Below are 128,053 nucleotides of genomic sequence, written 5' to 3'. Positions count from 1 at the left end.
GTGACGTGCTTTTTAGCCCCCCTCCTTTTCTCCAGGGCACAGAAGAAGCGGGAGCCGCGACCCATCTCCCGAAGGAGGCGGATGCGGGATCGAACAAAGGCACCCCGGGCTTGATGATCCTCGAGGGCCCGGAGCTCCTCCCGCTTCTCCCGGCACGCTCCACAGAGGGATGGATCCTCGGGGCTGGCGGCCAGACGCCTCTCCAGCTCCAAGACCTCCCGTTCCAACTGCTCTATCGCCACATCCCTCCGTCGGCTGGCGCCCCGGGTGTAGTCGCGGCAGAAGAGCCGGGCGCGCACCTTCCCCAGGTCCCACCACCGCTGCGCCGAGGGAAAGGCGCACCTCTGCCCTTGCCAGGCCAGCCAGAACTCCCGGAAGGACGCCACGAAGCCCGCGTCCTCCAGCAAACTATTATTAAAGTGCCAATAGGCCGGCCCCATCCTCTCCGCACAGAGAGAGGCCGTCACGGTGGCAAGGTGGTGATCCGAAAAGGGGGCCGGCCGAACGCTGGAGGAGTGGGCTCGTGAAAGGTGGAAACTTGACAGGTAAATGCGGTCCAGCCGGGAGTGGCGCGACCGATGGGCCTCCACCCGGACGAAGGTGAATGTCAAGACGTCGTCCGGGTGGTGGTCGCGCCAGACGTGCACCAGGAAGTGGCGTTTGACGATCTCCTGGAGGATGTCTGCGGCGGCCGGGCACTGCTCGGTCCCCGAGCGGTCCCGTTCCTCGAGGGTGGTGTTAAAGTCCCCGCCCAGGACCAGGCACTCACGAGGATCCAGGGAGCCGAGGAAGGCGGACGCCTGCTGATAAAAACGCAACCTCTCCGGGCCCGATGTCGGGGCGTAGACGTTGACGAGATTAACCACAAGCCCCTCCATGCGGACCCGGAGGTGCAGCAGGTGGCCCGGCAGAGCCTCGGTGACCCCCAGCACCTCGGGCCGTAGGTCGGGGGAGAACAAGGTCGCCACTCCGGCCGAGCAAACCGAGAGGTGGCTAAAGTAGACCCTGTCCCCCCACTCCAGCCGCCAGCTAGCTTCAGTGGCCGGATCCGTATGGGTCTCCTGCAGGAAAACCACTGAGTACCCCCCATCCCGAAGGAAGGAGAGCACCTGGCTCCTGTGGAGACCCATCCTACAGCCGCGGGTGTTTAAAGTGGCAAAGATGATCGGCGCCCCGGTGTCCCAACAGACACAGTCCAAACCCCCACCACAAGAGCACAGTCTGAAAAATACTCAGTCCTTAAGTGCCCCCTCCACGGTGGTCTTCAGAGTCTCTATGAGGTCCTCCAGCAGCAGGTGGTCCTCTCCTTCTCCTCGGGGCTCCAGCAGCTCCCCAGTAGCAAACACAGCAGCTCCAGCAGCTCCAGGCGGTGGTCTGGTGGCCAGGCAGGAGGGACCCCACTCAGAAGATGGTGGTGGTGGAGCCCTCAGCAACAATGGCTGGAGCTGGGGTCCCTCACTCCCCTCCTCTGGGGAGCAGCCCAGCAGCCCCCCCCCCAAGGAGCTGCGGGTGGAGTAACAGCAGCAACTGAGATGGTGTGGGGAAATCTACTAGCCAGCCAGCAAGCAGATAGCAGAGAAAGGGGGTGGATGGTGGTGTCTAGCCCAGCCAGGGGAGCAGCCGGAGCAGTAGCAGCAGTAGCAGCGAGGGCCCAGCAGGAACAGGAACAGCAGCAGCAGCAGCCCTCTCCCTCCTACCCTCAACAGCAGAGAAGCCAAAGGGAGGTCTTCTGGCCACTGGAGAAAGAGTTTTCTGTTCCCTGAGTGACCAGAGCAGGGGCTGCACTAGAGTAATCAGGAACCTGCTAGAACCAATTAAGGCAGACAGGCTGATTAGAACACCTGCAGCCAATCAAGGCAGGCTAATCAGGGCACCTGGGTTTAAAAAGGAGCTCACTTCAGTTTGTGGTGGGCATGTGAGGTGCTGGGAGCAAGAGGCACAAGGAGCTGAGAGTGAGAGGGTGTGCTGCTGGAGGACTAAGGAGTACAAGTGTTATCAGACACCAGGAGGAAGGTCCTGTGGTGAGGATAAAGAAGGTGTTTGGAGGAGGCCATGGGGAAGTAGCCCAGGGAGTTGTAGCTGTCATGCAGCTGTTACAGGAGGCACTATAGACAGCTGCAATCCACAGGGCCCTGGGCTGGAACCCGGAGTAGAGGGCGGGCCCGGGTTCCCCCCAAACCTCCCAACTCCTGATCAGACACAGGAGGAGTTGACCCAGACTGTGGGTTCCACCAGAGGGGAAGATCACTAAGGTGAGCAAATCTGCCAATAAGCGCAGGACCCACCAAGGTAGAGGAGGAACTTTGTATATATATATATATATATATATGAGTGGTGACTGAGGCCCAGACTCCATCTCCTGGAAGCATCCTTGGTGTTGCCTCCTGGTAGGTGCCAGGGGAGGGGAGGGCTGACAATCATGTGTGCGCCTCCTCCCCTCTGCAGGTGCAGCAGCAGCCAGCTGCCTCAGTCTGCTGCTGGTGCCACTCTTGTGGCAGTAGTGGCCGGCGCAGGCAGGGCAGCTGCCTGCTTTCAGGCAGGGATGCTCCAGGGCCTGGGGAGGCATGTGGGTGGTGGCAGGCAGGGGCCAAGGGACACTCAGGTAGAAGTGCAGGCGGAGCTGGGAGAGAGACCCAGCTCCAAACATTAGTGTTGCTGGGCCCTGAATATTTCCGGAGCCCGGGCACCATGGGCCCATACAACTTGCTGCCCCTGTCAGTTAATACAAGTATATTTATTTTTCCTAATACTGTAACTCCGAATCCAAATAGTGTTGGAAAGTTCAATGGTACAAATTCAATGTTCAGCAGAATTTACAATGAAATTTGCAAGCCCTCCCTGATTTATCTCATTCTGCACAATAAAAGCACAGGACTAGATGACCGTGCTAGCTTGCCCGCTCAGTTGTGGCCAAGAATATCAGTTTCATTAATTTAGAAGGGAGATGTATTAAAGATGGCTAACCATTCTTTCAGTAGTTTAACTTTGTCACTCTGAATGGCAGGTAGAGTTAATAAACAGACTGTTGTGTTTAATTGAAGCAAGCCCAGAGCACTGAGCAGTGGCAGACAGAAACCTTTCAAGTAGATGTATTAGTGCTCTGTGCTGAGTGACCTAGAGAACATGAGATGCATTCCACTCACACCAATAAGGACTAATGGCTCTGAACCTGTAAAGTGTATGCTATATCCCTAAAGAAGGTCTTTGTGGCAGAAATGCTAGAATTTTTCTGTCTGTAACCTGGGGGGAAAAAGTGTCTTGAATAAGTGTTTAAAAGGGAAAAAAAAGATACAATCACTGTAAGTCTCACTTGAAATTCAGATTCAGGAGTATAGCTCCACCTGTGTAAATTTGCTCAGGAGCAGGGCCGGCTCCAGAGCCCAGCGGGGCAAGCACCCGCCTGGGGCGGCCCTTTCCCGGGGGGGGCGGCAGCGGGAGCAGCGGACCTGCCGCAGTCATGACTGCGGAGGGGATGCTCGGCCGGCGGCTCCAGTGGACCTCCCGCAGGCATGACTGCGGACGGTTCACTGGTCCCGCAGCTCGGCTGGACCTCCCGCAGGCATGCCTGCGACAGCTCAACCGGAGCCGCCGGACCAGCGAACCGCCCGCAGCTGCGGGAGGTCCAGCCGAGCCGCACGACCAGCGGACCCTCCGCAGTCATGCCCGCGGGAGGTCCGCTGCTCCCGCGGCTCCGGGGCGCCTCCCGCGCATGACTGCTTGGGGCGGCCAAATTTGTAGAGCCGCCCCTGCTCAGGAGACAGGCTTTGCAAAGGATCTTTAGCTTACTTTTTGTGCCAGTAGTTCTACTACAGTTTTACATTTTGGAACATCAGAGGTTTAAAAAAAAAAGTTTATAAGCAGAGCCACAAATAATAGTGAGTAAATGTTAAGTTATAGCCACTGTACAGTATTTGGGAAAGGGGGTCCGTGTGTGTGATTTCAGGTGAAATTCATTCATGTGCAGAGGGCCAAGACAAGACCTGTGCACTACTTAAGCACTCAAAACGGGGCTTAATTGGGACTTCAGTGATGCATAGGCCTTGCTAGTGAATGGCTTTTGCTGGCCCTCTGCACTGAGGCAACTTTCATCCATTCTCACTTAGAAGCATGTGTGGGTTTTTAAAAACGAAATTCCATATCCGCTTATTTCTCTGTCACTGTTGTTTTAGTTGCATCTTTAAACTACAGGAAGCAATTGACTTAGAGGTATTGATTTCCAACACTGCTATATATGGAGAGGCTTGATTGCTAATTGAAGAAATGTAAATCCACTCAGCTGTGTGATTTGCAGTGCTAAGAGATAACTCATTAAAGGAAAAACATCTATTTGATCAACAGCCTTACTGTACATTTAAAGTTTCTTTCTCTTCCTCCCTTCCTTAACCAGTGATTAAGACAAACTGTTGTGTATGATGTAGAAATAGACCCAAAGCAGGAAAAAAGCAAAAGTATCCTAAAGCAGTTTTATTTGCAATGTTCAGACAAATAATTTAAGCTATTTATGTTAATTCTCTAGTTCCAACACTGAGCACACAGTCATACAAAGCACTGAATGAAGCCAGAAGAGTTGGGGTGATCCACACCTAATGGGATTGGACCCCTAAATACGTACATGTTGCTTTTGAGTGAGCCTTGAATAGGTAGTGTTTTCATTTAGAGCTTGTACACACTACCATGTATGTTGGTATAACTTATGTCACTCAGGGATGTAAATAAGCCACCCCCTTGAGGGATGTAAGTTACACTGACTTAAGGGTTGGTGTAGAGAGTGCTATATCGGCAGGAGAGCTTCTCCCACCGACATAGCTACCACTGCTCCCGGGGATGTTTTTATTATGCCAACGGGAGAGCTCTCTCCCGTCGGCATAGAGCGTCTTCACCGCTGTAGCACTTCTAGTGTAGACTAGCCCTTATTCTGTTATAAACCATAAGCTAAATGCATGCTCAATGTAACTTCAGTGAAGCAAATGGTTTTACTCCAGGGATGAATTTTGGCCTGTTCTGTTAGCATGACAGACAAGCAAAGACGCTCATCTGCACAACAAGGGATGTAGTCAAGGTCAATGGCTTGGTTATTTAACACGAGGGGGTCAAATTCATCCCTGATGTAACTGTACTGGAGTGAACAGTTACAGCTGGGATGGATTTTGCTCAAGGTGTCAAAACCTTCTATTCATTTTTTATTGTGCAACTTGTACACAGTGCTGATCACAATAATGTTTCTCCAAGCAGAAATGGGGACAGCGTGTTTTGTGAAAAGCCTCTACAGCAGGAAGGAGTGTGGGGAAAGCTCCTGTGGTGCAGAAGTCCACAATATGCAGGAGGCTGGGACCTTTTTGAATGGAGTCCCCAAATTCTGCCCCTTCACTCTGTACCAGAATCACCCCAGTTCCCCTGAGTCCAGTCCTCTTGTAGCTGCTTAGGAAGGGCCAGGATTTGGCCCTCGCTGCTGTCATACTTGTGCAAAGGAGAAAGTGTTGCCAAAAAGGGGTGTATAGATAAGTTTTAGTTCAACTAAGATGTTTGTTTCAAACATACCCATTGGGAAGTTAGGCACCTATATACCTTTGTGAATGCACTCCAAGTATCTTACAATGTACTGGTTGTATATTAGGGCATGCTATGCTGACATAAATTACAGCAGATGAGCCCTCAGATCTAAGATTCCAAACGTGTGGTTGCATTGTCAAACTAGAAAAGGGTGAAACACATCATCATGACATTGAGTCAGGATTGGAAAGTTCTTAGCAGGTAAACTTGAACAGTAGTTTCCTGTTCAAAAACGTAATCCTATCCTAAGGTCATTAAGTTAACCACATGTTTGGATAGCTGAATTTCCAGTGGGTGCCTCTGGATAACGGGCAATTTGTGGTCAAGATGAGAATAAAGTGTTCACTGTGATATGAAAAAATGACTAATTGTGTTATAATGTGAAAAAGGGTGTGCAGTAAATGGCAATGTAGAGACCAGTGCAGCAGACAAGAAAGCATAGTGCTCTGGTGTACAACAGCCCCCAGCAGTCTGGGTTTAAACAATTTTAATTCAGCTCAGCATAGATGGACAGATGTTTGTCAAACTGTTTAAGCAGAACTGACAGGCATTATGCGAAATCAATATAAAGGGCTAAATTAATCTCTGATATAACGCCATTGATTTGAAGGTATTACATCTGGGATGAAGATGACCTATAAAATCTAATGTGAGATTATAAGAAAATATGGGCAGACATGATGAGATTATGGTTTTGTTTTTGCAGAACCAGGAATGCTTCACATTTGGATCTTGTTTTATCTGATCCAAAATTTATAAATTATGCCCGTATGCCTCTTATTGAGGCACAAGGGCATAATTTGGGAGAGATTTTGGTTTTACAAAATCTCATTAGCCAGGTTGTAGATTTGCAGAGCCCAAACTTGGGGTAATTCAGATCCAGGTTCCTTTTTACCCGAGTCACTGAAGATCAGGAGAAGAGGTTCAGATAAATGATTCCATTGCCTTATCTTTAATACTAAGTGAGTCTAACAGCCAAAAATTATCCAGAGCACTTGCTCAGCAATCACATGACCAACATCATCCATCTTTTAGTCATTTCCACATTGAAGGACTCAATTTTGGCACTATTCATTGTACGTAAAAGCTAGATGACAGTTACATTACAAATGATATGATACAGTGACAAGGATTTCATCCAATCACACTCCAGAAAAGTCAAAACACTTCCTGCTTATGACTTATACTAATTATTTGTCACTGTGCAGTAGTTGTTCGTTCATATTATTTCTTTCCTGCACAGACTGTTCACAGCAATTCCAAACCCCAATTTACCAACAAAACATCTAGACAACTGCACTGGGTTATCAGGTGGTACATAAGAGGAAATTCCTTCCTAAATCTTTCAGGCAGCATGCATGTTTTCTCTGTTTTAAAACTTCATGTCAATTGACTGTGTCAACAGCATGTTGTGATGCACTAAACTTGATATAGTTTTACATATTAATCCTCTGAATTTAAGGGCCAAATGTATCCCCGAAGTTACTAGAATTATCCTCAGAATTAATCTAATGTTGTAATATGGCTAACTTTATAGTGTATTTTACAGTAGGAACTCCTAACTTCAGGCCTTTCTGTCTAGATTAGTGATAAAGTTAGTCAGTTATGTAAAGGATTGAGCAACCTTTCTGAACAAGTTTCCTTAAGCAATGACCTGCTGAATACCATGGACTATAGGATTTAAACTATCTGCTAACATATCTTGTGGCAATAAATAGAATAGGAAACATTGCTGTGTCAGGCTGGAGCCAACAACCCAAATGAGAACAAAAAAGGATCAATGAGTCGCTTATCAATGTTAACAGAAAACAGCTGCTATGTCAGATGGGATCTCCAGCTGTGTGTCTATCCCAAAATAAAGTCAAGCTACAGCGCAATACAAAATTTTGGATGAACAATACACCCTCTTCCACAGTAGAAGCAGTCATGTAAATCATCTCAGTTAGGGCTTTGAATCTGCAATACATTGCTTGCACTTTTATGATGACTCTAAGAAATAGAGACCATGTTGGGTGTGTCCCCCCAGGTAAGGCACCTGTGCTTGATGGTGTTAAATGTGGCTGTACACAACATTAGTTTGTTATGCTAAGTGGGACCCTGCCCCAAAGTGGGGTAAGATTCGGGGTTTATCCTCTTCTGCCATCCCTCTTCCTCTGTCTTTCTGGTGCTGCCCTATGAATAGCTTGGTACTGACTGGTGATAAAATATCCTTCTCTTTTTCTCCCCCATCTCTTTCTTGCTCCCCTAAGAAATCCTTATTACTGGGTGGTAGGATTGTGACATTCTTCCAGTTGGATTATGACGTGGGGGCGGGGGTTAAATCAGCCAATCAACACCTTTCCTGTTCTTCATACCCCATATTCTCTCTTCATGCTCCGTTCTCCCTTTCTTCTGCCCGCTCCCTTCCTCTTCCCTTCCTTCCTTGGCTTTAGGACCTGACATCATAATGCAGAGAAGGGTAAATATATTCCATCTTCTTTGTTGAAACAGGAGACTAATGGATAGGTTCAAAAGATTCTGTGGTTCCTTTCAGTTAAACATCCAACCCACGCCTGCTTTTAGTGACTGCTCCTGATTTTGACCACTCTATTCCATGCTCAAGGAATCTCTTGATTATTTTTATTGATTTATTTTTTGTACACTGACTAACCTAAGTGACCACATGATCTTACCACGGTTACCTTCATTCCAAAGAGTGTGTCTATACTGGAACTGGAAAGAGCAATTTCCAGCTCCAGTAGACATAATCGCATAAACTTTGATCAAGTGTAGCCATGGCAGCATGAGCAGCAGGAGTGGCTAGCAGCCCCAAGGATATATTTAGGGTTTCAAACAGGGTCATATTTAGGGCAGCTAGCCCATCCTGCCACTTGTGCTGCCATGGCTACGTTTCTATTTTTAGCACACTAGCTCAATCAGACCTTGTGAGGGTATGTCTACCTGAGCTGGAAATTATACCTTCCAGTTCCAGTGCAGATGTACCGTGTGTTAAATCTGCTTGCTGAGTCATGCTTAAATCCCTCTTCAGGGCAGGTGCAGTCTCTTACCATGTGTTTGTACCGCACCTAGCAAAATGAGACCCTGATCCCACACTGGGACATGTAGGCACTGGTAGTGCTACTAAATAATAAAAAATAATTTGGAACAGAATTCAAACTCCCTTGTGGTTCAGGGAATTTGGATATGAAGCATTGGCTTCAGCCCAGATTCAATAGCTTGGTAAGCCTTGTGAAGGTGAAAAAGCCTAGTTTATGCAGTCATATTATTGATAGACGGCCTGAGTCCTTACACTGTGCACTTTGCAAACACTTCACTTTTCAAGCGACTCACAAAAATATTCCAGCATCACATTTGCTGGCAGTCCCTTCCTTTTTATAACCATTACATTTCAGAACCGCACAATGCCTTGTGATGGAACCATTTGTTTTGGTTGCAAGGGAGTCTGTTTGGTCTTGTTTAGTGCAAAAACGTTGGTTTTGGGAGTGATGGTATCTTTTTTTTTTATGTTGCCTTTAATTATGGTTGTTTTATAATAATGCAACCCTCCCAGTTAGGGCAGAAGTGATATTTTCTCACTAAGCTTCTTTAAAACAAATTTCCACTTGAGTGCATTGCCTGCCTAGAGCTAACAAAAGAAAATCTTGGGGCAGAAATGGGGAGGGTTATTTGTAATTTGTTAAGCATTCCCAATGGAAGGTTTGTGAGTGACTATGTACTGCTTTTCTTTCTTACAGTGACTTTTACTTTTATGGCACAAAAGAGCACTATTAGAGGAAAAATATATTCTTTGGAGTGGCTGTGAGGGGCGGGGTAAAGAATCTATTTAAAATGCTGGGTTTTTAAGACACAAAATATCTCATTGTGTGGATGAGATTTTTGTGCTGTGCCGCCAGGAGCACAAATGGAGCAGCTCAGGAGAAGAGAAGCAGAGGAGGCTGAAACAAAGGTGGAGTGAATTACAGCAGTCCATCCCAGACTACCTATGGGTTCCAATGCCACTGAGACTCCCCATAGCAGAAGAACTATGGACATGCCCCCGCCTGCCCACGGCTTAGGGTGGCCAGATGTCCCGATTGTATAGGGACAGTCCCGATATTTGCAGCTTTGTCTTTATATTGACACCTATTTCCCCACCCCCTCTCCCTGATCCCCAGTCCTGATTTTTCACACTTGCTACCTGGTTGCCTGGCTCCACCTCTAGCATACCCCCTGTGCCAGGGCTTATGAGGGAACAAGGATAGGGCAGTTTATGGAGGCCCTATGCTATGCCTGCACCAGCATTATCCTCGCCAGGCCATTATCAAGCTCTTTACATTCCCTGTATGCCACAGGTGCAGACTAGAGAGGCTAGCACAGGGGACAGAATCTGTCCCTCTTTTTGCATATCTGCCATAGGGAAGATGTTTCTGTGGCCTGATGGGGTACAGCCTGATTCCATCTTTCTTTGTAACCTCATCCAAAGCCTGCTGAAGCTAATGGGAGTCTTTCCACTGAGCTTCAGGTCAGGCCCTATAAGAGGGCTATCTCTTCTTGGTAGGACACTGTAAGTTCTGCTCTGGATAGGGAGCCACGAGGAAAGCAGGAGGTCATCAGACTGTTTACAGTCCAGTAATACATTCTTAAATGGAGGGAACTAGAATGACAGTGTAGGGATTGGTGCTCTCCTTTAACATGCAGGAGATCTGGCTTTAAGGCCAAATCTTTTGCTTCACGGATTATAAATGCAGGAGAACCAAGCCTAGTGGCATAAAGATTAGTGATTTATTTTATTTATTTATATTACCATAGTACCAGGAGCCCCGGTCATGGCCCAGGACCACATTGTGCTAGACACTGTTCAAACACAAACAAAAAGATGGTCGCTGCCCCACGCAGCTTCCAATGTAAGTATTAGACAAGAGACAAAAGATGGATACAGACAGACAGGGGAGTACAGGGAGGCAATGTGGCAATAATTGTCAGCATGATGGGCTGTGATCTCTGCACACCAACAGCCTAATCATTGTCAACGTTTTGTAGGTGTCGCAGTGATGCTTTGCCACCATGTAATTATGGTAAAAGGTCTGCATGAGAAAGCTGATTCAGATTTAGGTGGTAGGGACTCAGGTAGGAGAATAATATCCTTTTCACAAAAGAGCTAACATTTTATGAACATATATATAATAAATGATCACAAAAAGCTAAAATTTTGTGTGGTCACATTGACATCCTGGGTTCCAGTACTAGAGACCTAAAAGTCTTGATCCAAGGATTAAAAAATCTACTGTAAGGACCAGCACTGGCAAATGTACTATCAGGAAAATGAATTTGACAGCCTACTAAGTCTTTATTACCTGATTTCTGTGATCCATAGCGAAAGCCACTGGATATCCACAAATATCAGGTATTTCACAATAGATGAGGATGTTATTTAAATCATCATGTTTCATAACCTCCACATTTTTAATTCTATCTTAGAGGAGCCTCCAGCACATTTTTAATCCCTAGCACAATGTATCCAGAATTTACTTTATGGCTCTCAAGTCAAGGATCTGCTGTGGTTATAAAACTGTGCCTTGGAAATTCCCCAAGCTGCATTATTACGGTGACATTGTACAATATAACAAAATAGTAGACATGTGGGTTGAAATTTACAGTCTGAAATATCTGAATCTTTCCATTAGCCTGTTTCTTGTGCACTTCTAAATAGTGCAGATTCCCCCAGGGAAATTTTCTCTTTAAAAAAAAAAAATAGGGGCCACAGGGCATTCTGGTACATGTATTTTATAATCAGTTATAAAAAGCCCTCTAACTCAAACCCTCTTCCCACTATCCAGTAACCATGGCATAACCTTGCTATACAAAGCACCCCAATACCTCAGTAACATTGAAAATACCTTTAAAATCACAGTGCAGGCATCTCATCTCTCTTTGTGCAATCAGCTCTAGTTTCTGAAACTGCACATTTCTGTGGGAGGTTGGCAGGTTGTCCAGTTTAACCTTTAACCTTCTGCAGCCCCAGAACTACATGCACACATCTCTGAATTTCTACTTCCGAGGAAGTAATTCTATTTCCATGGAAGTAATTTGTAGGAAAACTCAACAGAGTAGGATAAATTAACCCTTTCATTACTATATTGCCCTGTCAGTTTGTATTGTTCCTGTGTTTACTCCTTTGCATAATATGCTAAAGCACCTTCCACCTGGGGATCTCAAATGCAATTTACTAACGTTAATTAATTAAACCTCTCAGTACTCCGTAGGGCAAGGAAATATTATCCCCATTTTGCAGATGAGAAAACTGAAGTATGAGGAAGTTAATTATTTCCCCAAGGTCATAAAGAAAAGACCCAGGTTTTGGGAGTCCCAGTCTGGTGCTTCAGCTACATGACATCTTTCCTCACTTATTTGACGGGTACCTACTGACACACTAAGGACCCAGTCGTCCTTAGAAGAGACTCCTTCCACTGATTTCAATTGAAAAAGGTCCCTGTATTTACAACATGACAACCGCAAAAATTCATGAAGGAGGAATCTCAACGATCATTTCCTTTGTGGCCATGTACATATTTCTCAATGAAAGGGAGGGAGATTGGCTGAAGAAGCCTAAAATGAGGCACTTTTCCCCACCCCCCTGCTGTGTCATCCTAACAGCTATTGCTGCACTCCCTAGTTTCATTCCTTTGCCACTTGGCTCACCTGCCCTATGTCCCCTCATGTGGAGCCAACTTCCCTCCACACCAAACCCACCATGAGAATGAAAGTGTGGGAATTCTCATTCCCTTACCCTCAAATCAGATAACACATGTAAGTGAGAGAAAAGAAAGCTCACCTCACTCCCTCAACCCACACCTGGCACTGTCTTCTCCAGGACTTGTGGGGTGAGCCTCAGAGCTCATTCTGCAGAGGTGCAAACCCCACACTCCCTCAGTGAACCACTGAGAAGGAATTGCATGAGAATCTTTGCAGAGATTTTTCACCTGACCCCTCTGTCCCAGGGGTTTTACTTTGGAAGAGGGTTATCTGATCCCATAAATATGCTAGCTATGCAATGAATTGAATGATTGCTGCTTAATTTCAAGTCACCAAGAGCTGTTGTATATGCAGATAGGTGTGTTCTGCTTCAAAACTGATGGCACCATATGACCTAATGTTGTTTTCTAGTCTAAATTAATTATTGGCGGCATAAATGCATGACCTAACCTTTTGCTGAAAATAATAAATTAGGGTGGGATTTCAAAAGCAATAAGTGTTGAAATAACTCTGCTCCAACTTAGAGACTAACAAATTTATTTGTGCATAAGCTTTCATGGGCTAGAACCCACTTCATCAGATGTATGAAATAAAAAATACAGGAGCAGGTATAAATACATGAAAGGATGGGGGTGCTTTACCAAGTGTTAGGTCAGTCTAACAAGAGAAATCAATCTCTCTAGACTGACCTAACACTTGGTAAAGCACCCCCATCCTTTCATGTATTTATACCTGCTCCTGTATTTTTTTACTTCATATATCTGATGAAGTGGGTTCTAGCCCACAAAAGCTTATGCCCCAAATAAATTTGTTAGTCTCTGAGGTGCCACAAAGACTCCTAGGTTTTTTTTTGCTGATACAGATTAACAGGCTACTACTGAAATCTGCTCCAGTTAACATCCATGGCAAAACACCCATTGATTTCAGTGGGACCAGAGGTAGGCCAACATAAAGTGCTTTTGAAAAGCCACCCTAAATGTTTAAGGAAACAAAAAATTACTTGGCAAAAATCAATGTCAATCCTTTACAAATGCGACCCCAAAAAATCCTCCAAGCAAACCACATCTGAGACCTCTTCTCCCTGACTTGTCTCCCTTTTCTGTCTCTTGACAACCATGATGAAATAATATATTAATTGGTTTTGCATGGCTGAGGCCACATTGAGGCAGATGTGTTGCAGCAATTTAATCTAATTAAAATAATTTGCAGTTCTGAGTGTGCATTTAAAAAAAAAAAAGCTCTTGACAATTGATGCCTGCTGTGAAAATGACTGAATAATGATGAGTAATTTCATTCTTAGTTAAGTTTTTAGCTCTTTTCCTTTTCCATCTGTGTGTCCTTTAAATCCAAATTATATGTAATCAACTGTATAGGCAACATGCTTCTTCTTGTAGTTGACAAATTCAGGGGTTCATCTTGCATACCTTTACACTCGCTTCCTGCTGGAGTGAGTCTTACATCTGGTAATTACAACTCAGCTCAGTTAAAGATGCTTTTGAAACATGTACAGCATCTTTTGGTTCTATTATGCTAATTTGAGCAGCCAGGGGGCACCAATCAGTGTATGTGGAGATTAGCTCAGCCTGACACACAGGGTGGTTGGGGATTGGATGGAAGGCCACAGGTATGTCATCATATTTTTAGCTGGACTGTCACATAAAATGCTCATGCATTACATCAACATTGGTTATCCTGCTGGGTGCAGAATTATGGAGCTCCACCTCTTTTCACAGTGGCCAAAAAGGCTATAGATGGGTGCCAGGTCACAAGTGGCACCTAAATAAGTGCTTGCTGTTTTGAGAGATGTGAGTATCCACTATGTGGCTGTTGTGGGAGCTCAACACCTCTGAAAAGCAGAACTCTGTCAGTCAAGTGCTTAAGGCCTTGTCTACACTGGAAGGTTGCACCTCTGTAGCACCCACGCTCACCACACCATAAATTACCCTTGTGTAAATCACTTTTTACATCAGTGCAACATAACTAGAGTTTGCACTGGTGCCGGTACTTTGGTAACCAATGCTTAAGCATTTTGGCCACTGTGACCCTCACTACAACTGGTACTTCAGAGTCCTTCCTCCAGCATCCAAAAAGAGCTGGGTCCTATGGCATGTCAGTGGGAACTGGCTCAAACCCCGTGAGCCCGAGTTGACTGGCCTTGGCCAGCTACAGGTTTCTGGTTGCTATGTAGACATACCCCTAGAAACTATTAATATACATGGCAGCAGGATGCATGTGGACAATCAGTCTGCAGCAGGCTAGTGTGGGTTAGATTCTCACACACACCAGCTTCTCATAAATTAATTGTTCATGTAGACAAGCCCTGAACTGAAGTGCATATGTTTGGGATTATTATATTTGGTGATGTTGTCAGATTTGATTAGGTATGAAACACCACACTCTTGGGCTCAGGTCACGGATGGGATTGGCTGTGGTCTAGTTGGGTTTGAATTGACTTCAAATTTAGGCCTGAGCGGACCTCTAATGGGAAGTGCCCAGCTTGCTATTTTCTTTGAGGTCTTTCCAAATGCCCCAAAATCCTTTCCACCCCTAAGTTTAGCAGCCCTTCCTCAAAGAGTGCACCACCAGCTCCATCTGTTTAAACAGTATTTTCATATATCACTTACAGACCTTGTTCTTATCCTCACAAACTGAGTCATTTGATTCCTTGGGGGGGGGGGGGATTCCCCCTATCTGAAGCCCATAACATTCACTTTTGGGGTCTAATCTTGTGTGTTTTGAATACCCAAAATTTCCATTGATGTAAGCGAGTTACAGGTGTAAAGGAGTTTCAGGAACTCAAGATTAAGTCCTCTAATGGTGTATTTGCTTACCCCAAGGTAAACAGACTGCAGTAATGCTGCCGAAAAAATGGTCCTCAGAGAGGAGTTCAGAGTGTTTTCACCAACATTATGTCTACATGATAATTGATGGTGAGTGGAAAACAAACAAAAAGCTTTTTGTCATTTAGTAGCAAGTCACTGTATTATTGGATGTGATAAACAAAATTAGAAAACAATTATTTTAAATGTCTAGTTCCACTTGTTAATCTTTTTTCCTTGCTGTCCAGCACCAGAGAGTATATTTACTAAGAGCAATTACACATCATGAGTGCTTAATCCAGATCAGTTTAAAACACCATTTTTATTTTGATTCTTAAAAAAAATCAGATTATCATTAATAAAGTAATACTGCATATACATAAAATGATGTTTAGTTTCTGATGTGACCTTTCAAATACCCAGATTAAGAGAGAAATCAAGCAGTTTAACTAGCTATCACAGCATTTCCCTGCTGTTTCCAAGCAACTTTCACAGGCAGTGGTGAAGATGAACCAAGCACAAATGCTATTTCACTGCTCTTGGTAAAGCAAATTCAGTAAGAAGAATGACAATTAATACTTAGCATCTATAGCATGTCCCATGTTCCAAGAGGCATTCAAACATTCACAAATCCTCAAAACTCCCATGTCAGACGTAGTATTGCTCTCCCACAGGGCATCTGACCAAGAGAATTGGAAGTGACGTAGGGTGTGTTTACACTAGAAATGTAAGTCAACCTATATTAGGTTGACTCACAGCCACTGTAGTAATTACTGTGGTGGTGTATGTCCACTCTATCCTCCTTGGATTGATGCTACGCATCCTCACCAGGAGCGCTTCCGCCTAAGAAAGGCAGTGTGGGGAGCTGAGAGCCAATCTCTCTGCTTCGCTGGCAGCTCCCTGCTGGGAGCTCGGCTGCTCCACAGACTCCCAGCAGGCTGCCTGCCCTCCACTCCCCGTTTCCCCATCAGGAGCAGGGGAAACTGCCCGGGGCTTCTTCCCTCCTCATTCCCTGCCAGGAGCTGGGAGAAGCTGATGTAAGGGATGCAGTCTCTACACAGACAGTGTGTCACCCTAACTACACCATCATAAGCCATACACCTCTCGTGGAGGTGGAGTTATTATGTCAATGTAGTAAGGCACTTACATCAGCAGGAGGAAGGCTGTAATGTAGACATTGACATAATGAGGTTGACATAAGATGCCTTATGTCAACCTAACTGTGTAGTGTAGACCCGCCCTTAGCCAAGTCAATTAGCAATGCACTTTGATAGGACTTAACACTGCTTTGCTAGCTACTCAAGGGCTTGGCTACACTTGCAAGTTGCAGCGCTGGTGGAGGCTTTCCAGCGCTGCAATTATTCTTCGTCCACACTTGCAAGGCACATCCAGCGCTGCAACTCCCTGGCTGCAGCGCTGGCTGTGCACCTGTTCGGGTTGGGGTATAAGGAATGCAGCGCTGGTGATCCAGCGCTGCTCATCAGGTGTGGACACACACCAGCGCTTTAATTGGCCTCCAGGGAATAAGGAGTTATCCCATAATTCCTGTTCAGCCACTCTGCTCATCAGTTTGCACTCTACTGCTCTGGCCTCAGGTGACCCGCCCTTTAAGTGCCCCGGGAATTTTAAAAATCCCCTTCCTGTTTGCTGCAGCCAGGTGTGGAGTGCAATCAGTTAATCTTTCCAGGTGACCATGCCTCCACATGGCAAACGAGCCCCAGCATGGAGCAATGGCGAGTTGCTGGACCTCATTAGTGTTTGGGGGGAGGAAGCTGTGCAGTCCCAGCTGCGCTCCAGCCGTAGGAATTATGATATCTTTGAGCAGGTATCAAGGTCCATGCTGGATAGGGGCCATGATCGGGACGTGCTGCAATGCAGGGTTAAAGTAAAGGAGCTGCGGAGTGCCTATTACAAAGCCCGCGAGGGGAACCGCCGGTCCGGCGCTGCCCCCACAACCTGCCGTTTTTACAGGGAGATGGATGCGATACTTGGGGTGACCCCACTGCCAATCCGAGGACCACGATGGACACTTCTGAGCAGGGTGGGGGACAGGAGCAGCAGGAGGAGGAGGAGGCAGTGGGGGGGGGTGGAAACCACGAGTGAAGCTACTGGGATGGGGGAAGACACCCCAGAGTCCCAGGAGGCATGCAGCCAGGAGCTCTTTTCAAGCCAGGAGGAAGGAAGCCAATCGCAGCAGCCAGCAGTTGCTGAAGGACAAACAGAGGAGCGAGTTACCGGTAAGCGGCTTTTATTTTCAGGGTGGAAATGTTTCGGGAGAGGAGAGGGGGTTAGGGCTGCATACATGCATGCCTAGATGTGGAATAGCCCATTGATGTGGTCTATCACGTCGCGGTAATCGGCTGCAGTAATCTCCTCAAAAGTTTCAGCCAGAGCGTGGGCAATGTGCCTGCGCAGGTTTATAGGGAGAGCCACTGTGGTCCTTGTCCCAGTCAGGCTAACACGTCCACGCCACTGTGCCGCGAGGGGTGGGGGGGACCATTGCTGCACACAGGCAAGCTGCATAGGGGCCAGGGCGGAATCCGCATTGCTGTAGAAGACCTTCCCGCTCTTCCCTTGTGACCCGCAGCAGGGAGATATCTTCCAGGAGTAACTCCTGTGGAAAATGTTGGGAGACTGTTTAGTGCAGATCCCCCCTGTAGCTGCTTGCTGTCCCCAATGCACAGAAACCCCTGCACAGCCCTGAAGCAATCTCAGTACCCCTTACTCACCATTTCGTGTCTCCTGTTGTGTTATGTGTGGTCTTATTTGGTATGGGAAAAGAATGCTAAAGTGAACACTGAAAACTCCTTCAGTGTGTGGGAATTACTGCTTGGATGAGATAATTAACAATGCTACCCTGTTAAATGTTGCCATTTTTGCCTTCAAGAAGTGACCTTGACTGCTGGACTGCCCAGAACTACCACAGCACAGAGACTACAAAATCTGAGGAAAAAGCCGCGAAAAACCAAGGAAGACATGCTGAAAACAGTTATTGATCACTCTGCTCAAGAGAGTAAACAGCTGCAGGAGTGGAGAGAAAGGGAAAGCAGGATCCTCCAGAGGGAAAGCAGGATCCGCCAGAGACATTGGCGGAGAAACACTGTGGCAAAGAGGAAAAGCACAGACCAGCTGCTAGGCATCCTGGCGCGCCAAGCGGACTCTCTCCAGGTACTCGTAGCCATGCAGGCAGAGCAGTCCCGTGCTGCCCCACAGCCCCCCCGTCCCAAATTTTATTCTCTTCTGCCCCAATGTTAGCTCCAAACCCCCTTCCCCAGCATCCTGGTTCTTACCACCACCAGCTGCCTCCAACACCTGTACGTTCACCAACCAGCCCTGAGAACTACGACCCTTACCCTCTGCACTCAACCCCCATCACCATGCAGTATATGCACCCTGAAGTGCAGCAGCCATTGCACAGCACTGCAGACAGGACATATGCAAACTTGTGACTTTACAGTTCACCAACCCACCCCCCTGCCCTAGGTTCCTGAAATGTTGTGTGTCTGTCAATGAAGTATTTTTCTTTTCAATAAAATAAATCTTGCCTTTGAAAACAGTCTTTATTATTGCAGATAGTGAAAGATACCTTATCCCAGTAAAGAAACAGTCACTGGAAATCATGTTAGGGATAATAGAATCCTAACAGTGTAACCACTGCACTTCACTCCCATGCAAGGCAGCAAACATTACTGTTGGCTTTCAGCCTCAAATTGTTCCCTCAAGGCATCCCTAATCCTTGTAGCCCTGTGCTGGGCCTCTCTAGTAGCCCTGCTCTCTGGCTGTGCAAATTCAGCCTCCAGGACTTGAACCTCGATGGTCCATGCCTGACTGAATGTTTCACCCTTCCCTTCACAAATATTATGGAGGGTACAGCATGCGGATATAACCGCGGGGATGCTGCTTTCCCCCAAGTCTAGCTTCCCATACAGGGACCGCCAGCGGGCTTTTAAACGGCCAAAAGCACACTCCACAGTCATTCGGCACCAGCTCAGCCTGTAGTTGAACCGGTCCTTGCTCCTGTCAAGCTTCCCTGTATAGGGTTTCATGAGCCAAGGCAGTAACAGGTAAGCGGGGTCTCCAAGGATCACAATGGGCATTTCGACGTCCCCTACTGTGATCTTCCTGTCTGGGAAATAAGTCCCTGCCTGCATCTTCCTGAACAGGCCACTGTTCCGAAAGATGCGTGCATCATGCACCTTTCCAGGCCAGCCTGTGTAAATGTCTATGAAACGCCCACGGTGATCCACAAGCGCCTGGAGAACCATAGAGAAATACCCCTTCCGATTAACGTACTCTGATGCTAGGTGGGGGGGTGCCAGAATAGGAATATGCGTCCCATCTATCGCCCCTCCACAGTTAGGGAAACCCATTTGTGCAAAGCCATCCACAATGTCCTGCACGTTCCCCAGAGTCACGGTCCTTCTTAGCAGGATGCGATTAATTGCCCTGCAAACTTGCATCAACACGATTCCAATGGTCGACTTTCCCACTCCAAACTGGTTCCCGACCGACCGGTAGCTGTCTGGAGTTGCCAGCTTCCAGATTGCAATAGCCACCCGCTTTTCCACCGTCAGGGCAGCTCTCAATCTTGTGTCCTTGCGCCGCAGGGTGGGGGCGAGCTCAGCACACAGTCCCATGAAAGTGGCTTTTCTCATACGAAAGTTCTGTAGCCACTGCTTGTCATCCCATGCTTCCATGACAATGTGATCCCACCACTCAGTGCTTGTTTCCTGAGCCCAAAAGCGACGTTCAACTGTGCTGAGCATTTCCGTGAATGCCACAAGCACTGTAGTGTCACACGCGGCAGGCGACTCGATATCATCGATATCGTCGGACTCCTCACTGTCACTTTGGAGCTGAAGGAATAGCTCAACTGCCAAACGTGTTGTGCTGACGACACTCATCATCACAGTCCTCAGCAGCTCGGGCTCCATTTCCCACAGAAATCACGATTCACAGACAGAGTAAAAAACAGCAAGCGACTCACAGTGGCGCCAAACATGGCCGGAAAAACAGTGAATGCTGGGATGCGAAGCGATGCACCACGGGGCGTTGGGACAGGAAGCGGAATGACCCGCACCCTTCCGTCCCCTTCCCACAACCCACAGCGCAAAAATGGGACGAGGTGCTCTGTGGGATAGCTGCCCACAATGCACCTCTCAATACAGCGCTGGAAATGCTGCAAGTGTGGCCACACTGCAGCGCTGGTAGCTGTCAGTGTGGCCACACTCCAGCGCTGGCCCTGCACAGCTGGACGACCAGCGCTGCAAACTACCAGCGCTGCAACTTGCAAGTGTAGCCAAGCCCCAAGATTCTGTTTGCATTAGGCTCCTGGGACAGTGGGGAAATCTCATAAAGGTTATAATTAAGGATGTGATTTTTGTCCCAGCATGACCACTTCTCAAAAGAAAAGCACAGCATAATATAAAAGAGAATCCAATCACTATGTCTAACTGACCCGTGAATCTGGGCCATTATATAGAGAATAAAACATGCTGAGCTACATTTTATTCTCACACCCTGTGCAGTGCTGTTGATTTTGGCCCACTATGTTTTTTATTATTTTAATAGTTAAAACTGGGTGCAGTTGCAACTTGGCACAATGTGCAAAACATGTACATGGCATAGAGGAATAGCATAGCAGGAGACACCACGTATGTCAGAGTATATTACTACTTTGGAAAGAAATGTAATTAGTATTTAGGGCACATTGCAACTTACAGCTCTCTTCAAATGAAACCTCTGCCATTTACCAAGTTTGAAAAATAAAAGCCTTGAGCAGGTGATGTAATGAAAGTCTGTTTGTTTTTCTTTTTCAGATGTCAGCTTTTCCATTTCAATCGGTTGTCCAGACTTGTTTCCACCATTTCTCCTGGAAGATTTTCCTGACTCTGGGCTTGTCTCGACCTTCTGATTAATGCATACACAACTGAAAGAGCTAATGTCTATTGAAGTGCCTAAATATGGAGTTAGGAGCGTAACTTTAAGCACCCAGGTTTGAAAAATATTGGCCTAAAGGCTAAAGCATTTGTGTGAGGGCTGTTGTTTTTTAAAGAAATCAATGTATTCCATGTGCTGTGGCAATAACTGCAGAAAACTTGTCCAATCACCTTCTAGAATCTAAACTCAAATTTCTTTCTGGTTGGGTAGGACCAAGCAATGTGCTTCAAAGGCACTTTTTGGCCACTCCTCTCACAGGAATTTTAATTTTGAGTTTAATAACTCTGTTAGGGATATTTTCCTATCTAAATAGAATCTAACAGTAAATATTTATTAAATTTAATTATGGCAGCATGCTCTACATAATCCTAAATATATAGCTTCACCTGATGTGACTCTTCTGTTTTTACTTCTTATTCCCATCTATTTTTATATTCTAATGATGAAATATGCAGTAATTTTGATCATATAATATTCCTGTTTAACCTCTAGTTTGTAGACTTTTTATTTTATCTCTTCCTCCCACGCTGCCACACTTCAGATCTATCTGGTCCTACAATCTTGTGATTAATTATCCATCATGACATGTACCTGGTAAAAGAGAAATTTAATTAAGACAAAAGTCTTTGACATTAGATCATCTATCAAAGCCTATTTCTGCTGTATGTCTGTCTGTAGGTTTGAATATGAAAGATCTGACACTTAAGAACCCAACCAAAAACCTCTGACGTATAAGGTTGGGTCTGATGAATTAAGAAAAAAATATATGGGGATAATATGCTCAGCTGGCCAAAATATTCACCACAAACAATTGTTGACAGTTATCTGTTGTAAAACTCACAAGCTGTTTGCCAAATGTGGTGTTTGCCAGAAGCTGAGAATGGGCGACAGGGAATGTATCACTTGATGATTACCCGTTCTGTTCATTCCCTCTGGAGCACATGGCATTAGCCTCTCTCAGAAGACAGGATACTGAGCTAGATGGACCCTTGGTCTGACCCAGTATGGCCATTCTTATGTTGATCCTCATGATAATTTCAGGGAAATTAGAACAACGCTTCCTTAGCTCTCATTCCCTAACACCCCTACTCTACTTGCACTACATTGATGACATCTTCATCATCTGGACCCATGGAAAAGAAGCCTTAGAGGAATTCCACCGTGATTTTAATAATTTCCATCCCACCATCAACCTCAGCCTAGACCAATCCACACAAGCGGTCCATTTCCTAGACACTACTGTGCTAATAAGCGATGGTCATATAAATACCACCCTATACCGGAAACCCACTGACTGCTATACTTACCTACATGCCTCCAGCTTCCATCCAGGACATACCACATGATCCATTGTCTACAGCCAAGCTCTAAGATACAACCGTATTAGCTCCAATCCCTCAGACAGAGATAAACACCTACAAGATCTCTATTAAGCATTCTTAAAACTACAATACCCACCTGCTGAAGTGAAAAAACAGATTGACAGAGCCAGAAGAGTACCCAGAAGCCACCTACTACAGGACAGGCCCAACAAAGAAAATAACAGAACGCCACTAGCCATCACCTACAGCCCCCAACTAAAACCTCTCCAGCGCATCATCAAAGATCTACAACCTATCCTTAAAGATGATCCCTCACTCTCCCAGATCTTGGGAGACAGGCCAGTCCTCACTTACAGACAGCCTCCCAACCTGAAGCAAATACTCACTAGCAACCGCACACCATACAACATAAACACTAACCCAGGAACCTATCCTTGCAACAAAGCCCAATGCCAGCTCTGTCCACATACCTATTCAAGTGACACCGTCATAGGATGTAATCACATCAGCCACGCCATCAGGGGCTTGTTCACCTGCACATCTATCAACATGATATATGCCATCATGTGCCAGCAATGCCCCTCTGCCATGTACATTGGCCAAACCGGACAGTCTCTACGCAAAAGAATAAATGGACACAAATCTGACATCAGGAATCATAACATTCAAAAACCAGTGGAAGAACACTTCAACCTCTCTAACCACTCAGTGACAGACTTGAAGGTGGCAATTTTGCAACAAAAAAACTTCAAAAACAAACTCCAAAGAGAGACTGCTGAACTCGAATTAATATGCAAATTAGATACAATTAACTTAGGTTTAAACAAAGACTGGGAATGGTTGGGTCATTACACTAATTGAATCTATTTCCCTATGTTAAGTTCTCCTCACACCTTCTATTGGTCATCTCAATTATCACTTCAAAAGTTTTTTTTCTCCTGCTGATGATAGCTCATCTCAATTGATTAGACTCTTCCTGTTGGTATGCATACTTCCACCTTTTCATGTTCTCTGTATGTATAAATATCTCCTGTCTGTGTGTTCCATTCTATGCATCCGAAGAAGTGAGCTGTAGCTCATGAAAGCTTATGCTGAAATAAATTTGTTAGTCTCTAAGGTGCCACAGGTACTCCTGTTCTTTTTTTTTTCAGGGAAACAGCATCTGTTTCTCTGCTCCATGGTCCAGTATGGGCACCCACTTATCTGGCCCCCAGATATTGCCTTGGGCAGAGGCCCACATCTCATTCCCTGCTGACTGAGTTATTTCCAAGCTGCATAGCTCCCTGCCTACACTGTGGTATCCCCCGCAAGCCAGACTGCTTAAAAGCCCAGAATATGTACTTTGCTTTCACTCCTGAGGCTATGACCAATGTATTGCCAGCAGTCACAGGTTATCAGACAGCTTTTTCTAAGCAAGTACGTTTATTCTGCAGGTGAAAGCATTACAGAGAGAACATACTTTAAAACAATAAAAGAATCTACATAAGACATCACCCACAAATCCAACCTGGGGCTCTGGTAGGTGTCAGTCCTTCAACAGCCAAAAATGTTGTTTTTCCTGCAGTTAATGCGTATCTCACATTCAGAACCAGAACATCAAGCTGGGTACTTCAACCATTTCTTTATACAGCTTAGGCCTTTGATCTCCAGTCTACAGGAACAGGCAATCAGCAGACAAAGATCCTCTTCTCAGGGTGTAGCTTCAGAAGGCTGGGATTTTGCATGACTGGAGTTAGGGTATTTGCATTAACCTCTCCCTAGCAATTCCCGAGGAAATCCACTTAAGTTCATACTTGTCTGGCATATTTTCAATATAGCCTTTTGAACTCCCATGTCTCACATCTGTCACATTTCCCTCCCTACAGAGCTTATGTACAATCCCAGCCGACAGTAATACATAAATCATTTATTTAATAAAATGGAGCCCAAACATATTTTAAACTTAATTCAATAAGGTCTCCCAAAGATATGCAGGAAATTGCCATGTCTGTTAAAATCCTCATGACCTGCAGGCTTCATTATTGTTATTTTCTGTATCTAGAAATGAAACTGCCATTTCTACAACTATTCCAGAACACAGGACCCTATCTGCTTATCCACATGGGCCACCAAATCAAGGTTTTAAGGACTGGTCCAAGCTACCAGCAGAATCTCCTTACTGCATGATCATGACCTCATTCAACAGCTATGTTACACTGGAACAAAGAGCTGTCAGCCTCAGGAGTGGAACTTATGTGCAGGAGACATTGGAGGAGAGAATAATCCATCCACCAAAAATACCTGAGATGGGGTAGCAGAACACTAGAGCTTCCTCCCACAAGAAGACAACATCAGGTAGGGTAGCCAGGGAACTATATGTGGGAGAGTGTTGCATGCCTTGGTGGATTCCTCCATAAATTCAGCCAAATATCCAGGCTTTGAAACATTTGAAGTTCCTTACATCACTAGATGTGTATGTAGTGTATAGATGTGGTGAGTCTTTTGTTTGTGAGTGAAATTTGGCAATGTTAATGCTGGGGTACTGCTCCCCTTGAAAGTTAATTAAAGAGAAGACACTATTGGTCCATGAAGCACTTATTACTGGTGGTTTCAGAAGACCTGGCTGGTCACATGGTGTTGGTTCTCCTCCTTATTTCCAAGTGCTAACTTTAGTTTAAAAGAGTTCAAAATAGATTTAATGTTTTTCTAATATTAGTTGTCTATGGAAACCATTGCTGTGGTTGTCCCAGGGATGTTATGTGTTCATGATTGGAAGGGAGGCATCATGGTACAGAAGGTCATTTCTCTATGATAAAGCTTGAGAATCATTGGTGTCAGGCTCTTAAGAATCAGTCCTTTCTTCAAAGAGCTTACATTCTGATTATAAATATGTCTATGGTGCCCTGTTCCTTCTCTCAAAGGAATTTGCCAAAGATGGCTGCAAGAAATTTAAAATGGATGAAATTGTGACATCTCAAGCTATACATGAACATTTCAAATAATTTTTACCAACTCAAAAGTGAGTGTGTGCACACACCTGTGTTCATACAACTACAAATCCATTACGTTTATTCCAATAATAAAAAGTCAAAACAATACCAGATAATTCTCTAAGGGTAAAGTTCAGGCCTACAAACCACTTAAGTCTGACTTCAATCCTATTTTTAGGAATTAAATGGGATTTAAATGAAGCAAAAGATTTGTGATGGCTCTTTGCATAGGAGTAAATTTTCAACCTTGAGGAATTGCCTGGTATAAACTGATCACTTCAGTTTATTCAATGTTATTTGTTACCATACACACATGTGTGCAGCCAGACACAGTTGAGGTTAACATGGAGGATGCCAAATAAAAGGTTTTCTGTGCATTTAATTTTGCTCACTGGCAACCTTTACTCACCATGCTGACTCAGGCATGCAGGAGCCAAACTACCTCATTATTTGGACTTTATTGACCCATTTTGTTATACTGAAATGTATTCTGTCTGTTGTAACTGTGCAGTATATTTGCAGTAGTCTGTCCATTGTTTTGTGATTGCCTATTTTCAATTATTATATTCTTAACATTTTACATCCTTTTTATTTTTTCTTCCCTAACTGTGATTCTCTAAAACAATTTTTCAAAAAAATATATACTAGTATGATGTCAGCCTGAGCCACAATTTTCCTTCCTTAGTAATGTGTTAATTGCATTTGTGAGCTTGCAGTTACAACTTCAATGCAAAGCCAGTCTAGACTCTCTGGAGTTATCCTTGTTAGTCTGTGTTCCTTTCACAACCACCCCCAATGTTGTGAAAGAAACAAATTAAATCGGGCAACATCTGGCTTTTTCAGCAAAATAATTTATTCTGATTATTAAAATCAGAGCTGTGAGCAAGAGCCCCCCCACAGTTCCTAGCATCTACCTTCTCCCAGTTGGGGTTAGCTTACTTTATATGTGATCTTCATTTTAAAAAGTTTGTTGTTCACTCCAATCCTGGCCTTGATCCCTGCAGTTAAATTCAAGAATCCATAAATCTCTATTACCCCAAGGTGCTCCTCACTCTGCTTTCATGTTGAGCTTGTTTATGTAATATTACTTTAGTGCATGAAATCACTTTGCCAAGTACAGTAAAACCCCACTATAACACGATGATTGAGGTCCAAAAAATTTGATCGTGGTAAATGCGGGGTTGCGGTATAGCGGCGATTTCAAGCCGGTCAGTTTCAAGCCAATCAATTTCTCTTGGGCAGAAAAAGACTTGCGTTTGCGAACTGCCCATAACAGTAACTGAAAGGGTGCAGCTCCAGCAGCAGGGGCTCTCAGCCATGCAGCGAGAGAGGGAAACACTTGGGGAGAGCAGGGGAGACGTGCAAGGGGCAGAGGAAGAGCGAGGAGCAGCTGGGGAGGAGAATGGCTCTTCTCGCCAAAAGAAGAAGCAGGAGTAGGGGGGAAGAGGCAGTGGGGAAGGCACATTCCATTTTTTTTTAATTCGATGGCACTCCAGCCTCTTTTTTTTTTTTTTTTTTTGCTTGGGGCGGCCAGAGCCACCTTATGATCGCGTTATATCTGAATTTGCGTTATTGCGGGGCACATTATAGCGGGGTTTCCCTGTAATAAATAATAATAAATGACAGTTCTTTAATGTTACATCCCTGTTCTCCCATCTTGTCTGTCGTTTGTATAGGCCAGATTGTAAAATCTTAGGAACAGGTAATTGACCAAGATTTTGAAGAGCGGCTAGTGATTTTGGGTGCCTTAATTTTTGGGTGGTCAACTTGAGACATCTTAAAAGCTCTTGATTTTCAGTGTGTGGATCCTTAGCACGTTCTGAAAATCAGGCCCCTTCAAGGTGTCTCTAGTTGAGGCACCCAAAATCACTAGTCACTTTTGAAAATCTTCACCTTTGCCTTTGGAAACATCTGTGGAATACTATGTGCACCAGTGGCATTGGAGCTTACCAGATTTTGCAGTTCAGCGGGTATACATAAAAACTCCATTAATAAACAGTAATACTGCATCAAACAAATACTGTAGTACCTTGTTAATTTGCACTCCTCTGAAGAGAATAGGGGAGGCCCGGTGCACACTGTTGAGGTTTCTGACCTATGAGTGCGAAGGTTGCGGAAGAGTATTCTTAACACCAGGTAATTGTAAATGCCCTCGTCCTGTTTCAGGGTATTACTAGGGGAGAAATTGGGAAGTGAAATTTTGTTCCCCTAATGCCCAGTGGTGAGCCTAATGTCCAGAGCCGCCCGGGGGGAGGGGGGGGGAAGTGGGGCAATTTGCCCTGGGTCCTGCAGGGCCCCCACAAGAATATAGTATTCTATATTATTGCAACTTTTTTTATGGAAGGGGCCCCCAAAATTGCTTAGCCCCAGGCCCCCTGAATCCTCTGGGCGGCCCTGATAATGTCAAGCACATTAGCCTGCCCTCAACACAGCAGCAGAATCTGTGCTTCAGTGACCTGTAAACCCAATTGTCAATGCAGATTTTTGGTTTACCTGAGCGTATGTCTACACTACAAGACTATTTCGAATCAACTTAAGTCAAATTTGTGGAATCGACCTTATGAAGTCGAATTTGTGTATCCACACTAAATACACTAATTCAACTGTGTGAGTCCACAGTAACGGGGCAAACGTCGACTTTGGAAGCGGTGCACTGTGGGAAGCTATCCCACAGTTCCCGCACTCCCCGCTGCCCATTGGAATTCTGGGATTTCCCCCCAGTGCATGCTGGGGGGGGGGAAACTGTGTCGAGGGTGGTCCTTGGTAACTGTCAGCATTCAACCGCCACTCCCGCCGGCGGGAAATCAGTTCACGCACTTTTCCTGTTATAAGTGACAGCGCGGACGCCACAGCACTCCACTGCGATCATGGAGCCCGCTGCGATCATCGCTGCACTTATGGCCGTTGTCAACTCCTCGCACCTTATCGTACACCTCTTCAACAGTCAGATGCTGAGAAATCAGGCGAGGAGGCAACGGCAGCGTGGTGAGGACATGAAGTCTCAGACTGGCACAGACCTGTCAGAAAGCACGGAACGCTGTGCCGTGGAGATCATGGTGGCACTGGGTCATGTTCATGCTATGGGACGGCGATTCTGGGCCCGGGAAACAAGCACGGACTGGTGGGACCGCATAGTGCTGCAGGTCTGGGATGAATCACAGTGGCTGCTAAACTTCAGGATGCGTAAGGGCACTTTCCTTGAACTGTGTGACTTGCTGTCCCCTGCCCTGAAGCGCCAGGACACCAGGATGCGAGCAGCCCTGACAGTGCAGAAGCGAGTGGCCATAGCCCTCTGGAAACTTGCCACACCAGACAGCTACCGGTCAGTAGCGAACCACTTTGGCGTGGGCAAATCTACCGTGGGGGTTGCTGTGATGCAAGTAGCCAACGCAATCGTTGAACTCCTGCTCTCGAAAGTAGTGACCCTGGGAAATGTCCAGGTCGTCATAGCTGGCTTCGCCGCGATGGGATTCCCAAACTGCGGTGGGGCTATAGATGGGACTCACATCCCTATCCTGGGACCGGACCACCAGGCCAGCCAGTACATTAACCGAAAGGGCTACTTTTCAATGGTGCTGCAAGCACTGGTGGACCATAGGGGACGCTTTACCAACATCAACGTCAGGTGGCCAGGCAAGGTTCATGACGCGCGTGTGCTCAGGAACTCTGGTCTGTTTAAACGCCTCCAGGCAGGTAGTTTCTTCCCGGAACACAAAATAACTGTTGGGGATGTGCAGATGCCTACAGTGATCCTCGGGGACCCAGCCTACCCGCTAATGCCCTGGCTCATGAAGCCCTATACAGGTGCCTTGGACAGTGAGAAGGAGCTCTTCAACTACCGGCTGAGCAAGTGCAGAATGGTGGTGGAGTGTGCTTTCGGACGTCTCAAGGGGAGATGGCAGAGCTTACTGACTCACTCGGATCTCAGCGAAACCAATATCCCCATTGTTATTGCAGCTTGCTGTGTGCTCCACAATCTCTGTGAGAGCAAGGGGGAGACCTTTATGGCGTGATGGGAGGTTGAGGCAAATCGCCTGGCTGCAGATTACGCTCAGCCAGACACCCGTGCCATTAGAAGATCCCAGCGGGAAGCGCTGTGCATCCGGGAGGCTTTGAAAGCTAGGTTCCTCAGAGAGCAGGGTAACCTATGACTGTCCAGTTGCTTTACAGAGAAGCTGAACCTGCCCCTGTTTCTTTACCCATTTACTGTTGACTCTCCTCTGCAGTCTCATACCCCGTTCACCCCGTTTGCCCCCTTCCAACACACGTGTAAAAATAAAGGTAATGGAGCATTGTTATTTAAAAACCTTTTCTTTAATAATGATTTCGTGTCAAAGGGTTGAAACAGGGACACGGACTGTGGTGGGTAGGGTGTGCAGTGATGTAGAGACCGCTTCTAGACTCTAGGAATGATAGGCTACTGCTCCTACAGCGGTCTCTGGGGGGAGGACGGTTACAGGTGGGTGTGCAGGAAGGGGTGAGGGGTGTAGGCTTTGGGACGGAGTTTGGGTGCAGCCTCAGGGCTGGGGGTGGGGGCGTAGGAAGGGGTGAGGGGTGTGTGGGAAGGGGGAGGAGGTGTAGGGGGTTGCGGGCTGTGGCTGAGGGTTTGGGGCATTGTGGAGGCTCAGGGCAATGGTAGAAGGGCAGGGTGATGGCAACCTGCCTTGCCATTTGTGGATGGCAGGCGCTAGTACCCTGGGGCAGCAGACAGCATTTGTGCCGGTAGCCGCTCTACTGTCAGGTAGGGACGCAGCGCGGGGGGGGGGGAGGGGGGGGGAGATGACACGCCGGGGGAGGGGTGGCAGGTGGGCGCTGGGACCTGCTCCAAGCAGGGAATTGACGGGGTGGGGGGGACCCGCGTGCGCCAGGGCCCGATCCAGGCTGGGCCGGGGGAGAGACCCACCTCCAAGTATACCTGGAGCAGGGCACCTGCCGCCTATGAACAGAACATTAAAAACACCTCACAGACTGACCAGGGTGCCTAGTGACTGCACTCAGTGAGTAACCTGCTGTTGATCCTGCCCCCATGTCTGTACCCTGTTCATGGTGAGTGTCCTATGCAATTACCAAACCCCTCTCCCCCCTTCACAGAAAGTCTTCAGCAAACAAACATGACAGAAACAGTAATTAACAGCAAACTACTTTTAATACTCGACAACACAGTAAAGGTGAGAACTTTTCAAAATCTAGGGACTGAGAACTTTTGGGTAATTTAGCAGTCCGCTTTGGTGCAGTGACAGTTTTCACGGCCCTTGGTACCCCTCCTTCTTGTTATTCTGGGAGAGGTGGGTATTGGAGTGTGTGGCGGGGGAGGGCGGTTGCAGACACAGTGCAGGGGGGCTCTGTCCTCCTGCCTGCGGTCCTGCAGAACATCGACAAGGTGCCTGAGCGTGTCCGTTTGCTCCCTCAGTAGTCCAAGCAGCGTTTGAGTCGCCTGCTGGTCCTCCTGACGCCATCTGTCCTCCCGTTCGCTGTATGAGCGCTGCTGCTGTGTGAGGTTCTCCCTCCACTGGCTCTGCTGGTCCGCTTCTGCTCTGGAATAGCCCATAAGTTCTGCAAACATCTCGTCCCGGGTCCTTTTCTTACGACGCCTAATCTGCGCCAGCCTCTGTGAGGGGCATGGTGGAGCAGGTCGGGATACTGTTGCAGCTGTGTGAGGGGGAAAAGGGAGTGAATTGCTTACAAAGATGCCTTTTCTTAAAAATGAAACATAGTCTACTCATTGCCTGTGAACCAGACCATGGACGGCACCTATCTCCTGAGCACTCACTCAGGGAAAGTTTGATTTATCTGCATTCGCTTTCATTGCCTGGGGTATTGCACTGCAGACCAGACAAGCGGGGCAGGAAAGCTGAATCCGTGGAGCAGCCAGGCATGGTAAGCCAAAGGCTTTTGGCTGCTTAAAAGTCAATGTCCAGCTCTGTCCTCTTGCTGCAGGCAATCCTGAAAGCATAAACTCTGCCCCTGTTCCACCCCCTCGCGGTTTTCCCTTGGAAAAGATCCCTGTATGCTGCCACTCTGTAGCCTCCAGCACGTGGCTCTAAAGTGACGCTTCTTGTTGTTCTAAGGATCAGTGAAGCACTACCAATAGTAATAGTACACAAATCACTCTACTTCCATGCAGGAGTCTGCGCGTGAGATCACCCTGAGGAGGGTGTCACGGAGAGACAGGGAGCGCATGCTGAATGAAAGCCAGCACAAGCCAGGGCCCTATGCTGCGATGCTCGTCAAGGCACTGGTCCCGGAGTACCAGCTGAGAGTGTGGCGCGGAAAAGTGTGCTACCTCGGAGCACCCAATAAGCCAGCTCTCCCCAGGAACCTCCTCCATAGGCTTTTCGACTACCTCCAGGAGAGCTTCGTGGAGATCTCCGCGGAAGATTCCTGTTCCATTCCCCTGCATGTAGACCTTCTGTTCGCCTAGTCTATTTTCCTGTTCCATTAATAATAAAAGTTTACATGTTTAAAGCACTTACCGACTGATCCTTCTCCTGATTCAGGGTCCGTGGTAACAGCTGCGGAGGGTTGGTAGGGGATCTCAGTGAGGTTGATGAAGAGATCCTGGCTGTCGGGGAAATCAGCGTTGTAAGCGCTGTCGACTGCCTCCCCCTCCTCATCTCCTTCCTCATCTTCCCCATCTGCGAACGTCGACGAGGAACTGGCCGTCGACACTATCCCTTCGTCAGAGTCCACGCACACTGGTGGGGCAGTGGTGGCAGACCCACCGAGAATGGCATGCAGTGCCTCGTAGAAGCGGCATGTCTGGGGCTGGGTTCCGGAGCGTCCGTTTGCCGCTTTGATTTTATGGTAGCCTTGTCTCAACTCCTTGACTTTCACGCGGCACTGCATTGCATCCCGGCTGTATCCTCTGTCTGTCATGGCTTTGGAGACCTTCTCGTAGGTCTTCGCATTCCGTTTGTTGGAGCGCAGCTCCGAAAGCACAGACTCATCGCCCCACACACCGATCAGATCCAAGACTTCCCGGTCAGTCCATGCTGGGGACCTCTTTCTATTCTGGGATTGCCTGGACTCCTCTGCTGGAGAGCTCTGCATCATTGCCGGTGCTGCTGAGCTCGCCCCGATGTCCAACCAGGACATGAGATTCAAAGTGCCCAGACAAGAAAAGGAATTCAAATTTTCCCGGGTCGTTTCCTGTGTGGCTGGTCAGAGCATCCAAGCTCGGACTGCTGTCCAGAGCGTCAACAGAGTGGTGCAGTGTGGGATAGCTCCCGGAGCTACTAAGTTCGATTTGCATCCACACCTAGCCTAATTTGACATGGCCATGTCGAATTTAGCGCTACTCCCCTTGTCGGGGAGGAGTACAGAATTCGAACTAAAGAGCCCTCTATGTCGAATTAAATGGCTTCCTGGTGTGGACGGGTGCGCGGTTAATTCGAATTAACGCTGCTAAATTCGAATTAAAGTCCTAGTGTAGACCAGGCCTAAGTGGAGGTTAGTGAGATCTAAACTGTATTTTAAAATAGTCAACATTCTGAGCATCATAGTCCTCTCCTTATGGACTGAAAAGCCAACCCTACTGAGGAAACGTTAATGGCCTGGTTCTCGTTTCTTCTATTTGTAGGCAGGCAGCAATGCAAGTTTAGCAGAGTTAGCCTACCAGGGAGCACCAGTAACATGTTGCCAGTCTACATGAGAACTAATCTCAAATATTAGCAGCGCTATAGTGGTCCTAAGCCAATAGATCCCTACCCCTCTGCTCCAACTGAAATAAGTAGATTGATCTAGAGTGTCATATGGGTAAAGGATTTGAGACTTTACTGTCACAAACCACCATCCATAAGAGCTTGTAACCCTTCATTGTCAGCCTCAGCAAGGGCCAGATTCAAATAGCCAGGGGTCCCTCTTAAAACTGACACACCACTGGTTCAAGCTCCCACCTAGAATTTCTGGTTTCTCTAAATACCTTCCCTAGATGCCCTTAATTGGCAAAACTTCACCACTCACAAGTACCTTTTAGTCTGTGTATGAAACAAGGAAAACTTTATTAGGAGAAAAGGGAACACAGCATCAACTTGGGAAAACACAGTACCAGTATACCTATGCAAATGATCAATAAAACACTCCCACAGGGTAACTTTGGCAGTAGTCCTTTAACTGTTCCCATCCAACAGGCACATGTCTTTTTACCACATCACTTTCCTCTGCCCCATCAGCTAAACCCCACTCATGGTTTGGAGTCGGTGGTTAAGGTAGGCCTGTCTCCAGTCCCCAATGGAAGTGCTGCCAGATTCTGTCCTGAGGTTCCATCACCTAACCCAGCTGTAGCAATTTCAGCTTTATTTAGTGGCTGGGTGTGGGGGGGGCCTCACTGGAGTTCACTCAGCCCTGCTGCTGTCTTCTGCATCTTCAGCAAAGAGCCCTCTCTGCATTGCACCCTGCCAAGGAGCCACTTCCCAACAGTGCAGGATCCTCAGTGGAAGAGAACCAGTAGCATATGCAGCCCTTGAACAGAGTCCTTGCCATAAAGTAAGGACTCTTCCTCAGTATTCTCAGTTCAGTTCCACTAAAGAACCAATTCTGAGTTTGTGTACCTTAATGGTGACTCCCAGGATGTCACTGGAGGAATTCTGGGTAGAAAGTTTATGCAAATGAAGCTCTCTCTTTAGCCATACTTCTCACTTTTGATTAATCAATGGGGGCAGAGAGCTCCTTTCAGTCTGGAGCTTCCATCTATCTGGAGTTCTGGGCATAGGCGGCAGGTTTGTATAATTTTTGGTGGGGCCCAAAATGGTGGTGCCCCCCCGCTCCCGCCCTGTAAGCCGATATAAAATGAAGCTACAACGCGTCAGTGCCACAAGATTACAAGGGTCAATTAAAAGTGGAAAGTCAGAAGCAGCACTTGCCTACTTCAATATACAGTATTATATTTTGTTGCATCTGTTGTGATGAAGTGGGAATGTTCTTAATATTTTCTCTGAATACTGTGTGGGTGCCTCAGTTTCCCCTGCAAGATGCCAACTGAAGGTGTTGGGGACAAAGAGATCAGGTGGCCTCCTTGTCCGGAAGAGACACAGAGGCCAGAGGAGGGAGTGTCAGTTTGGAGCTGGCTGGGGAAATGGGGAGAGACCCAAAACTTGGTTCTGGGCTCCCCACCCCCCAAGATGGACCTGACAGAGGGGTTCTGTTTTCTGTACCAACAAGCTCTGTTTAAACTGTGTTCCCGTCATCTAATAAACCTTCTGTTTTACTGTCTGACTGAGAGTCACATCTGACTGCGGAGTTGGGGTGCAGCGACCTCTGGTTGCCCCAGGACCAGCCTGGGCAGACTCACTTTGGAAAGTGCATGACGTGGAAGGGCATGCTGAATGCTCCGAGGTCAGACCCAGGAAGGTGTAAGCTTCTTGCCCTGGAGACAGTATGCTCCGAGAGAGGAGGCTCCCCCAGAGTCCTGACTGGCTTTGTATGGAGTTGTTCCAAAGCATTACAGCATTCCCTTCCACACCGTGCACTTCCCAGAAGTCCGCACAGGCACTGACACTCCCTCCTCCGGCCTTTGTCTCTTTTCCAGGCATTAGGAGGCCACCCGATCTCTCTGTTCTCCAACACCTTCAATTGGCACCTTGCAGGGGAAACTGATTTGGGAGAAATGAAGTAAAAGCTGCCCAAACTGAGCTTGAGCACTCCTGAATTTTGAGGTGTTCAAATCTGGAAGGCAGGTGCTGGGGGTGGGAGAGGGCTGTGGGCTCCATGGGGGAGCATGGCAGCAACTGTCTGGAGCTGCACAGAGCCAGATACGCTGGTCTGAGTGGCACAGTAAGCGGTTTGGGGGTTGGAGAAGAGGTAGGGAGTTCCGGGGGGCAGTCAAGGGACAAGGAGCAGGGGGGGTTGGATGGGGCAGAGGTTCGAAGGGGCAGCCAGGGGACAGGCAGCAATTGGATAGGCATGGGAGTCTAGGAGGTTTATCAGGGGACAGGTAGGGGGTGCGGTCCTGGGGGGGAAGTTGGGTGGGGTCTCAGGAGGGGGCAGTTGGGGACAAGGAGAAGGGAGGCTTAGATAGGGGCTGAGGTCCCAAGGGGCAGTTAGGGGCAGGGGTCTCGGGAGGGGGTAATCGGGGGACAAGGACCAGTGGTGCTTAGATAGGGGGTGGGGGTTCTGGGGGGCAGTTGAGACAGGGGTCTGGGGAGGGGGCAATCAGCGGACAGGGGCTGGGATTCAAAGGGCTCTGGGCTGCTGGCAGCCGCGGGGATCCCAGAGCCCTTTAAATCCCAGCCCCGGCTGGGAGTCAGAGGACTCTGGGCTGCCCGCTGCGGCGGGGAGCCCAGAGCCCTTTAAATCTCAGCCGCTGCTGGGATTTAAAGGGCTCTGGGCTGCCTGCAACTGCGGGGAGCCAAGAGCCTTTTAAATCCCAGCCGCGGCAGGGAATCAGAGGGCTCTGCGCTGCCCGCTGCGGCGGGGAGCCCAGACCCCTTTAAATCTCAGCCGCGGCTGGGATTTAAAGGGATCAGGGCTGCCTGCAACCGCGGGGAGCCCGCAGCCCTTAAAATCTCAGTCGCGGCTGGGATTTAAAGGGCTCTGGGCTGCCTGCAACCGCGGGGAGCCCAGAGCCTTTTAAATCCCAGCTGCAGCCGGGAATCAGAGGGCTCTGGGCTTCCCGCTGTGGCGGGGAGCCCAGAGCCCTTTAAATCTCAGCCGCGGCTGGGATTTAAAGGGCTCCGGGCTGCCTGCAACCGCGGCAGGCAGCCCAGAGCCCTCTGATTCCCGGCCGCGGCTGGGATTTAAAGGTCTCTGGGCTGCCGGCAGCACAGAGCAGGGGAGAAACCTAGCTCCAAATATTGCTGGAGCAGAGCCCCTGTCTGTGAATATTCCTGGGGCTAAAGCCCCAGGAGCCCATATAAGTTGGCGCCCATGGTTCTGGGTAAATCACTTATGCAGAGGACTGAGCTCTGTGGCCATTCCTTACCTGTTCACCAACAGATGGGAGCAGCGAGCTCCTTACCCTCTAGAGCAGGGGTGGGCAAACAATTTGGCCTGAGGGCCACATCCGGGAATAGGAATTGTATGGCGGGCCATGGATGCTCACAAAATTGGGGTTAGGGGGTGGGGGGGTGAAGGCTCTGGTTGAGGGTGCAGGCTCCGGGGTGGGGCCAGAAATGAGGAGTTCACAGTGAAGGAAGGAGCTCTGGGCTGGGGCAGGGGAGTGGGCTGTGGGGGCTCTGGGGTGGGACTGGTGATGAGGAGTTTGGGGTGTGGGAGTGTGCTCTGGGCTGGGACTGAGGGGTTTGGCAGGCAGGAGGGGGATCAGGGCTGGGGCAGGGTCTTGGGGTGCAGGCTCTGGCTGGGGTGTGGGCTCTGGAGTGGGGCTGGGGATCAGGGGTTTGGGGTGCAGGAGAGTGCTTCAGGCTGGGATCGAGGAGTTTGGAGGGTGGGAGGTGGATCAGGGTTGGGGCAGGAGCTTGTGGCTCGGAGGCAGGCTCAGGAGTGCAGATTCCAGGCACTGCTTATCTCAAGAGACTCCCGAAAGCAGCGGCATATCCCTTCTCTGGCTCCTACATGGAGGCACAGCCAGGCGGTTCTGCATGCTACCCTATGCACAGGTGTCACCCCTGCAGTTCCTACTGGCTGTGGTTTCCGGCCATGGGAGCTGCGGGGGTGGCACTTGGGTGGGAGCAGCGTGCAGAGCGGAGCCCCCTGGCTGTCCCTACACATAAGAGCCGGAGGGGGGACATGCCACTGTTTCTGGGAGCCGTGTGGAGCAGCCCTCGACCCTGCTCCCCGGCTGGAGCCGCTGCTTTCCAGGAGCTGCATGGAAAAGCAGCCAGCAGGAGCTCGAGGGCTGGATTAAAACAGCTGGTGGGTCAGATCCAGCTCGCAGGCCGTAGTTTGCCCACCCCTGCTCTAGAGCTTCAGACCACAGGGATTACACATTTGTATGGCTTTTCCTGCCCTAACATGAGAGTTTGTTTGCCATATAATAAAGATGGAATCAATTAAAGCATGTCTGGTCCTGGCTTAGTACATCATTGCAACCACTTGGAACTGGCAGCATTAGACAAAGCTCCACGCCCCATGTGCATCCTCTCATTGGCTTAATTATTAACTGTCTTGATAGTCACCGCACTGACATGAATCATAAGCTCCTTCTTGGGTGTTAATGAAGGCGCACTGTATCATTTCATAGGAATTCCATTGTAAGGGCCAAGCTTTCATTGTAGCACATGAAGGATTATGGGCATACAGCTCCTGCTGTTAGTAGGGCATTCGGTGCATAACAGTCCTTGTGCACCACAGGGAAATTCCATTCAGAAGTGTCTCATGAGCAGTGGTACCATTACTCCATGTACAAGGGCTGAGGATAATCAAATTCACTGCTTATTAATTTAGATGCATCATGGTTTCTTCTTCATGATAAGTGTTTCCTGAAAGCTGCTGTTCTCTAAGGCTGGAATTTTGAAAGGGGCTTAAGGAAGTTTGATCCTCAGCTCCCATTGAAAGTCCGTGGGAGTTGGGCCATCTAACTCCCCTGAGCCCTTGTGGAAACTATAGCCCAAGCTAATTAAGAACCATTTATTATAGTGTCTTGATGAATGACACAATGGATATCTTATCCCCACTGGGTATTCACATACCATGTGATTGGGCATGGTATAAAAACCTGGAGAAAGCATAGGTGCTTTCCTAAAGCCCTTACGGTTAAATTAAAAGCATAGGAAGAATAGGAATAAGCACTGGAGCCAGCTGATAGGAGAGAATGCAACACATAACCATGACTGAGTCTGAATCTCTGCTTAACTCTTCTTATTTGGAGTACTGCAAAGATGATGCTAGTAGCTCCAGAAGGAGACCATTCCACTACACCTTTTATCTTTACTATTAGCGTTGGGGCACAGATGATGAGTGACAAACAGAACTCTGCTTCTAATGTCACTGAATTTGGAGGGGAGGTTAATTACAGTGGATTGCACACAAGATACAGGGCAATGAGGAAGTTTGCTCTGCAGGGCCAAAACAGGCCCCTGTCAGGAGGATGAGCATGTGAATCGGAGAGTGTAAGTCTAACCAACATTCACACCATGTGATTCTTTATCCCCCTCTAGTGGCTAGACTGTATATCTCACTGTGTAGAAATTTATGAGACTGTTCCTTTGTTTGAGCTAATAGAGCTGGTCCTTCAGCTCAACCAGAAAACATTTACACTTTTAGATGTAGAGATCTTGGATTCAGTTCCTGCCCTAGGGAACTGAATCCCTGCATATCACTGCATATATCACTGCATATAGAAAATTTAATATAGAAACTATAAGTACTCCATGAAAATTCAGGACTAAAAAGTCCCAACCTTTCTCTGTCACCCAAGATTGCTTGATGGATTCTCACCAATGACTTTGAGGTAAAAAGCTCTGCAGTGGTTTACTTACAATCTGAACCATCCAGTGCCTCATTGTACTCAAAGCTATGTAGTACTGTTATTGTGCAGTAACACCATACACCAGTAAGGCTTGGGAGCAGATACAAATACTGCTTAGTCCACTTGCCGATATTGATTTGGAAGAAACCTTGAAACACATGGTATCAAGGTGCTTTTGAAAATTCCATCCTGAAGTTCCAAAAATAGACAAAATGAATGTCCCCAAAAAATGAAGATGCAAGTGTTGCATTCAAGTACTAAAACCGTTACATCTGCTCCATCCTCTACTCTTCCCCTTTGTCTATCTGTGGTATGGAGATACAAAGCAATGTAACACACTTGGTAAGATAAGATACAATTTAAACAACATTTTAAAAACTGATCTCTCTTTCCACCTCTTTCCCTGTCATAGATAATATATAAATTCATGTTGTCTGTGATAAATCCCTCACTTAATTTGTATAATGAAGCCCTTAGCAGAGGCTGCTGGCTGAGAAGTTGTGCCAAAACACATTTAAACCTGATGCTATGGGCTTTTCGCACCATCAGTTCTTATGGATTCCTCCAAACTTAAATGAGTTTAAAAGCATTAAGTCTCTGGTGATTTTTCATAGCACTGCTCCCTAAAGCATAGCTACTAACAGAAAGAAGAAAAAAAAAGGATTTTAGCACAGCCTAAACGAATGCAATTTGCCAACCTCTGTGAGTGACATTTCCCATAAAATCCTGCTCTGTTTAACCTACCTTTTTATCACCTCAACACTGTGAACAAACAAAGCTCCTACTGATAGACACCTGTGATGGAAATACCTTCTAACAAGCTGCTCCTACTAGTAAGTGGTCCTGAACCAAAACCCCAGTTCTGCAGTGTTGAGGTGTTTGGAATCTGATGCTGACTTTACAATTAAAATAGCCAGATCCAAACACCACTGAAATCTAGATCAGGATCCAGATTTTGTGACTTCCTCAGAAGTCAAGTTACATGATAGATCTCCTAGTTTATTTTGATTAACTTTTAACTTCCCCTGTCTTTTCCACATCTTTTTTTGAAGTATATCGACAAAAACTACACTCAGGATTCTTACTGTTTAAGTAAAAAAAGAGATAATATAACCTTTCTTGTCCTTTATGAAATCTCTCTGCAGTATATACATATCTCAGGAGTGAATTGGCCTTTTGCAGCAGAATTGCACTAAGAATGTATAGTCAGTTTGTTATTGAGAATTACCCATATGTCTCTTTAGACATGGTTGTTTTTTAGGTAACATTCTCCCCATGTGTATCATCTTATGCTTCTGCACACTATATCTCATCTCACACTAGTCCAACAAGATCTCCCAGTTGCCTAGTTAAATGTGTATTTGTGTTCTGCTTTCTTCTATACTTGCTAGATCTCCCAGCTTTATATCATCAGCAAACATTGTTGAATTTACACTAGGTCTCTAGTGAATATGTTGAATAATATTCATTGCAGAACAGGTTTCTTTCATATCCCTGTCCAACCAACACAACTCCCTCACCTACCAGCTTATTGTGATGTACAGAACAGTCACACCATCGATAACAGGTAGTTATTTCCTAGCTGTCAACTGTTTGTCTACTTTTATTGTATTATAATTCAGAAAATACATCTCTAGCTTCTTGGAGCTTCCAGAATGGTGCCGTCTGAGAGGTCTTGCTGAAATAAAGACAAAGTATGTCCATCACATTCTCAGTATCCACCCACTCCATTACTGCACTGAAAAAGACTAGCAAGTTATATTGGCATGATCTGTGTTTCATAAACTCTTGTTGGTTGTAAGTCAGGTTTGTCCACAACCCTTATGTCTAGGAAGACAACAGCTCCTATAGTAATATCTTACTCTTGATGTGTGTGACTCTGTCAGCTTAAACAAAGTTATGCCAGAAATGAATGGGCCCCACTATAATTTGAGTCTGGTGTGAAAATGAACTGGTCTGAAGTGGGGTTGGTGCAACCTGTCTCTTAGGCCATGTGTACACTGAGAAAATGTATCATGTGTTAATTAAGTATTTGTAACATGACACATTTTAACTAACCTGGTGTTGAATGTGACACAAAACGAAACCTAATGTAAACAAGGGGAAGTCATGTTTAAAAATGTGTTAGACAGTCATGGATAATCCTGAGGGACTTTGTTCACGCTGGCTATGTCTAGACAATGAAGAAGAGTGCTTTCAAAAAGGGCTGTGTGTCTTTAACTCAGGTTAGCTAACTTGGGTTACAATAGCAGTGAAGACATGGGAGCTTGGCTTTTAACTCAGGTTAGTTGTTTGAGTTCACTCCCAGGCTTTATCTTGAGCTGCTAACTTGCGTTAAAAGCTGACTTGCCATGTCTTCACTGCTATTACAACCCAAGTTAGTTCACATAAGTTAGCTAACCTGTAGTTAAAAACACACCTTTTTTCAGGGAAGACATACCTGAAGTTAGTTTGACATAGTTAGAAAACCCCCTTCATGCTCTGTAGACACATTTTAACACCTAAGAATCATGTTACAACATGGCCAGCTAAAATGATTGCAAAGGAGTTAAATTGAGTCTACCTGACTGTTAAGGGGACCTCACAATCATGTGGAACTATTTTAAAAAGCACATTTTTGTCATGTACACTGGGCCACTAGTGGGTAGATTGTGTTTATCATGTTGGTTAATATGTTCTGTAACCCGGTATATTTTCCCAGTGTAGACATGACCTTGATGTCACTTCAGGTCTGCTCCTGCTCTTGTTGAAGTCAGTGGCGAAACTCTCAAAATTTCAATGGGAACAGAATTGTGATCTTCAGCTACAAGGAAAACTGAGAAAAAACTACTTGTCTCATAGCCAGTGTTGCCAACTCTTGCCATTTTCTCACAATATCCAGTGTAGAAAGCCCCAGCTTTTGGAGTCATGTGACTACCAGATCTTCTCAGGTTTCATCTTTTAAAAAATAGTTCCAGCCCTCCTGGCTGCAGTGAAAAGCTTGAAAACATGAAGACTCTCAACTAGAGACTCAAGAACCAGAAGGCAAATAAAAAGAACCCCAGTTTTATTATTTTTAAAATCTCTTGATTTTTAAGCCAATCTTCTGATTCTTGGGAGCCTCATTCCCATTTGTTGAATGCTTGAGGTTGGCAATAGTGCAGATCACTGACAGAATGCCGTAGCAAGACACAGATCTCAGGGGGAGATTGACCTAGGCTCAGAGTTTAGCAGCTGTTAGGTAGACATGAAGCATCTGGATGATATTAATTTGGATTGATCAGGTAGTAGTGATTATAAGCCCCTTTTAAAATATTGAGCATTTTAGATACGGTAAGCTATTACTTTTAGCATTTTTGTTCAGTCCTATTCTTATTTGGCCTGATTCTCATTTACACTAACAACCCTTTATATGCCTCTGGCAGCAGATATCCCCTTTAAAGCCTCTGGGTGCAAAGGGGCCTTAGTGTTAATGAGAATTGCATGCATTGAGTCCAAACAGAACTGTGGTTGAATCACCTCTCGTATAAATCTCCCCATAAAGGAGCATAGTCTAATAACAGCATGCACCCAGATATCCAACACTGAGTTGTTTCTCTATTTGTTCCTTTTAATTAGCTCCTTCAGTCCCCTCGTGCATTCAGTTTATTACTTCAATTGTAAACAAAACATTATTCAAGACCGTTTCGGGTTAATTACGCTGTAAATATTCAGCCTGGCTGCTAAATGGCCATAAATTACTATTTGTAACTATAGGACATTCAGTAAAAAGAATAGAATTTAATTGTTTGATGTAAATATAACTGACTGGGTATTTTTTTTTACTATCATTTAATTGATAATTAGTGCAGTGCATGGGAATGTGCTTTTAATTTCTATTGAGACCTGCCAACATTTTAGCTGCCCATCTTGGAAATCTCTCCCTCTCTTTCCTGTTCTTGAACCCCTTTTTCTCCACAGGGCACTCTGGGTGAAATTAAACCAAAAGTCCAAACACCGAGGCACCTAAAATCACTAGTCAACTTTGAAAATCTTGGCCTTAGCTCTGCATAAGGCACCTAAATGAAAGTCTATGGATCTGCAGTTGCTTAGCAGCTCTGAAAATGAGACCACCTATTAGGTAGCAAAACATGTATTTAGGTATGTATAACAACAGAAAAATGGGCTTCAAAAGAAACGCCACTCACTAAATTCAGTCAGAACTAGAGAGGTAGGGACAGATCCTCAGCTAGTATAAATCAGCCAAGCCTATTTATACCAGATGGGAACCTGGCCCATAGTTTATTACACAGATAAACAATTTCACATATTATTATTCTATTAAATGGTGCTGGAAATAGAATAGTTCACTGTTGATTAAACCCAGGCATGTTAAGAGGGACACTGGATAGTTTTAAGAACTGTGTAAATCCCCAGACACACAGACACTTCTATAGGCATCGTAATCTGTCAAGTGATTTGTAATACTGACTAATTGGTTCAGAAGCCATGGTAAGGGTTCAGTTTCTGATCTCACACCCATTTTGTTGGGGAAATGCAAACAAACATTAATCTGCTAATGTCATCAACTGAGTACTAGGCGGTAGAGGAAGTTCTGACCCTTTAAACCCCATAATCCTCAAGGGAGCAACAGGCCCACCACCTGCATTAGCTCCTAAAACTACTCATTTTAACTAGTATAAATTAGATTGACTGGACAACAGTCTGCTCTCTGCTATCAAAGACCATACCCGTAGATTTCAGTGTGGAGGATTACACAGGTGTATCAGAGCAGAATTTGACCCACTGTCTCTAAATGAAACAAACTGGAAAATGGATTGGAGGGTGAATTTATTTGAGCGATTCCTGTTCATGGTCCTAGTCTGTGATTGAAGTAGGTGCAGTTTGGGCCCCAATCCTGCAATGAGCTCTGTGGCTATAACTTGCTATTTGTGCAAGGGGCTATTGATTTAGGTACTTACAGAGCCCCCATCACTGTAGTAATGAGCACCACACAATTTGTAATGTATTTATCCTCAGAATACCTTTGTGCCTTAGAGTAATACTATTATCCCAATTGTACACATGATGAGCTGAGGCACAGAGAGACTACATGATTTACCCAAGGTCCCACAGGGACAGGGCAGCAGCAGCAGCAGGGAACTGAGCCCTGGTCTCCTAAGTCTCAGGCTAGTGCCCTGCCCACTGAACCTGTATAAGCGCAGTGTGCATGGCGCTCACTGAAGGAGCAGGGCTTCAGTTTTACTATTGCATGTGTAACTACTCACCTTAAAAATAAATAAATAAATAAATAAATAAATAACAAGTTCTCCTGCAAAGGTCTAGTCACTAATTAAGTGGTGACACAGAGAAGCACGCAACAAAAAGAAAAATAATTGAGACAAAGAAGCCGTCTGTGTCGGGTCTGGGATTTGTTTGGTTTTGGGTTTTTTTTGTTTTTATAATCAAGCCAATTAGCATCTTGGCATCTTTCCAAATACTTTATACTAAAATTGGGAATCGTAAATCATTCACTTCAGTCGATTGTGATCTTTATTGTAATTGCTCGGAGCCCAATTCTACAACCCTACTTCAAACACAGTCACACTGAAGTCAGTCATATTGTTCATGAGCCCGGCTCTCTGACATAAGTGAGGGTTGCTGGGTCAAGCCCTTATTTTTGCAGTGCTGACACTCTCCTCCTAATGTTAGCAAACAGAACTCTGATGGTTTAAAGGGGGGCTCTACACTGAAAGGTGATGCCTTTTTATTCAGCAGGATCTGTTCCCTGTGTGTATTCAGTGTCCTATCTGCCCGCTTTACTAGCTAAAAGAAGTACTCAATACTTCTACTCCTATTAGCACTTTTGTCTCTTATAACATTGCTCCCTGGGCCTCCTCTGCTCTACCAATACTAATAACCTTAACTACATGTTTCTTTGCTCCCCAGTGCACATCTTCTTGCTTGTCTCTGGGCCACCCTTTCTGCTTGGAACACTCTCCTGGGATTGTTCCATGGCAAATGAGGGGGTGAGGTTGAGGAGATGGGTAACAAAAGGATTGGATGAGATGCCAGCATGGGATGAGGATGAGGGTAGTGGGTTGTGAAGAAATGAAGTGGGAGAGCCAAGAGTCAATGCTGTTGGGGAAGGAGGTTGAGGAGTAGCTGGGGAAGACTGGAGATGACAGCTGCATGAAGAGAGAGAGAAGGGTCAGACGTAGTGTTGTTCAAAGGCAGATAAGGAGTGGGAAATGAGAGAAGGGATGGAGATGGTAAAAAAAAAGAAGAGAAGCGTGGGATGACAAAGGGTGCCACTCTGTCACCCTTCCTGTTCAGTTTATATATGTGGTCATTGGCAGGGTTAGTAAGGAGGCCTGGAGTGCAGTGTCTTCAGTATGCTGATGATACCCAACTGTACATCTCTGTCTCATCCAATTCGGATGATGCAGTTTAGCGCCTTAGCCAATGTCTAATTAATACAGGGGCATGGATCAGGGCAAGTGGATGAAGCTACTGAGGTGATAATGCTGGGTTAGGAGAAGCAGGCAGCGGAGTTGGTGGAGCTAATATTGGTCCCTTTGATTGAGAGTGTGTCTATCATTAGTTACTAGGGTTCATAACTTAGGGGCAACTTTAGACCCCCAGTTGTTGTTGGCTGATCCTGTTACAACAGTAACCATGTCTGCTTTGTACCAACTACAGATGAAGAAATTAAAACGTGGAGAATGTGTTTGCTTGGTATATACTTGCAGTATATTGAAAAAATGCAGAAACAGCCCCTTGCCCACAAGAACCTTCTTCTGCAATTTCCTGGTCCTTACTAACTCTCCCTTGTCTTTTGATAGAAATATTTTTCCTACATGCCTTTTTGTAGTAGACCCTGATTAGGTACAGACAAGCAGTTGTATCCAAAGTTATCCTTCTTATAAGTCCACTGCATACCACAGATAAATTTGGCCCCATTTATTTCTGGGGTTATGACTGCATGAAGACTTTAGTCCTTTGGGAGTAAGGTGTAAATTAATCCCAGCTATGTAAGTAAATTGTGATCAAAGATTAAATGTGAGTCAGAATTTGTGATGCAGAATGTACAAAATGAGATAGGTGTGGTCTGGATTGTGGATCCAGGATGCAGCTCAGTAATGTGATTTATTGGCCAGGTTTGTGGCACTGCCTGGCTTGCAGAGTCCATTGGGAATGCTGTTCTCAGATGCATCACATTTCAGAGAGGCTGGTGATGAGCCAAGAACTAATGTGGAAAGAAAAAGTATCATTTGCAGCTGCTTGAACAAAGCAACCCCACAGAAGATCACACTCTCAAAGACATCCCATAGAGAATTATACACATCGTCTAGAGCCACCATGCGTGCTGCTGGGGAGGTTGGGGATGTCTCCAGTGGCACTGGTGGATCATAATGCTGTGTGGCTGCTTTATTTTGTGGCTTTCTATTATTCATTTTTGGATTGTTTACTCCATTGCAGTTTAGGCTTAGCAGAATTTCCCCCTTGAGCCAGGGCTGTTTTTCCAATCGCATCTCCTTTTTTTCTGATAGTTACTCCACTTGCCACATTCCTATCCATGGAGTGTATTCATGGAATGCCAAATCCATGCAAGTTACCATAACTTTGCCAACTTTACATCCATTATCTAATAACTCACACTCAATGACTACTCTACACTACCATATGACTCACTGACGAGCTTTGCCATTTGTGCAGGTGTTGAAAGAGCTTAAGAAGATGCATGATTCCAGGACTGGGAAGAAAGGACTTCCTGCTGCCAGGATGGTTCTTGCAATAATTTGCAGGCTACCTACACCCTCCTTTCTTAATTCAGATCTGTAGGGGAACCATGTCATTCTCACAGATAGACTAAAGATAACAGGCAGTCAAGAGACCATAAGTCTGCATCACGCCTGATAGCTGAGGCTAGGACTTTAGCCAGGAACATCCAAATGCCTGGCCTCACACTGTAATGAAGAAATTATGCTGTCACCAACGCAGTTTTGAAGAAAAATGACCTCTTCAGATTTGACTAGGACCACAAGAATGATCGTAAACCTTACAACGTTCAGAACTGGATGCAACACCCACCTTTGTGCCCAAGCTTTCCTGTAACAGTACCTCTACTCGCCCCAAACCACCATTACCCATTCAATACTAATTTAAATACAAGCAGAGAAACAGAAAACTAAGTCTGCCTCTTGTCATCAGAAAAGGAGGAGAGATATATCATTCATGTTCTCACATCTGGGAGATGTTCAGATACTATGAGGATGGCATCTGTATAACAACCTAGACAGTTCCTGAGATTGTTTTTATACAGAAAACTCACAAATAAAACCAGGGAGCAGGTCCAACAACCGTAGAAGTCAGCTGCAGAATTCCCATTGATTTCAAGAGAATAAACTGGCTTTTGATTAGTTTGGCCAGGAGTTTTGCCTCAGAGAATATTTAAACAAATAAAGAGGGTTAGCTGTTGTCCTGTCTACAATCTCTGCGATTTGAGGCCTCTGCCATCAAAAGAAATAAGGAGGGATGCTTCCTGCCAATAAAAAGGTGAGCTTGTTGTGAAGTTATTTTAGGTTCTATTTACTACTCAGAAAGAGTCAGAGATGTCTCTCCAAAGTTCTCTCTGTTTGTCTTTAGTTTGTGATTTCTGAAAAATAAGAAGTAATTTTTAAACTCTACCATTGAGTTGCATTCATTTTCTAAAATGTTAAAATTCAAAAATAACTTCTCATAAAGCAACGTCTTTTTGAGCCTGTCACAGCGTGTTTGCATTGAATGCAGAGGGAAGTATTCTAATGATCACCTGAAAGTCAAGGAATCTGACACATATTTTTCCTGATTTTTTTTTAAAGGAGTCATTGGCTGAATTTTCATCTGATTGGATCACAAGGTCATGATCACTCAAAACTCCAAAAGTTAGAGGGAAGGCGCTGGATAGCTCACCAGGCTGCTAATTGGTCACTAAGGATATGTCTACATTGTAATGTCAACCCAGAGTTAGTGGGACTCAAGTACCCCAGTGACCCATGTTAGGGAACCCTGGGCTTGAGCGCCCACACTGCATTTTAACCCTACCTTAAGAATTTTCTGACCCAGGCTCGAATCTAAGGCTCTGGTGTCCACACTGCAGTGTGCAAGACCCAAGTCAAAGTAACCATATCCCAGAATCCCTTGAGGCCCCACTTCTACCTGAAATGTGGCCACTCTATCCCTAGGATCCTGATGCACTGTGGGAAAACTTTACTGCCCACCCTGCACATTACCTGGAAGCAGCTTGCTTTGCAAAAGGCTTGATCAGTTCTCTCTCCACTGCAAACTGAGAAAGCTTTCTGATAGTGTGCTTGCAGATCGATGATCAGAAAATAATGGGTTAACACTGACCTGAGCTGCTGCTGCTTCCTAGGGCAGGGGTATCGGTGGTGGTGGTGTCGAGGGGGGAGGGGCGCTTCTATTTTCAGTACAGTGGATTGCAGATTGTTGGGACAGAGAGGACTAAGGAAGTTGTCCCAAGGAACTGAGGGATACTTCCAGATGAGTCCTGGGACTTGAGTCAAGTAGGGCTGTGGCTACACTGCAAACCAATAGGGCTCAGACCCTGGGTCCCAGCTTGACTCAAGCTTGGATCCTCCAGCCTTGCAGGGTCTTGGGAAACATGGGTCCAAGCCCTGGGTTAATGCAATTGCAGTGTAGACACAAAAGGGAATAGCCTTGAGCACAGGCTCAAGCACAAGCTTACATACACTCAGGGTGTGTCTACACTGCAATGTAAGCACAGGGATCAAACTCAGGCTCAGGCCTAGCCCCACTTCTGTTACAAATAAATTGCCCTAACCTAGAGCTTGGATCCAGGGTTCTGGGACCCCATGGAGTGCAAGTTCTGAGCCTGAGTCAAGCCAAGACCTAGGGTTCAAGCCCTATTGCTTTGCAATATAGATGTGGCCCCACTGGACTCATGCTCTGGGAGTTTACCAAAAGTATTCCACAGGCTGACTTCCTTTGTCCTCTTGATAATCGAATTAGATGGAGAGTCAAGTTTTCCCACACTACATCACAAACAAAGGGCGAGGGTGGCCACATTCTGGGAGGGAAGTAGGAAGTCTGGGATGTGGGTGGTTGGACTCAGGTCCACGTAATGCAATGTAAACCCAGGCTTCAGCAGTTCCTAAGCTGGGGCTACAAATGAGTGTAGACACTCAAGCCCTAGGTTAACAAACCCAGGGTCTGCTAACTCAAGTTCTACTAACCCTGAGCTTACATTGCAGGGTAGACAAACGCTGAAGCCTTTCACTTCTAGTTCTGATGGGGTGTGACTGAAGGTCATTATAATCCAAAGGCTCTTTGGTGGCCTATATCCACACAAAATCCACAGTCACAACTGGCACTAACCTGTACTGCTTATTAGCAGTTTTAGTAGAGAAGCCAGTGTGTGAAGGGATTTAGAGATTGAATTATGCCTTCTCACACTCTAGAGGTGCTCCTTCCAGGTCAAGGTTGAGGCATATTTGTAGAACAGGGTGGGGATGGATGAGCTACTGCTGTCTGTTCCATACCTGTTCTGTGAATAATAGATGCCTTCAGGCCCTAAGGCAATGAATGTGACAATCTCATCAGCACTAAAAATTCACTCAGGGAAAAAGATGGGGAGGGGGGAAGAATATTTCAAAACCACAACAGTCAAGTCATAATCTAGGAATATGAGAACCCAATACCTCTGAGTGCTGTTAGAGATTAAATCTCCCAGAGTTAAAGTTAACACAAAAGATCTTTAGTTTGCTGCAACTTGTTTCCATGCAATTTCAGTTGGAAGCAAGGAGAATACTGTTTGCCAGCTGAAATGAACATCCTGCTGTGGGATATTTCGCTCTTGCTTTCATAGAGTTGTTGAAACAATAACTGTCCTGTCCTCTGTAAGGTAAATTACCTTACTATAAAGTACCTGCAATGGCATTTCTTTTTGGCTTTTTATTGAGCCCCAAATAAAGCTATAAATACAACTAACCCTAATGGAATCAGAGGATACCAACTTGCCAACCCAGTGGGTAACTTTGATTTTTAATTGTTTAAATTGTTATATCTAAGGAGGCAATAAATCAAACCTAGCTGCTCAGGGTCAAGCCTCTAGGTTGGTTACAGAAAATTTAATTTAGTAGAGGACCTTGGATGACACTTTGAACGATAAAACCAAACTTTATTTAAAAGAATGATTAGTTATGCAAACGGGAATACAATTAACATTTACACAGGTACTACAATTATACTCACATTAAAAGATGGAATGGTGCAACCAAATGAAGTTATCCTTAAGTTGTTAATTGGACTCCTCCAATTTACCAAGGGTACTCCTTTTATACCCCATTAAAATATGAATTAACATTAAACGTAGCTATTACCATAGTCATATTTCTGCCACCTGTTTATTGGCTCTTTACAGTACAGTATTTAAATTAACATCTGCACTAGTATCCTTCCCATACTGTCAATATTGATAGCATTTTAATAAAACATTCCAAATTCGCAAAACACTCATTAGAAACCCTGCTAAAATCAGTTATAACCAAAACCTCCCCACAACATAACCCTGGGTCATGTCTTTGCTAACTTCAGTTTTCCCATCGTCCTGTCTCCAACTTATCTCTAACTTTTGCTCACACTAACAAACTCAATTTCCCAGGCTCCTCTATACTGAGCCTAACTTCAGCCAAAGCCTAATTACTACATATTTCTTAACCTAACACATTGTATGGGTTACACCTGCCTTACCAGTGTAACCAGTGTAGACACTGGTGGCTCTTTAAGAGATTTGATGGTGGTAAAGATGATGATGCTTAGAGAGACAGTGGAAAAAGTGACACAAGTAATTCTCACTTAAAATCATGGGTGTTGGCAGGCAGCTTCCATATGCACCATGAGTCTGCTTTAAATTTCCTATGGAGTTTGTTTCTTAAGTGATGTGTTGTATGTTTTTTATTCTTCGTCCATCCTTTTATTAACATGCTGCCATGCACTTGTTGTTTCCTATAACAGTTGTGTTACTAATGCCACTCTTTGTCATTATATATTTTTCATATACGAAGAACAACAGATACTTTCATTAGAATTACCTTTGGTATCATTGTGACGTTGCACTCTATATGATTTTATGAAAATATGCTAATGAGTGTGAATATAATGTAATTGGAATATGCGTCCACGCAAAAGGTCTCTTGTAAGGTATCATTACAAAGCTTATAATCTACTGAGTGTGGTCAGCCTATTTGTATAAATGTATCACTCTTGTATCTAAAACTAAAAATATGAAATATAACTCTGAGGTCCTATTGTAGTTATGCAAAGTGTGGGCCATTAATGGTGGTTTGGAATCTTCATGGCTCCCATCAACCAGGACAATTGACTGTGGATGGCTCTGTTTACTTGCAGGCCTTCCTGTGAGTCAGGCTGGGAGGAATGAAGGCTTGAAGTCTTACAGTGACATGTGATCATGTCACCTGAACTGGAATCCATCTTTAACCTGGTGCTTTTCCATTTAGAAGGACCGGTGGGAACCTAGAGAGGGACAAAGGATTCCCATCTTATGCAAAAGATATATAAGGGCCTGGAACAGAACAAAGGGGGCTGCATTCATGAGAAATCCCCTAGCTACCACCTGAGCTGGAACAATTGCAGTACCAGGAGAAAGGATTGTGCCCAGACTAGGAAGGTGTCCAGTCTGTGATAGAAACTTATTGAAACATCTGAGGGTGAGATTTTATCTGTAATCACTTTCTTACTGTATCAGACTTAGACATGCATGTTTTATTTTATTTTGCATGGTAATTCACTTTGTTCTGTCTGTTATTACTTGGAACCATTTAAATCCTACTTTTTGTATTTAATAATATCACTTTTTACTTATTAATTAACCCAGAGTATGTATTAATGCCTGTATTAATGTATTAAACCCTTGTTGCCTCTCTGCCCTATGCAAAGGGGTAGAACCTATCACTAAAATAAATGCATGTCTGAGACATATTTAGTGTGTTGCCTAGTACTGGAAGGGCAGACTGCTCCTCCATTTGTGTAATATAGCATTAATGAACAATCAAGGCAAAGGCAGATCGATAGCAATGTCCAATTCTACACAAGAAGAGTATGGTGCTTCAGGAGTAGGAATGCAGCACCTCAGATGAAAATCCCTCATGAAAAACCCTAACCCGAAACCCCAAACAGAACTCCAGAAGATCACAAGAAATAATTCATTCCATGACGATGCTTGTAAGGGAGAGTACAGTTTCTCCCAAAATGTTTTTTCTAAATGGAAAAGGAAAATTACACAGGTTCTACCAACAATTTTTCCAACTGAAATGGTGTTAGGGAGCTAGGCATCTCTGGTCCCTCCACAAAAGAACTTTGCCACCTCGGCAGAGATCACTTAAGGACAGCTTTCCAGAAGATAAATAAGACTGCATTATGTTTGGTTACTGTTAACAGATACGTGTAGTAAGCAATTCATGCTGAGAAGGACTAGTGATCCTTCGGGCCTTGAAATCTATGATAACTGTGTAGCCTTTGGGCCAAACTCTAATTTGTGTTATACTCATGCGACCATGAGGTAGCCTGGTGTGATAGGAAGTATAAACCCTTGTGACATTATTGATATAAACTGGAACCATATAGAACCTGGTTGCAACCAAGGTCCTGTAGTGGCACCAAATCTTATGTAAGGGGGGGGCGTTTCATATAAGGGGTCTAAGACCAGGTTATGGGTTGCTGGTTATGATTATGGTATCTATATGTATGTGTCATTTTGTAGTTGAAGTTATAAGTATTGGCTCCATACTGTCTGTATTTCAAATTTGTGCTGTGCTTCTGAGAGACATCCCAGACAAGTTGGTGTTAGCTTTGCCTAGCCTGCTTGATGGCCCATTAAGGACCGTCAGCTACACAATTGACCCATTGAGGGAAGGCAGATACGCCTTGTAACTCAGGCTTTGGCTACACTTATACTTCAAAGCGCTGCCGCGGCAGCGCTTTGAAGCGCTAAGTGTAGTCAAAGCGCCAGCGCTGGGAGAAAGCTCTCCCAGCGCTGTCCATATTCCACCTCCCTGTGGCTGTGGCTACACTTAGCGCTTCAAAGCGCTGCCGCGGCAGCGCTTTGAAGTGCTAAGTGTAGTCAAAGCGCCAGCGCTGGGAGAGAGCTCTCCCAGCGCTGTCCGTACTCCACCTCCCTGTGGGGAATAACGGACAGCGCTGGGAGCCGCACTTCCAGCGCTGGGGCTTTGACCACACTGGCGCTTTGCAGCACCGCAATTTGCAGCGCTGGAGAGGGTGTGTTTTCACACCCTGCTGCAGCGCTGCAAATTTGTAAGTGTAGCCAAGCCCTCAGCAAAGTATGCAGGGACTTGCCCATGTGACTCCAGACTCAATTTTGCTGTAATTTTCCACAGTAAGAACAAAGAAGTGTTCTTACACCTGGAAGAGCCTATAAAAGGCTGATGCCTCATCTTCATCTTGTCTTCAATCCTGCTTCTGACCTCTGGAGGAACTTTGCTACAAACTGAAGCTCTGAACAAAGGACTGACTGACCCATCCCAGCGGGGGATGTACTCCAGAGACTTGATTTGAACCTACAGTTTACTCCATCACTGCTACAAGCCTGAACCAAGAACTTTGCCATTACTGTATGTAATTGATTCCATTTAACCAACTCTTGCTCTCATCTCTATCTTTTTCCTTTTATGAATAAACCTTTAGATTTTAGATTCTAAAGGATTGGCAACAGCGTGATTTGTGGGTAAGATCTGATGTGTATATTGACCTGGGTCTGGGGCTTGATTCTTTGGAATCAAGAGAACTGTTTTCTTTTATTGGGGTGTTGGTTTTCATAACCATTCATCCCCAGGACGAGTGGCACTGGTGGAGATACTGGGAGACTGGAGTGTCTAAGGAAATTGCTTGTGTGACTTATTGTTAGCCAGTGGGGTAAAACCAAAGTCCTCTCTGTTTGGCTGGTTCGGTGTGCCTTAATGGTAAAGGAACTCCAGCCTTGGGCTGTAACTGTCCTGCTCTAAGCAATTTGTCCTGAACTGATACTTTCAGGCCTGGTCTACACTACGATTTTAGGTCGAATTTAGCAGCATTACCTCAATTTAAGCCTAAACCCGTCTATACAACTAAGCCCTTTTTTTCGACTTAAAGGGCTCTTTAAATCGATTTCTTTACTCCACCTCCGACGAGGGGATTAGCACTGAAATCGGCCTTGCCAGGTCGAATTTGGGGTAGTGTGGATGCAATTCGACGGTATTGGCCTCCGGGAGCTATCCCAAAGTGCTCCATTGTGACCACTCTGGACAGCGCTCTCAACTCAGATGCACTGGCCAGATAGACAGGAAAAGGCCCGCAAAGTTTTGAATTTCATTTCCTGTTTGGCCAGCGTGGCGAGCTGATCAGCACAGGTGACCATGCAGAGCTCATGCAGAGGTCATCAGCATGATGTGCACATTGCCAGGGCACATTGCCCAGCCCGTACTTTGTGAGAAGTCTATGTCCATGTCTATGTCCTCATCACTCTCATCACTGTGCTGCCGTCACCACCTCGCCTGGTTTTGCTTTTGCAGCTTCTGGTTCTGTGCTGAAAAAAGGGTGTGAAACAATTGTCTGCCGTTGCTCTGACGGAGGGAGGGGCGACTGACGACATGGTTTACAGGGAATTAAAATCAACAAACAGGGTGGCTTTTCATCAAGAAGAAACACAAACTATCACACAGAATGACCCCCTCAAAGATTGAACTCAAAACCTTGGGTTTAGCAGGCCGTTGATTTCACAAAACAAATCAGGTCAATTTCTTGTTTTGATCCACTCCATCTATCTTTTACATCTTAGGCTGGCAGCAGACGGTGCAGTACGACTGCTAGCCATCGTCATCTCCTGGGAATGATCTGGCTGAGTCACTCCCATGTCTGCCCAGTGTCCCTGCCAGCAGGTATATGGGATCTTGGGGAGCAATTACCACACGGGTGGGGTGCAAAATAAACTTTATTAAGAAAATACAAAAACAGGGAAAATTCAATAGTGAGGGGTATGGGGTTGTTAAGGTAGACAATTGGGGAGGGGTTTCTTTTTGGTAAACAGTAAGGGGGTTTCAATAGTGGGGTACAACACAGTAGGATACAATACAGTGGGTAATCAGTTAACACTGAGGTATAAATGTAACAGGTAGCTAGCGATTTCTATGTAAAAAGGTGTGTCACAGCAGCATATAACCAACTAACAGTTATGGATAAAATGTGTTAAATAACAAACAATTTCAGGTAAAAATGTGTCACAGTGGTGTAAATGTAGAATGTGAGGGGTATCAGAAAGGAAGAAAGTAACCAATGGGGTTTTATGCTAGAGATTTAAACTTAGTGAGACAGAGCAAACAGGCTGCAAGCTTAAGCAGCAGAGAGAGTGTAACAAGGTAGAAAGACACAGAGAAGCTGGGGGGGGGTGTTTGCAGTGGGAAGACAGACAATTACAATTATACAGAACACAGCAAAATCTTATCTATGAGCTAACTTAACCAAGACTACACAAATTAAAACACAATGCAACAATTCTCTAAGCCTAACTTACAAAGTATAATGCTAAACTTAACTTAATGGGTGTACCTTATGCTAAGGATAGTTCCAGAGGGCTGAGTGGTGTGTGTCCAGGACACAGCTCCAAAGAGGGGGGTGACTGCAGCAGTGGATACAGCTGAAAACAGTCCAAGGCAAAGCCCACAGGAGCAGAACTTAGCAGCAGCACAAACTTACTTTTAGTGGCAGAGTGCCACAGAGTTTAAGAGAGAGGTTTTAAAACACAGACCAAGGTTTAGCTTGAGTCTGTGTGCTGGGGAGACAGAGCCAGCAGCCAAAATAATAAAAATAAAAGTATAGAAAGTTTCACAGAGGGATTCTTACCATCCCACAAGGCAGCAGTAGAGGCAGAAGCAGCAAGAACATCAGAAGGCTCGGTACAGTCTTGATAATCAGGAGATCTCTCAGGCAGCAATTCGTTCTTCGTGGGGGGGGGGGTCAAAAACGGGGGTACGCTCAAAAATAAAACGAGAGCGGAGAAAGGACCCCCAGAACCCCTGGTTGATCAGACCAGGCAGCAATGCAAGAACCTTTCTGAAGTCTGTTCAAAAAATGTCTGTTTATAAAGGCAAACCCTGGCAGCTTCCCGCCAGTAACTCTGATTGGCTCCCCCTCTTACAGGGAGGAGGGAGGCAGAGAAAAACTGCAGGCAGCCACAGAGGCATGTTTGGACTAGTCCTGAGCCCAGAGGTATGACTCATGCCCAGGATCTTAAAAACACAATAGGTCTTGCAGCTCTGGACAGAGCCTACCCTACACCAAGCCCAGGTTTTAACAAGGTGATAACAGGACTAACCCTTTGAACAGGGTAGTGGTCCCACTTAGCATAAGTGGCCATTCCTTTGAGAAGGGCAATGGCTCTGGTTAGACAACTTAAAGGGCCCTCCCTTTGAGAAGGGCAGAGGCCCTGGTAAACAACTTAACAGCCAGGGAGGGGCAGCCACAGAGGAGAACAAGAACAAAATGGAGTAAGGGGGCAGCTTTAAGAAACAAAATGGAGCTGTAACAGACACCCAGGTCCCCCTAACTGACCTCACTAAGGTTGGCTAAAAGAGCACTCAGGAGTACGACGACGATGGCTACCAATCGTAATGCACCGTCTTCTGCCAAAAGGCAATGCGCTGCTGCTGTGTAGCAATGCAGTCCTACGTCTGCCAGCACCCAGGAGACGTACGGTGATGGTGAGCTGAGCAGGCTCCATGCTTGCCGTGGTATGGTGTCTGCTCAGATAACCCAGGAAAAAAGGCGCAAAACCATTGTCTGCCGTGGCTTTCACGGAGGGAGGGAGAGAGGGAGAGGGGGGCCTGACGACATGTACCCAGAACCACCCGCGACACTGTTTTTGCCCTATCAGGCATTGGGATCTCAACCCAGAATTCAAATGGGCTGCGGAGACTGCGGGAACTGTGGGATAGCTACTCACAGCTACCCACAGTGCAAGGCTCCGGAAGTCGACGCTAGCCTCGGTACTGTGGACACAGTCCACTGACTTAATGCACTTAGAGCATTATGTGTGGGGACACGCACAATGACTGTATAAAAACGATTTCTAAAAAAACTACTGCTATAAATTCAACCTAATTTCGTAGTATAGACATACCCTCAGTTGTGTCCCACCAAAGCCAGCCTTATTACAGTCTTCATAAAGGAAGGTGCACAGGGCAGTGGGGAAAAGGCCAGGGACAAGACCAAGTTGAGAGAGAGAGAAAGCTGGGAGTTTCTTCCATTGGACTAAAAGCAGAGAGAGCCTGGAGCAGTGGGTCTTGAGCCTTGAGGAAGCCTGGGCAGCCATGGACAGTGAAGCCTGGGGCTGGAGATGGACTGTCCTGAGCCAGGAGGAAGCCAGAAGCAGTGAAACCCAGGAGACAGTGACAGTAAAACATAAGGGGTCTTTGAACTAAAGTTTGAGAGGCTGCAGGGAGAAAGGGAAGAAATCTGCCATCACTCTTGGTAGTAGAGAGACCAGTGGGGAACAAGAAGTCATCTTCAGGGTGAGGAGGAAACCCGGGGGGAAGATACGTGGAAGTCAAAGAACTGGAGCAAGCTCCTTTGTTTGACCCTGTTAAGGCTCATTCCCCACTCTGGCACTTCGAGTGCAGAAGGTGGGGGCCTGCAAGGATTATAAATTTAATACTGGCCACTCCAGGCTTGTATTAACCTCCCAAGGTTACAGCTTCTCTCTGACCTTGGATGGGTAGATGCTGCCACCACCCAAACGCAAAACCCCTTGGAACCCAGGAAGAAGCACTTGGGAATTCCTTCCTGTGGGGTACCCGCAAGCCCTTTCACCCCCTCCACCCCCCGGGGAAGAGCTGAGAAAGAGAATAAAGGAAATTAGCTGTTGCCCCCAGCTAATTAAACAACATGCACAAAACCCTTAGGACACCAAAAATTCAATCCTGTTCTTAAAGGGTACATTTTATTAAAAACAAAAAGAAAGAAAATACATCTGGAACTTAGGCTTTTGCTAGTGTAAGCAGAGTCAGGATGAGATCTACCCTGACATCTGGTGGTACATTATGAGGAGTGGGCAAAGGAATTTTAGGAATGTGCATTTGCATTGGTAAACCCACTCCACTTAGCATAACACACAGCAGCATGGGATGGTTATTTTCACACTGTGGAATCCCCAATTTCTTTGTTATTGGGGCAGGAAGGAGAAAAAAGTGCTGTTACCTTAATTATGTGAATGAGGAACTATGAGACTGCTTTATGACGGAAATGACTCAACCTACATTAAATAGTACTTGCTAGACAAGGGACATGGGTTCCAAAACCCAGTGAAGAGAGAGAGGCTGGGGACTGGTGTGTGTACCTGATGGTATGGGCCCCTTTTGAGGGCCTGGAACACCAATTGCACATCCTCCTCTCTCCACTGTTAAAGAGCAGAGCTAATTTTGAATCCTTTAGGAGACCATCTGGAGGCTGCTGACCTGAATTCATGTTGGGCCAAGGTGGCACTGGGGCTCAAGTTGAAACCACTAAGAGCTGAAATCACTAAAAGAGCTAAGCTTACTGAGCTGAGATTACTGAGTGGGGGGGAGCCTGAAGATTGATTGCTAAGCAGCTGGCAGAGCGGAGCAGTCTGCAGCACGTTGGCGCAGCCTGTGGAACAGTGAGCAGTGTGGAGCGGTTCGTGGGGACGGCTGATGCGGTTCACAGGTTGGCTGGAGGAGCGGCACAGCTGATGGAGTGGAGCCAGTCGTGGTGAAGGCTACAGCAGAACTCCACGGAGAAGTGGGGCAGTCGGCCCTGGCCCACGTAAGGTGTCCTTTAACACCCTGTGTGTGCCCCCCCCCCATTTCCACCCAGGCTGGGGGGGTAAAACTCTGCAGATAAACTTTTGAACTCTGGGGTGGCACTGACCAGAGACAGAGACTCTTGGGTTGTTGGACTTTGGGGTGATTGGACTTAAGACCCTAAGGGGGAAAGGACAGTGCCAAATGTACTTGGAAGTGGGTTTTTTTGCTTATGGTTTGTGTATAGTCCTGTTTGTGGTGTCTCTCCAACGTGATGCCACATTGTTTCCCTCCTTTATTAAAAGGATTTTGCTACACTCGGACTCTGTGCTTGCGAGTGGGGAAGTATTGCCTCCTAGAGGCGCCCGGTGGGGTGGTAGGTAATTGTCCCAGGTCACTGGGTGGGGGCTCGAGCCGGTTTTGCATTGTGTTATTGAAACGGAACCCCTGGATACTGAACCCGGCCCTTGTTGCTGCCAACTTAGAGGGGCAGAAGGGTTACACTAGATTTATAAAACCCACTTACAAAAATTAAACATAAAAAATAACCTTCTGGAGGTCCAGATTAAAGGTTACAAGCACAACAAAAAGCATTTGGGGTTAGCACAGAGGAGTCCACAAGCCAGTAAGAAATAAATCTAATCACATCTTTCTAGACATTTTCTGATTTACGAGTAGGATTTAGGTATGATCTGATGATTTCCATTCCTGACGAAAAGCTTTTTACAGCATAGTCCCAGCCCTGTCTCTGCTCTGTCCCCTCTCTCTGGAGAACCACAAAACCCAGACAAAGGGAAGTTTTTTTCTCAATTTAAAAAAATTCTAGACGGCCCATTGGCTCTTTTGGTCAGTTGCCCACTCCCTTTCTTTTACCTATGTGTAAGGGGACAATTGTCCCCTTACTAAAACTCAATGGAGGTGTTTTGGTTGTCTAGCTCCCAGTACCAAAAGAAAGGGGAAGAGTTGATGGGAAATCAGGACCCTGAGACTGACAGTCCCCAGAAACAATGGGGAGAGGCCAATGCTCCAGGTCAGTCTGATTGACAGGATGGGCAGGCTAATCAGGAAGTCTGGAAGCCAGGGGGGTCCCGTCCTCCGTGTGAGCTGGAATTGCCTGGGCCAGACAGAGTGGGGCCGAGATAAGGAGAGAACAGGGGCCCAAGCTGAGCTGGGGAGCAGAGCTGTGCCAGATCCATAGGGGCCAGAAAAGCAGCCCAGGGAGCAGATCCTGTGCTGGAAGCAGGGCTGCAGCCACAGAGCCAGAGACACAGCCCAGGGAGAGTAGATCTTGTGTTGGGAGCAGGGCTGCAGCCAGAGGGGCCAGAGAAGCAGCCCAGGGGGCTGGAGGCAGAGCAGCAGCAGCAGCGCTAGCCAGAGTGGAGCCGGAGCTAGAAGAGTGGAGCTGGGGCTGGAGCTGGAGCAGTCGGGAGCCGGGAGCGGTGAGCAACTGGGGCCAGCCAAGGGAGACCTAGGGCAAAGGGCCCAGCGCAGAAAGACACCCCCAGCCAAGGGTCCTCGCAGGCCAGACTGGGAGGGGGATCTTAACCCGATGGGGGGGCTGATGCTGGGAAGAAGGGTCCCACCACCTAAAGCCTGAAGGTGTGTGGCCACCACCAGAGCAAGTATCCAACCCACAGCATCCCTGCAGCACAGCATGGGCCTGAGAAGGAGGCCTGGGACCTACAAGGAACAGACTGTGAACTGCTTGTCATTACAGAGACACTGTTTGTAATGTTTTCTGCCACAGAGTGGGGTGATGTGTTTTCCTTTAACCTTTCCCATTTTTCCGTATACTTTTTTTAATTAATTGCTGATTAAATAAATTGTATTTGCTTTAAATTGTATGTAATGATCAGTGGGTCAGGGAAGTGTCCAGTGCAGAGAGAGCACCCCGAGGTGGGGACACCCTAGCCCCTGTCATAGGTGACCACAGCAAGGTTGGGGGTCGAGCCCCCCAGGAATCCTGGGCCCAGCCTTGTTGGGGTTACGAGGACTCTGCCAGACAGGAGAGTCCTCAAGGGCAGGGAGGCCTCTGGGTAAAGGAAGTGGGAGCGAGGACTCAGATCCTTTCGCTAGCCGACTTCAGCGGGTAGTGCAGAAGCCAGGAAAGTTCCCCACAATAGTGGAACCATTCTCCCGCTTACATATGCAGGGGCTTTTTTAACCCTTTGCAGGTAAAACAAGCTACCAAGAGGGACTTTATACCTAACTGGCTGGCTAGGTGTCCATAAAATGGAGCTACCCCTCCGCTCATTTATCACAGACCCTGACACAAGGGCAGGAACTGGACTTCTGGGGAGAAGCCCTGGGAGGTGCTGTTCATTATAAAGAGCCCAGGAAGGGGATGGGGGAAAGGCTAGTGGTAGGAAGGAGTCCAGGGAGGCAGCAACAAGGTGTCTGATGGAGTAGGCCTTGGCTGCCCATCATAGGGTCCCTGACCTGGAGCCTGGCTGGTGTAGAGGGCGGGTCTGGCTTTCCCAACCAGCCATTGGGAAGGTGGCATGAAGCCCCTGACCTCAGGGCATAAGGATGATTTGGAAGATTTGTAAGGACCAGGGGGCTGAGAATTGGGTCTGAGGACCAGATGTAAGGATGCTGGATTTTCTGCTGACTTTCTGTTACCCTAGAAGGGGAGGAACTAAAGCATGACCTGGCAAGTCACAAGGAGAGGCCAACCACCACGTGATCAGAGGGCAGGGGCTGCTAGAGAAGAAAGAGCTGGTGTGGAAAGCTCAGCCTCTAGGGGTTACATCAGCAGTGAGTCCCTTCTTCTACACATGGGTGCAGCTGAGAATAGAATTTGGCAGTTTAAATGCACCAGATCATTGCATCTTTAGGGCTAAATTGGTTCTGACTTATGCCCATAGGAAAAGCAGAATTTGACCCCCTGGTAAAGTATATTAAATTTAAAATTCCTTGCATCTGGGCATATGATTGAGACAGTTTCCCACTTTCTCTACGACAGCAATTTTTTCACCATACCCAGCTGTTAAATCCTTTAAACTCCACTGGGACCTGCTAATACAAAAAGATTTTGAACATGAAATCACCCCTTTTCCATTGATGGAAGTTAGTCTGTGGGGTATATGCCAGCGCATAGATGAACTGGCAATGCCATGGTAGGATTAATAGCTGCACCATACAGCTGAAACAATAAAGAAGGACAGATTATTTCCATCTTGATAGGCTATATTTTTTGCCATGTGCATGTGCCAATAAAAAAAATACCCCACAATTCCTGGTGATGGTGCGGGAGTTAACTTTTAGCGTAAGATAAATCAACCAAGAAAACACAAGGAGTAATTATGCAGGTTTCATTATGAGATATTAATTCCGTGATAGGAGCTATATTGTTATCCACATACCAAGGTGTTATATCTAAATCATCATCAGTGTGGTTCAGGAGTTTATCTGACGCCAGAGGATGCTGCAGCAAAGGGGAATGGAGGTTAGCCTCTTTGGTGACAGTCTAGTCTCACTTACCATTTGAAAGTTACTCATTTGTCTGGTTGACTAGATCAGGATCAGCTGTTCTGAAATAGAAATTATTGTCAGTCTAAGGCTGTTCCAGTACTATATTTCCAGTATAAAAATTATTGCATCTTGGTTCCTAGTGATATTAAATGCAATCGTTATTAGCTTTATTATTCATAGAAGCACTTATTTACATTACTCCAGATTAAGGTAACCAGATGTCCTGATTTTATAGGGACAGTCCCGATATTCGGGGCTTTGTCTTGATATAGGTGCCTATTGCCTCCCCTCAACACACACACACACACACACACACCGATTTTTCACACTTGCTATCTGGTCACCTTACTCCAGTTGCTAGTAATTGGAATCTGCCTAAGTTTTAAATGCTATGGATCACATATGATGGTACTCAGAGAGCTGGCTGACTACATGATGTTGGTTCTCCTCTTTGTTTCCAGTTACTGCATTACACTGAAGACAATTGAAATAGATTACCGGTAAGTATTTTCTGTTTGAATTAGCTCTTGGAGAAATGCCTGCTTTACAATTTATGTTAGGAGGTGAGTATATATCATCAGTAAAGCACATTCTAACTGAATCTCTCTCTTGAATGAGAATCACTTTCTTATGAGTACTTACTTCTTAGTGATTATACCTAAGCAAGTTCACCAAAATTAATTATAACCCTCATAAAAGGTCTTTGTATACACACATATAACCTCTTCAGGTTACACAAGTTTAACACTACATTGCTGCCAATAAGCTAGATGTGCTTGTCTTGTGGTGCTGTCCCTTCTCTGTTATGGTTTAAAACAAGGCATTTTTGTTCATATGGGAAGAAAAATGAATAGATTCCCTAGTTCTTCATCAGTTCTCTGTGCAAACGCACTAACTCCTGGTGCATGTGGTTTGTCACAGGGTAAGAGAAATGTTTGGGTTTTTTTTTAAGTCCCTTGTTAAAATATTGGCAGCACATCACTGGTGGAGTGCAAAGTTTTCTCAATCTGGCACAGGCATTGCCTTTTCTAGATTTGGAAATTTAAGACTGCAGTACAAGATCTAAGCTCGCTTTTATAAAGGGTGCACTTTGCTGCCATTTAAATACAATGAGCACTGTGCAAATGATCCTTGATACATGTTATCACCTGCTTTAAAAAAAACACTCCAGCTTTTCATAGGCCTTCTTAAAAGCTTTTATAGTCTTTCTAAGCACAATCTGTGGGAGTGCTGGCAGTTGCTGTAAACTTCTGCTGCTTACGTGCCAAGTCAATCTGGAAAGCAGGGAAGGAGAGACCACAGAAAGGAAAACCAGACCTCCAACTCATCTAAAATTGCAGGGACTGTTAGAAAAACCTGGTGCATGTTCAGATATGATGAAGAAAAAAATACTACAAAAGCACTCTGCTCTTTTTTAACAATATAGATTCCTCCATATCAAATGCCTTTAGAAAGAAGAAAGATCCCAAAGAGCTGAAAATAAAAGCTAATATAACACCTTTATTCACAAAGGAATCGAGGGGAGATCCAGGAAATAGAAAGCTGGCAAAGCTAAACTGCAGCACTCAGGAAAATACTGGGAAGATTAATCACAGAAGAGTAGTACAAAACCTCTAGAGCTGTGATAAACTAAACGATAGTTAGAACTGAGTCACAAAGGGAAATAACATCTTTAACAAAAGACATGTCTATACTACAAAGATAAGTCAACTTGATTGAAGTTGACATCCAGCCACTGCAGTAATTGTCAGTTGGGCGTGTCCACATCACACTCATTGTGTTGGTGGAGCAGTGCAGTGCACTGTGAGTAGCTATCCCACAATGCAACTAGTTGCAGGGAGTTTGGAGTTTGGCTTGCAATGCCTCATGAGCCCAAAACATTGTCGCAGGGGGAAATGGGAACATGGCTTCGACCTCCAATAATGCAGTTTCCACCATTCCTTCCCTCATATCAGTGGCAAAAAAACCCATGTTTTTTCACAATTTTATTTGAAGGCCTGGCTTAGCTGCGCATATGCCATAGCCTGAGAAGCATTGACCCTGCTCAGCTGGGTGCTCTTAATCTCAGCATTACAATCACATCGTGCCTTATCCTCCAGTATTTCTAGAGCCAAGACAGGAACCGCCATGTGGAAGATTGCAATGTCATTGAAGCAGCCCTGTTGCAAGCAAGAGAATGAAACTGTTATATCCTTGGGGGCAGCCGGTTTAGGAAGAAATCACTTGAGGCCAGAGAGCAGACAGCTAACAAAACTACCATTTTATTTACAGACACAGAGCTCACTCAACCGGCCGAAGCTGGCCGAGCTATCCCCTAATAATCTAACTCAGTTGCCAAAGGAACAAAAACCATGACAACCAAATACACAACATATTCCTCCCCCCCAGTAAGAACATCCCTTAAATAAAACACACACTAGACTAGAGAAGGAGGGTAGACTGCCTCCATTCCTGGCTAAACCCTGGGGATTATTTTACCCCATAACCGTGGGTTCACCCTAGCTAAAGATCCAGCCGATGAGGAGGCCTTCTGTCTCTAGGTGGATTACGGAGAACTTCTGGTGTTGTTGCACCCGAAAGTACCATGGGCTCAAGGTCCGCAGCACGAGCAGGTAAGGAGGTGGTATCAGCTCGTGCTGGGCAAAGGGGTATCTCAGCCGCCGGCAGTAATGGAGGGGAACAGTCAGGAACAGGTGATTCATGATTCGGTGTCTCACCAGAAGAGGTGAAGTCAGACCCGTCAACTGCAGATGTGGCCTGAGGACTGGCATGACCTGGCAACAGCTGATCTACATGTCGCCGCCAGGTAAGATTCTCTGCAGTCCGGACTGTGTAGGAAACAGGTCCTGTTTGAGTGATGATTGTGGCCGGGACCCATTTAGCTCTGGAAGTATAATTCCGAGCCAAAACTGGCTGTCCCGGGCTAAAGGTTCGGTCTTTTGCTCTGGGTGCCCGTCTGATGACTTGATATTGCTGCTGATGTTGCACAGTTTGTTGGGGTTCAGAAGGTTTCAGTAGATCAAAGCAAGTGTGCAGCTGTCATCCCATCATTAGAAAGGCCGGGGATGCCTGGGTCGTAGCATGAGGTGTGTTTCTGTAGGAAAGTAAGAAGGTATCCAGACACTTTTGAATGGAGTGTTGTCCCCTTGCTGATTTCAAAGCGTGTTTCATTGTCTGCACAAATCTTTCAGCTAATCCATTGGTGGTCAATGTGAATACGTTGCCACGGGTTTTCAGGCCAGTCCCATGGGTGTAGGGGTGCCCACTGGGGTGCATTCCTCACACCCTGACATGACATAAAAGCTTTTGCCTTCTCTTCAACAGCACTGTCCAATCCAGGCCACCAAAAATAGCTTCGTGCAATTTCCTTCATGCGCACTATTCCACAGTGACCGGAATGTAGCTGTTCTAACATCTGTGATCTCAGTGGTGATGGAATAATGACACGTCTCCCCCACAACAAACAACCAGATTGGACCGATAACTCCGTCCTCCTGGACATGTAGGTAACAAGGTCGGATGAGACCAGAGAGATTTGTCGAGATTTTCCATGCATCACCAGGTCCATAACTTGGGACAATACTGGGTCAACACGAGTTGCCTTCTTTATCTGAGTAGCAGTGATGGGTGTATTCTCTACCTGTTCAAAGTAGAAGATTTCCTTTTGGGCACTATCTTGATGTTTGATCGGCAAAGGCAACCTTGAGAGGCCATCTGCATTGCCGTACAGAGTGGATTTCCGATATTTGATTTCATATGTGTGTGCTGAAAGTAACAATGCCCAACGTTGCATACGACTAGCAGCTAATGGGGGAATGCCTGTGTAGGGTCCAAAAATTGACGTCAGAGGTCGATGGTCTGTGAGAAGAGTAAACTTTCGCCCAAACAGGTACTGATGAAACTTCCGAATTCCAAAAACAATTCCTAATGCCTCATGTTCGATTTGGGCATAGTTAGTTTCTGCTTTGCTTAGAGTGCGTGAAGCAAAAGCAATAGGTCTCTCTTCTCCCGAAGGCATAATGTGTGACATGACTGCTCCCACTCCATAAGGGGAGGCATCGCAGGCCAATTGTAGGGGTAAGGATGGATCAAAGTGCGTTAGAACTTCAGAATTTAGCAATGCATCCTTAGCTTTCTTAAATGCAACATCACAGGCTTCAGTCCACTTCCAGGCCTTGTTCTGCCCAAGGAGCTCATGAAGTGGTTTTAGCAGTGTGGTTAACTGTGAGATGAACTTTCCATAATAGTTCAGTAGTCCTAGAAACGAGCGCAGCTGGCTTACATTTCGAGGTGGGGGAGCCTCCACAATAGCTTTAACTTTTGCAGGGGCCTTATGAAGACCTGCAGAATCAATGATGTGTCCCAAATATTCAACAGAGGGCTTGAAGAATTCACACTTGTCTTTGCGAAGTCGTAGGCCATACTCTTCCAGTCTTTGTAGGGTAGCCTCTAAATTCTTTAAGTGATCCTCTTAATTTCTTTCAGTGACCAGGATATCATCCAGATAGCACTGAACGCCTGACAAGCCACACAAGAACTGGTCCATAGCCCTCTGGAACAGGGCAGGAGCAGACGTTATTCCGAAGGGTAGGCGACAGTATCGATAAAGCCCCTTATGAGTCACAATAGTCAACAGCTCTTGGGACTTTTCATCTACGTGTATCTGTAAATATGCTTGACTCAGATCAATCTTACTGAACTTTTGTCCCCCAGCCAGGCCTGCGAAGAGGTCATCGATGCGGGGAAGCGGGTATTGCTCTGCACACAACACTGGGTTGACAGTGACTTTAAAATCACCGCAAATCCGGAGAGAGACATCTTTCTTCACTATTGGAATGATAGGAGTGGCCCATGAGCTATGGGTAACTGGTATTAGGACTCCATTGGTGACCAGGCGCTCCAGGTCTGCTTCAACTTTTGGCCTGATGGCATATGGCACAGTTCGGGCTTTCAGATATTTTGGTGGACTGTCAGGTTTAATGTTCAATGTCACAGTGATTCCCTTCATACTTCCCAAATCATCTCCAAAAACAGCAGAATGTTTCCTTAGTATAGGAGTTAGACTGGTTTCTTCTTTAGTCATCCGGTGCACTTCTGCCCAGTTCAGTTGAATCTTCCCACGCCAAGACCTACCCATTAAGGCTGGGTAGTTATCTCTCACCACAAACAGTGGCAATTTAGCAGCCTGTCCATTGAGCTCCACCTTAACATCAATAGTGCCCAACATGGGCACAGCTTCTCCCGTATACGTCTTCAGAACAGTTTTTGTTGCCTTAAGCGGAAGATGCTGTAGCTTTTCTTTATACACAGTCTCGGAGACCAGCGAGACGGCTGCACCGGTGTCCAGTTCCATGCGTATAGGTTTGCCATCCAACAACGGGGTTACCCAGTATTCATGTGAGCCCACTGCCAAAGACAAAACATGCAGTGGCACTTCCTCTTGCGATGAGGTGTCACCTTGATCATCCTGGGTCTGCTCTAGGGTATGCAGGGTTCCTCTTTTTGTCGGCCAGACCACAGGCCTCTTTTTCTTTTGTTTACAGGCACACTCAATGTGTCCCTTTTTGCCACAGTGTCGACACACCAGGTCCTTACACCAGCATTCTGATGCCTGGTGACCCGGCTTACCACAGCGGTAACATTCTTGACTCTGCACAGTTTTGTGGGTCGGTTCTTGTGACACTTTTTGCACCCTATGGGATGCACCGATGTATTGCACCTCCCTTGTAGCTAGTTCCATGGAGACAGCAATATCAACAGCCTTCTGTAAGGTAAGCTGAGCATCCGTCAGTAGGCGCTTTTGTATAGCTTCACTGTAGAGGCCACACACTAACCTGTCACGCAGGGCATCATTTAACAGCTCTTTAAATTCACAGTGTTCTGCTAGCTTTTTTAAAATTGCTACAAATTGTACAACTGTTTCATCTTCCTTTTGGTCTCTTTCATGGAACCTGTATCTTTCAGCAATTACCAGTGGTTTTGGGGAAAAATGGGACCCTAGGATTTCCACAATGTCACTGTAAGATTTAGTCTCAGGCTTAACAGGGTGTAGTAAGCTGCGTAGTAGGGACTAGGTTTTAGCCCCTACAACACTTAAGAATATTGGCACCTTCTTCGCTTCTGTAATGTCATTTCAATAACAAAAAGCTCAAAACGCTCAGTATACACATGCCACTGCTCTATATTCTCATCAAAAGGTCCAAGTGGCCTGGACAGACTAGCCATGATTTTTAGTTTCACTTTCACAGTCAGTGCAAACAAGCAGGTTTTTTGTTTGTTCTTTACCTTGACTTCTACGTCCTTCTGTTACTGGAGCAACACCAGAATCCCATCCATTGTCGCCACTTGTTATATACTTGGGAGGCAGCCGGTTTATGAAAAAATCACTTGAGGCCAGAGAGCAGATAGCTAACAAAACTACCATTTTATTTACAGACACAGAGCTCACTCAACCGGCCGAAGATGGCCAGGCTATTCCCTAATAATCTAACTCAGTTACCATAGGAACAAAAACCATGACAACCAAATACACAACAGAAACAATTCCAGGTCACTGTGAAGCAGCCACGTGCAGGGCCCAATGAGCTTGCTTTTGCTTTTGCTTTGAAAGAGGTCAAAGGGAGGTGCAAAAAAAAAAGGGGCACCACAACTGACAGGCAGGGAGCAGGGGTACACGGCACATGCCACAAGCCAGGCAGGAGTCCGTAGTCTGGCGCATTATCAGTTGCGCCACTGGCCCCCGGGACACGGCTTTTTTCCCTGGCGTGGCCAGGCTGCTGAAGTGAGGCGGAATGGTAGCGTGAGGGAAGACCCTCTGTCTCAGCCCCGCTTTCCTCTCCCGCCAGCGCAGGAGCGAATGCAAGAGGAAAGGCAGCGGCGGGCACGGACCACCAACGGAGGGGACGCAATGCCACGTCTGGGTGCCGAGCACCCGCCCGCGCACCTTGTGAAAGCCTGTTTTTCTCCGCTTCGTCGGGCGCAAAAGCCAAAGCCAGGCTGTTTCTGCCTGGTTTCGAACCAGGGACCTTTCGTGTGTGAGGCGAACGTGATAACCGCTATACTACAGAAACCGCGGCCCGGCCACCGCTGGGTCGAGTGGCCGGAGCGGCCCCCTTTGGCTGGCCCGAAGGCCGCCTCCGGCCCCGGCAAGAGGCAGAAGGCGCCTGGCTGGCGTGGCCCGAAGCCCTTGGCGGAAAGCACTGGCTCCGCACGCAGGCACAACAGAGCAGGGCATTGGTGGTTCAGTGGTAGAATTCTCGCCCGCCACACCGGAGGCCCGTGTTCGATTCACGGCCAATGCAGCGCCTTTCTTGCCGGGGGCCCCGGCTCTTTCGGTGCGCTTGACTCGCCAGCGGCTCCCCGCCCGAAGCCTCTGATGGCCAAGGTGCGCTTTATTTGCTGAGGTTCTCGAAGGGGCCTCTTGGCAGGGGTGCAGCTGTTCTTTGCCCTTTCCTTTCTTTTCGAGAAGTCCTGCCACGGGGCCAAGAGCAGCTTGCTGAGATGCCTGCAGTTTCGGGTGGAGTATTCAGCCCTGTCCCGCTCTTCAGCCAGGGGCTGCGGCATGCGCGCACGCGCGGGCTGGGAGAACTCCGGCCGCCCGGTCAAGCCGCGTACGGCTCAGGAGCCTGCTTCGCTGTGAGGGAAGGGCCCGACGGGTCACGTCTCAGGCCTGTGGGTGCGGTTCCCATCCCGGCGGCTTGCTTGGATGGTGGGCATGGTAAGTCCTGGCCCACGCAACATGGAGGAAAGGCGTTCTGCCCTTCCACGCCCCCCCCCCACTCTCCCAGCCCCCAAAAACTCTCCTTGCTGCCAGCTGGCCTCGTGGCGCAACGGTAGCGCATCTGACTCCAGATCAGAAGGTTGTGTGTTCAAATCACATCGGGTTCAGGCAGGTGACCGTCGAGCCTTTGTCCTGGTGCCCTGCCCGGCTTGGGGCGTAGCTCCCTCCTGACAGGGGCAGGGCCCAAGGAGCTTGCTTTTGCTTTTGCTTTGAAAGAGGTCAAAGGGAGGCGCAAAAGCAGGGCCACCACACCAGAGGCACCTGCCACAAGCCAGGCAGGAGTCGAACCTGCAATCTCCTGATCCGTAGTCAGGCGCGTTATCCGTTGCGCCACTGGCCCCCGGGGCACGGCTTTTTTGCCTGGCGTGGCCGGGCTGCCGAAGTGAGGCGGAACGGTAGCGTGAGGGAAGACCCTCTGTCTCAGCCCCGCTTTCCTCTCCCGCCAGCGCAGGAGCGAATGCAAGAGGAAAGGCAGCGGCGGGCACGGACCACCAACGGAGGGGACGCAATGCCACGTCTGGGTGCCGAGCACCCGCCCGCGCACCTTGTGAAAGCCTGTTTTTCTCCGCTTCGTCGGGCGCAAAAGCCAAAGCCAAAGGCAGGCTGTTTCTGCCTGGTTTCGAACCAGGGACCTTTCGCGTGTGAGGCGAACGTGATAACCGCTACACTACAGAAACCGCAGGCCGGCCACCGCTGGGTCGAGAAGCCGGAGCGGCCCCCTTTGGCTGGCCCGAAGGCCGCCTCCGGCCCCGGCAAGAGGCAGAAGGCGCCTGGCTGGCGTGGCCCGAAGCCCTTGGCGGAAAGCACTGGCTCCGCACGCAGGCACAACAGAGCAGGGCATTGGTGGTTCAGTGGTAGAATTCTCGCCCGCCACGCGGGAGGCCCGTGTTCGATTCACGGCCAATGCAGCGCCTTTCTTGCCGGGGGCCCCGGCTCTTTCGGTGCGCTTGACTCGCCAGCGGCTCCCCGCCCGAAGCCTCTGATGGCCAAGGTGCGCTTTATTTGCTGAGGTTCTCGAAGGGGCCTCTTGGCAGGGGTGCAGCTGTTCTTTGCCCTTTCCTTTCTTTTCGAGGAGTCCTGCCACGGGGCCAAGAGCAGCTTGCTGAGATGCCTGCAGTTTCGGGTGGAGTATTCAGCCCTGTCCCGCTCTTCAGCCAGGGGCTGCGGCATGTGCGCACGCGCGGGCTGGGAGAACTCCGGCCGCCCGGTCAAGCCGCGTACGGCTCAGGAGCCTGCTTCGCTGTGAGGGAAGGGCCCGACGGGTCACGTCTCAGGCCTGTGGGTGCGGTTCCCATCCCGGCGGCTTGCTTGGATGGTGGGCATGGTAAGTCCTGGCCCACGCAACACGGAGGAAAGGTGTTCTGCCCTTCCACGCCCCCCCCCGCCACTCTCCCAGCCACCAAAAACTCTCCTTGCCGCCAGCTGGCCTCGTGGCGCAACGGTAGCGCATCTGACTCCAGATCAGAAGGTTGTGTGTTCAAATCACATCAGGTTCAGGCAGGTGACCGTCGAGCCTTTGTCCTGGTGCCCTGCCCGGCTTGGGGCATAGCTCCCCCCTGACAGGGGCAGGGCCCTGTGACGTTATTGATATAAATGGGGACCATATAGAACATGGGTTGCAACCAAGGTCCTGTAGTGGCACCAAACCTTAGGTAAAGGGGGTCATCTAAGGTGTCTAAGACCAGGTTCTGGGTTGCTGGTTATGATTATGCTGTCTATATGTCTGTGTATTATTTTGTAGTTGAAGTTATAAATATTGGCTCTGTAATGTCTGTAATTTTGTATTATGCTCTGCCTCTGGGAAGTGTCCCAGACAAAGCTGATGTTAGCCCGGCATAGCTGGCTTGATGGCCCATTAAAAGGCCATCAGCTACACAATTGACCCATGGAGAGAAGGCAGACACGCCTTGTGACTCAGCAAAGTATGCAGGGACTGGCCCATGTGACTCCAGACTCCATTTTATTTTTGCTGTAAATTTCCACAGTGAAGACAAAGGGATTCTTACACCTGGAAAAGTCTATATAAGGCTAATGCCTCATCTCCATCTTGTCTTCAATCCTGCTTCTGATCTCTGGAAGGACTTTGCTTCAAACTGAAGCTCTGCACGAAGGACTGTTGACCCATCCCAGTGGGGGATGTATTCCAGAGACTTAATCTGAACCTGCAGTTTACTCCAGCACTGCTGCAAGCCTGAACTAAGAACTTTGCCATTACTGTATGTAATTGATTCCATTTAACCAATTCTACCTCTCATCTCTACCTTTTTCCCTTTGTAAATAAACCTTTAGATTTTAGATTCTAAAGGATTGGCAACAGCGTGATTTGTGGGTAAGATCTGATGTGTATATTGACCTGGGTCTGGGGCTTGGTCCTTTGGGATCGAGAGAACCTTTTTCTTTTATTGGGGTGTTGGTTTTCATAACCATTCATCCCCAGGACGAGTGCACTGGTGGTGATGCTGGGAGACTGGAGTGTCTAAGGAAATTGCTTGTGTGACTTGTGGTTAGCCAGTGGGGTGAGACCAAAGTCCTTTTTGTCTGGCTGGTTTGGTTTGCCTTAGAGGTGGAAAAACCCCAGCCTAGGGCTGTAACTGCCCTGTTTAAGAAATTGGTCCTGATTTGGCACTCTCAGTTGGGTCCCGCCAGAATCGCTCCGTCACACCGCTACACTACAGAAACCGCGGGCCGGCCACCGCTGGGTCGAGAGGCCGGAGCGGCCCCCTTTGGCTGGCCCGAAGGCCGCCTCCGGCCCCGGCAAGAGGCAGAAGGCGCCTGGCTGGCGTGGCCCGAAGCCCTTGGCGGAAAGCACTGGCTCCGCACGCAGGCACAACAGAGCAGGGCATTGGTGGTTCAGTGGTAGAATTCTCGCCCGCCACGCGGGAGGCCCGTGTTCGATTCACGGCCAATGCAGCGCCTTTCTTGCCGGGGGCCCCGGCTCTTTCGGTGCGCTTGACTCGCCAGCGGCTCCCCGCCCGAAGCCTCTGATGGCCAAGGTGCGCTTTATTTGCTGAGGTTCTCGAAGGGGCCTCTTGGCAGGGGTGCAGCTGTTCTTTGCCCTTTCCTTTCTTTTCGAGGAGTCCTGCCACGGGGCCAAGAGCAGCTTGCTGAGATGCCTGCAGTTTCGGGTGGAGTATTCAGCCCTGTCCCGCTCTTCAGCCAGGGGCTGCGGCATGTGCGCACGCGCGGGCTGGGAGAACTCCGGCCGCCCGGTCAAGCCGCGTACGGCTCAGGAGCCTGCTTCGCTGTGAGGGAAGGGCCCGACGGGTCACGTCTCAGGCCTGTGGGTGCGGTTCCCATCCCGGCGGCTTGTTTGGATGGTGGGCATGGTAAGTCCTGGCCCACGCAACACGGAGGAAAGGCGTTCTGCCCTTCCACGCCCCCCCCCACTCTCCCAGCCACCAAAAACTCTCCTTGCTGCCAGCTGGCCTCGTGGCCCAACGGTAGCGCATCTGACTCCAGATCAGAAGGTTGTGTGTTCAAATCACATCGGGGTCAGGCAGGTGACCGTCGAGTCTTTGTCCTGGTGCCCTGCCTGGCTTGGGGCGTAGCTCCCTCCTGACAGGGGCAGGGCCCAAGGAGCTTGCTTTTGCTTTTGCTTTGAAAGAGGTCAAAGGGAGGCGCAAAAGCAGGGCCACCACACCAGAGGCACCTGCCACCAGCCAGGCAGGAGTCGAACCTGCAATCTCCTGATCCGTAGTCAGGCGCGTTATCCGTTGCGCCACTGGCCCCCAGGGCACGGCTTTTTTGCCTGGCGTGGCCGGGCTGCCGAAGTGAGGCGGAACGGTAGCGTGAGGGAAGACCCTCTGTCTCAGCCCCGCTTTCCTCTCCCGCCAGCGCAGGAGCGAATGCAAGAGGAAAGGCAGCGGCGGGCACGGACCACCAACGGAGGGGACGCAATGCCACGTCTGGGTGCCGAGCACCCGCCCGCGCACCTTGTGAAAGCCTGTTTTTCTCCGCTTCGTGGGGCGCAAAAGCCAAAGGCAGGCTGTTTCTGCCTGGTTTCGAACCAGGGACCTTTCGCGTGTGAGGCGAACGTGATAACCGCTACACTACAGAAACCGCGGGCCGGCCACCGCTTGGTCGAGAGGCCGGAGCGGCCCCCTTTGGCTGGCCCGAAGGCCGCCTCCGGCCCCGGCAAGAGGCAGAAGGCGCCTGGCTGGCGTGGCCCGAAGCCCTTGGCGGAAAGCACTGGCTCCGCACGCAGGCACAACAGAGCAGGGCATTGGTGGTTCAGTGGTAGAATTCTCGCCCGCCACGCGGGAGGCCCGTGTTTGATTCACGGCCAATGCAGCGCCTTTCTTGCCGGGGGCCCCGGCTCTTTCGGTGCGCTTGACTCGCCAGCGGCTCCCCGCCCGAAGCCTCTGATGGCCAAGGTGCGCTTTATTTGCTGAGGTTCTCGAAGGGGCCTCTTGGCAGGGGTGCAGCTGTTCTTTGCCCTTTCCTTTCTTTTCGAGGAGTCCTGCCACGGGGCCAAGAGCAGCTTGCTGAGATGCCTGCAGTTTCGGGTGGAGTATTCAGCCCTGTCCCGCTCTTCAGCCAGGGGCTGCGGCATGTGCGCACGCGCGGGCTGGGAGAACTCCGGCCGCCCGGTCAAGCCGCGTACGGCTCAGGAGCCTGCTTCGCTGTGAGGGAAGGGCCCGACGGGTCACGTCTCAGGCCTGTGGGTGCGGTTCCCATCCCGGCGGCTTGCTTGGATGGTGGGCATGGTAAGTCCTGGCCCACGCAACACGGAGGAAAGGCGTTCTGCCCTTGCACACCCCCCCCCCCACTCTCCCAGCCACCAAAAACTCTCCTTGCTGCCAGCTGGCCTCGTGGCGCAACGGTAGCGCATCTGACTCCAGATCAGAAGGTTGTGTGTTCAAATCACATCGGGGTCAGGCAGGTGACCGTCGAGCCTTTGACGTGGTGCCCTGCCCAGCTTGGGGCGTAGCTCCCTCCTGACAGGGGCAGGGCCCAAGGAGCTTGCTTTTGCTTTTGCTTTGAAAGAGGTCAAAGGGAGGCGCAAAAGCAGGGCCACCACACCAGAGGCACCTGCCACAAGCCAGGCAGGAGTCGAACCTGCAATCTCCTGATCCGTAGTCAGGCGCGTTATCCGTTGCGCCACTGGCCCCCGGGGCACGGCTTTTTTGCCTGGCGTCGCCGGGCTGCTGAAGTGAGGCGGAACGGTAGCGTGAGGGAAGACCCTCTGTCTCAGCCCCGCTTTCCTCTCCCACCAGCGCAGGAGCGAATGCAAGAGGAAAGGCAGCGGCGGGCACGGACCACCAACGGAGGGGACGCAATGCCACGTCTGGGTGCCGAGCACCCGCCCGCGCACCTTGTGAAAGCCTGTTTTTCTCCGCTTCGTCGGGCGCAAAAGCCAAAGCCAAAGGCAGGCTGTTTCTGCCTGGTTTCGAACCAGGGACCTTTCGCGTGTGAGGCGAACGTGATAACCGCTACACTACAGAAACCGCGGGCCGGCCACCGCTGGGTCGAGAGGCCGGAGCGGCCCCCTTTGGCTGGCCCGAAGGCCGCCTCCGGCCCCGGCAAGAGGCAGAAGGCGCCTGGCTGGCGTGGCCCGAAGCCCTTGGCGGAAAGCACTGGCTCCGCACGCAGGCACAACAGAGCAGGGCATTGGTGGTTCAGTGGTAGAATTCTCGCCCGCCACGCGGGAGGCCCGTGTTCGATTCACGGCCAATGCAGCGCCTTTCTTGCCGGGGGCCCCGGCTCTTTCGGTGCGCTTGACTCGCCAGCGGCTCCCCGCCCGAAGCCTCTGATGGCCAAGGTGCGCTTTATTTGCTGAGGTTCTCGAAGGGGCCTCTTGGCAGGGGTGCAGCTGTTCTTTGCCCTTTCCTTTCTTTTCGAGGAGTCCTGCCACGGGGCCAAGAGCAGCTTGCTGAGATGCCTGCAGTTTCGGGTGGAGTATTCAGCCCTGTCCCGCTCTTCAGCCAGGGGCTGCGGCATGTGCGCACGCGCGGGCTGGGAGAACTCCGGCCGCCCGGTCAAGCCGCGTACGGCTCAGGAGCCTGCTTCGCTGTGAGGGAAGGGCCCGACGGGTCACGTCTCAGGCCTGTGGGTGCGGTTCCCATCCCGGCGGCTTGCTTGGATGGTGGGCATGGTAAGTCCTGGCCCACGCAACACGGAGGAAAGGCGTTCTGCCCTTCCACACCCCCCCCCCCACTCTCCCAGCCACCAAAAACTCTCCTTGCTGCCAGCTGGCCTCGTGGCGCAACGGTAGCGCATCTGACTCCATATCAGAAGGTTGTGTGTTCAAATCACATCGGGGTCAGGCAGGTGACCGTCGAGCCTTTGACGTGGTGCCCTGCCCGGCTTGGGGCGTAGCTCCCTCCTGACAGGGGCAGGGCCCAAGGAGCTTGCTTTTGCTTTTGCTTTGAAAGAGGTCAAAGGGAGGCGCAAAAGCAGGGCCACCACACCAGAGGCACCTGCCACAAGCCAGGCAGGAGTCGAACCTGCAATCTCCTGATCCGTAGTCAGGCGCGTTATCCGTTGCGCCACTGGCCCCCGGGGCACGGCTTTTTTGCCTGCCGTGGCCGGGCTGCCGAAGTGAGGCGGAACGGTAGCGTGAGGGAAGACCCTCTGTCTCAGCCCCGCTTTCCTCTCCCGCCAGCGCAGGAGCGAATGCAAGAGGAAAGGCAGCGGCGGGCACGGACCACCAACGGAGGGGACGCAATGCCACGTCTGGGTGCCGAGCACCCGCCCGCGCACCTTGTGAAAGCCTGTTTTTCTCCGCTTCGTCGGGCGCAAAAGCCAAAGCCAAAGGCAGGCTGTTTCTGCCTGGTTTCGAACCAGGGACCTTTCGCGTGTGAGGCGAACGTGATAACCGCTACACTACAGAAACCGCGGGCCGGCCACCGCTGGGTCGAGAGGCCGGAGCGGCCCCCTTTGGCTGGCCCGAAGGCCGCCTCCGGCCCCGGCAAGAGGCAGAAGGCGCCTGGCTGGCGTGGCCCGAAGCCCTTGGCGGAAAGCACTGGCTCCGCACGCAGGCACAACAGAGCAGGGCATTGGTGGTTCAGTGGTAGAATTCTCGCCCGCCACGCGGGAGGCCCGTGTTCGATTCACGGCCAATGCAGCGCCTTTCTTGCCGGGGGCCCCGGCTCTTTCGGTGCGCTTGACTCGCCAGCGGCTCCCCGCCCGAAGCCTCTGATGGCCAAGGTGCGCTTTATTTGCTGAGGTTCTCGAAGGGGCCTCTTGGCAGGGGTGCAGCTGTTCTTTGCCCTTTCCTTTCTTTTCGAGGAGTCCTGCCACGGGGCCAAGAGCAGCTTGCTGAGATGCCTGCAGTTTCGGGTGGAGTATTCAGCCCTGTCCCGCTCTTCAGCCAGGGGCTGCGGCATGTGCGCACGCGCGGGCTGGGAGAACTCCGGCCGCCCGGTCAAGCCGCGTACGGCTCAGGAGCCTGCTTCGCTGTGAGGGAAGGGCCCGACGGGTCACGTCTCAGGCCTGTGGGTGCGGTTCCCATCCCGGCGGCTTGCTTGGATGGTGGGCATGGTAAGTCCTGGCCCACGCAACACGGAGGAAAGGCGTTCTGCCCTTCCACACCCCCCCCCCCACTCTCCCAGCCACCAAAAACTCTCCTTGCTGCCAGCTGGCCTCGTGGCGCAACGGTAGCGCATCTGACTCCAGATCAGAAGGTTGTGTGTTCAAATCACATCGGGGTCAGGCAGGTGACCGTCGAGCCTTTGACGTGGTGCCCTGTCCGGCTTGGGGCGTAGCTCCCTCCTGACAGGGGCAGGGCCCAAGGAGCTTGCTTTTGCTTTTGCTTTGAAAGAGGTCAAAGGGAGGCGCAAAAGCAGGGCCACCACACCAGAGGCACCTGCCACAAGCCAGGCAGGAGTCGAACCTGCAATCTCCTGATCCGTAGTCAGGCGCGTTATCCGTTGCGCCACTGGCCCCCGGGGCACGGCTTTTTTGCCTGCCGTGGCCGGGCTGCCGAAGTGAGGCGGAACGGTAGCGTGAGGGAAGACCCCCTGTCTCAGCCCCGCTTTCCTCTCCCGCCAGCGCAGGAGCGAATGCAAGAGGAAAGGCAGCGGCGGGCACGGACCACCAACGGAGGGGACGCAATGCCACGTCTGGGTGCCGAGCACCCGCCCGCGCACCTTGTGAAAGCCTGTTTTTCTCCGCTTCGTGGGGCGCAAAAGCCAAAGCCAAAGGCAGGCTGTTTCTGCCTGGTTTCGAACCAGGGACCTTTCGCGTGTGAGGCGAACGTGATAACCGCTACACTACAGAAACCGCGGGCCGGCCACCGCTGGGTCGAGAGGCCGGAGCGGCCCCCTTTGGCTGGCCCGAAGGCCGCCTCCGGCCCCGGCAAGAGGCAGAAGGCGCCTGGCTGGCGTGGCCCGAAGCCCTTGGCGGAAAGCACTGGCTCCGCACGCAGGCACAACAGAGCAGGGCATTGGTGGTTCAGTGGTAGAATTCTCGCCCGCCACGCGGGAGGCCCGTGTTCGATTCACGGCCAATGCAGCGCCTTTCTTGCCGGGGGCCCCGGCTCTTTCGGTGCGCTTGACTCGCCAGCGGCTCCCCGCCCGAAGCCTCTGATGGCCAAGGTGCGCTTTATTTGCTGAGGTTCTCGAAGGGGCCTCTTGGCAGGGGTGCAGCTGTTCTTTGCCCTTTCCTTTCTTTTCGAGGAGTCCTGCCACGGGGCCAAGAGCAGCTTGCTGAGATGCCTGCAGTTTCGGGTGGAGTATTCAGCCCTGTCCCGCTCTTCAGCCAGGGGCTGCGGCATGTGCGCACGCGCGGGCTGGGAGAACTCCGGCCGCCCGGTCAAGCCGCGTACGGCTCAGGAGCCTGCTTCGCTGTGAGGGAAGGGCCCGACGGGTCACGTCTCAGGCCTGTGGGTGCGGTTCCCATCCCGGCGGCTTGCTTGGATGGTGGGCATGGTAAGTCCTGGCCCACGCAACACGGAGGAAAGGCGTTCTGCCCTTCCACACCCCCCCCCCACTCTCCCAGCCACCAAAAACTCTCCTTGCTGCCAGCTGGCCTCGTGGCGCAACGGTAGCGCATCTGACTCCAGATCAGAAGGTTGTGTGTTCAAATCACATCGGGGTCAGGCAGGTGACCGTCGAGCCTTTGACGTGGTGCCCTGCCCGGCTTGGGGCGTAGCTCCCTCCTGACAGGGGCAGGGCCCAAGGAGCTTGCTTTTGCTTTTGCTTTGAAAGAGGTCAAAGGGAGGCGCAAAAGCAGGGCCACCACACCAGAGGCACCTGCCACAAGCCAGGCAGGAGTCGAACCTGCAATCTCCTGATCCGTAGTCAGGCGCGTTATCCGTTGCGCCACTGGCCCCCGGGGCACGGCTTTTTTGCCTGCCGTGGCCGGGCTGCCGAAGTGAGGCGGAACGGTAGCGTGAGGGAAGACCCTCTGTCTCAGCCCCGCTTTCCTCTCCCGCCAGCGCAGGAGCGAATGCAAGAGGAAAGGCAGCGGCGGGCACGGACCACCAACGGAGGGGACGCAATGCCACGTCTGGGTGCCGAGCACCCGCCCGCGCACCTTGTGAAAGCCTGTTTTTCTCCGCTTCGTGGGGCGCAAAAGCCAAAGCCAAAGGCAGGCTGTTTCTGCCTGGTTTCGAACCAGGGACCTTTCGCGTGTGAGGCGAACGTGATAACCGCTACACTACAGAAACCGCGGGCCGGCCACCGCTGGGTCGAGAGGCCGGAGCGGCCCCCTTTGGCTGGCCCGAAGGCCGCCTCCGGCCCCGGCAAGAGGCAGAAGGCGCCTGTGACGGAGCGATTCTGGCGGGACCCAACTGAGAGTGCCAAATCAGGACCAATTGCTCAAACAGGGCAGTCACAGCCCTAGGCTGGGGTTTTTCCACCTCTAAGGCCAACCAAACCAGCCAGACAAAAAGGACTTTGGTCTCACCCCACTGGCTAACCACAAGTCACACAAGCAATTTCCTTAGACACTCCAGTCTCCCAGCATCACCACCAGTGCACTCGTCCTGGGGATGAACGGTTATGAAAACCAACACCCCAATAAAAGAAAACGGTTCCCTCGATCCCAAAGGACCAAGCCCCAGACCCAGGTCAATATACACATCAGATCTTACCCACAAATCACGCTGTTGCCAATCCTTTAGAATCTAAAATCTAAAGGTTTATTTACAAAGGGAAAAAGGTGGAAATGAGAGGTAGAATTGGTTAAATGGAATCAATTACATACAGTAATGGCAAAGTTCTTAGTTCAGGCTTGCAGCAGTGATGGAGTAAACTGCAGGTTCAAATTGAGTCTCTGGAATACATCCCCCACTGGGATGGGTCGTTCAGTCCCTCGTGTAAAGCTTCAGTTTGTAGCAAAGTCCTTCCAGAGGTCAGAAGCAGGATTGAAGACCAGATGGAGATGAAGCATCAGCCTTATATAGACTTTTCCAGGTGTAAGAATCTCTTTGTCTTCACTGTGGAAATTTACAGCAAAATGGAGCCTGGAGTCACATGGGCCAGTCCCTGCATACTTTGCTGAGTCACAAGGCGTGTCTGCCTTCTCTCCATGGGTCCATTGTGTAGCTGACGGTCCTTAATGGGCCATCAAACAGGCTAGGCAGAGCTAACACCAGCTTGTCTGGGAGGCTTCCCCCAGAAGCACAGCACAAACTTGAAATACAGACAGCATAGAGCCAACATTCATAACTTCAACTAAAAATGATACAGACATATAGACAGCATAATTATAATCAGCAACCCAGAACCTGGTCTTAGACACCTTATATGACCCCCTTTACTTAGGATTTGGAGCCACTACAGGACCTTGGTTGCAACCCATGTTCTATATGGTCCCCATTTATATCAATAACGTCACACCCCCAACGCAAAATTGATGCAGGAAGGGATGACAAAACATCGCTGACTGCATCCCAAGAGCCCCCTTTCCTTGGGTCTGTCTCACTACAGCTAGTGTTGGGCTAGAGGCCGTACCAGTGTATAACCGAAATGGTTTATCAAAGTCATGTTCAATAACATGAATGGATCTCTTTACAAACTCAAGGTATAACTTGGTTAGCTTTTGCAGCATGGTTCCTGTATGTTTCATGTGATCTTGCCAAGAGCTAAAGAAAATAGCTACTTTATCCATACCAGTTCTGGCCAATGTTTTGAACCCAAATAACATTAAACCAATGTAGATATTGAGGTTGTTCATAGTACAGGAATCTTGGCATTTAGCCATGAAAGCAATATGGTAGTGTGCCTCAGTTTCCCCTTTCATACAGCACATCAGGTCTGGAATGTATTTTCCCCTGTGAAAAGTTCCAACACTGTTTACATGCATTAACTGTGAAACATCAGTATAGCAAGGCCCTTTAACATAAAGTGTGTTTTCATGTATTCCTTTCAACATGTTTAAGGGATTTTCCAAAAGATTAGGCACATTGTACATTGTTACAGTTCTTGGCCATAGCAACACATTAGTTACAAAAATTAGCATTAGCAATAACAACAAATTCATTGCAAGTGTCCATTTACAATCATGTTTGTCATGCCACACCCTTGGCTCAATACCATTGGAGTTTGGGCATTTTAGGGTTAACCTGTGGCTTCCCTTTGCAAAATTCAGTCTTCTCTTTCCTTCTGGATTAAACCCTGATTTCTCTTGCTTAACAGAATTCACTGGCTGATGGGGCGGGCCCTCTGTGCTAACAGCTATTAGCAATTCTGTCTTCTCCCTGCCAGCCAAGTAATTCGCATCAACACAGACACTAGCTTTTAACTCTTCAGCTGCTATGGATTCCAAGGCTGGACTTTGTCTCACAGAGGTACCACACAAATCCAAAGAGTCTGAGGGTGAGAGCTGGCTTGCTCTCCCCTGCCTCCTCAAGCATTTAGCCATACAACTGTTCTGCTCTGAAACACCAGTAACTGAATCTGTCCTCAGATCCTGAAGCACAGACTGCTCACTTACAGATTCAGCATGGAGACATTCCTGTCCCAACAGCATTGTCTCCCCAACAAGCTGGCCACACACAGCCAGGTGGTTATAGGGCTGCTCAACTTCCTTAACAGCCTCTACTCCACCTGAGACCTTTTCAAAGCTGCCCACACTGGATCTCTCAAAAGGAAAGTCAGTGGATCCATTCACAACAGAAAATTTCTGGCTGTTAGGAACTGAAACTTTCTTGATTAAATCACTTTTACACCCTTCAGTTGCAGTAAACTGCTTGCACAGGCTACCATGAGGATTCCTTTCCCTAGGAGCTTCTCTAAGCAGCAATTCACCCCTCACAGAAATTCTGCCCTTCCCCTCTTCACCTAGGGCTTGCTCTACAGGAACACTTCCCTGAGCAACCACAGCCGCTTTCTGGGTCTCACTTACACTTAGACTCACTTCAGGCCCCACAGGCGGATTTCTACACAATCCCCTTTTAGGCACACCTACAGACTTTCTAGATAACAGGTCCGAAGCAGTCTCCTTCCCTTGGCCATGAACAAGTTCAGGAATCTTTTCCTTCTTGCTACAAGTTGTCAAACTGTTAGTAGGTAACACACTTAAATCACCTTCATGCTCTCCTTGTGCCCCGGCTAGGGTATCACCCTGATCAGACAGAGTTGCTGCACCCTTTTCCAACCACACATTAGCAACTGGCAAACTACAAGCACCAGAACTGTCTGGTCTCTGGGATTTTGCTAAGACACTAACTGGATGCAACCTAGTCACAATGCCATTCTCCCCAGCAGACACAAACTCAGGACTATTCCCTTCCTGGGCTTTAGCTGTATTTACAACCAACTTCGAGACAACTGAATCACCCTCAACCATCACAGGCTGAAAGGCCCCTTCTGTCTGCTCCACAGACACAGAAGAGCCGGAGACACATTCTCCTTCACCAGACACACAGCTTGGGATCTCATTTCCCTTGTCCCAGCACACAGGGCTGTTCACAGACAACTGCTTGGAGACCGAGGTAGCTCCCTTCATAGGCAAGTCAATACCCCTGACAGAGACAGGCACATTCCCTTCACTGTCACATTTCTCCACACAGGAAACAGGTAAGGGATATGGACACTCATCTTCCACTATCCCTCCCTCCCCAAACTGCTGATTAGACAAAGCCCTCAGCTCACAAGGCTGCCTAGGCTCCTCCAAACTTTCCCTACCAGGCACATTGCCTCTCCCAACAGATAAGCTGCTGCTCTTTTCACTACACTGAGCTACTTTTAGCAAATCACAGTTACCCATTTCATGTTTACTTCTACAAGCTGCACTAGCCACCAATCCATCACCTATCACAAATTTACCCTCTCCTTCCTCAGTTAGGGCTTTCACCTGACCATCTACTTTAATCTGCTCCTGAGAAACATTTTCCTCCCCAATGAGATCTTTCTGCTCTTGATCTAACTCCAGATTTCCTTCTGAGACATTAGACAGACATTCAGAAACTTCATTCCCAGACACACAGCTTATTTGCACAGACAAACAGCTATTTCCCACCAGGTTAGAATCCCCCTCTCCATAGCCATAGCAAAACGGGTTAAACACAGAGAACTGCCCAGAGTAATACCACATATCAACACAGTTATAGACTGGATTGTCAAGAGGATACAGTCTCTGCCGTTCTTCCACTGCTTTTTTGACTTGGAGCTGGAGTCTAGCAGTTTCTTGTTGCATCTTGTGAGTCTCCTCCTCAGCAGCCAGGAGCTCCAGACGTCCCTTACGAGCTTTTTCTTCTCTCTTAGCAGCCTCTTTCGCTCTCTCAGCTGCCTCTCTCTTTCTCTCCGCTGCCTCTCTCGCTCTCTCCGCTGCCTCTCTCGCTCTCTCCGCTGCCTCTCTCGCTCTCTCGGCCGCCTCTTTCTCCAGCTGGGCCAAGACTTGCTTCTCTTCCATTCGAATTTCTGCCAGTTTTTGCTTATATTCAAACTGCAGGCTGTCTCTCAAGGCTTGCAGTTTCCTTGCTTTTCCTGATGCTTTCTGTCTCATGGTCACTGATCTTTAACCAACCAAACTCTCAATCCCAAAGTTAAAATTTGGATAGCGTGGGGTTCTGACCCAAAGCTTAATTGACCTGGTCCTGTGGATCCAAGCACGACTACGCCACTGTGACGGAGCGATTCTGGCGGGACCCAACTGAGAGTGCCAAATCAGGACCAATTGCTCAAACAGGGCAGTCACAGCCCTAGGCTGGGGTTTTTCCACCTCTAAGGCCAACCAAACCAGCCAGACAAAAAGGACTTTGGTCTCACCCCACTGGCTAACCACAAGTCACACAAGCAATTTCCTTAGACACTCCAGTCTCCCAGCATCACCACCAGTGCACTCGTCCTGGGGATGAACGGTTATGAAAACCAACACCCCAATAAAAGAAAACGGTTCCCTCGATCCCAAAGGACCAAGCCCCAGACCCAGGTCAATATACACATCAGATCTTACCCACAAATCACGCTGTTGCCAATCCTTTAGAATCTAAAATCTAAAGGTTTATTTACAAAGGGAAAAAGGTGGAAATGAGAGGTAGAATTGGTTAAATGGAATCAATTACATACAGTAATGGCAAAGTTCTTAGTTCAGGCTTGCAGCAGTGATGGAGTAAACTGCAGGTTCAAATTGAGTCTCTGGAATACATCCCCCACTGGGATGGGTCGTTCAGTCCCTCGTGTAAAGCTTCAGTTTGTAGCAAAGTCCTTCCAGAGGTCAGAAGCAGGATTGAAGACCAGATGGAGATGAAGCATCAGCCTTATATAGACTTTTCCAGGTGTAAGAATCTCTTTGTCTTCACTGTGGAAATTTACAGCAAAATGGAGCCTGGAGTCACATGGGCCAGTCCCTGCATACTTTGCTGAGTCACAAGGCGTGTCTGCCTTCTCTCCATGGGTCCATTGTGTAGCTGACGGTCCTTAATGGGCCATCAAACAGGCTAGGCAGAGCTAACACCAGCTTGTCTGGGAGGCTTCCCCCAGAAGCACAGCACAAACTTGAAATACAGACAGCATAGAGCCAACATTCATAACTTCAACTAAAAATGATACAGACATATAGACAGCATAATTATAATCAGCAACCCAGAACCTGGTCTTAGACACCTTATATGACCCCCTTTACTTAGGATTTGGAGCCACTACAGGACCTTGGTTGCAACCCATGTTCTATATGGTCCCCATTTATATCAATAACGTCACAGCGCCTGGCTGGCGTGGCCCGAAGCCCTTGGCGGAAAGCACTGGCTCCGCACGCAGGCACAACAGAGCAGGGCATTGGTGGTTCAGTGGTAGAATTCTCGCCCGCCACGCGGGAGGCCCGTGTTCGATTCACGGCCAATGCAGCGCCTTTCTTGCCGGGGGCCCCGGCTCTTTCGGTGCGCTTGACTCGCCAGCGGCTCCCCGCCCGAAGCCTCTGATGGCCAAGGTGCGCTTTATTTGCTGAGGTTCTCGAAGGGGCCTCTTGGCAGGGGTGCAGCTGTTCTTTGCCCTTTCCTTTCTTTTCGAGGAGTCCTGCCACGGGGCCAAGAGCAGCTTGCTGAGATGCCTGCAGTTTCGGGTGGAGTATTCAGCCCTGTCCCGCTCTTCAGCCAGGGGCTGCGGCATGTGCGCACGCGCGGGCTGGGAGAACTCCGGCCGCCCGGTCAAGCCGCGTACGGCTCAGGAGCCTGCTTCGCTGTGAGGGAAGGGCCCGACGGGTCACGTCTCAGGCCTGTGGGTGCGGTTCCCATCCCGGCGGCTTGCTTGGATGGTGGGCATGGTAAGTCCTGGCCCACGCAACACGGAGGAAAGGCGTTCTGCCCTTCCACACCCACACCCCCCCACTCTCCCAGCCACCAAAAACTCTCCTTGCTGCCAGCTGGCCTCGTGGCGCAACGGTAGCGCATCTGACTCCAGATCAGAAGGTTGTGTGTTCAAATCACATCGGGGTCAGGCAGGTGACCGTCGAGCCTTTGACGTGGTGCCCTGCCCGGCTTGGGGCGTAGCTCCCTCCTGACAGGGGCAGGGCCCAAGGAGCTTGCTTTTGCTTTTGCTTTGAAAGAGGTCAAAGGGAGGCGCAAAAGCAGGGCCACCACACCAGAGGCACCTGCCACAAGCCAGGCAGGAGTCGAACCTGCAATCTCCTGATCCGTAGTCAGGCGCGTTATCCGTTGCGCCACTGGCCCCCGGGGCACGGCTTTTTTGCCTGGCGTGGCCGGGCTGCTGAAGTGAGGCGGAACGGTAGCGTGAGGGAAGACCCTCTGTCTCAGCCCCGCTTTCCTCTCCCGCCAGCGCAGGAGCGAATGCAAGAGGAAAGGCAGCGGCGGGCACGGACCACCAACGGAGGGGACGCAATGCCACGTCTGGGTGCCGAGCACCCGCCCGCGCACCTTGTGAAAGCCTGTTTTTCTCCGCTTCGTCGGGCGCAAAAGCCAAAGCCAAAGGCAGGCTGTTTCTGCCTGGTTTCGAACCAGGGACCTTTCGCGTGTGAGGCGAACGTGATAACCGCTACACTACAGAAACCGCGGGCCGGCCACCGCTGGGTCGAGAGGCCGGAGCGGCCCCCTTTGGCTGGCCCGAAGGCCGCCTCCGGCCCCGGCAAGAGGCAGAAGGCGCCTGGCTGGCGTGGCCCGAAGCCCTTGGCGGAAAGCACTGGCTCCGCACGCAGGCACAACAGAGCAGGGCATTGGTGGTTCAGTGGTAGAATTCTCGCCCGCCACGCGGGAGGCCCGTGTTCGATTCACGGCCAATGCAGCGCCTTTCTTGCCGGGGGCCCCGGCTCTTTCGGTGCGCTTGACTCGCCAGCGGCTCCCCGCCCGAAGCCTCTGATGGCCAAGGTGCGCTTTATTTGCTGAGGTTCTCGAAGGGGCCTCTTGGCAGGGGTGCAGCTGTTCTTTGCCCTTTCCTTTCTTTTCGAGGAGTCCTGCCACGGGGCCAAGAGCAGCTTGCTGAGATGCCTGCAGTTTCGGGTGGAGTATTCAGCCCTGTCCCGCTCTTCAGCCAGGGGCTGCGGCATGTGCGCACGCGCGGGCTGGGAGAACTCCGGCCGCCCGGTCAAGCCGCGTACGGCTCAGGAGCCTGCTTCGCTGTGAGGGAAGGGCCCGACGGGTCACGTCTCAGGCCTGTGGGTGCGGTTCCCATCCCGGCGGCTTGCTTGGATGGTGGGCATGGTAAGTCCTGGCCCACGCAACACGGAGGAAAGGCGTTCTGCCCTTCCACACCCCCCCCCCCCACTCTCCCAGCCACCAAAAACTCTCCTTGCTGCCAGCTGGCCTCGTGGCGCAACGGTAGCGCATCTGACTCCAGATCAGAAGGTTGTGTGTTCAAATCACATCGGGGTCAGGCAGGTGACCGTCGAGCCTTTGACGTGGTGCCCTGCCCGGCTTGGGGCGTAGCTCCCTCCTGACAGGGGCAGGGCCCAAGGAGCTTGCTTTTGCTTTTGCTTTGAAAGAGGTCAAAGGGAGGCGCAAAAGCAGGGCCACCACACCAGAGGCACCTGCCACAAGCCAGGCAGGAGTCGAACCTGCAATCTCCTGATCCGTAGTCAGGCGCGTTATCCGTTGCGCCACTGGCCCCCGGGGCACGGCTTTTTTGCCTGCCGTGGCCGGGCTGCCGAAGTGAGGCGGAACGGTAGCGTGAGGGAAGACCCTCTGTCTCAGCCCCGCTTTCCTCTCCCGCCAGCGCAGGAGCGAATGCAAGAGGAAAGGCAGCGGCGGGCACGGACCACCAACGGAGGGGACGCAATGCCACGTCTGGGTGCCGAGCACCCGCCCGCGCACCTTGTGAAAGCCTGTTTTTCTCCGCTTCGTGGGGCGCAAAAGCCAAAGCCAAAGGCAGGCTGTTTCTGCCTGGTTTCGAACCAGGGACCTTTCGCGTGTGAGGCGAACGTGATAACCGCTACACTACAGAAACCGCGGGCCGGCCACCGCTGGGTCGAGAGGCCGGAGCGGCCCCCTTTGGCTGGCCCGAAGGCCGCCTCCGGCCCCGGCAAGAGGCAGAAGGCGCCTGGCTGGCGTGGCCCGAAGCCCTTGGCGGAAAGCACTGGCTCCGCACGCAGGCACAACAGAGCAGGGCATTGGTGGTTCAGTGGTAGAATTCTCGCCCGCCACGCGGGAGGCCCGTGTTCGATTCACGGCCAATGCAGCGCCTTTCTTGCCGGGGGCCCCGGCTCTTTCGGTGCGCTTGACTCGCCAGCGGCTCCCCGCCCGAAGCCTCTGATGGCCAAGGTGCGCTTTATTTGCTGAGGTTCTCGAAGGGGCCTCTTGGCAGGGGTGCAGCTGTTCTTTGCCCTTTCCTTTCTTTTCGAGGAGTCCTGCCACGGGGCCAAGAGCAGCTTGCTGAGATGCCTGCAGTTTCGGGTGGAGTATTCAGCCCTGTCCCGCTCTTCAGCCAGGGGCTGCGGCATGTGCGCCACGCGCGGGCTGGGAGAACTCCGGCCGCCCGGTCAAGCCGCGTACGGCTCAGGAGCCTGCTTCGCTGTGAGGGAAGGGCCCGACGGGTCACGTCTCAGGCCTGTGGGTGCGGTTCCCATCCCGGCGGCTTGCTTGGATGGTGGGCATGGTAAGTCCTGGCCCCCGCAGCACGGTGGAAAGGCGTTCTGCCCTTCCACGCCCCCCCCCCCCACTCTCCCAGCCACCAAAAACTCTCCTTGCCGCCAGCTGGCCTCGTGGCGCAACGGTAGCGCATCTGACTCCAGATCAGAAGGTTGTGTGTTCAAATCACATCGGGGTCAGGCAGGTGACCGTCGAGCCTTTGACGTGGTGCCCTGCCCGGCTTGGGGCGTAGCTCCCTCCTGACAGGGGCAGAGCCCAAGGAGCTTGCTTTTGCTTTTGCTTTGAAAGAGGTCAAAGGGAGGTGCAAAAGCAGGGCCACCACACCAGAGGCACCTGCCACAAGCCAGGCAGGAGTCGAACCTGCAATCTCCTGATCCGTAGTCAGGCGCGTTATCCGTTGCGCCACTGGCCCCCGGGGCACGGCTTTTTTGCCTGCCGTGGCCGGGCTGCCGAAGTGAGGCGGAACGGTAGCGTGAGGGAAGACCCTCTCTGTCTCAGCCCCGCTTTCCTCTCCCGCCAGCGCAGGAGCGAATGCAAGAGGAAAGGCAGCGGCGGGCACGGACCACCAACGGAGGGGACGCAATGCCACGTCTGGGTGCCGAGCACCCGCCCGCGCACCTTGTGAAAGCCTGTTTTTCTCCGCTTCGTCGGGCGCAAAAGCCAAAGCCAGGCTGTTTCTGCCTGGTTTCGAACCAGGGACCTTTCGCGTGTGAGGCGAACGTGATAACCGCTACACTACAGAAACCGCGGGCCGGCCACCGCTGGGTCGAGAGGCCGGAGCGGCCCCCTTTGGCTGGCCCGAAGGCCGCCTCCGGCCCCGGCAAGAGGCAGAAGGCGCCTGGCTGGCGTGGCCCGAAGCCCTTGGCGGAAAGCACTGGCTCCGCACGCAGGCACAACAGAGCAGGGCATTGGTGGTTCAGTGGTAGAATTCTCGCCCGCCACGCGGGAGGCCCGTGTTCGATTCACGGCCAATGCAGCGCCTTTCTTGCCGGGGGCCCCGGCTCTTTCGGTGCGCTTGACTCGCCAGCGGCTCCCCGCCCGAAGCCTCTGATGGCCAAGGTGCGCTTTATTTGCTGAGGTTCTCGAAGGGGCCTCTTGGCAGGGGTGCAGCTGTTCTTTGCCCTTTCCTTTCTTTTCGAGGAGTCCTGCCACGGGGCCAAGAGCAGCTTGCTGAGATGCCTGCAGTTTCGGGTGGAGTATTCAGCCCTGTCCCGCTCTTCAGCCAGGGGCTGCGGCATGTGCGCACGCGCGGGCTGGGAGAACTCCGGCCGCCCGGTCAAGCCGCGTACGGCTCAGGAGCCTGCTTCGCTGTGAGGGAAGGGCCCGACGGGTCACGTCTCAGGCCTGTGGGTGCGGTTCCCATCCCGGCGGCTTGCTTGGATGGTGGGCATGGTAAGTCCTGGCCCACGCAACACGGAGGAAAGGCGTTCTGCCCTTCCACACCCCCCCCCCCCCACTCTCCCAGCCACCAAAAACTCTCCTTGCTGCCAGCTGGCCTCGTGGCGCAACGGTAGCGCATCTGACTCCAGATCAGAAGGTTGTGTGTTCAAATCACATCGGGGTCAGGCAGGTGACCGTCGAGCCTTTGTCCTGGTGCCCTGCCCGGCTTGGGGCGTAGCTCCCTCCTGACAGGGGCAGAGCCCAAGGAGCTTGCTTTTGCTTTTGCTTTGAAAGAGGTCAAAGGGAGGTGCAAAAGCAGGGCCACCACACCAGAGGCACCTGCCACAAGCCAGGCAGGAGTCGAACCTGCAATCTCCTGATCCGTAGTCAGGCGCGTTATCCGTTGCGCCACTGGCCCCCGGGGCACGGCTTTTTTGTCTGGCGTGGCCGGGCTGCCGAAGTGAGGCGGAACGGTAGCGTGAGGGAAGACCCTCTCTGTCTCAGCCCCGCTTTCCTCTCCCGCCAGCGCAGGAGCGAATGCAAGAGGAAAGGCAGCGGCGGGCACGGACCACCAACGGAGGGGACGCAATGCCACGTCTGGGTGCCGAGCACCCGCCCGCGCACCTTGTGAAAGCCTGTTTTTCTCCGCTTCGTCGGGCGCAAAAGCCAAAGCCAGGCTGTTTCTGCCTGGTTTCGAACCAGGGACCTTTCGCGTGTGAGGCGAACGTGATAACCGCTACACTACAGAAACCGCGGGCCGGCCACCGCTGGGTCGAGAGGCCGGAGCGGCCCCCTTTGGCTGGCCCGAAGGCCGCCTCCGGCCCCGGCAAGAGGCAGAAGGAGCCTGGCTGGCGTGGCCCGAAGCCCTTGGCGGAAAGCACTGGCTCCGCACGCAGGCACAACAGAGCAGGGCATTGTTGGTTCAGTGGTAGAATTCTCGCCCGCCACGCGGGAGGCCTGTGTTCGATTCACGGCCAATGCAGCGCCTTTCTTGCCGGGGGCCCCGGCTCTTTCGGTGCGCTTGACTCGTCAGCGGCTCCCCGCCCGAAGCCTCTGATGGCCAAGGTGCGCTTTATTTGCTGAGGTTCTCGAAGGGGCCTCTTGGCAGGGGTGCAGCTGTTCTTTGCCCTTTCCTTTCTTTTCGAGGAGTCCTGCCACGGGGCCAAGAGCAGCTTGCTGAGATGCCTGCAGTTTCGGGTGGAGTATTCAGCCCTGTCCCGCTCTTCAGCCAGGGGCTGCGGCATGTGCGCACGCGCGGGCTGGGAGAACTCCGGCCGCCCGGTCAAGCCGCGTACGGCTCAGGAGCCTGCTTCGCTGTGAGGGAAGGGCCCGACGGGTCACGTCTCAGGCCTGTGGGTGCGGTTCCCATCCCGGCGGCTTGCTTGGGTGGTGGGCATGGTAAGTCCTGGCCCCGCAGCACGGAGGAAAGGCGTTCTGCCCTTCCACGCCCCCCCCCCCACTCTCCCAGCCACCAAAAACTCTCCTTGCCGCCAGCTGGCCTCGTGGCGCAACGGTAGCGCATCTGACTCCAGATCAGAAGGTTGTGTGTTCAAATCACATCGGGGTCAGGCAGGTGACCGTCGAGCCTTTGTCCTGGTGCCCTGCCCGGCTTGGGGCGTAGCTCCCTCCTGACAGGGGCAGAGCCCAAGGAGCTTGCTTTTGCTTTTGCTTTGAAAGAGGTCAAAGGGAGGTGCAAAAGCAGGGCCACCACACCAGAGGCACCTGCCACAAGCCAGGCAGGAGTCGAACCTGCAATCTCCTGATCCGTAGTCAGGCGCGTTATCCGTTGCGCCACTGGCCCCCGGGGCACGGCTTTTTTGTCTGGCGTGGCCGGGCTGCCGAAGTGAGGCGGAACGATAGCGTGAGGGAAGACCCTCTCTGTCTCAGCCCCGCTTTCCTCTCCCGCCAGCGCAGGAGCGAATGCAAGAGGAAAGGCAGCGGCGGGCACGGACCACCAACGGAGGGGACGCAATGCCACGTCTGGGTGCCGAGCACCCGCCCGCGCACCTTGTGAAAGCCTGTTTTTCTCCGCTTCGTCGGGCGCAAAAGCCAAAGCCAGGCTGTTTCTGCCTGGTTTCGAACCAGGGACCTTTCGCGTGTGAGGCGAACGTGATAACCGCTACACTACAGAAACCGCGGGCCGGCCACCGCTGGGTCGAGAGGCCGGAGCGGCCCCCTTTGGCTGGCCCGAAGGCCGCCTCCGGCCCCGGCAAGAGGCAGAAGGAGCCTGGCTGGCGTGGCCCGAAGCCCTTGGCGGAAAGCACTGGCTCCGCACGCAGGCACAACAGAGCAGGGCATTGGTGGTTCAGTGGTAGAATTCTCGCCCGCCACGCGGGAGGCCCGTGTTCGATTCACGGCCAATGCAGCGCCTTTCTTGCCGGGGGCCCCGGCTCTTTCGGTGCGCTTGACTCGTCAGCGGCTCCCCGCCCGAAGCCTCTGATGGCCAAGGTGCGCTTTATTTGCTGAGGTTCTCGAAGGGGCCTCTTGGCAGGGTGTGACGGAGCGATTCTGGCGGGACCCAACTGAGAGTGCCAAATCAGGACCAATTGCTTAAACTGGGCAGTCACAGCCCTAGGCTGGGGTTTTTCCACCTCTAAGGCAAACCAAACCAGCCAGACAAAAAGGACTTTGGTCTCACCCCACTGGCTAACCACAAGTCACACAAGCAATTTCCTTAGACACTCCAGTCTCCCAGCATCACCACCAGTGCACTCGTCCTGGGGATGAATGGTTATGAAAACCAACACCCCAATAAAAGAAAAAGGTTCCCTCGATCCCAAAGGACCAAGCCCCAGACCCAGGTCAATATACACATCAGATCTTACCCACAAATCACGCTGTTGCCAATCCTTTAGAATCTAAAATCTAAAGGTTTATTTACAAAGGGAAAAAGGTAGAGATGAGAGGTAGAATTGGTTAAATGGAATCAATTACATACAGTAATGGCAAAGTTCTTAGTTTAGGCTTGCAGCAGAGATGGAGTAAACTGCAGGTTCAAATTGAGTCTCTGGAACATCCCCCGCTGGGATGGGTCATTCAGTCCCTTGTGTAGAGCTTCAGTTTGTAGCAAAATCCCTCCAGAGGTCAGAAGCAGGATTGAAGACAAGATGGAGATGAAGCATCAGCCTTATATAGGCCTTTCCAGGTGTAAGAATCTCTTTGTCTTCACTGTGGAAATTTACAGCAAGATGGAGCCTGGAGTCACATGGGCCAGTCCCTGCATACTTTGCTGAGTCACAAGGCGTGTCTGCCTTCTCTCCATGGGTCCATTGTGTCCTTAATGGTCCTTAATGGGCCATCAAACAGGCTAGGCAGAGCTAACACCAGCTTGTCTGGGAGGCTTCCCCCAGAAGCACAGCACAAACTTGAAATACAGACAGCATAGAGCCAACATTCATAACTTCAACTAAAAATGATACAGACATATAGACAGCATAATTATAATCAGCAACCCAGAACCTGGTCTTAGACACCTTATATGACCCCCTTTACTTAGGATTTGGTGCCACTACAGGACCTTGGTTGCAACCCATGTTCTATATGGTCCCCATTTATATCAATAACGTCACACCCCCAACGCAAAATTGATGCAGGAAGGGATGACAAAACATCGCTGACTGCATCCCAAGAGCCCCCTTTCCTTGGGTCTGTCTCACTACAGCTAGTGTTGGGCTAGAGGCCGTACCAGTGTATAACCGAAATGGTTTATCAAAGTCATGTTCAATAACATGAATGAATCTTTTTACAAACTTAAGGTATAACTTGGTTAGCTTTTGCAGCATGGTTCCTGTATGTTTCAGGTGATCTTGCCAAGAGCTAAAGAAAACAGCTACTTTATCCATACCAGCTTTGGCCAATGTTTTGAACCCAATTAACATTAAACCAATGTAGATATTGATGTTGTTCATAGTACAGGACTTTCGGCATTTAGCCATGAACGCAATATGGTAGTGTGCCTCAGTTTCCCCTTTCATACAGCACATCAGGTCTGGAATGTATTTTCCCCTGTGAAAAGTTCCAACACTGTTTACAGGCATTAACTGTGAAACATCTGTATAGCAAGGCCCTTTAACATAAAGTGGGTTTTCATGTATTCCTTTCAACATGTTCAAGGGATTTTCCAAAAGATTAGGCACATTATACATTGTTACAGTTAGCATTAGCAATAACAACAAATTGATTGCAAGTGTCCATCTACAAACATGTTTGTCATGCCACATCCTTGGCTCAATACCATTGGAGTTTGGGCCTTTTAGGGTTAACCTGTGAGTTCCCTTTGCAAAATTCAGTCTTCTCTTTCCTTCTTGTCCTTTAGGATTAAACCCTGATTTCTCTTGCTTAACAGAGATCACTGCCTGATGGGGTGGGCCCTCTGTGCTAACAGCTATTAGCAAGTCTTTCTTCTCCCTGCCAGCCAAGTAATTCGCATCAACACAGACACTAGCTTTTAACTTCTTAGCTGCTATGGATTCCACGGCTGGACTTTGTCTAACAGAGATACCACACAAATCCAAAGAGTCTGAGGGTGAGAGCTGGCTTGCTCTCCCCTGCCTCCTCAAGCATTCAGCCATAAAACTGTTCTGCTTTGAAAAACCAGTAACTGAATCTGTCCTCAGATCCTGAAGCACAGACTGCTCACTTACCGATTCAGCATGGAGACATTCCTGTCCCAACAGCATTGTCTCCCCAACAAGCTGGCTACACACAGCCAGGTGGTTATAGGGCTGCTCAACTTCCTTAACAGCTTCTACTCCACCTGAGACCTTTTCAAAGCTGCCCACACTGGATCTTTCAAAAGGAAAGTCAGTGGATCCATTCACAACAGAAAATTTCTGGCTGTTAGGAACTGAAACTTCCCTGATTAAATCACTTTTACACCCTTCAGTTGCAGTAAACTGCTTGCACAGGCTACCATGAGGATTCCTTTCCCTAGGAGCTTCTCTAAGCAGCAATTCACCCCTCACAGAAATTCTGCCCTTCCCCTCTCCACCTAGGGCTTGCTTTACAGGAACACTTCCCTGAGCAACCACAGCCGCTTTCTGGGTCTCACCTACACTTAGACTCACTTCAGGCCCCACAGGCGGATTTCTACACAATCCCCTTTTAGGCACACCTACAGACTTTCTAGATAACAGGTCAGAAGCAGTCTCCTTCCCTTGGCCATGAACAAGTTCAGGAATCTTTTCCTTCTTGCTACAAGTTGTCAAACTGTCAGTAAGTAACACCATTAAATCACCTTCATGCTCTCCTTGTGCCCTGGCTAGGGTATCACCCTGATCAGACAGAGTTGCTACACCCTTTTCCAACCACACATTAGCAACTGGCAAACTACAAGCACCAGAATTGTCTGTTCTCTGGGATTTTGCTAAGACACTAACTGGATGCAACCTAGTCACAGTGCCATTTTCCCCAGCAGACACAAACTCAGGACCATTCCCTTCCTGGGCTTTAGCTGTATTTACAACCAACTTCGAGACAACTGAATCACCCTCAACCATCACAGGCTGAAAGGCCCCTTCTGTTTGCTCCACAGACACAGAAGAGCCGGAGACACATTCTCCTTCACCAGACACACAGCTTGGGATTTCATTTCCCTCGTCCCAGCACACAGGGCTGTTCACAGACAACTGCTTGGAGACTGGGGTAGCTTCCTTCATAGGCAAGTCAATACTCCTGACAGAGACAGGCACATTCCCTCCACTGTCACATTTCTCCACACAGGAAACAGGTAAGGGATATGGACACTCATCTTCCACTATCCCTCCCTTCCCAAACTGCTGATTAGACAAAGCCATCAGCTCACAAGGCTGCCTAGGCTCCTCCAAACTTTCCCTACCAGGCACATTGCCACTCCCAACAGATAAGCTGCTGCTCTTTTCACTACACTGAGCTACTTTTAGCAAATCACAGTTACCCATTTCAGGTTTACTTCTACAAGCTGCACTAGCCACCAATCCATTACCCATTACAAATTTACCCTCTCCTTCCTTAGTTAGGGCTTTAACCTGACCATCTACTTTAATCTGCTCCTGAGAAACATTTTCCTCCCCAATGAGATCTTTCTGCTCTTGATCTAACTCCAGATTAACTTCTGAGACATTAGACAGACATTCAGAAACTTCATTTCCAGACACACTGCTTTTTTGCACAGACAAACCTTTGGAGCAACCCACCTCAGGCAAATTATTGCTCACAATAGACACAGGTTTAAGATTATTCCTCTCCTGTGACTGGCTACCTGGATTGAACAAAGCTTTAACATTTTCCCCAATTAAAAGATCTTTAGGCAATAACTTCCTGACGCCAGCTATCACCTCATGCTGAGCCCCATTCCACTCAAGGTGGATTCTGGCTAAAGGCACACGGACAGTAAACTCACAGAGGATTACAACATTCACACTCTGATTTGGTAAATAATCTTCCTCTTTGACCAGATCTGCTCTAACAAGAGTGATGTTAGAAGCCATAATTTGCCCTAAACAGCTTTTACCATTGACTTCTACACACTCTATGAATTTTCCATTACCATTCCCATCCATAGCACTGGCACAATTTATGGGGCCACCCCCTACTGAACACACAGTAACAGCATTGACATAAAAGGTGGCATTGTTGGGGTACATTTGGTTACCCCCAGACAACTGCTCAGAGTTATACAACATACCAACATTGTTACAAACTGGACTTTCAAGAGGATACAGTCTCTGCTGTTCTTCCATTGCTTTTTTGACTTGGATTTGGAGTCTAGCTGTCTCCTGTTGCATCTGTCGAGTTTTCTCCTCAGCAGCCAGCAGCTCCAGACGCCTCTTACGAGCTTTTTCTTCTCTCTTAGCAACTTCTTTCTTTCTCTCATCAGCCTCTTTCTCCATTCGAATTTCTGCCAGTTCTTGCTCATAATCAAACTGCAGGCTGTCTCTCAAGGCTTGCAGTTTCCTTGCTTTTCCTGATGCTCTCTGTCTCATGGTCACTGATCTTTAACCAACCAAACTCTCAATCCCAAAGTTAAAATTTGGATAGCGTGGGGTTCTGACCCAAAACTTAATTGACCTGGTTCTGTGGATCCAAGCACGACTACGCCACTGTGACGGAGCGATTCTGGCGGGACCCAACTGAGAGTGCCAAATCAGGACCAATTGCTTAAACTGGGCAGTCACAGCCCTAGGCTGGGGTTTTTCCACCTCTAAGGCAAACCAAACCAGCCAGACAAAAAGGACTTTGGTCTCACCCCACTGGCTAACCACAAGTCACACAAGCAATTTCCTTAGACACTCCAGTCTCCCAGCATCACCACCAGTGCACTCGTCCTGGGGATGAATGGTTATGAAAACCAACACCCCAATAAAAGAAAAAGGTTCCCTCGATCCCAAAGGACCAAGCCCCAGACCCAGGTCAATATACACATCAGATCTTACCCACAAATCACGCTGTTGCCAATCCTTTAGAATCTAAAATCTAAAGGTTTATTTACAAAGGGAAAAAGGTAGAGATGAGAGGTAGAATTGGTTAAATGGAATCAATTACATACAGTAATGGCAAAGTTCTTAGTTTAGGCTTGCAGCAGAGATGGAGTAAACTGCAGGTTCAAATTGAGTCTCTGGAACATCCCCCGCTGGGATGGGTCATTCAGTCCCTTGTGTAGAGCTTCAGTTTGTAGCAAAATCCCTCCAGAGGTCAGAAGCAGGATTGAAGACAAGATGGAGATGAAGCATCAGCCTTATATAGGCCTTTCCAGGTGTAAGAATCTCTTTGTCTTCACTGTGGAAATTTACAGCAAGATGGAGCCTGGAGTCACATGGGCCAGTCCCTGCATACTTTGCTGAGTCACAAGGCGTGTCTGCCTTCTCTCCATGGGTCCATTGTGTCCTTAATGGTCCTTAATGGGCCATCAAACAGGCTAGGCAGAGCTAACACCAGCTTGTCTGGGAGGCTTCCCCCAGAAGCACAGCACAAACTTGAAATACAGACAGCATAGAGCCAACATTCATAACTTCAACTAAAAATGATACAGACATATAGACAGCATAATTATAATCAGCAACCCAGAACCTGGTCTTAGACACCTTATATGACCCCCTTTACTTAGGATTTGGTGCCACTACAGGACCTTGGTTGCAACCCATGTTCTATATGGTCCCCATTTATATCAATAACGTCACACCCCCAACGCAAAATTGATGCAGGAAGGGATGACAAAACATCGCTGACTGCATCCCAAGAGCCCCCTTTCCTTGGGTCTGTCTCACTACAGCTAGTGTTGGGCTAGAGGCCGTACCAGTGTATAACCGAAATGGTTTATCAAAGTCATGTTCAATAACATGAATGAATCTTTTTACAAACTTAAGGTATAACTTGGTTAGCTTTTGCAGCATGGTTCCTGTATGTTTCAGGTGATCTTGCCAAGAGCTAAAGAAAACAGCTACTTTATCCATACCAGCTTTGGCCAATGTTTTGAACCCAATTAACATTAAACCAATGTAGATATTGATGTTGTTCATAGTACAGGACTTTCGGCATTTAGCCATGAACGCAATATGGTAGTGTGCCTCAGTTTCCCCTTTCATACAGCACATCAGGTCTGGAATGTATTTTCCCCTGTGAAAAGTTCCAACACTGTTTACAGGCATTAACTGTGAAACATCTGTATAGCAAGGCCCTTTAACATAAAGTGGGTTTTCATGTATTCCTTTCAACATGTTCAAGGGATTTTCCAAAAGATTAGGCACATTATACATTGTTACAGTTAGCATTAGCAATAACAACAAATTGATTGCAAGTGTCCATCTACAAACATGTTTGTCATGCCACATCCTTGGCTCAATACCATTGGAGTTTGGGCCTTTTAGGGTTAACCTGTGAGTTCCCTTTGCAAAATTCAGTCTTCTCTTTCCTTCTTGTCCTTTAGGATTAAACCCTGATTTCTCTTGCTTAACAGAGATCACTGCCTGATGGGGTGGGCCCTCTGTGCTAACAGCTATTAGCAAGTCTTTCTTCTCCCTGCCAGCCAAGTAATTCGCATCAACACAGACACTAGCTTTTAACTTCTTAGCTGCTATGGATTCCACGGCTGGACTTTGTCTAACAGAGATACCACACAAATCCAAAGAGTCTGAGGGTGAGAGCTGGCTTGCTCTCCCCTGCCTCCTCAAGCATTCAGCCATAAAACTGTTCTGCTTTGAAAAACCAGTAACTGAATCTGTCCTCAGATCCTGAAGCACAGACTGCTCACTTACCGATTCAGCATGGAGACATTCCTGTCCCAACAGCATTGTCTCCCCAACAAGCTGGCTACACACAGCCAGGTGGTTATAGGGCTGCTCAACTTCCTTAACAGCTTCTACTCCACCTGAGACCTTTTCAAAGCTGCCCACACTGGATCTTTCAAAAGGAAAGTCAGTGGATCCATTCACAACAGAAAATTTCTGGCTGTTAGGAACTGAAACTTCCCTGATTAAATCACTTTTACACCCTTCAGTTGCAGTAAACTGCTTGCACAGGCTACCATGAGGATTCCTTTCCCTAGGAGCTTCTCTAAGCAGCAATTCACCCCTCACAGAAATTCTGCCCTTCCCCTCTCCACCTAGGGCTTGCTTTACAGGAACACTTCCCTGAGCAACCACAGCCGCTTTCTGGGTCTCACCTACACTTAGACTCACTTCAGGCCCCACAGGCGGATTTCTACACAATCCCCTTTTAGGCACACCTACAGACTTTCTAGATAACAGGTCAGAAGCAGTCTCCTTCCCTTGGCCATGAACAAGTTCAGGAATCTTTTCCTTCTTGCTACAAGTTGTCAAACTGTCAGTAAGTAACACCATTAAATCACCTTCATGCTCTCCTTGTGCCCTGGCTAGGGTATCACCCTGATCAGACAGAGTTGCTACACCCTTTTCCAACCACACATTAGCAACTGGCAAACTACAAGCACCAGAATTGTCTGTTCTCTGGGATTTTGCTAAGACACTAACTGGATGCAACCTAGTCACAGTGCCATTTTCCCCAGCAGACACAAACTCAGGACCATTCCCTTCCTGGGCTTTAGCTGTATTTACAACCAACTTCGAGACAACTGAATCACCCTCAACCATCACAGGCTGAAAGGCCCCTTCTGTTTGCTCCACAGACACAGAAGAGCCGGAGACACATTCTCCTTCACCAGACACACAGCTTGGGATTTCATTTCCCTCGTCCCAGCACACAGGGCTGTTCACAGACAACTGCTTGGAGACTGGGGTAGCTTCCTTCATAGGCAAGTCAATACTCCTGACAGAGACAGGCACATTCCCTCCACTGTCACATTTCTCCACACAGGAAACAGGTAAGGGATATGGACACTCATCTTCCACTATCCCTCCCTTCCCAAACTGCTGATTAGACAAAGCCATCAGCTCACAAGGCTGCCTAGGCTCCTCCAAACTTTCCCTACCAGGCACATTGCCACTCCCAACAGATAAGCTGCTGCTCTTTTCACTACACTGAGCTACTTTTAGCAAATCACAGTTACCCATTTCAGGTTTACTTCTACAAGCTGCACTAGCCACCAATCCATTACCCATTACAAATTTACCCTCTCCTTCCTTAGTTAGGGCTTTAACCTGACCATCTACTTTAATCTGCTCCTGAGAAACATTTTCCTCCCCAATGAGATCTTTCTGCTCTTGATCTAACTCCAGATTAACTTCTGAGACATTAGACAGACATTCAGAAACTTCATTTCCAGACACACTGCTTTTTTGCACAGACAAACCTTTGGAGCAACCCACCTCAGGCAAATTATTGCTCACAATAGACACAGGTTTAAGATTATTCCTCTCCTGTGACTGGCTACCTGGATTGAACAAAGCTTTAACATTTTCCCCAATTAAAAGATCTTTAGGCAATAACTTCCTGACGCCAGCTATCACCTCATGCTGAGCCCCATTCCACTCAAGGTGGATTCTGGCTAAAGGCACACGGACAGTAAACTCACAGAGGATTACAACATTCACACTCTGATTTGGTAAATAATCTTCCTCTTTGACCAGATCTGCTCTAACAAGAGTGATGTTAGAAGCCATAATTTGCCCTAAACAGCTTTTACCATTGACTTCTACACACTCTATGAATTTTCCATTACCATTCCCATCCATAGCACTGGCACAATTTATGGGGCCACCCCCTACTGAACACACAGTAACAGCATTGACATAAAAGGTGGCATTGTTGGGGTACATTTGGTTACCCCCAGACAACTGCTCAGAGTTATACAACATACCAACATTGTTACAAACTGGACTTTCAAGAGGATACAGTCTCTGCTGTTCTTCCATTGCTTTTTTGACTTGGATTTGGAGTCTAGCTGTCTCCTGTTGCATCTGTCGAGTTTTCTCCTCAGCAGCCAGCAGCTCCAGACGCCTCTTACGAGCTTTTTCTTCTCTCTTAGCAACTTCTTTCTTTCTCTCATCAGCCTCTTTCTCCATTCGAATTTCTGCCAGTTCTTGCTCATAATCAAACTGCAGGCTGTCTCTCAAGGCTTGCAGTTTCCTTGCTTTTCCTGATGCTCTCTGTCTCATGGTCACTGATCTTTAACCAACCAAACTCTCAATCCCAAAGTTAAAATTTGGATAGCGTGGGGTTCTGACCCAAAACTTAATTGACCTGGTTCTGTGGATCCAAGCACGACTACGCCACTGTGACGGAGCGATTCTGGCGGGACCCAACTGAGAGTGCCAAATCAGGACCAATTGCTTAAACTGGGCAGTCACAGCCCTAGGCTGGGGTTTTTCCACCTCTAAGGCAAACCAAACCAGCCAGACAAAAAGGACTTTGGTCTCACCCCACTGGCTAACCACAAGTCACACAAGCAATTTCCTTAGACACTCCAGTCTCCCAGCATCACCACCAGTGCACTCGTCCTGGGGATGAATGGTTATGAAAACCAACACCCCAATAAAAGAAAAAGGTTCCCTCGATCCCAAAGGACCAAGCCCCAGACCCAGGTCAATATACACATCAGATCTTACCCACAAATCACGCTGTTGCCAATCCTTTAGAATCTAAAATCTAAAGGTTTATTTACAAAGGGAAAAAGGTAGAGATGAGAGGTAGAATTGGTTAAATGGAATCAATTACATACAGTAATGGCAAAGTTCTTAGTTTAGGCTTGCAGCAGAGATGGAGTAAACTGCAGGTTCAAATTGAGTCTCTGGAACATCCCCCGCTGGGATGGGTCATTCAGTCCCTTGTGTAGAGCTTCAGTTTGTAGCAAAATCCCTCCAGAGGTCAGAAGCAGGATTGAAGACAAGATGGAGATGAAGCATCAGCCTTATATAGGCCTTTCCAGGTGTAAGAATCTCTTTGTCTTCACTGTGGAAATTTACAGCAAGATGGAGCCTGGAGTCACATGGGCCAGTCCCTGCATACTTTGCTGAGTCACAAGGCGTGTCTGCCTTCTCTCCATGGGTCCATTGTGTCCTTAATGGTCCTTAATGGGCCATCAAACAGGCTAGGCAGAGCTAACACCAGCTTGTCTGGGAGGCTTCCCCCAGAAGCACAGCACAAACTTGAAATACAGACAGCATAGAGCCAACATTCATAACTTCAACTAAAAATGATACAGACATATAGACAGCATAATTATAATCAGCAACCCAGAACCTGGTCTTAGACACCTTATATGACCCCCTTTACTTAGGATTTGGTGCCACTACAGGACCTTGGTTGCAACCCATGTTCTATATGGTCCCCATTTATATCAATAACGTCACACAGGGGTGCAGCTGTTCTTTGCCCTTTCCTTTCTTTTCGAGGAGTCCTGCCACGGGGCCAAGAGCAGCTTGCTGAGATGCCTGCAGTTTCGGGTGGAGTATTCAGCCCTGTCCCGCTCTTCAGCCAGGGGCTGCGGCATGTGCGCACGCGCGGGCTGGGAGAACTCCGGCCGCCCGGTCAAGCCGCGTACGGCTCAGGAGCCTGCTTCGCTGTGAGGGAAGGGCCCGACGGGTCACGTCTCAGGCCTGTGGGTGCGGTTCCCATCCCGGCGGCTTGCTTGGGTGGTGGGCATGGTAAGTCCTGGCCCCCGCAGCACGGAGGAAAGGCGTTCTGCCCTTCCACGCCCCCCCCCCCCACTCTCCCAGCCACCAAAAACTCTCCTTGCCGCCAGCTGGCCTCGTGGCGCAACGGTAGCGCATCTGACTCCAGATCAGAAGGTTGTGTGTTCAAATCACATCGGGGTCAGGCAGGTGACCGTCGAGCCTTTGTCCTGGTGCCCTGCCCGGCTTGGGGCGTAGCTCCCTCCTGACAGGGGCAGAGCCCAAGGAGCTTGCTTTTGCTTTTGCTTTGAAAGAGGTCAAAGGGAGGTGCAAAAGCAGGGCCACCACACCAGAGGCACCTGCCACAAGCCAGGCAGGAGTCGAACCTGCAATCTCCTGATCCGTAGTCAGGCGCGTTATCCGTTGCGCCACTGGCCCCCGGGGCACGGCTTTTTTGTCTGGCGTGGCCGGGCTGCCGAAGTGAGGCGGAACGGTAGCGTGAGGGAAGACCCTCTCTGTCTCAGCCCCGCTTTCCTCTCCCGCCAGCGCAGGAGCGAATGCAAGAGGAAAGGCAGCGGCGGGCACGGACCACCAACGGAGGGGACGCAATGCCACGTCTGGGTGCCGAGCACCCGCCCGCGCACCTTGTGAAAGCCTGTTTTTCTCCGCTTCGTCGGGCGCAAAAGCCAAAGCCAGGCTGTTTCTGCCTGGTTTCGAACCAGGGACCTTTCGCGTGTGAGGCGAACGTGATAACCGCTACACTACAGAAACCGCGGGCCGGCCACCGCTGGGTCGAGAGGCCGGAGCGGCCCCCTTTGGCTGGCCCGAAGGCCGCCTCCGGCCCCGGCAAGAGGCAGAAGGAGCCTGGCTGGCGTGGCCCGAAGCCCTTGGCGGAAAGCACTGGCTCCGCACGCAGGCACAACAGAGCAGGGCATTGGTGGTTCAGTGGTAGAATTCTCGCCCGCCACGCGGGAGGCCCGTGTTCGATTCACAGCCAATGCAGCGCCTTTCTTGCCGGGGGCCCCGGCTCTTTCGGTGCGCTTGACTCGTCAGCGGCTCCCCGCCCGAAGCCTCTGATGGCCAAGGTGCGCTTTATTTGCTGAGGTTCTCGAAGGGGCCTCTTGGCAGGGGTGCAGCTGTTCTTTGCCCTTTCCTTTCTTTTCGAGGAGTCCTGCCACGGGGCCAAGAGCAGCTTGCTGAGATGCCTGCAGTTTCGGGTGGAGTATTCAGCCCTGTCCCGCTCTTCAGCCAGGGGCTGCGGCATGTGCGCACGCGCGGGCTGGGAGAACTCCGGCCGCCCGGTCAAGCCGCGTACGGCTCAGGAGCCTGCTTCGCTGTGAGGGAAGGGCCCGACGGGTCACGTCTCAGGCCTGTGGGTGCGGTTCCCATCCCGGCGGCTTGCTTGGGTGGTGGGCATGGTAAGTCCTGGCCCCCGCAGCACGGAGGAAAGGCGTTCTGCCCTTCCACGCCCCCCCCCCCCACTCTCCCAGCCACCAAAAACTCTCCTTGCCGCCAGCTGGCCTCGTGGCGCAACGGTAGCGCATCTGACTCCAGATCAGAAGGTTGTGTGTTCAAATCACATCGGGGTCAGGCAGGTGACCGTCGAGCCTTTGTCCTGGTGCCCTGCCCGGCTTGGGGCGTAGCTCCCTCCTGACAGGGGCAGAGCCCAAGGAGCTTGCTTTTGCTTTTGCTTTGAAAGAGGTCAAAGGGAGGTGCAAAAGCAGGGCCACCACACCAGAGGCACCTGCCACAAGCCAGGCAGGAGTCGAACCTGCAATCTCCTGATCCGTAGTCAGGCGCGTTATCCGTTGCGCCACTGGCCCCCGGGGCACGGCTTTTTTGTCTGGCGTGGCCGGGCTGCCGAAGTGAGGCGGAACGGTAGCGTGAGGGAAGACCCTCTCTGTCTCAGCCCCGCTTTCCTCTCCCGCCAGCGCAGGAGCGAATGCAAGAGGAAAGGCAGCGGCGGGCACGGACCACCAACGGAGGGGACGCAATGCCACGTCTGGGTGCCGAGCACCCGCCCGCGCACCTTGTGAAAGCCTGTTTTTCTCCGCTTCGTCGGGCGCAAAAGCCAAAGCCAGGCTGTTTCTGCCTGGTTTCGAACCAGGGACCTTTCGCGTGTGAGGCGAACGTGATAACCGCTACACTACAGAAACCGCGGGCCGGCCACCGCTGGGTCGAGAGGCCGGAGCGGCCCCCTTTGGCTGGCCCGAAGGCCGCCTCCGGCCCCGGCAAGAGGCAGAAGGAGCCTGGCTGGCGTGGCCCGAAGCCCTTGGCGGAAAGCACTGGCTCCGCACGCAGGCACAACAGAGCAGGGCATTGGTGGTTCAGTGGTAGAATTCTCGCCCGCCACGCGGGAGGCCCGTGTTCGATTCACGGCCAATGCAGCGCCTTTCTTGCCGGGGGCCCCGGCTCTTTCGGTGCGCTTGACTCGTCAGCGGCTCCCCGCCCGAAGCCTCTGATGGCCAAGGTGCGCTTTATTTGCTGAGGTTCTCGAAGGGGCCTCTTGGCAGGGGTGCAGCTGTTCTTTGCCCTTTCCTTTCTTTTCGAGGAGTCCTGCCACGGGGCCAAGAGCAGCTTGCTGAGATGCCTGCAGTTTCGGGTGGAGTATTCAGCCCTGTCCCGCTCTTCAGCCAGGGGCTGCGGCATGTGCGCACGCGCGGGCTGGGAGAACTCCGGCCGCCCGGTCAAGCCGCGTACGGCTCAGGAGCCTGCTTCGCTGTGAGGGAAGGGCCCGACGGGTCACGTCTCAGGCCTGTGGGTGCGGTTCCCATCCCGGCGGCTTGCTTGGGTGGTGGGCATGGTAAGTCCTGGCCCCCGCAGCACGGAGGAAAGGCGTTCTGCCCTTCCACGCCCCCCCCCCCCCCCACTCTCCCAGCCACCAAAAACTCTCCTTGCCGCCAGCTGGCCTCGTGGCGCAACGGTAGCGCATCTGACTCCAGATCAGAAGGTTGTGTGTTCAAATCACATCGGGGTCAGGCAGGTGACCGTCGAGCCTTTGTCCTGGTGCCCTGCCCGGCTTGGGGCGTAGCTCCCTCCTGACAGGGGCAGAGCCCAAGGAGCTTGCTTTTGCTTTTGCTTTGAAAGAGGTCAAAGGGAGGTGCAAAAGCAGGGCCACCACACCAGAGGCACCTGCCACAAGCCAGGCAGGAGTCGAACCTGCAATCTCCTGATCCGTAGTCAGGCGCGTTATCCGTTGCGCCACTGGCCCCCGGGGCACGGCTTTTTTGTCTGGCGTGGCCGGGCTGCCGAAGTGAGGCGGAACGGTAGCGTGAGGGAAGACCCTCTCTGTCTCAGCCCCGCTTTCCTCTCCCGCCAGCGCAGGAGCGAATGCAAGAGGAAAGGCAGCGGCGGGCACGGACCACCAACGGAGGGGACGCAATGCCACGTCTGGGTGCCGAGCACCCGCCCGCGCACCTTGTGAAAGCCTGTTTTTCTCCGCTTCGTCGGGCGCAAAAGCCAAAGCCAGGCTGTTTCTGCCTGGTTTCGAACCAGGGACCTTTCGCGTGTGAGGCGAACGTGATAACCGCTACACTACAGAAACCGCGGGCCGGCCACCGCTGGGTCGAGAGGCCGGAGCGGCCCCCTTTGGCTGGCCCGAAGGCCGCCTCCGGCCCCGGCAAGAGGCAGAAGGAGCCTGGCTGGCGTGGCCCGAAGCCCTTGGCGGAAAGCACTGGCTCCGCACGCAGGCACAACAGAGCAGGGCATTGGTGGTTCAGTGGTAGAATTCTCGCCCGCCACGCGGGAGGCCCGTGTTCGATTCACGGCCAATGCAGCGCCTTTCTTGCCGGGGGCCCCGGCTCTTTCGGTGCGCTTGACTCGTCAGCGGCTCCCCGCCCGAAGCCTCTGATGGCCAAGGTGCGCTTTATTTGCTGAGGTTCTCGAAGGGGCCTCTTGGCAGGGGTGCAGCTGTTCTTTGCCCTTTCCTTTCTTTTCGAGGAGTCCTGCCACGGGGCCAAGAGCAGCTTGCTGAGATGCCTGCAGTTTCGGGTGGAGTATTCAGCCCTGTCCCGCTCTTCAGCCAGGGGCTGCGGCATGTGCGCACGCGCGGGCTGGGAGAACTCCGGCCGCCCGGTCAAGCCGCGTACGGCTCAGGAGCCTGCTTCGCTGTGAGGGAAGGGCCCGACGGGTCACGTCTCAGGCCTGTGGGTGCGGTTCCCATCCCGGCGGCTTGCTTGGGTGGTGGGCATGGTAAGTCCTGGCCCCCGCAGCACGGAGGAAAGGCGTTCTGCCCTTCCACGCCCCCCCCCCCCACTCTCCCAGCCACCAAAAACTCTCCTTGCCGCCAGCTGGCCTCGTGGCGCAACGGTAGCGCATCTGACTCCAGATCAGAAGGTTGTGTGTTCAAATCACATCGGGGTCAGGCAGGTGACCGTCGAGCCTTTGTCCTGGTGCCCTGCCCGGCTTGGGGCGTAGCTCCCTCCTGACAGGGGCAGAGCCCAAGGAGCTTGCTTCTTTTGCTTTTGCTTTGAAAGAGGTCAAAGGGAGGTGCAAAAGCAGGGCCACCACACCAGAGGCACCTGCCACAAGCCAGGCAGGAGTCGAACCTGCAATCTCCTGATCCGTAGTCAGGCGCGTTATCCGTTGCGCCACTGGCCCCCGGGGCACGGCTTTTTTGTCTGGCGTGGCCGGGCTGCCGAAGTGAGGCGGAACGGTAGCGTGAGGGAAGACCCTCTCTGTCTCAGCCCCGCTTTCCTCTCCCGCCAGCGCAGGAGCGAATGCAAGAGGAAAGGCAGCGGCGGGCACGGACCACCAACGGAGGGGACGCAATGCCACGTCTGGGTGCCGAGCACCCGCCCGCGCACCTTGTGAAAGCCTGTTTTTCTCCGCTTCGTCGGGCGCAAAAGCCAAAGCCAGGCTGTTTCTGCCTGGTTTCGAACCAGGGACCTTTCGCGTGTGAGGCGAACGTGATAACCGCTACACTACAGAAACCGCGGGCCGGCCACCGCTGGGTCGAGAGGCCGGAGCGGCCCCCTTTGGCTGGCCCGAAGGCCGCCTCCGGCCCCGGCAAGAGGCAGAAGGAGCCTGGCTGGCGTGGCCCGAAGCCCTTGGCGGAAAGCACTGGCTCCGCACGCAGGCACAACAGAGCAGGGCATTGGTGGTTCAGTGGTAGAATTCTCGCCCGCCACGCGGGAGGCCCGTGTTCGATTCACGGCCAATGCAGCGCCTTTCTTGCCGGGGGCCCCGGCTCTTTCGGTGCGCTTGACTCGTCAGCGGCTCCCCGCCCGAAGCCTCTGATGGCCAAGGTGCGCTTTATTTGCTGAGGTTCTCGAAGGGGCCTCTTGGCAGGGGTGCAGCTGTTCTTTGCCCTTTCCTTTCTTTTCGAGGAGTCCTGCCACGGGGCCAAGAGCAGCTTGCTGAGATGCCTGCAGTTTCGGGTGGAGTATTCAGCCCTGTCCCGCTCTTCAGCCAGGGGCTGCGGCATGTGCGCACGCGCGGGCTGGGAGAACTCCGGCCGCCCGGTCAAGCCGCGTACGGCTCAGGAGCCTGCTTCGCTGTGAGGGAAGGGCCCGACGGGTCACGTCTCAGGCCTGTGGGTGCGGTTCCCATCCCGGCGGCTTGCTTGGGTGGTGGGCATGGTAAGTCCTGGCCCCCGCAGCACGGAGGAAAGGCGTTCTGCCCTTCCACGCCCCCCCCCCCACTCTCCCAGCCACCAAAAACTCTCCTTGCCGCCAGCTGGCCTCGTGGCGCAACGGTAGCGCATCTGACTCCAGATCAGAAGGTTGTGTGTTCAAATCACATCGGGGTCAGGCAGGTGACCGTCGAGCCTTTGTCCTGGTGCCCTGCCCGGCTTGGGGCGTAGCTCCCTCCTGACAGGGGCAGAGCCCAAGGAGCTTGCTTTTGCTTTTGCTTTGAAAGAGGTCAAAGGGAGGTGCAAAAGCAGGGCCACCACACCAGAGGCACCTGCCACAAGCCAGGCAGGAGTCGAACCTGCAATCTCCTGATCCGTAGTCAGGCGCGTTATCCGTTGCGCCACTGGCCCCCGGGGCACGGCTTTTTTGTCTGGCGTGGCCGGGCTGCCGAAGTGAGGCGGAACGGTAGCGTGAGGGAAGACCCTCTCTGTCTCAGCCCCGCTTTCCTCTCCCGCCAGCGCAGGAGCGAATGCAAGAGGAAAGGCAGCGGCGGGCACGGACCACCAACGGAGGGGACGCAATGCCACGTCTGGGTGCCGAGCACCCGCCCGCGCACCTTGTGAAAGCCTGTTTTTCTCCGCTTCGTCGGGCGCAAAAGCCAAAGCCAGGCTGTTTCTGCCTGGTTTCGAACCAGGGACCTTTCGCGTGTGAGGCGAACGTGATAACCGCTACACTACAGAAACCGCGGGCCGGCCACCGCTGGGTCGAGAGGCCGGAGCGGCCCCCTTTGGCTGGCCCGAAGGCCGCCTCCGGCCCCGGCAAGAGGCAGAAGGAGCCTGGCTGGCGTGGCCCGAAGCCCTTGGCGGAAAGCACTGGCTCCGCACGCAGGCACAACAGAGCAGGGCATTGGTGGTTCAGTGGTAGAATTCTCGCCCGCCACGCGGGAGGCCCGTGTTCGATTCACGGCCAATGCAGCGCCTTTCTTGCCGGGGGCCCCGGCTCTTTCGGTGCGCTTGACTCGTCAGCGGCTCCCCGCCCGAAGCCTCTGATGGCCAAGGTGCGCTTTATTTGCTGAGGTTCTCGAAGGGGCCTCTTGGCAGGGGTGCAGCTGTTCTTTGCCCTTTCCTTTCTTTTCGAGGAGTCCTGCCACGGGGCCAAGAGCAGCTTGCTGAGATGCCTGCAGTTTCGGGTGGAGTATTCAGCCCTGTCCCGCTCTTCAGCCAGGGGCTGCGGCATGTGCGCACGCGCGGGCTGGGAGAACTCCGGCCGCCCGGTCAAGCCGCGTACGGCTCAGGAGCCTGCTTCGCTGTGAGGGAAGGGCCCGACGGGTCACGTCTCAGGCCTGTGGGTGCGGTTCCCATCCCGGCGGCTTGCTTGGGTGGTGGGCATGGTAAGTCCTGGCCCCCGCAGCACGGAGGAAAGGCGTTCTGCCCTTCCACGCCCCCCCCCCCCCACTCTCCCAGCCACCAAAAACTCTCCTTGCCGCCAGCTGGCCTCGTGGCGCAACGGTAGCGCATCTGACTCCAGATCAGAAGGTTGTGTGTTCAAATCACATCGGGGTCAGGCAGGTGACCGTCGAGCCTTTGTCCTGGTGCCCTGCCCGGCTTGGGGCGTAGCTCCCTCCTGACAGGGGCAGAGCCCAAGGAGCTTGCTTTTGCTTTTGCTTTGAAAGAGGTCAAAGGGAGGTGCAAAAGCAGGGCCACCACACCAGAGGCACCTGCCACAAGCCAGGCAGGAGTCGAACCTGCAATCTCCTGATCCGTAGTCAGGCGCGTTATCCGTTGCGCCACTGGCCCCCGGGGCACGGCTTTTTTGTCTGGCGTGGCCGGGCTGCCGAAGTGAGGCGGAACGGTAGCGTGAGGGAAGACCCTCTCTGTCTCAGCCCCGCTTTCCTCTCCCGCCAGCGCAGGAGCGAATGCAAGAGGAAAGGCAGCGGCGGGCACGGACCACCAACGGAGGGGACGCAATGCCACGTCTGGGTGCCGAGCACCCGCCCGCGCACCTTGTGAAAGCCTGTTTTTCTCCGCTTCGTCGGGCGCAAAAGCCAAAGCCAGGCTGTTTCTGCCTGGTTTCGAACCAGGGACCTTTCGCGTGTGAGGCGAACGTGATAACCGCTACACTACAGAAACCGCGGGCCGGCCACCGCTGGGTCGAGAGGCCGGAGCGGCCCCCTTTGGCTGGCCCGAAGGCCGCCTCCGGCCCCGGCAAGAGGCAGAAGGAGCCTGGCTGGCGTGGCCCGAAGCCCTTGGCGGAAAGCACTGGCTCCGCACGCAGGCACAACAGAGCAGGGCATTGGTGGTTCAGTGGTAGAATTCTCGCCCGCCACGCGGGAGGCCCGTGTTCGATTCACGGCCAATGCAGCGCCTTTCTTGCCGGGGGCCCCGGCTCTTTCGGTGCGCTTGACTCGTCAGCGGCTCCCCGCCCGAAGCCTCTGATGGCCAAGGTGCGCTTTATTTGCTGAGGTTCTCGAAGGGGCCTCTTGGCAGGGGTGCAGCTGTTCTTTGCCCTTTCCTTTCTTTTCGAGGAGTCCTGCCACGGGGCCAAGAGCAGCTTGCTGAGATGCCTGCAGTTTCGGGTGGAGTATTCAGCCCTGTCCCGCTCTTCAGCCAGGGGCTGCGGCATGTGCGCACGCGCGGGCTGGGAGAACTCCGGCCGCCCGGTCAAGCCGCGTACGGCTCAGGAGCCTGCTTCGCTGTGAGGGAAGGGCCCGACGGGTCACGTCTCAGGCCTGTGGGTGCGGTTCCCATCCCGGCGGCTTGCTTGGGTGGTGGGCATGGTAAGTCCTGGCCCCCGCAGCACGGAGGAAAGGCGTTCTGCCCTTCCACGCCTCCCCCCCCCCCACTCTCCCAGCCACCAAAAACTCTCCTTGCCGCCAGCTGGCCTCGTGGCGCAACGGTAGCGCATCTGACTCCAGATCAGAAGGTTGTGTGTTCAAATCACATCGGGGTCAGGCAGGTGACCGTCGAGCCTTTGTCCTGGTGCCCTGCCCGGCTTGGGGCGTAGCTCCCTCCTGACAGGGGCAGAGCCCAAGGAGCTTGCTTTTGCTTTTGCTTTGAAAGAGGTCAAAGGGAGGTGCAAAAGCAGGGCCACCACACCAGAGGCACCTGCCACAAGCCAGGCAGGAGTCGAACCTGCAATCTCCTGATCCGTAGTCAGGCGCGTTATCCGTTGCGCCACTGGCCCCCGGGGCACGGCTTTTTTGTCTGGCGTGGCCGGGCTGCCGAAGTGAGGCGGAACGGTAGCGTGAGGGAAGACCCTCTCTGTCTCAGCCCCGCTTTCCTCTCCCGCCAGCGCAGGAGCGAATGCAAGAGGAAAGGCAGCGGCGGGCACGGACCACCAACGGAGGGGACGCAATGCCACGTCTGGGTGCCGAGCACCCGCCCGCGCACCTTGTGAAAGCCTGTTTTTCTCCGCTTCGTCGGGCGCAAAAGCCAAAGCCAGGCTGTTTCTGCCTGGTTTCGAACCAGGGACCTTTCGCGTGTGAGGCGAACGTGATAACCGCTACACTACAGAAACCGCGGGCCGGCCACCGCTGGGTCGAGAGGCCGGAGCGGCCCCCTTTGGCTGGCCCGAAGGCCGCCTCCGGCCCCGGCAAGAGGCAGAAGGAGCCTGGCTGAATCATCTTGCATACAACTATCAGACAGCATTTTTTCCAGAATAGTCTTTTTATTATTCAAGCAGCCAAGTGTGCAGCGCAACAAATGCCCGTACCTTTCGCACTTTCTAGTGGTTCGTGCTGGGTTTATTGTGCTGTGAGAGGAACAGGGCTGTGATTCAAGGCTTGAACTTCCCTGATGAGCGGGCCTATATAAGCAGCAACTTGGTCAGGCAGCGGCACAGATGCAGCAGCACAGGAGCCGGCAAACAGAGCTGTAAACAGGGGAGTTTGAATGGGAGTTTGGGAGGAGAGTGCAGGGAGCGGAGGCCCATGCGTACCGAGGACAGGCCGCAACAGGGGCATGAGTGCAAGGGCCCAGCCACCATACAGGCAGCAGTGACGGCAACCAAGCAGCGTAGATGACCAGATTTGGAAGCAGCACAAGTACATGTTCGTAGAGCAGGTTTGTTTGTGCGCAGCACCACCCGATAGAACCCCGGCTGTTACGCGTTTAAGAAGCTCTAATGTTGATGCAGAGCAAACCCATAGGCCCATAACATTACATCCTCCTTCCATAATAATAAGTTCTCATGCACGTGTATGGCCCTTGCTGTGGTACATCAGTGTTGTTAGATGGGGTTGCTCCCAATCAGCATTATTGTGGGTTTTCCTGGGAGTACCTGCAGCTGTTTCTTATCTCTCCCCTCTCTCTCCACTCTTTCCTTTGTCCTTGGTGCGTATGCCTTTTCTTTAGGATCATGAACCTCATATCCAGGTGATTCTTATAACAAGGTCAGTGCCTCTCAGTTTCTCCACTCCCCTCTCAACCATCCGTCCCATGTGTGCTAGTGTCTGTTAGCATGCCATATATTCTGCACTCCCACACAAAACAGTAAATGATTTCCAAAGCAAGAAGTGCAGCCAGGACTCTTTTATCCTTCTAAAAACAATAATTAACACATAGAGCAAAAAATAAAACCAAAACATTTTCTGCTTACTCACTGAAGGTTCACAAAATAAGCAAAATGGAGTACACTTTACTCAAGACAACTTCTCCCCATTAGGCTTTCAGCCTACAATAGAAGAGAAGATCTGAGGGTCAGAGATGCAGGTAGAAACTATGGCTTAGTTTCAAAGTGGGTTTGAGCAGTTAATGTAGGAAAGGCAAGAAGAGGAGGAAGGGAGAAGTCAAGACTCGCAGATGCAAGCTGGACTGGGGATGGGGATTGTGCTTGGGCAGGAAAGTGGTCCGTGGAAGCATGTGTCTACGAGAACCAGGCTGAGGAAAAGACAGACTAGTGAATGAGAAATACAACTCAGGTACAGATTTGCTGAGCTGGAAAATGAAGAGGGGGCACAGCGGACCATAACTGAAGGTGAGAGAGCACAGTAGAAGAGAAGAGCGTCTTCTTCTATAAGAAGAAGGGAAGACCTAATGGAGATACCCAGTGTGACACTGCACCCCATATTCTTCCCAGTAACATTATTTTGATGTGATTATGACATAATTATCATATATTTTATGCAAGATAAATCATGTGAGGTGGCATTGAAAATTTTATGATTTGCTGAATATGATTATCCTATTTGTATGCATGTATCATTTTTGTATCTGGAACTATGAATATTGTCTTTGTATCTGTATTTCAAATGTAGTTATACCTCAGTAACACTCACTAGACAAAATACTTTCAATCCAGATAGTTTGAGGGGAAGGGCCTGTTCAGGGCAATGGGCCATTAGGGAAAAACAGTAAGTCTTAGGAGAAGTTTATCTCCCACCAGCAGAGCCCTCTTGAAAACACGACAGACTGCCTCCAAGTAACAGCTGTTATGAGTCTACAAGGACATGTGATGAGACCATATATCTCTGGACTCTCTCTTGGGATGTCAGTATTTTTCCACAGACTGGTCTTGGAACCAAGCTTTGGGATCAAAGAGTTCCCGCCCTATGCAAAAGCTATATAAAGCAGGGAATGACATCATCCAGGGTTCTTCACTCCCCACCCAAGAGAACTCCTGGAAACACCTGAGGAACAAAGACTGAACTGGGGGAAATGCTTGACCCAAACTAAAGGGATTTCTAGCCTGTGAATGAAACACCTGGGGTCGGGGATTCCAAGATGTAAATCAAGTGCAGCTTGCCCCCTAAGAATCTGCAGCCTGCTTGTAACACCTCTTTTGTAGTCAATAAACTTATTTTTGCTTTATCTAAACCAGTGAGTTGGTTTGAAGTGTATGAGAATCTTAGCTCAGAGGCAAAAGGCTGTTGCATATTCTTCTCCGCATTGAGGGAGGGGGCGAATTTTATGACCTTTACACTGTACAGCTCCCTGTGCAATGCAAGATGGTATTATTTTGGGTTTATACTCCAGAGGGGGTGCATGCCTGGGGAGTTGGGGGTTGCCCTAGCTGCAGCCTTTCCATTGTTGGTTCATTGCAGGGGCTGATCAGAGAACCTGCATATAACTGCAGCTGGATGTGTCCCTACCTGTATGAATGCTGGTGGAAGTGCAGGCTGGAGGGCTTTGCAGCTTGTCACAGCAGTACAGTGTGAAATGTAGCCAAGGCTGGTGGGTCAGAGGGCTCAGTGGTACCCCAGTTCCAGGTGGCACTGCTGGGGGGAACCCACCACCCCCAAAGTTCAGAGCCCCAGGAGGACACAGGATTACTCACAGAAGATTCCAAGAGAGAATAAAAGACAAGAGGACTCACAGCCAGAAAGAACAGGTGAAAGGCCATAGAGCCACCAGGAAAAGGCAGGTCTACATGATTGGGGACTCCCTACTAAGAAGAACAGACAGGCCTGTCATCAGAGCTGATCTGGAGAACAGAAGGGTGTGTTGTCTTCCAGGAGCTAAGTTATGGGATGCAAACCTGAGGCTGAAGAGGATCCTAATGGCAGCAGGATAGAATCCACTGATTGTCATCCATGTGGGAACAAATGACACAGCTAGATTCTCGCTGGAACACATCAAAGGAGACTATGACAGGCTGGGGAAGACGCTTAAGGAAATGGAGTCTCGGGTGATCTTCAGTGGGATTCTACCTGTCCTTAGAAAAGGAGAACGAAGGTGAGACAAGATGTTGATAATCAACAGATGGCTCAGGCAGTGTTGCTATAAGGAGGGCTTTGGGATGTCTGACCACTGGGAGAATGGAACAGCAGTGAGTAGGAGAATGGACATTAAGAGGAAAGATTACTAGCTTCACTGATATCAGCACTATCAGATCTTCAACTCTTCCAGGAGAATGTCTGTACCCAGTCAGGTGAGGAATGTGGGTGAAGACAAGAGGAATAGTTCAGATGTTTGAACACCAAAGCAAGGAGCCTGGGTAACAAATTGGAGGAATTAGAACTACTGGTTCAGGAAGTGAAAACAGATATTATAGGGGTAACAGAAATGTGATGGAATAGTAATCGTGACTGGAGTACAGGTATTGAAGGGTATGTGCTCTTTATGAAAGATCGAAATAAAGCCAAACGTGGTGGAGTAGCATTGTGTATTAATGATGGAGGTAGACCACAAAGAAATTAGAAGTGATTGAATAGATAAGACAGAGTCTATTTGGGCCAAAATCACTTTGGGGAAGAAAGCTACCAGAGATTGCTCGGGGATACTGCTTGGGGTGTGTTACAGACCACCGGGATCTGATTTGGATATGGATAGAGATGTTTAATGTTTTTACTGAAATAAATACTACTGGGAATTGTGTGATTATGGGAGACTTTAACTTCCCAGATATACATTGAAGGACAAGTGCTAATAATAACAGTAGGGCCAAGATTTTCCTGGATATGATAGCTGACCAGTTTATTTGCCAAATAGTCTCTGAACCAACAAGAGGTGATGCCATTTTAGATTTGGTATTGGTGAATAGTGAGGACCTCATAGAAGAATTGGTCATAGAGGACAACCTTAGTTCAAATGATCGTGAGCTAATTCGTTTAAACTAAATGGAAGGATAAACAAAAATAGATCTACAATAAAGGTCCTTGATTTAAAAAAAGATAACTTTAATAAATTAAGGGGATTTGTTTGGGAAGTGGACTAGACCAAAGAATTCAAGGATCTGAACTTGGAGTTACTGTTACGTAAAAGTTGCAGAAGCCATCTGGAGCCTGCATCCCAAGCAAGGGGAAAAACTGTAGGGAAGTTATGCAGATCAAACTGAATGAGCAAGCATCTTAAACAGGTGATTAAGAGGAAGCAGAAAGCCTACATAGAATGGAAGAGGGGATGGCTCAGTGAGGAAAGCTACCTCCTGGAGGTCAGAAAATGTAGGTATAAAGTGAGAACTGCCAAAAGCCAAGCAGAGTTGGACCTTGCAAAGGGAATTAAAACTAATAGTAAAAGGTTCTATAGCCATATAAATAAGAAGAAGTGGGACTGCTGAGCACTGAAAATGGGGTGGAGATTAAAGATTATCTAGGCATGGCCCAACACCTAAACAAATACTTTGCCTCTCTTTTTAATGAGACTAATGAAGAGCTTAAGGGTACTGGCAGGGTAGCTAATTGCAATGAACATATGAAAAGTTGAAGTTACCACATCCAGGGTGGAAGTCAAACTCAAACATCTTAATGGGATTATACTAGGGGCCTAGAATAATATCCATCCAAGAATATTAAAAGAACTGGCACATGAAATTGGAAGCGCAATGGCAGGGGTTTTTAATGAATCTTTAAACTCAGAAGTCATAACATATGACTAAAGATTTGCTAATATACTTCCTATTTTTAAGAAAGGCGGCGGGGGGGGAGTGATCCAGGCAGCTACAGGCCTGTTAGTTTATCTTCACTTGCATACAAGGTGTTGGAACAAATTTTGAAAAAGAAAGTAGTTAAGGACAGAGTGGTAAATGGTAACTGGGATAAAATACAACATGGTTATACAAAAGATAGATCGTGCCAGACCAACCTGATCTCCTTCTTTCAGAAAATAACTGATTTTTTTAAACAAAGGAAATACAGTAGATCTAATCTACCTGGGTTTCAGTAAGGCATTTGATACAGTTCCACATGGGAAATTATTAATTAATTGGAGAAGATGGGGGTTAATATGGGAATTAAAAGGTGGGTAGAGAACTAGTTAAAGAAGAGACTACAACAGGTCATACTAATAAGTGAACTGTCAGGCTGGAGGGAGGTTACTAGTGGAGTTCCTCAGGGATCAGTCTTGGGACCAATCTTATTTAACATTTTTATTACTGACCTTGGCACAAAAAGTGAGTGTGCCTGTGATGTTATTGATATAATCTGGGACCATATAGAACATGGTTGCAACCAAGGTCCTGTAGTGGCACAAAATCTTATGTAAAGGGGGTCGTATAAGGTGTCTTAGACCAGGTTATGGGTTGCTGGTTATGATTATGCTGTCTGTATGCACGTCTCATTTTTTAGTTGAAGTTATGAATATTGGCTGTATACTGTCTGTACTTCAGATTAATGCTATGCTTCTGGGTGACATCCCAGACAAGTTGGTGTTAGCTCTGCCTAGCCTGCTTGATGGCCCATTAAGGACCATCAGCTATACAATTGACCCATTGAGAGAAAGCAGATACGCCTTGTGACTCAGCAAAGTATGCAGGGACTTGCCCATGTGACTCCAGACTCCATTTTGCTGTAATTTTCCACAGTAAGAACAAAGAGGTGTTCTTACACCTGGAAAAGACTATAAAAGGCTGATGCCTCATCTCCATCTTGTCTTCAATCCTGCTTCATACCTCTGGAGGGACTTTGCTACAAACTGAAGCTCTGAACAAAGGACTGAATGACCCATCCCAGCTGTAGATGTACTCCAGAGACTTGATTTGAACCTGCAGTTATTCTATCACTGCTACAAGCCTGAACCAAGAACTTTGCAATTACTGTATGTAATTGATTCCATTGAACCAATTCTAGCTCTCATCTCTATCTTTTTCCTTTTATGAATAAACCTTTAGATTTTAGATTCTAAAGGATTGGCAACAGCGTGATTGGTGGGTAAGATCTGATTTGTATATTGACCTGGGTCTGGGGCTTGATTCTTTGGGATTGAGAGAACCTTTTTCTTTTACTGGGGTATTGGTTTTCATAACCATTCATCCCCAGGACGAGTGGGACTGGTGGTGATACTGGGAAACTGGAGTATCTAAGGGAATTGCTTGTGTGACTTGTGGTTAGCCAGTAGGGTGAGACCAAAGTCCTCTTTGTCTAGCTGGTTTGGTTTGCCTCAGAGGTGGGGAAACTCCAGCCTTGGGCTGTTACTGCCCTGTTTAAGGAATTGGTCCTGAATTGGCACTCTCAGTTGGGTCCAGCCAGAACCGCATCATCACAGTGCCCTAATAAAATTTGCAGAGGATGGCACAGAGTTGGGAGGTATTACCAATATAGAGGAGAACTGAAATATCCTACAAGAAGATCTGGATGACCTTGTAAACTGGAGTAATAGAAATGGGATGAAATTTAACAGTGCAAAGTGCAAGCTCATGCATTTAGGGACTAACAACAAAAAATGTTGCTATAAGCTGGGGATTTATCAGTTGGAAGGGACAGAGGAGGAGAAAGACCTGGGTGTTTTGGTTGATCACAAGACAACTATGAGCCTTCAATGTGATGGGGCTGTTAAAAAGGCTAATGCAGTCCTATAATGCATCAGGCAAGCTATTTCCAGTGGAGACAGGGAAGTGTTAGTATCATTATACAAGGTATGGGTGAGACCTCATCTGGAATACTGTGTGCAGTTCTGGTCTCCCATGTTTAAGAAAGATCAATTCAAACTGGAAAAGGTGCAGAGAAGGGCTACTAGGATGATCCTAAGAATGGAAAACCTACCTTCTGAGAGGAGACTCAGGCTTTGGCTACACTTGCATTTCAAAGCGCTGCCGCGGCAGCGCTTTGAAGCGCTAAGTGTAATCAAAGCGCCAGCGCTGGGAGAAAACTCTCCCAGCGCTGTCCGTACTCCACTTCCCTGTGGGGAATAACGGACAGCGCTGGGAGCGCGGCTCCCAGCGCTGGGGCTTTGACTACACTGGCGCTTTGTAGCGCCGCAATTTGCAGCGCTGCAGAGGGTGTGTTTTCACACCCTGCTGCAGCGCTGCAAATTTGTAAGTGTAGCCAAGCCCTCAAAGAGCTTGACTTGTTTAGCTTAATCAAAAGAAGGCTGAGGGGAGATATGAGTGCTCTCTATTAAATCTATGAGTCTGGTCACCTACTTAAAACTATTACAAGAAACACACAATTGACTTAAATTGAGTCAGGCACCAGATGTTACACTGGTAACAGATTTCCCTAATACAAGTGATCAGAGCCTACAATGGGTGGCTTGCTTAATAATGCACTCTCAGCACAAACAATCAGAAGAATTATTGTTCCTGCTAAAATCTGTGAATGTTTAGGATTCACAAACATTTTCACAACTATTCAGCACTTGGCTGAATACTCAAAAATGAATTAACTTGATTATTAGAATCCTAATGAATTGGATGTGGTGCTTTTATTCACAAGAGTATTTGAATCTCTTTATTTTCTTTAATGTGACTGAGATTAGTCCTCAGAGCCTTTAATTTAATCTCCAGAAGAGAAGGTGGTTCTTGACATCAGAGCTAACCACTGTTAATAGATTCAAATGGCCTCAACTGAAAGTATTTAAAACTGTTTATGACCGGAGCCGGCTAGGAATTTTCCAACAAAATGGTTTTTCATCTAAATTTTTTTTTTGTGTGGAAACGTATCAGTTTCTAAACAACTTTCATTGGGAAGGTTTTTCATGTGCAGGACGAAATTATTGGTCAAAGCCAAAGAGAGAGACGATACCCACCTGGTGGTAAGAGCACTCACCTGAGATGTGGGAGACCCAGCTTCAAGCTCCTCCTCTGAATCAGGCAGAGCAGGGAGTGTAATCTAGTTCTCCCACACTCCAAATGAGTGCATTAGCCCATGGGATGTTCTGCATGGGGGTCAGGCCCCTGCTCTAGGTTTTTGTGAAGAACTGCAAAAGGTCTTGGTTTTATCCAGCTGTGAAACAACAACAAAAACCCTACATTTTTGCAGGATGGGAAACTGTTTCCCACCTAGCTCTATTTATAAGATTTGTGTTTTTGCAACTGATTGTCTTCAGGTTCTCATTAATAAATAACTGCTCCAGGTGATAAACCCTCCTTCGACCCACCTGCTGTTAACCTCCAAGACAAGGATGTTCAGAACCCTGGTATATAAACTGGACTTTTCTTTGTTTAAGAAGGATGTGCTCTAGGCTAGGTTAACTTCTTAAAATCAACACAAAAACCAACAAGCAACAAAGGGATCCAGCTTTATGACTCTAGTGGTGAAGAGACTGGCCAAAGCATTCTGGATTAGTCACGCTCCCATCCCTTTGGGTCTCAGTAGAACTAAATGGGCCGGAACAAGCATTTGATGCTGCCAACTTTCAGCCAAATGGGTTATCCGGGTGTAGAACCACACAATTAAATGTGTAACTTCCAGTGCAAACAGAGCCCTAGGCATCACTTAGTGATGAGGAGTACCTTTCAGGCCATAAAACACGTGATGTTTAGTTTAATGTTCCACATTTGTTTGTTTTGCTTTTTGTAATACATTTAATACACTCTTTCTTTTGCAGAAATTATCTTCACCAACAATGGGTTGGAGTATTTATCCCAATTTTCTCAGTCACCACCTGTTATTCGATCTGAATCTTCTCCCAGAAAAGACAGGTACAGTTTCAATATGCAAATTATAAAATATATGAACAGTTGTTCTAATGTACAATAACTAAGTAATTCAAACACTGTGTAATGCTTGCAAAGTAAACTTGATCTTGTTAACTCGCTAATAGACACATGATAGTAATATTAAGTAAGATAGCACAGCCCTAGTTCAGGAAAGCACTTAATTCTTATTGACTTCAAAGGGACTTCAGCGTATGCTTCATTTTAAGCACGTGTATGATTTTCAGAAGCACATAAGTGATTTAGGAGCACAAGGATATATGTTCCTAAATCACTTAGATGCTTTTGATAATCTTGTGCCTGTGCTGAAGTACTTTCATGAATGGGGGTGTTTTTCTGAATTGAGGCCCATATAATAGTAATGAGAAACAATGATCCTTTCATTAAAAGAATCAAACAATTGCTACAATAGGCCTGATCATAGTCCTTATGCATCCAAAACTCCTACACTAGTCAGTGGGAGTTTGGGGTGAGGGTGGGATCAAAGACTGCAGAATTGTGCGAAATGAACAAGAACTTGTATCAAACTGCAACAATAAGTTAAGCATAAAGAATGACAATGAAAATACATTTGTCTGTTGCTCGGTGTTCTGGGTGATTTGCCCCCTTCCTCCCCACTTTTTTCTGTGTGTTTGTGTCTTTCAGTAAATTTTGTTGGTGGGATTTTCAAAGACACTTTAGGGAATTAGGCATCAGACTCACCGGACTTCAGTGTCAGCATGGCAACTAAAACCCAGAGAGCAGCTGGAAGTCCCAACCTTATCAAATGAGCTCTAACTTATTTTTTAAATCTCGTCTTTTATGTTCCCTATAGTGGGGTGGAATATACTTGTGCACGCCCTCAGTATTCTTAGGCCCTGCAAACATTTACACACGTGCTTAATTTTGCATGTGACTGAATAGCCCCATTGGCTTCTCTTGTTTTAACGTTAAGTACTGTTCACAGGGTGACTGGCCCCTTTAAAGGGAAATGGGCTCATTTCACCTTGTGAGTTATCTGCTGCATGGGCGGCACATGAACCCCCATTCAGGGAGGCTAGCTACCTTCCTCACCCCTTTCACCCAAGGCTCTGCTCTCACTTCTGCCCTTCTGCCCTCCTTTCTCCCACCCCTCCATCCACCAGGGCCAGAGGAGCCGTGAGCCCCCCACCATGGACAGAGGAGCCCCAGCTGGCCTGGCCAAGCTGCCCAGAGCCCCAGCCCACCGACATGAGCTGCCCCCAGTCTGCCCGCCTGAGTCACCCCGAGCTCCGGCCCACCCATCTGCACTGCCTTGAGCCCCAGCAACCCAGAGGAGGCCTGAGCCCCACTACAGCCTGGCCCCAGGGCCATGGCAGAGAACATTAGCTCCCCAAAGCTCCATTACCACCACCGATGATCATCTGCCTCCGAGCTGAGGCTGTTGGCTTAGGGGTCAGGTGAAACCCTGAAGAGCACCTGTGCTTATAGAAGCCTGGAAGAGAGGGGTAGATGTGTGTGTTCTGTTGTGAGGCTCCCGGGGAGTGAGAATTAGTAGGAATCTGTGGGTCAGGACACTGACTAAGAGCAGTGAGGGGGAAGCCTCTGGGAACTGTTGCCCTTGTTGGTATTTTGCCCAAGTTTCTGTTTAATAAATTGTTCCCTGAGGCAAAGGCCTGAAATAGACTCTGGGTTGGCATTGATCCTGGTCAGACAGCACAGAGGTGTACAAATGTATGTAAATATTTGCAAGTTTGGAGCCTTATAGCCTTGACTAATCAGGGAAATCCCAACATTTTGAAACATCCTCTAAATTTTAAGACTAAATGTCAAGGACCTTATGAAATTGTACCTGTTGGCGAGGTGGCAAGATAGCTAATAATATCAAACAACGCAGTGTTGCCAGTTCATGAAACTAGATGTTTTTTCTTAAAGTCCCTGCTCCTGGAGCTGGGTGATCATTTGAAGATATTAGCTTTCATTTTCTTTTAAACTATATTTTGTGCCCACCTGCTTATGGAGAAAAACTTGAAAATGTAACCTGAATATCTATTCTATATAGGTTTTTATACCATACTCATCACCTAATAGCTCAAAAACCAGAAGGCAAATAAAAAGAACCCACATTTTATTATTATCTTTTAAAGTCTTATGGTTTTTGAGGCCTGACTTATGATTTCTGACTGCTTGCAGTTGGCAACACAACAAACCAAAATATCATTTCTAAATTGCATTCTTAAGGAAATCTGATTAAATTAAAACAATAGGAAAGGCTTTTTATTGAAAAAATAAGGAGGGAGACATCAGTGAAAATAAGTATTTTGGATGAAAAAAATTGAGTCTGGTGCAACCTTACCTCTGGTGCTTTTCCCACTCTACTGTAATACATGTGGAGCAACCAATTTGCCAGGTACCCAAGCGCTGAAACAACTTTGTATCTAACTTTAACATTTTTAATCAAAATTAAATATAGGCAGCCATATTTTCCTGGTATTTCTATCTTCATCTACAAAATGAAGAGATGTTCTTGTTTGAGTTCCCTAGTAATAAAATATGCAGTTTCATCAGATTTGTCTTCAGTCACTTGTAAAGGACAACTGCAGTCCAAATTTTGGAACCCTGCAGGATACACTCTGCCTGTGGGCTGCACTGTTGGCATCTCTGTGTTTATATTGATTTCTAAGCTTCTTGGGAAGGCAGGGGATTTTGCACTGTTGAACTGACTCTTTTCAGATAGAGGGGGAAAAAGATTTAGCGGGAGCAGCTTTTAAAATCTGGTAGTTGGCACTGATGAGTTTAACACAATGCTAACATTTTGTTAAATGATTCTAAGGAAGATGAGTTGTTTGTAAACAGGGATGAAAAAAATAGTGTGTGAAGGGGGGAAACCTCTGTAAAGGCTACAGTGAATATGGCTTGTAATATTCTTTCACATCTGCTAAGCTTGTCTTTTATACCCAGCAGAATGTTATGTATTTTGAGAGCAGCTGGGTGGCCAATAAAAGTTACACAGGCAGCAGCAGCCCTGATATGGGAGTAGAATGGAGGTCTTCATGCAAAGCATTTTCAGCAATAACCGATCAACAGCCTAGGAAAACATTTACTGCATGGACATGCATTACAGTTTCAGTGAACAAAACAGTTGAAATTATTACAGAATGTGTTGAGGTCAGTAAGAGAATAGTATTTTATTTCTACGTATCCTGTTCACATCCAGCACAGGTCAGTAGAAACCAAAAATCATCTAATCTTGCATTGTTTTATATCCTGTGTGAAATTAGATGATTCCATTGGAAACTGGACTACGAGGCACAGGTATACACACAGCAAAAAACTACCCTCACAAATGGAACCAACTAAACTGCTTGTTGGCAGTATCAGGCGTGACCACCTCTAAAGAAATGCTGTGTGAGGAAAAGCCCAATGCTTATGCAATAGCTGTTCCGTGCCTTAAAAACAAAAACAAACAAAAAAAACCACACACACACCCCTCTCCACAAGGCTTCCAACCCAGTCACAATTTTTAGAAGGAATCTAAAACCCCCTGCTTCAGGCTTTAAACCAATCTCTAGCTATTAGAAATTAGGAAGAGACCTTCACAGGGGGGCAGATTAAACAACATCTGCCTGCAGTAGGGTTTCTTGATATGGGATTTTGTGTATGTGAGATTACAAGTTTGGTTGATAAAGGTAAGAGTGTTGATGTAATACACTTAGACTTCTGTAAGGTATTTGACTTGCAACCATGTGACGTTTTGATTTTTTTTTAAATCTAGAGCAGTATAAAAATAACCTAGCACACATTAAATGGATTAAAAGATGGCTAACTGATAGGTCTCAACATATAATTGAAATGGGGAATCATCACTGGGTAGATGTGTTTCTAGTGAAAGGGGGAGTCCATCCTCGGAAAAAGATTTGGAGGTTGTGGTGGATAATCAGGTGGTAATAAATTCCTGGAGAGACGCGGTGGCCAAGAGAGCTAATGAGATCCTTGGATTTGTAATCCAGGGAATCTTGCGTAGGCATATATAGATTATTTCATTTGGCACTGGTGCGACCGCTGCTGAAATACTGTGTTCAGTTCTGGTGTCACTGATTCAAAAAGAATGTTAATATATTGGCTTGATTAGAGTCTGTAAGTGCCTACATGGGGGATAAATATTTGATAATGGGCTCTTTAATCTGGCAGAGGACAGTAGAACAAGAGCCAGTGGCTGGCAGCTGAAGCTAGACAAATTCAGACCGGAAATAAGGATTAAATTTTTAATGGTGAGGTTAATTAACCATTGGAACAATTTACCCACGGTCATAATGTATTCTCCATCATAGGCAATTTTTAAAATAAGATTGGATATGTTTCTAAAAGATTTGCTCTAGAAATTATTGTGGGGAAGTTCTATGGCCTGCGTTATACAGGAAGTCAGACTACATGATCACCATGGTCCTTTCTAGCCTTGGAATCTATGAAAATCTTCCTCTAATACACTTAGTGCTGCCCACTGTCAGAGACAGGCTACTGGGTAGATGCACCTTGGGTTTGATCCAGTCTGACAATTGCTATGTTCTTATGTTACACTCCAAGCCCTATATATGGTACAGTCTAAAAGACTAGACATAACAAGTGGATGAGATGAAGGGGTTGGGGCACGACGGACAGACAGAGTAACAAATAATAAACCGTGTACAATTCTTAGCCAATCAACAGCAATAATCACAATTTGCCATCTGCCTAGCTGTTATCAAGTTGTAGTTTATTGCATGCATTTTTGAAGAAGGACTTGAAGGAGTATAAGTTTGGTGGCTTAGTGGACTTGAACTGGGATTTTTTTTCCCCCCCAATTATAATGGGTGGCCCGGGAGAAAGTGTGAAAGTGCTTGTCAAAGAAGTGGGCACTTGAGGCTGGCATTGAAGATGATGTATTCTCCCGTCACTTTGATGGATGGGTGTTCAGATAGTATTGACTTAAGTTGTTGGTTTATTTGTTTTTATGATTCTCACCTGGGAAGCGAGTCCAACCCTGGATTTGCAAATGCAGTTGCATGTCTTGCAAGTGTAGTCATTGTTGAAGGGTGGGTTTAAGGTGTTGGCCTTACAGTGTGCTCTCTTCTCCTGCAAAGACCTCACATGCCACTCCTCAAAAGCGGACACAGCCTCATGGCACATACCTCTCCATCTGGGTCTGTCCAGTAAAATGAGTTCCCAGGTTTTAACAAATATCGTGCATGCTTTGAGCTTGACCTTCAGGGTATCTTTGTATATGAGGATTTGTCAGCCTTTAGAGCAGCTTCCCATGCTCAGCTGGCTGTAAAGCACCACTTTTGGTATATGTGAAGCCTCCATGCAGACTGTGTCTGACCTGGTGAAGGGTCAGTGAAGTTGAGTCCTGATCATCATGCTTTCAATACCAGGAATTTGGCACCCCTCAAGGACTTCAGTGTTGGGAATCCTGTCCTGCCACTTGATGTTGTAGGTGGATCTTAGGCAGCAAAGGTGGAAGTTCTCCAGCTGTTTGATGTGACATTGGTAGAGCATCCATGTCTCACAGGCATAGAGGAGTAAGGTGAGAACAACAATATGGTAGATTTTTATCTTGGTTCTGAGGCAAATTCCATGCTCCCTCCAGAGCCTGTAGGTGAGCCTGCCAAATGCTAAATTGGCCATTGCCAGGCGCTGAATGAGCTCATCATCCAATATGGTGTTGCTGGAAAGTATGCTACCCGAGTAGCAAAATTCCATGGCTCAGTTGAGGGGTGTATTGTCAATTGTCACAATGGGATCATGATGCTAGTTATGCTGGTGCTCTGTTACTGGCCGGTACATGACCTCCATATTTTTCAGGCTGATTGTGAAAATAAAGCATTGTGAGGCATAGGTAAAGCAGTCCATGAAAGCTGAATGTCCTTGAGTGTGTGTGCGCAATGAGGGCACAGTCATCAGTAAACAGAAGTTCTCTTAATAGCTGTTCCGTTACCTTGATATGGGCCCTGAGTTGCTGTAGATTGAATAGGCCCCCCATCTAATCTAAACTGGATGGGTGTACCTCGATCAAAGTCTTGGAATGAGAACAAGAGCATGGCTGAAAAGACAATGGCAAAGAGGACCGGAGCCATTAGCCATTCTAGTTTGGCGCTGTTGGTGACAGGGAAGATTTCTGATGAGTCACCACACTCCATCATGCTATTGTGAAATGAGGGGATGACAGCAATTGTCTTCTCTGGGCAACCTAATTTATGGAATTTCCATAGGCCCTTGTGATTCATCATGTCGAAGGCCTTGGACAGGTCAACAAACACCATGTACAGATCCTTGTTCTGTTTACGAGCCTTCTGTTGTATTTGTCAGGCTGCAATAATCATGTCTGTGATGCCATGGCCAGCATGAAAGCCATACTGTGACTCTGGATACACCAAGTCCACTAGGTGAGAGACAAGCCTCTGGAGGACAACCCATGCATGAATCTTCCCCGCTATAGGCAGCAGTGAGATTCTGCGATGGTTGTAACAGCTAGATATGCTTCCCTTCCTTTTGTATAGCAGGATTAGGAAGGCATCCTTATACTCCTGGGGCATGATATCAAGTTCCCATATAGTCTTGAAAAGGCTGGTGAGTTTCCTGACCAGGTGGATACCTCCACATTGTACACTTCAGATGGAATGCCATCAGGGCCTGGAGACATGTCCGTGGACAGGGGCTTGGTGGCCTTAATAACCTCATCTAAAGAAGGATGGACAGCTCCTCTAGGATAGGATGATGCAGTCATGGCTTCATCATATATAGTGGACTGACAGTCCAAGAGACTTTCAAAGTGCTCTGCCCAGCGAGAGAGAATATCACTTTTGTCTGTGAGCAGCTGGTTACCATCTGCGGTGAGGACAGAGGCTGTACCACTTGTCTTGGGGTCATACGCAGCACAGAGACATTCGTAGAAGGCTTTCATGTCATACTTGTCAATGGCTTCCTGCAGCCTTCTGCTCCCACCATTGATTCTTCATTAGCCTTAATAAGGTTTGTAGTGTATGTTTGGCCAATGGTACCTGGCCTTCTTCATTGCTGATTTCTTGTCCAAGGAGTAGAACTTGTGTGTGGCGTGTATGGTCTCCTGTAGCTGGTCTGTCTCAGGATCATTCTCATCTAAACCATCTTGGTGTTTCCACCTTACAAAGTCACAAACCTTGGATGCTGTGTTATATGTCACATCTCTGAACTTCTGCCAGGTTGCCTCAATATCTGTGGAGTTCTCTGGGATATCAGATAATTCGGTCTCCAATGTCTTTACAAACTTTGCTTGTTTGCTGGGGTCTTTCATGGCAGCCACATTGATCTTCTGTCATTATTAGGTAGCTAAATACTGTGTGCATTCAAGAATTTACCAGTGGTAAATATTATTGTCCCTGTCAGGGCCGGCTATAGACCCCAGTGTGCCAAGCGCGCACTTGGGGCGGCATGCCGCCCGGAGGGCGGCACGCGGCTCCGGTGGACCTCCCGCAGGCATGCCTGCGGAGGGTCCGGTCGTCCGGCGCCTCCGGTGGACCTGCCACAGGCATGCCTGCGGAGGGTCCGCTGGTCCCGCGGCTCGGGTGGACCTCCCGCAGGCATGCCTGCGGATGCTCCACTAGAGCCGCGGGACCAGCGGACCCTCCGCAGGCATGTC

General features: G+C 49.4%; 1 long non-coding RNA gene and 73 other non-coding genes across 75 annotated transcripts; 37 read left to right on the top strand and 37 right to left on the bottom strand.

The window, feature by feature from the left end:
• The first annotated feature begins 1,983 nt into the window (after positions 1-1,983).
• Positions 1,984-21,133, top strand: LOC123367582. Of its 2 annotated transcripts, none has more exons than XR_006578542.1 (3): positions 1,984-2,021; positions 15,120-15,212; positions 20,921-21,133. It is a non-coding gene; the product is annotated as an uncharacterized LOC123367582 (long non-coding RNA). The 2 variants fall into 2 exon arrangements; XR_006578541.1 differs by lacking the exon at positions 1,984-2,021 and adding an exon at positions 7,884-8,008.
• Positions 21,134-68,971: 47,838 nt separating this feature from the next.
• TRNAV-CAC lies at positions 68,972-69,044 on the bottom strand. Its single transcript has one exon. It is a non-coding gene; the product is annotated as a tRNA-Val (tRNA).
• A 745-nt stretch (positions 69,045-69,789) lies between these two features.
• Positions 69,790-69,861, top strand: TRNAW-CCA. The gene has a single exon. It is a non-coding gene; the product is annotated as a tRNA-Trp (tRNA).
• Positions 69,862-70,021: 160 nt separating this feature from the next.
• TRNAR-ACG lies at positions 70,022-70,094 on the bottom strand. Its single transcript has one exon. It is a non-coding gene; the product is annotated as a tRNA-Arg (tRNA).
• Positions 70,095-70,358: 264 nt separating this feature from the next.
• TRNAV-CAC lies at positions 70,359-70,431 on the bottom strand. Its single transcript has one exon. It is a non-coding gene; the product is annotated as a tRNA-Val (tRNA).
• A 160-nt stretch (positions 70,432-70,591) lies between these two features.
• Positions 70,592-70,662, top strand: TRNAG-GCC. Its single transcript has one exon. It is a non-coding gene; the product is annotated as a tRNA-Gly (tRNA).
• A 1,931-nt stretch (positions 70,663-72,593) lies between these two features.
• Positions 72,594-72,664, top strand: TRNAG-GCC. Its single transcript has one exon. It is a non-coding gene; the product is annotated as a tRNA-Gly (tRNA).
• A 513-nt stretch (positions 72,665-73,177) lies between these two features.
• TRNAW-CCA lies at positions 73,178-73,249 on the top strand. The gene has a single exon. It is a non-coding gene; the product is annotated as a tRNA-Trp (tRNA).
• A 155-nt stretch (positions 73,250-73,404) lies between these two features.
• TRNAR-ACG lies at positions 73,405-73,482 on the bottom strand. Its single transcript has one exon. It is a non-coding gene; the product is annotated as a tRNA-Arg (tRNA).
• Positions 73,483-73,740: 258 nt separating this feature from the next.
• Positions 73,741-73,813, bottom strand: TRNAV-CAC. Its single transcript has one exon. It is a non-coding gene; the product is annotated as a tRNA-Val (tRNA).
• Positions 73,814-73,973: 160 nt separating this feature from the next.
• On the top strand, positions 73,974-74,044 carry TRNAG-GCC. Its single transcript has one exon. It is a non-coding gene; the product is annotated as a tRNA-Gly (tRNA).
• A 515-nt stretch (positions 74,045-74,559) lies between these two features.
• On the top strand, positions 74,560-74,631 carry TRNAW-CCA. Its single transcript has one exon. It is a non-coding gene; the product is annotated as a tRNA-Trp (tRNA).
• Positions 74,632-74,791: 160 nt separating this feature from the next.
• TRNAR-ACG lies at positions 74,792-74,864 on the bottom strand. Its single transcript has one exon. It is a non-coding gene; the product is annotated as a tRNA-Arg (tRNA).
• A 264-nt stretch (positions 74,865-75,128) lies between these two features.
• On the bottom strand, positions 75,129-75,201 carry TRNAV-CAC. Its single transcript has one exon. It is a non-coding gene; the product is annotated as a tRNA-Val (tRNA).
• Positions 75,202-75,361: 160 nt separating this feature from the next.
• TRNAG-GCC lies at positions 75,362-75,432 on the top strand. Its single transcript has one exon. It is a non-coding gene; the product is annotated as a tRNA-Gly (tRNA).
• Positions 75,433-75,947: 515 nt separating this feature from the next.
• Positions 75,948-76,019, top strand: TRNAW-CCA. The gene has a single exon. It is a non-coding gene; the product is annotated as a tRNA-Trp (tRNA).
• Positions 76,020-76,179: 160 nt separating this feature from the next.
• On the bottom strand, positions 76,180-76,252 carry TRNAR-ACG. Its single transcript has one exon. It is a non-coding gene; the product is annotated as a tRNA-Arg (tRNA).
• A 264-nt stretch (positions 76,253-76,516) lies between these two features.
• Positions 76,517-76,589, bottom strand: TRNAV-CAC. Its single transcript has one exon. It is a non-coding gene; the product is annotated as a tRNA-Val (tRNA).
• Positions 76,590-76,749: 160 nt separating this feature from the next.
• Positions 76,750-76,820, top strand: TRNAG-GCC. Its single transcript has one exon. It is a non-coding gene; the product is annotated as a tRNA-Gly (tRNA).
• A 515-nt stretch (positions 76,821-77,335) lies between these two features.
• Positions 77,336-77,407, top strand: TRNAW-CCA. Its single transcript has one exon. It is a non-coding gene; the product is annotated as a tRNA-Trp (tRNA).
• A 160-nt stretch (positions 77,408-77,567) lies between these two features.
• Positions 77,568-77,640, bottom strand: TRNAR-ACG. Its single transcript has one exon. It is a non-coding gene; the product is annotated as a tRNA-Arg (tRNA).
• Positions 77,641-77,904: 264 nt separating this feature from the next.
• Positions 77,905-77,977, bottom strand: TRNAV-CAC. Its single transcript has one exon. It is a non-coding gene; the product is annotated as a tRNA-Val (tRNA).
• Positions 77,978-78,137: 160 nt separating this feature from the next.
• TRNAG-GCC lies at positions 78,138-78,208 on the top strand. The gene has a single exon. It is a non-coding gene; the product is annotated as a tRNA-Gly (tRNA).
• Positions 78,209-78,722: 514 nt separating this feature from the next.
• On the top strand, positions 78,723-78,794 carry TRNAW-CCA. Its single transcript has one exon. It is a non-coding gene; the product is annotated as a tRNA-Trp (tRNA).
• A 160-nt stretch (positions 78,795-78,954) lies between these two features.
• On the bottom strand, positions 78,955-79,027 carry TRNAR-ACG. Its single transcript has one exon. It is a non-coding gene; the product is annotated as a tRNA-Arg (tRNA).
• A 264-nt stretch (positions 79,028-79,291) lies between these two features.
• Positions 79,292-79,364, bottom strand: TRNAV-CAC. The gene has a single exon. It is a non-coding gene; the product is annotated as a tRNA-Val (tRNA).
• A 5,551-nt stretch (positions 79,365-84,915) lies between these two features.
• On the top strand, positions 84,916-84,986 carry TRNAG-GCC. Its single transcript has one exon. It is a non-coding gene; the product is annotated as a tRNA-Gly (tRNA).
• A 517-nt stretch (positions 84,987-85,503) lies between these two features.
• On the top strand, positions 85,504-85,575 carry TRNAW-CCA. Its single transcript has one exon. It is a non-coding gene; the product is annotated as a tRNA-Trp (tRNA).
• Positions 85,576-85,735: 160 nt separating this feature from the next.
• Positions 85,736-85,808, bottom strand: TRNAR-ACG. The gene has a single exon. It is a non-coding gene; the product is annotated as a tRNA-Arg (tRNA).
• A 264-nt stretch (positions 85,809-86,072) lies between these two features.
• TRNAV-CAC lies at positions 86,073-86,145 on the bottom strand. The gene has a single exon. It is a non-coding gene; the product is annotated as a tRNA-Val (tRNA).
• A 160-nt stretch (positions 86,146-86,305) lies between these two features.
• Positions 86,306-86,376, top strand: TRNAG-GCC. The gene has a single exon. It is a non-coding gene; the product is annotated as a tRNA-Gly (tRNA).
• Positions 86,377-86,892: 516 nt separating this feature from the next.
• Positions 86,893-86,964, top strand: TRNAW-CCA. Its single transcript has one exon. It is a non-coding gene; the product is annotated as a tRNA-Trp (tRNA).
• Positions 86,965-87,124: 160 nt separating this feature from the next.
• On the bottom strand, positions 87,125-87,197 carry TRNAR-ACG. The gene has a single exon. It is a non-coding gene; the product is annotated as a tRNA-Arg (tRNA).
• Positions 87,198-87,461: 264 nt separating this feature from the next.
• TRNAV-CAC lies at positions 87,462-87,534 on the bottom strand. The gene has a single exon. It is a non-coding gene; the product is annotated as a tRNA-Val (tRNA).
• Positions 87,535-87,694: 160 nt separating this feature from the next.
• On the top strand, positions 87,695-87,765 carry TRNAG-GCC. Its single transcript has one exon. It is a non-coding gene; the product is annotated as a tRNA-Gly (tRNA).
• Positions 87,766-88,282: 517 nt separating this feature from the next.
• Positions 88,283-88,354, top strand: TRNAW-CCA. The gene has a single exon. It is a non-coding gene; the product is annotated as a tRNA-Trp (tRNA).
• A 160-nt stretch (positions 88,355-88,514) lies between these two features.
• Positions 88,515-88,587, bottom strand: TRNAR-ACG. Its single transcript has one exon. It is a non-coding gene; the product is annotated as a tRNA-Arg (tRNA).
• Positions 88,588-88,847: 260 nt separating this feature from the next.
• Positions 88,848-88,920, bottom strand: TRNAV-CAC. Its single transcript has one exon. It is a non-coding gene; the product is annotated as a tRNA-Val (tRNA).
• Positions 88,921-89,080: 160 nt separating this feature from the next.
• On the top strand, positions 89,081-89,151 carry TRNAG-GCC. The gene has a single exon. It is a non-coding gene; the product is annotated as a tRNA-Gly (tRNA).
• Positions 89,152-89,668: 517 nt separating this feature from the next.
• TRNAW-CCA lies at positions 89,669-89,740 on the top strand. The gene has a single exon. It is a non-coding gene; the product is annotated as a tRNA-Trp (tRNA).
• A 160-nt stretch (positions 89,741-89,900) lies between these two features.
• On the bottom strand, positions 89,901-89,973 carry TRNAR-ACG. Its single transcript has one exon. It is a non-coding gene; the product is annotated as a tRNA-Arg (tRNA).
• Positions 89,974-90,233: 260 nt separating this feature from the next.
• On the bottom strand, positions 90,234-90,306 carry TRNAV-CAC. The gene has a single exon. It is a non-coding gene; the product is annotated as a tRNA-Val (tRNA).
• A 160-nt stretch (positions 90,307-90,466) lies between these two features.
• On the top strand, positions 90,467-90,537 carry TRNAG-GCC. The gene has a single exon. It is a non-coding gene; the product is annotated as a tRNA-Gly (tRNA).
• A 514-nt stretch (positions 90,538-91,051) lies between these two features.
• On the top strand, positions 91,052-91,123 carry TRNAW-CCA. Its single transcript has one exon. It is a non-coding gene; the product is annotated as a tRNA-Trp (tRNA).
• Positions 91,124-91,283: 160 nt separating this feature from the next.
• TRNAR-ACG lies at positions 91,284-91,356 on the bottom strand. Its single transcript has one exon. It is a non-coding gene; the product is annotated as a tRNA-Arg (tRNA).
• Positions 91,357-91,616: 260 nt separating this feature from the next.
• Positions 91,617-91,689, bottom strand: TRNAV-CAC. Its single transcript has one exon. It is a non-coding gene; the product is annotated as a tRNA-Val (tRNA).
• Positions 91,690-91,849: 160 nt separating this feature from the next.
• On the top strand, positions 91,850-91,920 carry TRNAG-GCC. The gene has a single exon. It is a non-coding gene; the product is annotated as a tRNA-Gly (tRNA).
• A 10,772-nt stretch (positions 91,921-102,692) lies between these two features.
• Positions 102,693-102,764, top strand: TRNAW-CCA. The gene has a single exon. It is a non-coding gene; the product is annotated as a tRNA-Trp (tRNA).
• A 160-nt stretch (positions 102,765-102,924) lies between these two features.
• On the bottom strand, positions 102,925-102,997 carry TRNAR-ACG. The gene has a single exon. It is a non-coding gene; the product is annotated as a tRNA-Arg (tRNA).
• A 260-nt stretch (positions 102,998-103,257) lies between these two features.
• TRNAV-CAC lies at positions 103,258-103,330 on the bottom strand. Its single transcript has one exon. It is a non-coding gene; the product is annotated as a tRNA-Val (tRNA).
• Positions 103,331-103,490: 160 nt separating this feature from the next.
• On the top strand, positions 103,491-103,561 carry TRNAG-GCC. The gene has a single exon. It is a non-coding gene; the product is annotated as a tRNA-Gly (tRNA).
• A 516-nt stretch (positions 103,562-104,077) lies between these two features.
• On the top strand, positions 104,078-104,149 carry TRNAW-CCA. Its single transcript has one exon. It is a non-coding gene; the product is annotated as a tRNA-Trp (tRNA).
• Positions 104,150-104,309: 160 nt separating this feature from the next.
• TRNAR-ACG lies at positions 104,310-104,382 on the bottom strand. Its single transcript has one exon. It is a non-coding gene; the product is annotated as a tRNA-Arg (tRNA).
• A 260-nt stretch (positions 104,383-104,642) lies between these two features.
• On the bottom strand, positions 104,643-104,715 carry TRNAV-CAC. Its single transcript has one exon. It is a non-coding gene; the product is annotated as a tRNA-Val (tRNA).
• A 160-nt stretch (positions 104,716-104,875) lies between these two features.
• Positions 104,876-104,946, top strand: TRNAG-GCC. The gene has a single exon. It is a non-coding gene; the product is annotated as a tRNA-Gly (tRNA).
• A 519-nt stretch (positions 104,947-105,465) lies between these two features.
• On the top strand, positions 105,466-105,537 carry TRNAW-CCA. The gene has a single exon. It is a non-coding gene; the product is annotated as a tRNA-Trp (tRNA).
• A 160-nt stretch (positions 105,538-105,697) lies between these two features.
• Positions 105,698-105,770, bottom strand: TRNAR-ACG. Its single transcript has one exon. It is a non-coding gene; the product is annotated as a tRNA-Arg (tRNA).
• Positions 105,771-106,030: 260 nt separating this feature from the next.
• TRNAV-CAC lies at positions 106,031-106,103 on the bottom strand. Its single transcript has one exon. It is a non-coding gene; the product is annotated as a tRNA-Val (tRNA).
• Positions 106,104-106,263: 160 nt separating this feature from the next.
• Positions 106,264-106,334, top strand: TRNAG-GCC. The gene has a single exon. It is a non-coding gene; the product is annotated as a tRNA-Gly (tRNA).
• Positions 106,335-106,850: 516 nt separating this feature from the next.
• On the top strand, positions 106,851-106,922 carry TRNAW-CCA. Its single transcript has one exon. It is a non-coding gene; the product is annotated as a tRNA-Trp (tRNA).
• A 163-nt stretch (positions 106,923-107,085) lies between these two features.
• On the bottom strand, positions 107,086-107,158 carry TRNAR-ACG. Its single transcript has one exon. It is a non-coding gene; the product is annotated as a tRNA-Arg (tRNA).
• Positions 107,159-107,418: 260 nt separating this feature from the next.
• On the bottom strand, positions 107,419-107,491 carry TRNAV-CAC. Its single transcript has one exon. It is a non-coding gene; the product is annotated as a tRNA-Val (tRNA).
• A 160-nt stretch (positions 107,492-107,651) lies between these two features.
• On the top strand, positions 107,652-107,722 carry TRNAG-GCC. The gene has a single exon. It is a non-coding gene; the product is annotated as a tRNA-Gly (tRNA).
• A 515-nt stretch (positions 107,723-108,237) lies between these two features.
• On the top strand, positions 108,238-108,309 carry TRNAW-CCA. The gene has a single exon. It is a non-coding gene; the product is annotated as a tRNA-Trp (tRNA).
• A 160-nt stretch (positions 108,310-108,469) lies between these two features.
• Positions 108,470-108,542, bottom strand: TRNAR-ACG. Its single transcript has one exon. It is a non-coding gene; the product is annotated as a tRNA-Arg (tRNA).
• A 260-nt stretch (positions 108,543-108,802) lies between these two features.
• TRNAV-CAC lies at positions 108,803-108,875 on the bottom strand. The gene has a single exon. It is a non-coding gene; the product is annotated as a tRNA-Val (tRNA).
• A 160-nt stretch (positions 108,876-109,035) lies between these two features.
• TRNAG-GCC lies at positions 109,036-109,106 on the top strand. The gene has a single exon. It is a non-coding gene; the product is annotated as a tRNA-Gly (tRNA).
• A 517-nt stretch (positions 109,107-109,623) lies between these two features.
• Positions 109,624-109,695, top strand: TRNAW-CCA. Its single transcript has one exon. It is a non-coding gene; the product is annotated as a tRNA-Trp (tRNA).
• Positions 109,696-109,855: 160 nt separating this feature from the next.
• TRNAR-ACG lies at positions 109,856-109,928 on the bottom strand. Its single transcript has one exon. It is a non-coding gene; the product is annotated as a tRNA-Arg (tRNA).
• A 260-nt stretch (positions 109,929-110,188) lies between these two features.
• Positions 110,189-110,261, bottom strand: TRNAV-CAC. Its single transcript has one exon. It is a non-coding gene; the product is annotated as a tRNA-Val (tRNA).
• Positions 110,262-110,421: 160 nt separating this feature from the next.
• On the top strand, positions 110,422-110,492 carry TRNAG-GCC. Its single transcript has one exon. It is a non-coding gene; the product is annotated as a tRNA-Gly (tRNA).
• A 518-nt stretch (positions 110,493-111,010) lies between these two features.
• Positions 111,011-111,082, top strand: TRNAW-CCA. Its single transcript has one exon. It is a non-coding gene; the product is annotated as a tRNA-Trp (tRNA).
• A 160-nt stretch (positions 111,083-111,242) lies between these two features.
• On the bottom strand, positions 111,243-111,315 carry TRNAR-ACG. The gene has a single exon. It is a non-coding gene; the product is annotated as a tRNA-Arg (tRNA).
• A 260-nt stretch (positions 111,316-111,575) lies between these two features.
• Positions 111,576-111,648, bottom strand: TRNAV-CAC. The gene has a single exon. It is a non-coding gene; the product is annotated as a tRNA-Val (tRNA).
• Positions 111,649-128,053: the final 16,405 nt, after the last annotated feature.

Source organism: Mauremys mutica, chromosome 3 (assembly GCF_020497125.1).
Source record: "Mauremys mutica isolate MM-2020 ecotype Southern chromosome 3, ASM2049712v1, whole genome shotgun sequence".
NCBI classification, from domain to species: Eukaryota; Metazoa; Chordata; order Testudines; family Geoemydidae; genus Mauremys; species Mauremys mutica.
The sequence above is the reverse complement of the archived record's forward strand: the minus strand, read 5'-3'. Positions and strand labels throughout refer to the sequence as shown.